The sequence below is a fragment of the Salarias fasciatus genome, chromosome 6 (assembly GCF_902148845.1).
Source record: "Salarias fasciatus chromosome 6, fSalaFa1.1, whole genome shotgun sequence".
NCBI lineage: Eukaryota > Metazoa > Chordata > Actinopteri > Blenniiformes > Blenniidae > Salarias > Salarias fasciatus.
Window position 1 is genome coordinate 28,406,123 of NC_043750.1, and position 126,634 is coordinate 28,532,756.

Consider the following 126,634-nt stretch of genomic DNA (forward strand, 5'->3'; position numbering starts at 1 on the left):
GCGCATTGGTATCCATGTTCTGGAGAGCCGTGAAAATGATATGTGGAACATCTCTGCAGAAAGCTCCCTGAAACAAAATACTGAAATATATTAACGCTCGTCTAAAGAACTGTGGATATTGTTATTTGAAAAGATCTTTACTTACGAACGAATGTGAAACAAAGGAGGCATCTCTCCATCTAGCTATCTATCCATCCATCCATTCATCAATGATGAGCTGAGCTGCAGGGTCAATATATTAAAGGGGGCTCTGCATCAGCAATACAGTCCACTGCATGCATGTGCATGTGCATGTGCATGTGCATGTGCATGTGCATGTGCATGTGCATGTGCATGTGCATGTGCATGTCTACTGATTAAAAGTAGCCAGAGTGTGGTGATCGATACTCTATGGGTCATAGTTAGTGGCTTTATGAGCTTCACTCATGCTGTTGCCTTTATTTGATGTGTCACTCACCCAAGTCTCTCTCTCTCTCTCTCTTTCACTCACTCACTCACTCACACACACACACACACACACACACACACACACACACACACACCAAGCACATTTACTCCATCCATTCCTCCGGTGATAAAGATTGCGCTGACGGAGCAGTCTTGCAGTAACCACCCCGTGGCTCATGTCCAATGGGAATGGGTGTGTCCACATGTGAACGTGACCGTGCACGCACGCACACACCCATGCCTGTGTGTGCAAGACTGCACCATGCATGCAGTCTCCCCCTCCACTCTCTGCTTCAGGGTGAAGGAGAGAGTGTGTGAGAGAGAGGAGGAGTGAAAAAGAGTGAGAGCGAGCAGGAGATTTCTCCCATGTTGGAAGGACTTGCTGAATCCAAGCCACCTGCTCTCCTCCTGGCAAGTGAAGCATACAGCATGTAATGTACACTGTCTATACAGTATACACTACTTGACCTGCAGCACATTAAACCGAAAACCATTTTAAAAAAGACAGAATTCCACTTCTAACAGCTAAGGCCAGATTTCTCACTTGTATTGTACCACACACCATTTAACCTTTTTTCCGACAATGATGATTATACAGTAGAATTCTTTGTTTGCGCTTCATCCAAAAGAGAGGAAAAAAGAAAAACACTCTTCATTTTATTATATGTTTAGTATGGTTGACTGGTCCAATGCAGACAAGACATAAAAATCTATATTTTCAATGATAATGAAAATATTTGTAGACTGCATTACAGCAACTGTAATTTTCAATGCAGTCAAAGTTCACAGCTTAACGTCGCAATTCAGGAAAGTAACACAGATTTGATAAAGCTTATAGTTTCCCGACCACCTGAGTGATTTAATAGGTGGAGTATCTCCATGTACTCTTGCTTCCTGCCATAATGAATTAAGGCATGTTTATGAAGTTAATTTGTGATTCATTGTGTAGTTGTGAATGTGTGTGTGACTGCCTGTCTCTGTGTTTGTCCTGTAACGGACTGCACCCACAGAAATATAGACATTAAAGCACACTTCTTGAATGGATTGTAAATCAGTAAAGGGATCTCAGCAGTAAAACTACATATTTGCAGTTTATTTTGGTGGACTTTCTTAATGAATTGGCTATATTTGCTTTTTTTAATCATATATTCTCTTTTAAGTATGCAATAAATGTAGCTTCCTTCTCTCATAACGCTCTTCTTCCATGAGCTTTTCTTCATGAACCTGTGTTTATTGATTAAGTTTCCTGTTTAGTGACACACACACACACACACACGCACAAGCACGCACAAATTGCTGATGGTGAGCTTTCTAGAGCAGGGGAGGTCTGTGAATACATTATACGTACACTCAGAGGGGCCATGCATATTTGATGACCATAAAAAGGTAAGGCTGAGGCAGAGTTATGAAGGCTCTCCACCCTTTTCATTTTGTACAACTCAGTTCCTACCTTGAAGAGAGAAAAAAAAAAAGAGCTGCACATCATTACTCACGAGAGCACACAGATTTTCATTGTAAACGGAGCAGGAACTCTATTGTCAACACTTTGGTTGAACAGTTCTATAAATATGACAGACTGCATGCTCCACTTCCCTTTCTTCTGTCACATCAGCATGTTACTGAGCACCGCTCAGCCACTTTGCTTTTATTCAACATTTTAGTTTTACATATTTGCAAACACGAGACGTCAAAATAAAGTATTATGAATGATAAATGATGGTTGAGACTGAACGCGAGCTTTTTCCCTCCTCTGGCTGAGTGTTTGCTCCAGTTGAAAACGCCCATGCAGCCTCTCCCTGCTTTACATGTGACTTTGCAGATATGATGAGTGCCCTTGAAAGAAACCTTGGCTGGCATTGCAGTCATAATGATGGCTATGAGAGCAGCACTCTGGTTGCACTGCTGCCCCCTTCTGGATGACATGGAGAAATGCAATGCATGTATGAGTATTTCAACCAGGGAGGGAATTCCCTAAATTGCAATATAAAAAGCTCGGTGGCGAAATAGAAATGGCCTTGTTTTCTGTTTTATTCATGAAAACATAACAGTGGTGTTTTTCACATGTCTTCAAAAAGAGAAAAAAAGCTAAATCTGGAAGGAGATGCATTGTGAATGAAGTGTTCGTGTTGCCCACTTTTCCCCCCCATTCTTGCCAATGCATGCTCATGTGGGAATGTTTGTTTATTCTCTCTGTGCTGTGTTTGGATGGAAAACAATCAGGAGGTCGCGATGCTTTCATTTGTACAAAATAAATCGTTATTATTTGAATTGAGTGTGTCGAGCAATGTGAATGATCTTTAAAGGAGGAGTACGAAAAGAGCAACAAGCCTTGCAACATCTTCCCGGCACAGACTCGACTTTGAGTCTCTCCTGGATGACTGGATTCCACATTCCATGGAGTCCATCACTCAACCCCAACAGATGAGCCCCAGAACCTATTTACTTCAAGAAATAAGATGTGCCCAGTATCTTAACTTTGTGGGAGTAATTAAAGTGTTTAGGTGTAAAGTTTGTCATTGATTGAAGAGAATGAAAAGTGAAAAATCAGCTGCTGCACATTGCTCACAGTTTTCATGATGTGGTGTAACCAAAGGAAATGGTTGGGCTGAGCAGTATCTGTGCCATGTTAGCTGTCAAAAGCTGCAGTCTAAAGTGCCGGCGAAGCCATGACAGCAATCAGTCCCACAGAGCACTGCTGCTGTACACATTGCCAAACACCACTGCACCGCCTTTCAAAGGAAAAAAACGATCTTCACAAACTGATACACACACACACAAACAAGCACGCCCAGTCACACACACACACACACACACACACACACACACACACAAACAGTGTGATTGTGTGAAATATCAGAGCTGAGCAGCAGGAGGAGGAGGAGGGCTGAGCCGAAGGGGGAGATCGAGTAAATGCATTTCTGTCTCTGTGCACGTCCTACTGCGTCACACACTCTCCCTCACTCTGAGTCATACACCAGGTCAACCCCTCTTTACCCCAGCCCTGCTCAGCCTCCCCACTCTCACACCAAGCTTTACATCTGTCAGTGCTTTTTGATCTGGCCTGCTTTGTATTTCGATTTCAACCAAACTCCCCACCTTAGGACTCAATTCTTCTGAAAACTTTCCTTTTTTTCACAGATCTCTCCTGACATTTACTTTTCCTAATTCAAACCAGGCCTCCTCCCGCCTGAGTGCCTCCAACCACGATGTTGTCAGTTCTTATGCAACCCCAGTTCTGGTTGTGGGCTGAGGAAAAAATTCCCTGCAATGCAGCACAGTTACAAAATAGCTGCAGCTGTATCGGTGCTTCATCTGGGACAAAATGCTCAAAGTCTCATTACTGCCGTGTGCCTTTAATCATGTGCACTTTTCCCCCCACAAAATAAAAAACTCTGAATGCATCTCAACCTGATCTGGCAACCTGGCCTGATCTGAACCGTCAGAATAACGCTGGCCTATATTCTGAAGGTCAACTTGGTCTCATTTGTGCTGTGTGCATGTACAGGAAGGGCATCCACGTCCGGTTCTTCAGATATTCAGATTATAAAGTCGGTCAGTCATCAACAAACACCACAACAAAGCATCATTACTGAGTTGCACCAAACATTAGATTATATAGGTTTGCAGTCAAGTAGTTAGTCTAGTGTAGTTAAAGTGCACATGCATCACTGGACGCCTTTTCAAGGTAATTATTCACCAAAATAAAACTACATCACTTCCGAAAAAAAAAAAAAAAAAAAAAAAAATATATATATATATATATATATATATATATATATATATATATATATATATATATATATATATATATATAACTTTACAAGAACTGGCAAGTATTTTGATGCAACTGCTGATTTAAAATCTTCTTTATGGACATCCGGTTGGTGACTGCAATTTAGATTTGATGATGATAAAAAGACAATTCAAACAGTGGGTCATGAATAATGATGAGCAGTGCTAACTGTTCTGTGAAAAACAAACTGGTCATATTGCCACGAGTGAGAGATACATAATAATTTATAGATTGGTTGTCATGCTCAATTTGAAATTTGGGCATTGTCTGAGGTCAGTTGTAGTTCTTCGGTAATTATCCCCTACTTCAGTTCTTTTTTTTAATACTTTATTTAGATTTTAAATTTAGAAAACATAAAACAGAACACATTATCCCAAAAAATACCACCCTCCCTGCTCACTCGCCCAAAAACAAACAAACAAAAAACAAACAAAACAAAAAAGCGCCATATATCATTATAGGATTACATTTACAGAATTCAGGTAAGGCTGCCACACTTTTATAAAGGTTGCATACAACTTTCGTAGGTTATATGTTATTTCTAAAGGCACGCAACTGTTGATTTCTATATAACATTTATTTAGTGGTAGGGGGGAATCAGATTTCCAAGCAATTGTTATACGTTTTCTGGCCCTAATTCAGTATTAGCCCTGCTCTCTCCCTCTAGATTATGGCACACCTTCTGCAGACCATTGTTTGAAGTCTGGAGGATCGAAACATTAATTTGACAACTAGGAGCTGTAATAATGTGTGGAAGAAACAGACGAGAGACAGCAGGCTTGAACCTTCTCCTCATGTTGGTCACCAACTTACTCCAACACTGTTAATACACAATGCACACATTTATCAATAACGCTCAACACCAGCCAGCATGTTCACATTTTGGAGCTATATATCATTCCATCTATAGGCTATTCTTTTTGTGGAAGAGTTTGTTTATGTTGTATATTATTTCAGCAATAAAAAGCTAAACCTCAGTCTGCACATATCACAACAACACAGTGTTTTGAGAAAAAAAAAGTGCAGCTACAAAAATCTGGTAAAACATGTTTGACAATATTTTACTTTGAACACTGTAGGATTTTCTCTGATTAGCACTTTAAAGCGATACTTCAACATTTTGGCAAATTGGCCCATTTAGCGCAATTCCTTAGTCATTTCGAACAGCATATTTACTTTTCTTGTGAGGGCGAGCTGTTGTTTATTCAGAGGTGAGTCGGAGAAGGTTTTCAGGACGGACACAATGGAAGTGAATGGTATTTTTGTTCCCTCTCGTCAAACTCATCAAATACACAATCCAACAACCCCCAAACACTTTGGTGGACACATTTTAATCCGCACATTCACTACGCTGTGGAATATAAATGCAAAATTACCAGATTGAGTTGTTTATGCGAAGATTGCTAAGATGGAACTACTTACTAAATATGGCATCTGGGCGTAGTGATTTCAAAAGAAAAAGTAGTTCCCAGTATTTGCTTCAATGTCGTAACGCTGCAATATTATTTGTTGGTGTTCCACAGCGTAGTGAATGTGCGGATTATAACGTGTCCACCAAAGTGTTTGGGGTTGTTGGAGTTTGTATTTGATGAGTTTGACGAGGGGGAACAAAAGTACCATCCACTTCCATTGTGTCCATTCCGAAAACCTTTCCCGACTCACCTCTGAATAAATAACAGCTCGCCCTCACACAAAAAAGTAAGTATGCTGTTCGAAATGACTAAGGAATTGCGCTAAATGCGCCAATTTCCCAAAATGTTGAAGTATCCCTTTAAACCTACACTAAGGAACTTTTCAACCTTAATAAAACATTTTAATATCTTTTGTGATGATACTTCGACTTACAACTAGTTGAATGACCCCTCTGTCACGGGCTGAGGGCGTCAGTATTGCTTTCACTTGGACTGAGCAGCTGTGAGGAGGGTGGTAGGAACCCTGCACACTAAAAAGCTCCAAATGTGCGGACTGCTTTACGGCATGCGTCACATCACGATATAACATTGTTTAGCCACCATTAGATTAATTTAGATCATTACCTCGTCGCTATCCATCCTTCACACAGCCACTGGAAACAAATGTAGGCGAGTTCAGTCCGACAGCATGCCACCGGGAGCAGCAATTTACGACACCACGTGCTCGGCCTCATGGGAACTGTAGTATTCAGTCAGGCAAAACATTACCGCTTTTGTCCACTGGCGCCGCCAAAATCAACGAAAACTGAAAGTTCCTTAGTGTTGCTTTAAGGCTTCTAGTGTTGGTAAAAGAAGAGTGTCATCTTATTGCATCCCTGCTCCATCACAGCTGAGCGCGATGAGTGACCCTTGACCCTTCCAGCATCCAGCAACTTGGATTGGCTCCAGCACGACAAGTGTCCTGCAGAAAAGTGATTGCCTGCCGAAAAATGACTAAAGTATTCTTAATGAATATTTCTAAGAGTAAATTTTTACAAATTACACACAAACCATTAAATCAGCAGACATCCCTCAGTTACAGGGCGCAGTCACTTTTCGTGGGGGGGCGGTCATATTTCGGCAGGCAGTCACTTTTCGGCACGACACCGGCTTTACTCTGAAGGTCCGGATCGGACACATCCTGCCTCTTTGCGGCGGGCCGCCGCGAGCTCCAGCTTGACGAGCCTTGCTGCTGCGCGTGTGTGGATATTTTACCACCCCGCACGCTGGCACCCGGTGATCACTTTTACCGCAAAGAGGAGGGAAACCATAACCGAGCGTCCACCTGCGATGGTTCCAGAATGAGATAAGTTCAGCGACACTGGATAATTCAAGGTAACTGTCCGTGGGAAGAGTGATAAAATGTTCGCCCGGGGGGAGGATGAATAACTTGAGCAAACTTCATCACTAGCAGCCGCCCGCTAACCCCGTAGGCCACTCTGGGAGAGTTCCGCGGTCCGTGACAGACCGGAGCTCGAACAAGGTGTCCCGGACGCCAGGCTGTATGTCACCGCTTTGATTTTATAAGGAGGACGGCTTCGAGCCGCGGCTTTAATCTGTCTCCTTTGTTATCCTCCAACAAGCTAGCTGCTCTTAGCATAAGTTTACAGACAAAGCCCCTCCTCCGTGAACTCCCAGCAGCCACAGAGGTGACCGACTTAAATGATGAATTCATGAGCTCGTTGCACATAGAATATGAGCGTGTTCGGAGAGGTAAAGTGAGTTTTATGGCTACACTGGAGAGTGACGAGCAGACCTGAGTGTATGTGTAATAAATGATATAAAATGCCTCTTCCAAGCCGAAGTGCACATTTTCTGAAACACTGCAAAGTATTGAAGGAGAAGCTGAGGAAAGGGAGAAGGGGTTTGTGTTTTTACTAGATGCCCTCAGGCGAGGGGTGGTGGTGAAATTCCTCTGTCCTTCACCATGGCTGACAGATCAGAGGTGTCAGACTCATTTTATTGAGGGGTCACATACAGCCCTGTTTCATATTGAGTAGGCTGGGCAGGTGAAATATTGCCATAACAGCCTTTAGATTTAAACTTTAAAAATGTAATCTTTGTTTTGCTGAATGTAAGTTAAAAAAAAACCCTCTCTTTTCACAGAACATATCAGTTAGGACTGTAAAATTTAATTCCAACACAAATACAATTCTAATGATATTTTCTGTTGTAAAATGCAATGAAATGTCCCAAAAGCTTCTTTTATTACTATTGCATTTAGTTGCAAGCTTTCATGGCTACATGACCGATCTGTCATCTTGGGTCTTAGTGTTATGTTGTGCCCGTTCCTCTTTAGAAAGCAATGTTAAAGGGTTGATGGTTTCTTTGGAATGTTTACAGTATGCTCGGCCATTTCCTGGGCCTCATTAGAGCATTTTACAGGCTGCTTTTGGCCCATGGGCTTTATGTTTGAGACCCCTGCTAAAGATACTTAATAGCAACTCCATCAACACAAATCACCGCAGTAAGACCCCTTTTAGATGACCATGTTTGCAGTGAAAACGCGTCATTTTTGTTTCCATTTCAGAAAGAATCTGTGTTTACATGCCAATGTTTTGAAAATGAGGTTTGTTTAAAGCGGTATACTAAAAATGATGTAGTTTTCATGGCATCGAGAGCCATTTTCAGGGACTACATGCACTGTTATTGCATGAACAAACCAATAACGGGCAACATAAGTTTCTCATTTTCACTTGAAAATGTTGTCGTGCAAATGGGGCTTTGGTCATGTGTTGTGCCTACTACTTTTCAGAAAACAGTGTTAAAAAGGTAATGATTCTTTGGAATTTTTGCTTTTTGCTTAATCGTTTTTCTGTCCCAGATTTGAGCGTCTTTTGGGGCAGTTTTTGGCCCATGGGCCTTATGTTTGACACCTGTGCTGTAGATTCTGAACAGCAACTTATCCAGCACAAAACACTTGGTGGCAAATTATGTTCTTCCGAGATTAAAGTACTGTGGGAGAATTCAAAAAGAATAAAATACCAATAAAAATTAAATAATCTGTGGATTCAATACAGAAAGTGCAGTTTCCAAAAATACGGAAAATTTGAAAGAACGTATTACAGACAATGACTTATGGCACATTTTTACTGTTTTATGCATATACCATATACAAATGCAACAGTGGTTATTAAACTTTTACTGAATGTGTTACTCAGTGTGTATTTTAGATATTAAGGACCTTGGACTTCCGTAGCTTCTGGTTGTTTGACATTGTTATTACACACAAGGAGAAGAAACTGTAACAAATGTGTGTGTTAAAGCTTATACTCTTAAATTCATCATTGCTGAAAAAGGTGCGGCATTGTCTTGCTTCATCTGTGTAGTTTGCTCTGTAAAGTGAAAGCAATCTTTTCCAGTCTGTGTGACAAAGAATAACATAAATGAGAATAACATTACAATTTGTTTTGGAATTATCCAGTCAGTGTTGTTAATTTTATTGAAAGGATGCATCCTGCTTCTTCCTTTCATATTATATTTGTTTGCTTTTTTTTTTTTTTTTTTTTTTTTTTTTTCCATTGTGGGTATGTGGGGCCATCTGTCAGATGTGTGACCCAGGACGTGCGTGCTGGGTCAACTCTGCCGTTCCCTCATGTCAAATAGGCAGGTTGGATCAAACATGTGTCATTGTTTGCACTGAAACAGATTTTACTTTCCCAATGACTCCACATTGATCGTGTGTTTGTGCATGCGTGTTGGTCTGTCTGTCTTTCGTATTGGCCCTGTGATATCCCGGACAAAAGCCTCCCTGTTAACCACTGTGGTTTTTACCTCCATCCTAGGCATCTTTATTGTTTTATATCCCAGCATGTCCACAATGGAATTTCTGTTATCAAATAATAAATCTTGTTTTCCAGGGGAGATTTAGCAAGTGTGATGTTTAGTTTAGTTTATTAGTGTGCATATTGCTTTAAATGTTTGGCAGTACAATTATTTAAAAGGAACCCTCCCTTGTTAGCATTGCAGGCGTCGTCCTGTCAGATATCAAGTGTTGCTTCTCAGCCCTGCTGTGCAGAAAACAGTAACACGGCATGGGTGTCTGGGTGTAGCCGCTACATTGCTCTGCAAAGTGAATCACAAGTATTCAGCTAGGGCATCATTCACTGCCATTGACGGTGCATAAGATGGACAGAGCGTTCATGACGTCACCCGTTTGTTTCTAATAATAACATAAAATGAAGCCAGCTAGGAGGCTGACGTGTTGGATTTTTGGAGCCAGAAATGGAAAAACAGACAGTGATTGGGCGTGACCGGAGAGCAATAAGGGGCGAGGCTGAGTAAGAGCTGATAACGATATTCTCTGCCATAAAGTGATTCAGTAGTCTTTGCCTATCATTTACTTGTCAATATTACTGTTGATAATGTTTATGGATTTGCTTGCATATACTTCGCTTGCTAACTGCTGCCAAGCAGCGGAGTGTCTGGGCTCTGTTTGGAGATTCACAGGCTTGAGGGTTTGTGGAGAGAAGCCCTGGTGGGGAGAAGTGCCCGTCGGGTCACCGCATAGCTCTGCCAGCTGCCACAAGCGGCGTTTTCTCCCCGACCGCCCAGCAAGGCCAAGCTGTATAAAAGAGGGACATAGCAACCTGCCCCCAAAATGAAGCAGCACCCGATGAGAACCTGGAAAACAAAACTAGCTTAAAGTCTGGTTGAACTTCATGTTCAGGTCACAACACCTCAGGAAAAGTTTTGGGGATTCTATGGAGTCACAGCCTTTTTTTGGAGCCAGCACCTGGTGAACACAGAGTTTGCAAGTTTTTGACACTTCTGGGTTGGCTTCATTTTTTGGAGCCACACGTTCCGTCCATCTTATAGAGACTGTCAATGTTCACTGCCTGTGTGGCAATGTAAATCTGATCAAACCAGCAGGAAAAACCCCAGCGAGTTCCTGCCTGGGTTTGAAGACGGGCGGTTTAGGGGGAAGTACAGTTGCTGTTCCCCGGATGTGTTGATGTGTTGTCGCTGTGATTGTGCCATTGTATCTTAGCTGTCAGAAGTCCTGCCTGTGCCAAAAGGAAGCAGCTGACAGAAACTGTTTTTTTTGTTGTTGTTTTTTTAACGTGCAACAGTAGAGTTGCTTCTTTTGGTGTCCCTTTTTTTTTAATCTTGTGGTTTAAAATGAGGATGTGATGTTTGTGTGAGTGCACAATGATAGGATACCTGGGAAAAACCTGCTCATAACAGGAACACCACAGTTGAAGTTAGTAAGCTAAATATTATCACAAACGAAAATCACCCAAAGTCACATTTAGGATCAATGTTTGCAGTTGTTGTCATTAACAATTGTTTAATAAAATAGGGAAAGCTGTACAAGGAAATCATACATGCCACAGTTCACAGAAGGACATGGTGAAATCCCAAAACTGAAAGTTAAATCGGAATGATTTGACTGAGCTAGAGCTTGGACTTTGACCTGATTTCTGTTCCTTGATTTCCCTGAAATGAAATAATTGTGAAAGTTACCCTGAACTCTTAAAGGACACAGCGTTCTGGAGGTCCCTGAACCTTTCAAATAAACAGAGGCTATATGTGGCAGTGCGCACGGCAGTAAATCTCATGTTGGCCTGCAGTTGTCTGACTTGCTTTTCATGTTGCGCCTCAGCCAAAGTCAAGTCATTCTAAAACAAGTCATTCAAGACTAAGATCTTTCTGCTCAAATGAGGTAATGGCATGTATATGTTATCTTTGCTTGTAAAAGCAGGATCAGAGTTCATATGTGAACGCGAGTTTAATGTGAGAATCCAGTAAAAGTCAGGGGTGGAGACTAAAGGCTGTGCACTTTTTTGATCTTAGTAAACGCAGTCACATGAATTTCAAAGAGTCGATGGGAGTTTTTCTGAATATTTCTTTAAAAAAACAAGCTGTATTGTACTGGTATATGTTCGAGTTAATGTTGGCATTATACTTCCAACAGAACATGTTTTAGAGGAAGAATCCCAGAAAGCTGCAAGTAAACCCAGAAAGACAAAACAAGCGTACCTACATCCTCGCTCAGCAGAGTGCCAGCAGTATACGCGAAGAGACACAAAAGATGGAGTTAAACAAGTTAATTCCAAAATAAAAAGCATAGGATCCATTGTCTGGTGGTGGTTTGAATTCAAGAAGGAAAAGGTTGAAGAAACAACAACGTCGTGCTAAATATGCCTCGGTATTGTTGCCACAAAAGGTAGTGACACAACAAATTTACATAATTTGAAAATCCAGCCAATGCGGAACACCTATATCTCGCTATTTATAACAACGGTGTGTTCTTGGTATAGGCATTTCTTATCATATCCTTCTGTTACTTATATTACGTTTCACTTATCAGTAGTGACATAACGGTGCACCATATTACAGCTGGATAGAAACGTGACAAGTTAAATCAGTGGCATAAAAACAAAGGTCTGGCTGTGTGTGACTCAGGAGATTTCAAATCTGAGGTGTGGCAGCATTTTGGCTTTCTGAGGTCAGAAAATGAAAATGGCCCAAAAATAACAAAAAACCCCCCAAATATTGCAAATTGCCCTTTGAGTGTTGATTACGCAGATTTTCTTCATGAGTGCTTTGTTTTAAAATTCAGTTGATTTATTGGCTTTTCGTTGGGACAAAAGATATTATAAGGAATTAATTTCCAAAGACAAATAAATCTGTCTTAGTTTGTGCCTTTTGTTACTGTGCCTAGCTCAGGAATAAAAAGTTTAATCTGATACAGTTTTGAAAAGATGAGAATACAGTATTGGATTCCGCAAAAATAATAAATTGTTTTCATTCACAATTTTTCAATAAAACTATATTGTTAAAAAAGAAAATGGTGTTGAATTGTGAGCTTAGTGAATCATTACATCCCTACATATCAGTATTTGGTTAGCATTGATATGAATTTCTCACATTGCTCCTGTGTCTTTATAGCCTTCAAAGGTTTCCTCTTTTTTCAGAACATTTGTTTCATATTTGTGTGTCACTAATCCCCTCAAAGACAAGGCATTGCTGTTTTTACGCTCCTCCAGATTTCTTGTTTGTCCTTAAATTGTGTTTCTTTGTGGTTAAAGACTCCACAGTAGCTTCACCATTTTGTAAAACAGTTCTCTTTGAGTGTGTTTGGACATTTCACATCAGATAAAGGGAACGATGTACAAAAGCATAAAAGCTGCTGGAGTGGCCTGACAGAATGTGGAGATTGGGTACGTGCTCTTCCTTCTGCCTGCTCAGCCAATCGTGAGCGCCGCCTCACATCAACCCCACCTCCCCACTCGGCCCCTCCCCCCATCTCAGTTTCTGTGCCACTCTACCGACATCCCATCCTTTTCTCTTTCTCCCGCTTGCTTTCTCCAGCGAGCTCATCCATGAAGAGAAAAGTAAAGACAATAACACGAGGGGGATTGTAAAAGGTTTAGAGTGCATTAGGAATAAACAGGTGGGATGGAAAAGTATCCGGAGTCTGTGTGCACAAACCCTCATGTGAGTCCAAAGGTCTTTATTCCTTATCAGTGTTTTTTTTTTTTTTGTTCTTTCTTTTTGGGCGGGGTGACATTAAATCTGTGTCATATATTCCTTTCTCTTTTGATATCTTCATCTCCTTCTATTCCTTTATCCTGGGTTTCTCCATCTGCTATTGCTGTGTCATTCCTGCCCGGCGCCTCCTGCTTGCATCCCTGCCCCCATACCATGCTGGCTGCTGATTCTGTCTTGTGATGCTAGAGTGGAATTTGCGGCGTTCTGAATGAAACAAATCACACGTTTTGCTCCCACAACGGCTTGTAGCGTGCGTGTCTGTCTGCGTGCGTGACAAAGAAGGACTTTACTTTTTGATCTCATTCACATCTGGCGTTAATGTTTCCTGTCTCGTGCGGACACCGCTACTCGGGAGCCAGCTAACAGCTGGCATAAACATCAAAACCCACGTGTGTCTCCAACATGGATCTCAAGTCATAATTTGTTTTAAACCTTGCTTTATGCACGTCGGTTGGAAAGAATCTAGCAGGTTCTTAGCTGCAAATAAGATTACAATTTTAGCAACAACAGAAAAAAGGGCTTTGTATCTATTTTTATAAAGCAATGTGGAAGTGGAAGAGCAAGTGGTTAAAGCTGAACCATAAAACTGCTGTATTGTTTTCAGAGTTGTGTATTAATAGATTTCTCTGTCTACAATTAAACTCGTCACTTATATAAAGACCATTTGAGTCGTTGATTTTCCTTGATGGCAGCAAAGTGAAACAGCGTTTCTTTTTCTTTTTTCTGTTTTAACATGCTTAACCACGAGTTTCCACTTTGCTCGGCTGTGGTTTGGTCTTCTTGTTTCGTCCCATAATAAGTTGCAGCTGGCTCACAACTACGTTCCTGTGTATACTTACAGTGTATATGTCAGTAGAGTTGTCGGGTTGGATATATTTTTATTTTTGTTAAAGACAGGAAGTGACCAAATGTAGCTTTTGCCTCCACCCATGTGATTTGTTTCCCAGCAGCTCTCGTCGCATTTTAAGAGTGACATAAGAGTGTACGTTCACGTCTCCAGTCAAAGATGTTAAATTGGCGTTTTTTTATTGAAGATATGGTTTCATTTCAGGTTTGAGTGTGAATCAAGCTGTGCTTAACAGAGTGAAACCCTCTTTTTAGGCTATTTTGCAAATATCATCCACTTTCTCTATTTTCATCTCCTAAACAAGGCACCAGAGTCTTCTTCAGCAGGTACTTTACTCAGGTATCACACATTTAATTTTCCAAACTAGAAACGAACGATGCTTTGTTGCTCCTCCTCAAAAGACTTGTAAGACTTGATTGAGCAAACACGACGAAAACGTTGTTTAGGCCAAAGCCTGGACTTCATTCACCCTTTACGAATTTAAAAAACCTTTTTAAGGATTAAATATCGAAGAACTCCTATTAGCTAAAATATTTGTGGCTTGTGCGGTTATGTGGGCGTTAGTCTTTACAGTAAGAAGGTCTGGATTGGAGTCCAGGCTGGGGCTTTTTCGGGATTGGTTTGGATGTTTTCTTTGTTTGATGGCTATTCCAGCTCCCTCTTGGAATCCAAAAAGATGCATCTTGGTCCTGTTAGCTGTAGGTGTGAATATGCACGTCAGTGACTGCCGGTCTCATCTGCCATAACTCTAACCTGGACTTTTTTAATTCCCACATCAGCCAATCCTGGTAATTTCCCATTCTGATACTTACTCTTTTTTTTCTGTAATTTGACTTGCAAAATGGGTTTATTCAATGCAAGATCACGTGCACTTCATCTCCTGGGTAACTTCTTTCTTTCACGTACTCTGCTGTACGAGACCGGCAAAACTGGTGTGTATGCAGCGCTGCTTAATTTAATGGATCCAGAGTGTGATGAAGCTCAGCTGTGACATGGAGCTTCAGAAACCTGTGCTGAAACTAATAGTGGTCACTTCTTGTTTGAAATTATCTTATATGTAGTCACGCAGTTCGTTATAGCGCTCCAGTTATGCTGTGCCCACACTACGTTTGCAACAGCAGTGTTCACGGAATTGTCAGTAGCTTAAACGTGATCCAACAGTTCTTGGATTCTCCTGTTGTTGAATAGAACTGCGTTGCAGCCTGCATTCGTTAACAATGCTCATTGTGTTTGCATATCTGCCTGGATGTTGATGTTGCTACAAGCACACAACCTAACATTTACTGAACCGTATCACTGCTAACATGAATCAGCCACACACCCTGAGTAATACAATCGGGTGTCATTTGTCAACGCTTACAGCACAAATAAAAGTGTAATCCGCATCAGGAGTGTCAAGCATGCGGTCAGTGGGAGGACATTGCAGACTGCATATTTTCTTTAACACTGTTGTTCCAGATTCATTCTGTGTAGGCTACTCAGTTTGTCTCAGTAGAGGCCTTAAATGGCCGTCGGATTTTAGCAGTGCTCATTGCTGAGAGTGTAGGCTCTTTATGTTTGAGGGACGAAACTTTCACTTCAGTCATTTTGTTTCGCAGCTCTGTTGCCAAGGTATAACATCCACTCGCACACTCCTGCCCTGCTCCTCAGCTAACCTCGCACTAAGCAAAAATACACTTCCAAACATCTTTGTTTGCTCATTAATAAGGATGTACTGGATATACTTTTCATGTGTTTTTATTGGCCGCTCTTATCTAGTTTATATTGCTCAGTTAGTATCTGTGCAGATGTCCACTGTGTTACTGTAACACAACAATTCCTCATTTGTGGAACTAATATCAGCTTTGTAGTAGCCCTATAATGTTATCTATTAGAATTTATCTTATCTTGAAATTGAACTAAGCAGATTTTTTCAGTACAAAGTATCATGAGATTCATGACGTTTGACCACAGCGGGCTGTTGCCATTTCATGATCTCGTAAACTTTGACCAAACCCTATGAACCGTCATTTGAACTTTAGACTCATGAAACCGGCACCTCTGTTTAATTCTGTGTTCTTTGCCTGCTGGTAGTGTTTTCAAGAGGCTCAGAACCTTTTGGAGTTGAAGTCTGTGGTCCTGAATGTATCTGACTGGATGACTACTTGTCACGTCGTATTTATTCCACCATGTTTTTTTAAGCTCGTTGGCTTGTTCTCAGAAAATTCGTTGCTCTAAGTGTTACGTGTGAACTAATTTGTGGGAGCGACCTCAGTCTGAGAATTTTTGTGACTCTACTGTTGATTGTTTGGTCTCAAGGTCGTCGTGACTGAGACTAAACAGTCTTATAATACTGAATGCACCTGCGTTTGGTTGAGAATCAGTCTTTGTTTACTTCGGTCTATTAAAGATGAACTGTTTAAGGATAAGCTGGAGTACACACATAAAGACAGTCAGGCTGGTTTTGTCTCGATTTTACTCAATCCCAAACAAGGACAGCAAACGCAAGATTATATTTTGTCTTCTAAGACTATCCTGTAGAGTCATCCTGCAGTCTGAGATGATAATGGGCTTCGAAACAGGTCAAGGCTAGCAGCCGTGAATGTTAAATTTGTTCAGTATTTCTGACCAAAACTCTTAATGTGTTTGGGGTAGGGCTGAACGATATGGGGAAAATATTGAATTGTGATATTTCCCCTCAATATTGCGATTGCGATATAGAATGCGATATTTAATTTAGTCTGTTTTTTTAATTATTTGTTTCAAAGTTTAAACATTTCTTTCCCATAGGTTAGTTCTATTTGTTTGAATTAAATATAATGATGTATGACTTGTAACAAAGTGAACTTTATTAGAACTCTCATTTAAAAAACAGAACAAAATCTGTAACTTCAAAATGCAAAAGTCACTAAAAAAACAACTTAAGACACCTGGAATTAAGCACCTGCGAAATGGCTTTGGCCTGTGCCAGCACTCAAGCGATCATTTTTTCTTTTGATCCCATCTTGTTGGGCACTCTGTAATGAGGTTCTGCTCAGGGATGCTGATCCCTCTTTGCCTCAGTCAGAGCTGTCTTCTTTTTCCAACTGTGGGAAAAGTGTCCCACCAGCTTTCTGCACATCCTGTTGCCCCTGAGACTCTTCCATCTTTAAGTACATTTTCTAAAATATAAATATGAATAATCACATTTTTGTCATAGGAGGCTACATCAACATAAAACCCTCACATTTTGTCCTGACCACACTGGCTATGTTTACATGCAGTTTACATGCAGGGTTCAGGTCAATATTCTGGTTTCTGAAATATTTGGAAAAACCCGTTTACCTGCTTAAACAGACAGTTATTCCTGTTTACATGATCAGGATCTCCCCATTCAAACCACCGCCACAGACGACATCATGACTGCATTTGCACTTCATGCCACTAGGTGTGCTGTTTGCATGTCCAACCTTATTTTACACAGACACCACAGAAGAAGAAGGGCTGCAGGCGCTGTGCAGAATCTCTCTGCATGTTGTTAGAAAAAAAAAGTAAGCGATAAGACATGATGCGATGCACCTTTTTTTCAGTGAAAGAGAAGAACTGAACGATCGTTTCCGCACATTTTATTTACTTAGTAGCAGCTAAAATGGATCACGAGCAGTTCCTGTCCTCAAAAGACAAGGATTCCTTGCGGATAGAAGATGCGCAGAGCAGTATTTAATGTGCCTTTCGACCGGGATATTCCTCTCTGTCTCCCCCTCTCCCTCTCTCACACACACACACACACATGCGCACGCGCGCACGGAGCACAGCATTTCTTGCAGAGGACGTGTTGCTGTTCCACATCTTTTTTTAAATCCGCTGCCATTGTGCAAAACTAGGTTCGGTGATCACGCTGCTCCAGTCAGCGGCACCTTGTTAAACAAGCAGTCTGCATGGCGCGCTCTGATGAAATTTGCGTCACGTCCTATCGCGCACCTTGCAATATGCAAATCGCGTTTTGTAATATCGCGAGATTATCGCAAATGCAATATATCGTTCAGCCCTACTGTGGGGGAAGCTGCCGCTCAGAAAACTGTGATTTGGAATGGAATGTTGCCAAGCAAGAAACGAGCTTCTCAACTGACTGTGGATCACAGAACAGGATATACATTAAACCAAGCATTGCCGACCTCAGACATGAAGCGAGGTGGCTTTTTTCTGTTAGAAATAGTCCCAAGACCAACATCATTACGCCCTTTTGTAGGTCCTCTTCCACGGTGCGTGTTGTGCTTCGTTTTTAGTAGTTATTGTTTGGTTTTTGTTCGATCAGAGTATTTGATCACGTGAGATTTCTGGCTTGGAGGACTAAATTCTTGATCGACGCTAAGACAGAATCTTTATGTTTGTGGTGTGCTGTGTTGAGATTATCGAAGCACACCACATACAATACGATCAATACTGATCAACGCCTGATTTTTTTCTTGTCTTCATGTATGTGCTCTTTTCTCTTTCTTTTTTTTTTTTTTTTTTTAAAAAGGATTTTAAAAGGTCCTTTTGTGTGTTCCCCGCTTAGCCAGCCTCAGCATTAGGTTACCTGTGACTCATCTCATCTCGCAAGATTCTGTAATAAAATCTTAAACTTTAAAATTGCTTTGAATGTGATTCCTGTTTTTCCTTCTTATGAGGTTACACTAGGAATTTCCCTGACACTTGTTCCCTCTATCACTGTTGTGCTTTGATTGAATGAAAGACTTAAGAATGAATGCGGTATCTTATTTGGACTTATTTTAGCGCTACATACCTTCTAAATTCTTGGCTTTGAGCTGAAAAGGCTTCTGTGGTCCAGAAAGCAACGCAAACATGTTCAGTAAATGTCCCAGTAGGAGGGGTTTTAATCACTTTCTTTAACATTTTGCATAAAGGCAAAACTTTTTTTTAATCTGTACCCACTGTGACCTTTTAAAGCTTTGGACCTAAGCTACATCCAACCATCTCAAACTTGTGTTTCAGACACTGCTTTACCAGAACTGTACAACGAAGCACATGACAATATACAAGATAATCTAAAAGGAGGAATTGCCTCTTAAAATGTCACTCCAAACTTCTGAGGCTCAGTCATTTGCCTCTTTTCACTGCTGAGCCTCACTGAATGTGACACTTTTCATTGTAAAAAAAAAAAAATCCCATCAGGACTTACCTAATTTTAAATATATTTAAGTTGACAGGCCGTCAAATAAGAATGCCAGGTTCTCCTATCCCAAATGGATTGGATGTGGTTTTATATTCTTGGCTTTCACCGTGTCATCACTTTGTATAAATCTCCCAGGACTTTAGATCACAGTGAAAAAACAAGCACAGGAGTCACAGAATCTTTTTTTTTAACTTTTTAAATACACATTTGTTGATCAATTGCATGAAGTGATTATCAGTAATACTTTTGAAGCCCTTATCTCGACATGTATTGTCTTGTTTTGTATTTGTGTACAGCAGTGCACACTCAGTCCAAAACACACCAGACCCACTTAGAGCCTTTGTAGTCTCTGCTAAACATCATTATCAAAACGTCTTCAAACTAAATACTGTTCTCACTCGAATCAGTTTCATTGTTGAGCTTCAGATTCTCCCACCAACCCTTTCAGTCAGATGTGTGTGTGTCATGTGTAGGTCTTTATGAGGAAATCCAGTCATGTGTCTGCCAGTTCAGACACAAGGCCAGCATTACAGGGTCATTGACTCTGTTGAGCAGTGGATCACACGTGAGGTGACTGAGCCTTCATACAATCTTTATTGGTTCATTATGATGCCTTCTTATCCCCTCTTCCCAGAAACAGATAGGAGTAAAATCCATCTTGGCTCAAAGGCCTCCTACTTTTTACCCTGGTGTTGGACGCTTTACATCTTCAACATGGTTATGTCAGATTCTGAGACGTAGCAGATATATTAACACCTCAAAACACCAAGATGCTTACTGAGCTTGTTTATATTTGCTCATTACTCTGTCCTGCTTTGATTGTGGGAGGCGTGTGAGTGACGAGTCTCAGCTTAGCACTGCTTCTTTTCCACTTCCATTGTATTTTTAATGCTGTTGGGCACACCGGAAGCTTTTCTCTGCTGATTACACATGGATAAAAATCATGGACAAACCTTCCACTGACACGTTTATAGCCAGTGTTTGCCTGATGTTCATTCTTTAGGCTTGATAAGACAAAAAGTAGTGTATTATCTCCTATTAAAATTGATTCCTTCTGCTTTGATCGGGTGTGAATGCGACTTCAGCCTTGCTATGCAAAGGGCTGTCCTACAGCATGTTTCTCACCTCTGGTAAACTGTGTTGGCATGTGTTGGTCATGGAAATTACAAAGCATTTTTAGTGTAGTTTTGTTGTGTTTTCATGCTTCAGCCTCTGAATATTTGGAAGGCCCAAGTGAGTATAACCTGAGAGTGGATTCGTACAATGAAAATAACAGATAATATACTTTAAAACACGTAGCTGGATCTCACCTTCTGAATTGTCTTTGTTTTCTAGGAGCTGTACTTTCTGAGGATGCAGAGGAACAGAGACAAAGAGAGGGAAAACATGGAAGGATCGAATCAGGTGTGACTTAATGCTTTGTTTTTTGTCTCTTGAGAAGACTTGCTGTTCACTTCCCTCTGACCACTGATTGCAGGTATTTGATTGTGTTCAAAATTCCACAAACATAATTAAAGTAACAATAGAGACTCACCCATGCCTAATTATTGTTGTCATAACCAAACATGACCCAGAAAATTCTAAAATAGGTTGTTTAGTGTGAGTCAGCTCTTTTGCTGCCTCTGGTCCTGGAGTCGTTGACTGTCCTGGAAGAAAGATGAAATCCTCAGCTCACTGGGACGTTGTTATTTTTTCATACATTGTGAAGTGTCCCTTACATGGTTGAGAATCAATACATCCAATAGGGGGCAGTGTCACTTTGTAAATCAGTCATTGGTGAAACAGTTTAAAACTACTGATTTGTGTCCCTGGCAGTGCATACCATTTGGTCTGGTCTTTGAAAAGTTTATTTCTTTTGTCCTGTGTGTTCCTTTGGTTGTTTGCACATGACCTATATTGTGCAAGACTGGTCCACAGGCTGTCAGAGCTCTCTGAAAACAGTCCAAATACACATGTACTGAAGCCTGAAGGCTCTGTCTGGATCCCCCTGTGTGTTTCCTGACAAGTGTATTTGGGCTTTTAATATGAACGTGCTTTATCGGCACGAGGAGTAGTGTCAGCAAACCATCCAGAGGTGATCAGCAGCTGTTTAAACAGCAGGTGTACCAAAACCTAATTTTGTTGCTTTTGCATTGTTATTTGTTGATGTATTTTAGTGTTTTTTAATGGTCTGGTCCACTCAAGATCAGATTAGGCTGCATGTGGGCTCTACACTAAAATTAGGGATGAGCGAGTACACCACTATCTGTATCTGTATCTGTTTACCCATCCAAATTATCTGTATTATCTGTACTCGGAGGGGGCGTGGCCTAAACCGAAAGTGGGCGTGGTTTAACCGGAAATGGGGTGGGGCAGAAATTGGCACACTATTTTTTTAAGTCTGAAATTGATATGGATTGCTCAGAAGTTGCTATATTTGTTCTTTATTTGAAAACTATTTACAGAACCGTTTCAGTGATACAATGTACAAGTTTTTTTTATTTTAGTCAGAACATGAACATTTTTAAAGTTATATAAATGATTATTCATTCACACAACAGCCTCAGAATAAAGATTTGAATATTTTTTTGTCACAATAGTAAAAGAACTATTTTCAGAACAAGTATTTTTATTGAGGCAGAACATGAATATTTTTAAGTGTATGAATGAATTTACATAACAGCTTCTCTATAATTGTTGTCCGGACTCCAGCTGGAGTCCAAGGAAAGGAACAGGCCTTCCTGGGTTGGGACTGCCTCCCCCCACAGTCCCCACCAGAATCTCCCTGGTGTCCCGGAAAATCTCTGATCCGCCCCTGCTGAGCTTCCTGGTCCTGTCTGCGGCTGCAGCGCCGATCGTAGTGGACCTCGGTCCAGTTATCTCTCTCCCACAGATCACAGCCTCCCGGTGGAGCACAAGCCCAAATTAATATGAAAAATAAGAGAAAAAACGAAAAACAAAGCTGCGAGGGAAAACGAAACTTAACACCCCGCCCCCCCCCCCCAAAAAAAAAAAAAACAAGCGTGCACAGTCGCGCAACATTTCAACTTTAAAAGGTTTTCCTCAGGCACAATGCATGCTACAACGAAACAAAAAACCTAATTTTTAATTTACCAGCACTGATTGGCTTCTCTGACAAGGATCCTGTCGTCTCAGTCATGGAGCAGAATGAAGGACCAATGAGGATCTCCCATCAGCACGAGTACGAATAACGACTGACAACGCTCGGGTTATCCTCGGATTAAAAAAAAAATGCATTATCCGTAACGAGTACTCGTTTAAAACGAGTATTCGGCTCACCCTTAACTAAAATGTCCTCAAGAAGCATCAGAAGTGTTTAATTGTTCAAAAGCGCTTTTTGCTGCCAAAAACTCCACAAATAATTACTAGAGAAAAGTCCCATTAGGAGAGAGATGATTCACTGCTGTGGAGAGATTATTTGGTATTTTGTGTCCAACTTACCAGTCACTGAAAATGTTTTTTTTTCTGTGTTGCATATGTTGGGAACACCTTGAATTTGTGCAGTGTAAGAAGAAGTTGAGAGTGTGTGTGGCGACATGCAACAGAGCGGATTACTCCAAACTGGCCCCCATCATGTTTGGGATCAAATCCCACCCTGATGACTTTGAACTGGAGGTCGTGGTGCTTGGCTCACATCTCATTGATGACTACGGGTAAGCCTACTGCTGTTTTTCTGAAATGCTTAAATTCCTAGATTAGTGAACCTCTCTACATGCATTTCTTTTATTGTGTTGTTCCTTTTTTTTTCCTGTTTCCTTCTCCATAGAAATACTTTTCGTATGATCGAGCAGGATGACTTCGACATCGGTTCTAAGCTCCACACTATCGTGAGAGGAGAGGACGAGGCGGCCATGGTGGAGAGTGTTGGGCTGGCACTGGTCAAACTTCCCGATGTCCTGCAGAGATTGCATCCTGACATCCTGGTCGTGCACGGCGACCGATTCGACGCCTTGGCTCTGGCAACGGCTGCAGCGTTGATGAATATCCGAATCCTACACGTGGAGGGGGGAGAAGTGAGTCGGCTTCTCTTCTGAGACGAAAAACAAGAAAAGCTACTGTGTAGTGCTGATCCAAAAATTCCACTAAAATAAGCTCAATATGAAAATATTACTTATTAAACAGCAGCATGTTGCAATCTAGTGACCCTGATCAGTTCAGTCTGCATTTTTTTTTTTTTTAATGGTGATTTACATTTGAAAGATTTTAATATTTTAACTCAAAGAAAATGGATGACACAAACATGAACTACATAGCTCCCTGATCCAAATACCACACGGGGAGGAAACGGTGCAGGTTCAATCCCTGGTTTCTGGGTACCCTAATTAAACATGTTTGTTTTATTATCTTTATTTGAGGAAATGTGATTCAGGTCTTCATAAGTACTTCAGCAAATAGTTGGTCAACAAAACATTATTCAAATATGAGCCTCGTGAAAGAGATGAGCCATCTTATCTGACAGCCAAACAAATAATTTTTTTTCTTTTTTATACACTTGAGTGATAATAAACCTTTCTAACGAGAGTTGTTAAATTTTAACAATTGAAATTACAGTCGTTAAAGTTAAATTAAAATATAAAAGAAATTCATGCAGGTAGGGTATCCGCAGAAACTGTCGTCCAAACACATCTGTTTGAATAGAATTAAAACTAAAATGGAACAATTGTGCAGGAAAATGAAAATTAAACACAATTGCCTTCAGGACTCAACAGTATGACTTTTATGTTCCCTTTAACTTTAATATTAGCAGAAAATACAGCTATAAATCCACACAGGTCATGTCGTATTGCTTGACGACGATACTCAGAATATTCAAAAGCTGAGGTTTTTTTTTTTTTTCCCCCCCTAACCAAGTTTGTGTGTTTAAGATTAGAAGCATCTTGTCATAGAAAATCTTTCCAACATTGTATTTTTTTTTTCTATCTGACCTTCCCTCAAGGTTAGCGGTACGATTGACGATTCAATCCGCCATGCCATCAGCAAACTGGCCCATTACCACGCGTGCTGCACTCGCATGGCGGAGCAGCACCTCATCGCCATGTGTGAGGACCACGCCCGCATCCTCCTCGCAGGCTGCCCTTCTTACGACAAGCTGCTGTTGACCCACCAGCGAGGGGACTACTTGGATATCATAAAAAGCTGGCTGGGTATGCAGTCACACGGACTGAGGACAGAAAGGAAGGCCGACGCGTACGGTTTTAACTTCATGTGGTTCCTGTTTATGTCTCAGGCGACAACGTGCAGGAGGGTAATTACATTGTGGCGTTGCAGCATCCGGTCACCACAGACATCCAGCACTCCATCAAGATCTACGGACTGATGCTGGACGCATTGCTGTCCTTCGACAAGAAGACCCTCATCCTCTTTCCCAACATCGATGCTGGTTAGTTCCACCTCTCGGTACCTTTTGTGTTCACCGATACGGTGCTTTTATATGAGGAACTGACTGTTCACGTGGTTCACGTGACTTACTCTTCCAAAACAGGAAGTAAGGAGATGGTACGTGTCATGCGAAGGAAGGGCATCGAGCAGCACCCCAACTTCCGCGCGGTGAAGCACATTCCTTTTGAGCAGTTCATCCAGCTCGTCTGCCACGCCGGCTGCATGATCGGAAACAGCAGCTGTGGCGTGAGGGAGGCCGGAGCCTTCGGCACGCCCGTCATCAATCTGGGGACGAGGCAGACGGGCAGAGAAACAGGTATAGGCGTGAACCCGTGATCTCCATGGCGTGAAGTGTTTGATACTGGTGCTGTTGACACAGCCATTGTGGTAGAAAAAAAAAAAAACTCGCATGTGTGCGACATCAAAAGCAATGTGTTTACTTTGAGGAGTGTTTCCTGTTTATCCTGTCTCTGCCAGGTGAAAATGTTCTACACGTCAGAGATGCAGACAGCCATAATAAAATCTTCCACGCTCTGGAGCTGCAGTTTGGAAAGAGATACCCCTGGTATGACCAGCGCTCCTCCTACTTGTCTGCTAATTTGCTAACTTTTATTTTTTGTATTTTGTCATTGCTCAGGAATGAATATCTCACTGGCATCGACATTCAATTTAAAGCTAGATTAACTAAAATATCAACCCAGTCATCATGACCTGAACTTTCATCTATCTTTGAGGTGTACACATTTCATTCTCTCCATTACTCCCTTCAAAGGATTTCTTCACCGTTCATACAATCCAATACATCTTCATTCATAAAGCATTTTTAAAACAACTAATGGTAGCCAAAGAGCTGTACACAAAGTAGCACAATGTAAACCTTAAAAGACTAATAAGAATAAGAACCAGTACAGAGAATACATAAAAGTCGAGGTCAAGAGGTTTGCTTTTAAGATTTGATTTTTAAACAGATAAATTAGGTTTCTGTCTTTTGTGTGGTGGAAGGTTCTTCCATAGTTGAGGAACTGTAACTGGAAAAAGCTCAATCTAGTCTGATCTTCAGCCTGGTTTGAGGCTCCACCGGAAGCAGCTGAGGCTGAGCTGTAAGGGTGTAACGGTTAACGACAGGATGGGGCAAAACCTTATGACCAAATTAAAAGCACAATAAAAACAAACATCTTTCAAAAGACATTCTGAAATTAAAAGCCGGTGGAGTGAGGGTAAAACCAGCAACATTTTCCAGTTAAAACACACACAGCTGAAGGCTTTCCTCTGAACAGTCTAACCTTCGACCTTCAAGTCTTGAAGAAGTCACCAGACCTGATTTGCGAATCATGACACCACACCTGTGTATGTGCTGTAACTGAACCACCCTAACCAGCTGGTCTATTGAGTTAATGGGCTCTATGCACAACTCAACCACTTCCTGAACTTCCCTGACCTCTGTAACCACAACGGAATGGTCAGACACACCTGCATTAATCAGCTCGTCCTTTCATGAAAGACAGGAAATAAAGGAGCCTCCTGAAGTTCAGGAAGTGGTGAAGTTGTGCATAGAGTCCATTGATACCTTCCAGCTATAATATTTAACTTGAGCATTAAATCAGAAACTCATTGGAGAAGCATAACTTTGTGAAAAGAGAGCTAAAAGTACAACAAATGTAATCTGTTTCCCTGGTTTGGGATGAATGCTCTCAAAAATGTGCTTTATTGTTGCAGCCTGTTTTTGCTGTCATCTTTCTTATAATTATTGTAAATGTGTGGAGTTTGTATTATGTAATCTCAAAGATCCGAGGGATCAAGTTTTGCCTCTAGAGGATCTAAAACTTCTGTTTTAAAATTCACAGCAAAAGATTTTATTTTTATTGTTTTGTTTTTTTTGCTATCTCCAAATAGCTCTAAGATTTACGGGGATGGAAATGCAGTGCCTCGTATTCTGAAGTTTCTGCAGAGCATAGACCTGGACGAACCCCTGCAGAAGACTTTCTGTTTCCCCCCTGTGAAAGACTCCATCTCCCAGGACATCGACCACATCCTGGAGACCCAGAGCGCTCTGGCCATCGACCTGGGAGGGACCAACCTCAGAGTGGCAATCATCTGCATGAAGGTAAGCTCCGACACGCAGGTGTGGCTGTGATGGGCTTCGGCTTTGTTATGCAAGCTCCTGATTCAGAACAAAAGTCAAAATTAAAGTTGAGTTTGATTTCCAGGCTGGTTTGTTTCGTGCTCACATTCACTCACAAGGGCATTTTTAATGCATGTAGAGAAAGTAGCAATCCTTTAATCAATGGACTACAGAATTATAGTAACTAAATAACATTCAGATCTAAATACTGAATTTCTCAGAACATATGCACACTGAAATGCCTTGTCAACAGTGACACCTGCTGGACATAAACATACAAAACCACGAGTTCACCAGATATGTGTCAATTACCAACTATTAAAGGGAAACTCCGGTTTTTTGACACCTGGACCTTATTTATAGGTGTGTGCATGCTCATATACTCACTCAGACAAACATCGTGCAGCTCGGAGTCCTTCAAAAGTTATTTAGATCCAAACGATGTAGCCGCACTAGCGGGGGTGCCACAGCAATGGAGCGTTAGCGCGGGACAAAATCTCTGCAAAGTCGCTCATTTCGGCTGTATTTCTTCATCCATCGGCGCTGGGTTGCCTTTCGGTCGGAAGGGGGGCCTCCGGCGGTGTCCCGCGGCCTGGCTTGGAGCGCGCATCCGCCGGGCGGCGGAGATCTGGATTCTCCCGGCGAGAAGAGAGCTCCGGCCGTCGCGCGTCCCGCGGACGGCGTGGAGCGCGCATCCGCCGGGGAGCGGAGATCCGCTTCCTCCCGGCGAGGAGAGGGCTCCGGCCGCGGTGCGGCGGGCCGTCGCGCGTCCCGCGTCCGGCGTGGAGCGCGCATCTGCCGGGGAGCAGAGATACGCTTCCTCCCGGCGAGGAGAGAGCTCCGGCCTCGGCGCGGGGGGCCGTCGCGCATCCCGCGGCCGTCCCGGAGCGCGCATCCGCCGGGGAGAGGAGATCCGCATCCTCCCGGCGAGGAGAGACATCCAGCGGCCCAGCGGCCGCGCGTGAGCCGTGCGTCTTCGCCGGTGTCCGGAGCCTCCGTGGAGCAGCGAGGGCCGTTTTCCAACTCGGCCCCTGGAAGTCAGACGCCGGGGCACCGTGACAGCCGAGGCCGACTCAAAGTGCCTCTCTGCTGGGGAGAGGAGCGCCACAACGTTCCCATCCGAGCTAATTGTGGCTAAGTTAGCGAAAACTGTCAGCTCGTCAGCTGACCCACCTGAAGACAGTAGACGTTCTGACTTTATGAAAACACTGGCGATGGATGACGAAATACAGCCGAAATTAGCGATTTTGCAGAGATTATGTCCCGCGCTAACGCTCCATTGCTGTGGCACCCCCGCTAGTGCGGCTCCATCGTTTGGATCTAAATAACTTCTGAAGGACTCCGAGCTGCACGATGTTTGTCTGAGTGAGTATATGAGCATGCACACACCTATAAATAAGGTCCAGGTGTCAAAAAACCGGAGTTGCCCTTTAACATAAACATTAATATAAGCCATATATTGAAATCGTAGCTTTTACTTACAGTTCATTGAAACTTTGGATAAGCCCCGCCCCCAAATGGAAATGAACTAATAGCATTCAACAACAGACTTCTTGGAACTCGGACAAAGTATTATAGCTGGCCTCACTTTTGTGGTTTTCTGGACTATTTAAGATGCAAAACACGGTGATGTGATTAGCCTGGGACACATGCAATAGCAAGATTGATACGAGGTATCCTGAAAGGATATCAGTCACATAATGCTAGAACACCTGAGCGAATGGCAACAATGGAGGTTGGAATTCACATGTATATGTTCTTTAATTAAAAAAAAATCTAGGAAAAAACCTTTGAGGCACTGAGAACAGTATTTTATTGAGACAATACCAAGCGCTGCTTAGGTTTATATAAATAGGTATTAATAATATGAATAAAAACAAGTTAAAGAAAAAAGTCGAAGCTTGTTTTTTTCAAGGCAAATACCATATAGAGCATCGGATTGAAGCAAACCATATGAACGTCTCGGTAAACGCCAAACGACACCAACTATACTGTAGCGAATTTGGGCTCTAATACTGAAATGGCATCTGGTGCTGACAGACTTTATCTTCACAGTAATGTCAGTTCTGCTGCCAGTAGGTGGCGCACTAACACCAGCAACTGAACTTAGCCTCAATTTATAAACCCACTGTAATGCAATCAGGAAAATAAACATCATTCAGTGAAGCAGATTTCAAATTCAATCTCACATACTCTGCTGTCCAAACAGTTGTAGAGTCCCATGCTATGAAATTCTGTTGAAAGGTCTGCATTGACAGCAGCGGAGGTCTTCTCTGGCTCCTCCGGCTTCCTCTCACCATCCAAATACAGACACGTCAGATTAACCACTGACCTGCTGTGAAAGTGTGTGTGTGTGTGTGTGTGTGTGTGTGTGTTTTTGCCTCTATGTATACTGGCTACTCAAAGCAGAAAATACTCCAGTAAAGCTGTGTGGAAGCATTTTTGTGACATGATAATGACAGAAATTATCAGGTTAATTTCTCTGTTTGTTTAGTGATTGTGCCAAAAGGTAGAAAATCAGTTGAAAATGCGCAAAAAAAAATACAGAATGGAAAAGATATAAAAAGTTGTGCATTTTATTAAGTGACATAAGTATTTGATCCCAAAGCAAAACATTAGTAAGTACTTGGCAGAGAACCGTCACCTCACTAGCACAGCTCGGGAGGGATCATGGTTCATTCCTTCCTCCTTACAAATCCTTCATGTTTCTTAGCTGCCGTCGAAACTCAAAGTTTCAGTCTACCACTTTTGAATGTTGCCACCCTCTCATTAAGCCGTGTACAGATCTGTCATCTTTTTACAGCTCTTCGGTCTGGCCTATGGCGTTATAGGAGTTGGAATGTAAAGCCAGGTTTACACTTTATTGCCACGGTGTTGTCGTGGCAAGGCGTGCCAATCTGGAGTCACACGAACTGGCAGGCTCCCGCACTGTTCACGACTAGTTCACACATAGTTCACGACCAGTTCACGAATAGTTCACGAATTTGCACGAATGCGTGGCCGTCAGTGTCACGAACTGGCACGACGCATTCACGCATAGTTTGCGCATAGTTTACGTGCTTCCCGCATTGGCACGACATGGTTCCGCAATTGGACACGCCATATAAAAAGGGGGCTTCCCCAACCCCGGGTCGTGGCATGGCAGTGCGTGCCATGCCACGACTGGCACGCATCCTCCCGCATTGTCCCGAGGAGTTCACGAACAGTTGGCGCATAGTTCACGGCCCGGTCGCGATATTTTATCGTGACCAAAATTTTGAACACTTCAAAATTCTCGTCCCGACATGGCACGAACACTTCACGCCACTTTACGAGTAGTTTGCAACTCGATTCGTGCCACAGAATCGTGCAAGGGGAAACCTGGCTAAGAAACTGATTCCTTGTGCAGGTGTGCTTCATATATATGACCAGTTGGTGTCTGGAGGTTAATTAATTGGTTGATTGTGCACAGCTGTGCGCCACATGGGCCCCAAGCCCTATACTTCCACAGACCAGATACTTTTATCACTCAATAAATCACTCAATAAAATGCAAAACATTTTATAGCTTTTATATTTTGATATTCTCTCTGTTACCTTAACCAGAGAGTCCATTCATTTCCGTCAAAGTGGGCAAACTTACAAATTCAGCAGGGGATGAAATAATGATTTCCCCCTACTCTAAATGCTTGTTGTGTCATGTGTTCTTCCTCACTTCATATTCTCTTCTAGTTTTCTGTCCCTCCTTCACTTCCCTGTTTTCTCTGTGCAGGGCAGCGTAGTGAAGAAATACGTACAGCCCAATCCCAGGACTTTCGAAGACAGAATGAGTCTCATATTAAGGATGTGCAGAGACGCGATGAAAGACGCCGTCTGCCTCAACTGCAGAATACTCGGTGTTGGTATGAAAACACTCGCCAGTCCTAAAAAAAATAAATAAAACCACTGCAGTGCTTGAAAAACACTCTGTAAAAGCTGAAACTTTCTTCTCAGGAGTGTCCACGGGTGGGCGCGTGAATCCACAAGCAGGCGTTGTTCTACATTCCACAAACCTGATCCAGGAGTGGTCCTCTGTGGATCTGAGGACGCCCATCTCAGACGCCCTGCACCTGCCCGTGTGGGTGGACAACGATGGCAACTGCGCCGCTCTGGCTGAAAGGAAGTTCGGTCACGGAAAGGGAGTGGAAAACTTTGTCACTGTCATCACGGGAACAGGTGAGGAGGCAGTCGTCAAGTGGAAGCAGATTTTCTCTAAACATTGTCACTGGAAGGAAAACTTCATGTGGACTATCAGACTGCAGTTATCTTACCCTCCAGAAACCACACTCCAGTGTTCTGATGAAGCTATATGCTGATTTATTTTCAGCTTCTTGGTGTTTGGTTCTGTCTCTGGACATGATCCAGACAAACTCTCGAGTGACTTTTGTTAAAATATATCAGTACATACCACCGGGGACCACTAGATGTCACTGTGATAACAGAATGCTTCCATAGTACAGCTGTCAAACCTTTTTTTCCCCTCCCCATGATGCTTTTTTAACAAATGAGATCTATGATCAGGTCTGGCCAATACTCAGGAAAGTTCAGTATTTTCAAGTCAAATTTGTGTCATAATGGATCTCATATTTTTATACATGAGCTTAAATTACACCAAATGTTTTATCATTCCCAAATCTGCACCTGATATTTGAGAGAGGACATGTTTTTGCTCTGTTTAGGTATCGGAGGAGGGATCATCCACCACAACGAGCTGGTCCACGGCAGCACATTCTGTGCGGCTGAGCTGGGCCACATTGTGGTTTCACTGGAAGGCCCCGAGTGCTCGTGCGGCGGCCACGGCTGCATAGAGGCGTATTCGTCAGGGATGGCCCTGCAGAGAGAGGCCAAAAAGCTGCATGATGGTGAGTGCAGCCGTGTCCGTATTGGCCCTTTGGCCTGTCCTGTGAGTCGAGCTCAGCAGGAAGAAAGTTTTACGAGAAAAGACGAGCTGCAGTGGCGTTGAGAGCTTCAGGTAAATGTCTGATAAGATAAAATGCCAGAGATCACCAGGGGAGGACTCTGAGCTTTGCTTCATTTCAGGTTTCTCAAATGGCATTTTCAATTCCACGACGTTATGCGAGTTTATGACTTTATTCACTGTTTTGACTTTCTTTTCTTAATGAAAAGAAAGAAATTCTGTAAACGCTTCACATATTATTGTTAGTTTTGTTCCGTTAAGTTTAGAAAACTTGACTTGTCCCACAAGGGGCAATTCATTTGCAGCCTTCCAGTGTGCCCTCACATTTATGCTCACACTCATCCTTACACAACCAATGTAAAGAATCAATAAAGAAATAAAATAATCTATCTTTCTTGGAGACAGTTTACCCTTTGCACATGAGACAGAGCGGGATGTCTGAACAGCAAGATCAAACAAGATGCCATAAATGATAAAGCGTATAGGATGGTATAAAACAATAAATGAACACAGGGTCAGCCCGGGCATCTCAGGCGCCCTAGACCAGCCCAAGACGAGCGCCCCATTAGAGCCCCACATTATATTTCCTATATATATTCCTATATAGGAAATATAACATGTCCTTTAGATCACTTGAAGTTCATTTAAAGCATGTAGTACAGATGAAAGTGGTGGCCGATTTCTGTTAGATAACGAATTATTTCTCCAGTCTTTGTCCATCTAATCCAGGGTAGGAGTGATTGAAATACACCTTATCAACAACAAAAAAAGTAAAGATAGTATCAGTTTGTCTGGTAAAAAGAGAAAAAAGACTGCATGAGGCATGCTGTGAGATTTGTGCGTCACAAAGGATTTCATGTGTTTTTCAGAGGACCTGCTGAAGGTGGAGGGGGTGGACATGAAGCTGTCTGAGCCAATCACTGCAGCCCACCTCATCAGTGCAGCCAGAATGGGAAATTCCAAAGCCGATGCGATTCTGAACAAGGGTTAGTTCACCGAGGCGCCAAGTCTACCTGCACAATGTGGTCAAACCAGAAGTGTCCTTTATGGCGTGACATTTCAGACATAGCAAGATTAGTTCCCATGGAAATTTTGAACCACGTAGTGTTTTTGTTTGGTGAGAGCGGTGTAATTTCTCTGATGTTTGTGAGATAGTGCTGCTGGTTATTTGGAGGTCACCCTGAGTAGAGAGTTGAATATCTTTCCATGTGGCTAGAAAGGATGGGTTACACATATTAGTGAGAGGTCGAGGTAGTGCCATCCCCACTTGTTCTTTTTGAAGTTGTAAAGTTCTAAATCAAACCCTGGGTTTTTTGTTTTTGTTTTGTTTTTTTTACCCTGACAAATCTGGAAATTATCTTGTTCAATTCAGAAACTTGTTTTAATCTCATTTCCACAAGAGGTGTCTGAATTAAGGAGAGACATCATGGAAGACTATTGGTTGTATCAAAATCAATGACTAACGCTGTGTTTCCACCAGAAGCGGTGAACGCGAATTCATTCGTGCGACAAATGAAATCGCACCGCACTAGACGCTTGAGTTTTATCGGTGATACATATGCTTAAAAAAACCTGGCCACTCTCCGCTCGCCGCGGCATCACGTCACTCCGAGCCCTGGAGGAGGGCCATCAGGAGGACGCCGATAGGCCATCCTGGCATGTCAACAAGCGAGTTCGCTTGAAAAGTTCAATTATTTCAAGTAGAGCCGCAAGCAAATTCTCGCTGGAAACGCTCAGCGCTTGCCGCTTCATCGCTCGACGCTCAAGATAGAGCGACAATTGCGTAATTACATCGACTTTGTATGTAATCTCATTGCACGAAAAATTTGCGCCACGTCCAGTGGAAACACAGCATAAGACTAAGGAAAGACGTTAAATTCCATCTGTGTCTTCTTTAATTTCTTCAAGAGGTGGGTCACAATTTATCTCTGTCAGTGTTTGAATTCTTTTCGGTAGGTTTATTCCCTGATATTTTTATGAATTCTGATCCCAATTAATATGGAATTCCTCCTTAGGTTGCTTTGTGGATTGATAGTTGATAGCCAAAATTCGAGTTTTTTGTAGTTTTAATTTTCATCCTGAAAAATGACCAAATGTTTCTCGAATAACCAGTTATTTGTGGAGTTGATTAGGATTGTTACTTAAATAGACCAAACCATCATCGGCGTACAGCACCACCTTGCAGTCTTCTCTATTAATGCAAATGCTTTTAAAAAATCAGTGTGTCTTACCCACTGTGCTCAGCGTTCTCTATAGAACGCAAATAGAAGTGGGAAATCGAGCATCCCTGTCTCGAGCCACTTTACAGTGTAATAATATCTGAAAGGCATACATTTATTTTTTTATCCAGCCCAGCCTTTTGCTGTATTGTGTACAGATTCCTTAAGAAGTTGCCCATGCCAAAACTTTCTAAAACTTGTAAATTTGCTTATCACCAGCTTTCTTCAAAGTGCTTCGAAGTTGCATTTTTTTTCCTTAAATTGTGTGTAGTTGTTAATCAGGACTCTCTTTTGCGGCTTTTGCGCTGCCGCCTGCTTGGTTCAACCCGCCTCGGTTTTTAGGCAAACTAACGTCTCGAGATGAGCCAGGCGAACGACTCGTTTGTTAGAGTCAACCCCGCCATTTTTAAAATCCTATTCAAACAAGAACGATCACAAATAAGAGCTGGATGCACAGAAATCAACGTCTGTCTTCTTCCTCTTTTGCAGCGGCCACAGCGCTGGGTGCAGGAATCATCAACATCCTCCACATAGTCAACCCCACACTGGTGATTCTGTCTGGAGTGCTGGCGTCTTTCTACCAAGCCCCGGTGCAGCGCATCATCTCAGAGAGGGCTCTCTTCTCCACCAAAGGAACCAAAGTGGTCACATCAGACTTGGAGGAACCTGCTTTACTCGGTGCTGCTAGCATGGTTCTAGACTATACAACCAGAAGAATATATTGAAGTATGTGATACTTCAAAACTGACCGTAGTACCTTGGATACATGTATACCAAGACATATCTGGGAGGCATTTTTCAATGCTAGATTGAATCATCTTTGTTTTTGCTTTTTTTTTTTTTTTTTTTTTTTTTTTTTTTATTTTTTAGAAATATTTTATTTTCTTGTTGTTGATAATCAAAGTTAAGGTGGTGCTGTTTATGTCATCCTGAAAAAAGAAAAATATGCAGTGATTCCAACTTGTAATCTGTTTTTGGTCCATTGGACAGGGTATAGGATATCACACACTCAAGGAAGTATTGACTCGTGATTGATCCTAATGAATATGTTTTAGTCAAACTGACCTGGTCTATAATATGTTGGTGGACGGGAAGACAAATCTGCCATCGTATCGTTGTCATTTCTTTTCATTTTTGGATTTTTTTTTTTTCTTCACAAAAGTGACCAAAATATCTCTTAAAACATGTCTACCAGTAATAATTTTTTTGTGCTTTGACGCAGTGGCTGCTGTTCAGTTTTCTATACATTTTTTTCGATCAACTTTCTCCATTTCATATCCTTTGGAAATGAACAATTGTAACATTTCAATGATTTTTTTGTTGATGAAAGGATTTAAAGTTTTGATTAATCACTTGAACAAATATAATACTCGTATTTATGATATGCCTCGGCAACTTTTGCCTTGAGTAAAAAGACACGGAGTATTCAATTTCACCTGATGTACAGGTTTTGTTTTAGTCTTTTTAAATTATATTGCCACACCACCACAGACCTTATAAAAATGTAATACGCAGCTCATTTGTTCCATGCTGTTTGCAGAATTTAAATATATTTATATGTAAGTTTATTGATTTATGTTGGTCCAAATAGAAACTTAATAACAAACTTCTAAGTTATATGAATGTTCCCTGTTGAGCAAAAGCCTGAGTACTGAAGTTCTTCTTCCAAAAGTTGTCCATCTGTTCAAAATCTTACTTTTGTTTAGAAGTGCCTCCAAGTTTTTACTGCTTTATGCATTGTGGAGCAAAAATAAAGACATGCAAACTTTTAAATAAAGACATTGCATTTCTGTTTACCTATCGGTCGACGTCCCACCTTCACCTGTGACCATGAACTGTGGGTCATGACTGAAAGAATGAGATTATGAATACAAGCAGCTGAAATGAGTTTTCTGTGAAATGGGTGGAGGACATCACTCCTGGTGATAGAGTGAGGAGTTTATCCATGCAGGAGAGACTCAAACTCAAGCTGCTACTCAACATTTTGAGGAGCCAGTTGAGGTGGTTCATCTGATTAGGAAGGACCTTGACCACTTCCCATTGTTCGAAGTTCATAAGGCACGTCTGAGGTGTCCTTCAGGTCAGGACTCTCACGAGAGATTGCTGTAAAGTAAAAAGTACTTTATCTACAGCTCTGAGAAATTTAAAAAAAAAAAAATAAGCTGAATTATGGAATGCCTCACAGTAGCAGTCTGGTATTAAGTTATTACTCAAACTGTCTTGAAGACGCAAACATGTCCAGTGATGTTGGAGTATCAAGGAATCGTTCAAAACTAACTAGTTCGCTGGTGGCTGACAGCGAAGCTAATGGCTCATTGACGCCTGTAGCCTAGCCATCAGCGTGCTGCTTTTACAGAGCGCCTCTCTAAAGGTTAGCAGGGTGTTCTCTATTATAATATAACATAAATTATACTTAACAATAAAGCAAAAGTAAACGCAATTCTATCTAAGTGTCTTTATAAGTTGTGTGTGTGTGTGTGTGTGTGTGTGTGTGTGTGTGTGTGTGTGTGTGTGTGTGTGTGTGTGTGTGTGTGTGTGTGTGTGTGTGTGTGTGTGTGTGTGTGTACTTGTCCACATACACACACAGGACCTTTTGTGAGGACCATGGGTTTATAACCTTACAAGTGAGGACATTTTTGCCGGTCCTCACTATTCGACAGACATTTTTTGGCCTTTTTGAGGGTCTAAGACTTGATTTTTGGTTTAGGGTTACGATTAGGTTTAGAACTTTCTAACTCAAGATAACTTTCTATCCACTTTAGTGCTGATAACTCAAATCCATAACAATTTAACTTAGTTAATAAAATTGTATGATCCAAAACATCAAAAGCTGCACTCAAATCTAAAAATATTGTGCCAATCAACTTTTTGTTATCTATTTCCTCTAACCAATGATCGGTAATCTGAGCAAGTGCAGTTGTTGTGGAGTGACCCATTTTGTGTGCATGTTGATAAATTGTATTCAGTCCATTCTCTGAAAAATATTTTTGTATCTGATCATATACAACTTTTTCCATAAGTTTACTTAATGCAGGTAACAAATTTATTGGCCTGCTGTTTTGCGCTGAAAATGGTTCCTTGTTATTCTTAATCAGGGGAATGATTTTTGCTATCTTCCACTCTGATGGAAAAACACCTTCCTTTAAACTTATATTGATTATGTAAGAGACAGGCAAAGACATTAAATCTGCCACCAACTTCAACAATTTAATCTCTATATTGTCTACTCCAGAGGGTTTATCTTTACTTAACTGAATTTTTTTTTAATATGATCTTCTGTTATTTCAACAAATTTAAAGGCACTACTTTTAGTCTGCATGATGTAATTTCTTATTAGCCTGTATGAAATATTTTCATCCTGTCTGAGCACCGTGGCTTTTTGTAATTTCTGAATTTTATTTTTGAAAGACTGTTTCAAATAATTAGCAACTTCTTTCGGCTTAGTGAGATAAATTCCAGCTTTCTCCAAAAAAGTAGGATTTGACTTTGTTTTCCTTCCCATAAGTTCATTTAATGTACGGTACCCCATAATTTCGCACCATCGGATTTAACTTCTTTAATCTTATTATAATAATATATGCATTTTTTATTTGTATTTAATTTGGTAACAAAGTTTTGTAATTTTCGATAATTATTCTACTTGTCCATGTCATTTGCTTTAGTTGCCTCCGTTTTAGCCTTATCCCTTTGCTTCATATATTTTAAGTTCTTGATCCAACCATGGAGCTGAGACATTTCTCACAGCCTGTTTCCTCACCTTACCTGCATTATTAAGTTGTTAAAAACCACCACGGCTTTACATGGATCCTGTTCTTGCGTTACCTCTGACCAATCCATGGTCCTCACAGCTGCTACAAAATTATCTTCATTAATTTTTTTTAAAAATCCTCCTATAAATAAAACGTCCTGGTTTAGGTACCTTTGTTTTCCTTAAAACTGCAACTAAATTACGGTCACTACAACCTACAGGAATAGAAACCGCCTTAGAGCATAGCTCCTCTACATTAGTAAAAAATTAAATCAATAAGAGTTGCAGAGTATGTGCCATCAGATTTCAAGTTTACTCTTGTAAATTCACTAACGAGTTGTGACAAATTACAAGTACTAGCAAATGACATTAACTTATTTCTATATAACTTATTGCACAGCTGTTGTTTTTCCAATCTATATTAAAGTCCCCTAAAAAATAAATCTCAATTCCAATGTCACATACTCTATCAAGCATTTCACAAATTAGGTCAAGGCACATTATAGTCGTATTTTGTGGTCTGTAACAACATCCCACAACAACAGGCCTCAAATGAGGTAACTGTAGCTCTAACCAGAGAACTTCAACCCCCTGTGATATTAAAATCTGTTCTCACTTTAACTGGGATATTGTTTTGGACATAGCAAGCAACACCTCCACCATGTAGATTTCTATCCAATCTATAGATATGATAACCATCTATCTTTAATACAGAATTATTTATTGTTGGATCTAAGTGTGTTTCTGATATTGTGAATACCTGTAAATTATAACCTTGTAAAATGTCTTGAATATCTTTTTTTTTTCTTTCTTAAACTGCACACATTCAGATGGGCTATTTTAAAACTCCCCTTTTGGAGTAAAATGTTTTCCTTAACCATTTGCTCTATATGTAGACCTTTACATTGGGTTTCCATAAGTAAAACATACAACAACTGACAAACTACATTCACACTCAAAATCTTTAACATTGTAATGAATGAAATGAAAATATGAGCTATGTCGGCTCATGACAAATTCTCTCTCTATAATAAAGTGTGTGGGCTTATTCCATGTAAACAATAAGATGACCATAGAAGTTAAATTATTTTCTTATGTTTAACAAAAACCTCGCACTTTCCTAGAGTAGAAAAAGAAAAAAAAATGCTATTTTACCATTGAATCACTTTTGTTCCTTCATAGTCCACCCAGCCTTCCTCGTCATCAGTTTGTGTGTGTGTGTGTGTGTGTGTGTGTGTGTGTGTCTGTGTCTGTGAGTGAGAGAGATGATTTGTGAGATGGCAGGATGGAGGACTCGGGGATGGAACTACAGATCAAAATGGCCACCAGCCAAAGACTACAGTTGAAATGGCGAATCAGAGGGATGTGCTCGGTAACAAAAGAGCTCGAGAGAGGAGTGAGGCCTGTTTCCTCTCTCCAGTGCAACTTTGTAAAAGCCAATTCATAAAGAGTCTACATGACCTGTGTTGTTCATCACCTCAGACCAGGTGGAAGATGTTGGATTAACCATGTGATGTTTGGTGTGATGCTGGAGGCTGAAGCATTACAGTTCAGTATCAAAATTAACTTGCAAACCTGGCGATGGGTGAAGCGAAGTGATCATAAATCCACACATCATGAAAGCAAAGAGTTCTATGCTTGGCAAAACTTGTCTATGCTAAAGCCCAGATAGTTACCATGTTCCATTGTCTTTGGAGGAAGAGTCGCTCGGTGCTAGCCAGCTACTCGGTGCTAGCCAGGTGGCACTCTTTGTCTCCTGTTAGCACGTCCCTGCTAACGTTGTCTGTTGCTGTGCAGTGGTAGAAGGTGGAGGTGTTGAAGGGTTGAAAAACCGTTCCTGCCGTGGTTCTTCCGCTGCGTTCTTGTCATGGGCTGGACAAATGGATCTGGGGTGGGGGGGTTGACTCATGCTTGGCTTGGTCGGTCCAGTCTGCAATGTGTTAATGGCTGGAGGTCAGAGATTCTGTTTGCAGGCTGAAGGAACTGGTCGCTTTGCCTGTGGAAGTAACAGTTTGTGAGAGTAGAGGCTGTGTTCCGCTTCCACGCGGGGCGCGTCCTGTGTGAACCAGGCGTTTGTCCCCCCTGTCGGCGGGCCTGCCCAACTATGTGAAAGACTCCCTATCTCTCAATGATAAAGAATCCTTTAAAAAAATTCTTGGATCCAGACAGTGATCCGGATCATCACCAAAATTTAATGGATTCTAAGTTAGCCCAAGACCCACCTTTCCAGAAAGTTTCATTGCATTACTTTTTCCGTAATGTTGCTAACAGACCAACCAACAAACCAACAAACCAACGTGATAACATTAACCTCCTTGGCGGAGGTAAAAATGCAGGATATTCTCACAAGTTTCAGGAGAAGATTCTAAGCATACAGGCATTGGGAGGCAATTATGGTTCTACATAGCACATGTGGATCATGGCGGTTTTCCACTATCCTATCTTATTATCCTATCTCTTATCTCCCATTTCTTTCAAAGAGTCCATTGAGTTATTGTCTTTAATCATGATGGAAGTTACAGCTTTGACATTGCTTAATGTAACACTAAATACTTACTGGAAACAATGGTTCATGTGTGCTCTGACCTTAGCACGGTGTCAGAGAAGAGCTAAGTGCAGCAGATCCCATCAGAGCGGAGCAGAGCTTTGAGCATCCAACCCCGGACCGAAAGGCAACCCGGTGCCGCCACGGGGCCCCCTGTCCGGCATGGCGCCCAGCGCCGCCGCCGTTTCGGACGGTTCCCCCAACCCAGCGGCCTAGCCTCCAGGCCCGGCTCCGCAGGCAGGCGACCGGACACACGCGCCGGCCGCCCCTGGCCGTCTGACCATCTTCAGGTGGGTAGACGAGCTGACTTTATGCAGCCTCCCGGTGAGTCAGACGCCCGGGCGCCGTGACAGCCAGGCTGACTCAAAGTGCTTCTCTGCTGGGGAGAGGAACTGCAACGTTCCCATCCGAGCTAATTGTGGCTAAGTTAGCGAAAACTGTCAGCTGACCCACCTGAAGACGGTAGACGAGCTGACTTTATGATAACACTGGCGATGGATGGAGAAATATAGCTGAAATAAGCGATTTTGCAGAGATTATGTCCCACGCTAAAGCTCCATTGCCGTGGCCCCCGCTAAGTGCAGCTAAATCGGTTGGATCTAAGTAACTTCTGGAGGACTCCGAGCTGCACAATGTTTGTCTGAGTGAGTATATGAGCATGCACACACCTATAAATAAGGTCTAGGTGTCAAAAAACCGGAGTTGCCCTTTAAACTCTGACATTAATGTCAGCACTGATGACACATAAAATTATATGAGCTGATCTTTCAATATCATTTTATTTACTTCCAGCCATATACCTCCAGTCAGGTGAATGCCGACCTGTCACTGAATCCCTTTTACACAGTCAGAGTCATATACCTCCAGTCAGGTGAATGCCGACCTGTCACTGAATCCCTTTTACACAGTCAGAGTCATATACCTTCAGTCAAGTGAATGCCGGCCTGTCACTGAATCCTTTGACACAGTCAAGGCTGTTAATAATTAACCTGAGACTTGGACACACCTGTCCTGAAGGTGGCAAAGACAAGACTAAAACACCAGCTCATGGCTGACAGAGTTGAAGAGAGGTGGGTTAGGTCTCATGAAACTAAAATCAAGCTTTTCGATGGCTCAATGTTCAGTCAGAGAAATATAGAAAGAAGACTGAGGATTAATACATTTTATACTGACATGATTAGGGTGCAAATGATGGCCCCGGAGTGCGTCTAGTGAGTAAAAAGAGCATCCACCACCAATCAAACAACAGAAAATAAAATATTCAATGATGATTATTTCCCCTAAATTAAATAAATAGTGAAATAAAAGGAAATAACATCAATCTTGCTAAGACTGCGGATTTTTCCTCAGTACTGACGCCAGTGGGGTAGCGTGTCACGGGACTCTAATCCGAGGATTCACAGATTTCATTGGTCCATTTTTCAGAAAGCTGCTGACTGATTGGTGGTCCCTGCTGTCAATCACAAATCCTGCTCTCTGATTGGTCAGTTTCCTTTCCGCTTCGCTAGCTTTTTTTCTGGTTTATTTTTTTCCCTTTCGCCCTTCTTCCCGTGTTGAGCTGAACCCGTTTGGCCGAACCGCTACACCTGCTCCCCAGATTATCACCTTATTTTTCCCCCCGTAAGCTCAGACAACATGGACGATTTTGACATGTTGAACGCACCCACTGCTGGTAACGGCGTCGGCTCGGACGAGGACCCCGCTGCCGCCTTTCTGGCCCAGCAGGAGAGCGAAATCGCGGGGATTGAAAACGACGAGGGCTTTAGCATCCTGGACAGCGGAGATGTTCCGTCGTCACTGCATGACTCCAACGGTGTGTTATTACTGTGGAAAGTGGGGAGACTCCGCGTGTTTTCGGGGTTAAATGGCTCGTCGGTGTGCGCGTGTAGTCTCAGCGGCTGGTTTCCTGTCACTGACCGTTAGTCTGCCCCCATAAAGCTGCTGTATTAGCTCAGCTTGCTAACAGGTTAGCCAAGAGGGTTCAGTTGGCCTCACTGATGCTTTCTCGGATTAGTTCACTGATAAAACGTGTAAATATCAAATGTTACCGGTATAGATATGCCTTTAGCGTTTTTGAATTATTTCCTGAAGCTCCTTGAATGAATGACTGAATGGATAATGTCAGTGCCATGCAGTCTTTCTCATTGAAATTAACTGCAGGGAGAATAGATGTGCAAATAACCTTTCCCCTTGACAAGTTTTTTTTTCTAAGGTGCTCTCATATCTCCCCCGTTTTGCAATTGCCCAAGGATTGCTGACATGCCAGATTATGAAATGTTTTTACAAGCAATGTGCATTTATGATTGTACATTACATTTCTAATTGCCCTGTCAACTTTTTCTTTCCCCAGATGGTGCTGTCAACGGAGACCTTCATGGGGTAATATAATGTTTACTTAGTCTTCATCGTCATGGATTTACACTTCAGTCCTTGTTTATTCTGTCTTTCCATTTGAGACACTGTTTTGTTTGCACAATGAATAACTATACACACATCCTGATTGTTGAATTTCAAAGGGCATGTCCGCGTTGATACAATTCAAACTTATATGATCTGATGGCATCTTATTATGAACTATGCAAAGGTTCACCTTATATTGGACTATGGTGCATTTTTATGATCTTTTAAAGGTTTCAAAGAACAAATGCAGGATGTTATAGGTGTCAGCTCTTACATATCCTAGTAGCAGCTCATTTTTATGATCTCAAATAAGTAGTGTCTGTTATAGTTCTAACATTGTGCACTTTCAGCTGTTGTGGTGTCGGCTAGTGAAAGTGTCAGCACAGTAACCTCACATACGGACTTGTATACATCCTAGCACATACAAGGTCATTCGGGAAATTCTGAAGGACAAATTCCATAATATACGCAACAGCACCTGCCCTTTGTTTACGTCTTTTGGTTGACTGTTAAAAACCCCCATGTATGCACCCAGCAAACTGACCGCGTATGCAGGCTTACTTTTTTTGTGTTTCTTTGAACCAGATTGGAAGATGGCACCGTATTCATGAACACACAACCTGATGTATTTCTATGAGCCCATTTACATCTGGCATTAAATTGTGCTCTGAGAGCTCAGATTGCCTTAAGTGCTTGACCACGTTTAAGTACAACTGTCAATGCACATTTTATGTGTTAAAAATCAATTGTGATTTAATTCCTCCTCCAAACTGAAGTGTAAATATAGTTTCTATGCTCGTTCGCTTACGGTGACTCACGGTCAACTCATCTCCAACTGTATGGCTGTTCTCAAATCTGTCTTTTCTGTATAACGCCAGTCACAAAGAAGCAAGAGATCTTTGCATAGATCTGCATTGATCATGGGAAAAAAAAAAATGGGTATGTGCAAATAAAATGGTGGTATGCAAGACAAGTTTACAAATTCATCTTCAATAATTGCGAGCTTCTGGGTGGAGCTGGATGTGGTTTCATATAAAAAGCATTGTGGGATTGATTCATTGACTGAATCTAATGATATGCATAGAAAAGTGAAGGGGATAGTCTGATCTCTCACACCCACATATTATGAAAAAAGATTGGGAATAGTTCATTTTGTGTTTTTCTCATTTTAGTGTTCAGCGTCCTGAATCACCCCATAGATATTACGTTCTGGTCAGAGAACCCAGCACACTTCAACATAGAAAAAATACCTTTCTAAATAAGTGGAGAAAGTACTTAAGTGCATCGCTTCAAAAAAATAATCCTAGATTAAATTCAAGGAACAATTTGATAATTCAGTAAAGTCTGTTTCTTCAAAAGCCTGTGCAAATATTAATGTTTTACGTCTGAGTTAAAGGAAGTTTGTGTCAGCAGTCCTTGGTGTTCAGGAAGTTTGTTCCACAGGTGAGGAGTGTAGGAAGTAAAAGCTGCTTCTTTTGACTCTGAGAACATTGACTAAACCTCATCCTGAGGACCCCGGAGCTCTGGATGTTCCATATTCTGCAAAGTAAATGGATGTGGTGCAATTATTTACTTGGTTGTGGAAATTGTTGCCATTATTTAAATTTATGATAACGGAAATCTGAAAATACCTGTTTGAAAAATTCTTAATGTTTTTACAATGTAGCAGAGTGACTTCAGTGTGAACCTCTGCGATTTGAACATGTCGTGGTTTCGTCCGCTCCAGCTTCCTTTTCCTGTGCTGTCACTGCAACATTCTTCTTTTTTGCTTTGTCAGGATTTCTGACTGGTAGTAAGAAACACCCATTTTTTAAAAACTGGATATGAGCACATTGGGACTGTTTCTCAATGTCGTTTTAACCAACATGAAAGAATAAGTCAGCATGAAGATTTCTTCACCACACTTGAGCTCGGCGAACTGATCAAGGGGTTTTCTGTTTTTCTGTTATCAACATCTGCCAACTCCTCATCTTGTCTACATTGTTTCTTAGGAGAGCAATGGTCCATCAGATGCCTATGCAGCAATTTCCAATGCAGACCGACTGCAGGCCGAACCTGAGAGTCTTCGCAAGTGGAGGGAGGAGCAGAGAGAGAGGTTGGAGCTGTTAGGTCAGTACGGTTCATGCTGTTTCAGTCAGATAACGGGTCAGATCGCTGATCCACAAGAGCTGACCACCAAAGAGCATCTGTGCCAGTCTTTGTGTGACACTCTGACCACCATCCTCTGCAGTTTCTTATATTGTCCTGTGTTATTCATTTCTTTTGTCGCCCCACTCTGCAGATGCTAACTCTCGCAAGCAGGAGTCAGAGTGGAAGGACAAAGCCAAGGTGGAGCTGGAGGAGTGGCATGCCAGGCAAAACGAACAGCTGGAAAAAACCAAAACCAATAACAGGTACTGGCCTCTTGAGGACAGATTGAAACAGGGAAGAACATTTACAGTAAAGAGAGACAGATATTGTTTTACTGCAGTTTTCTCTTCCTTATTGATCCTATATCTCGCCATCAGTTTGCTGCTTTATGAAACTATATATTAAGCTTTTGTTTTTCATCTATCTGGAAGCACATTTTATGATCATCCTGCGTTAATGATAAACAGCTTTAACAATTCTGCAGTATAGACTTGCAGCACTTGGTTATAATTTCGCACCGGTCTTAACCTCCAGCTGGATGTTTGTTTTAAAGAAGAAAGGTCTGATCATTTTGTCAAGCATGAATCATTCTTCCTTGAAAGTGTTTCTAACCTACATTTGTGCATATTTATTTAGTATTCAAGCTTCACATCAACTGTGATCTGTATCGGTAGGTAGTTGCTGACCGAGTTATCTGCCGGAATCCAGGGGTCTCATTTATCTAACTGTGCCTGGAACTGAAGATGGGTACTGTTCAGCCGAAATCCCAGAGTGGACAGAATCAGAAGGGCAAAAGCTCACTTGATCTTGATTTTCAGTATGAGTACAGACTGTGAAAGCGGGGCCTCACGATCCTTCTGACTTTTTGGGTTTTGAGCAGGAGGTGTCAGAAGAGTTACCACAGGGATAACTGGCTTGTGGCGGCCAAGCGTTCTTAGCGACGCCACTTTTTGATCCTTCGATGTCGGCTCTTCCTATCATTGTGAAGCAGAATTCACCAAGCGTTGGATTGTTCACCCACTAATAGGGAACGTGAGCTGGGTTTAGACCGTCGTGAGACAGGTTCGTTTTACCCTACTGCAGTAGTAACCCGTATGCTGCGTTGGCTCTCTTCATGCTTTGTATTTGTGGTTTCACTATTCTACCGTTAGATTTTGTGAGTACGTATCATAAGAGATTTGCTTTTACGCACTTCCTTTTATATGCTTTTATAAGTATATAAAAGTTTTATATACTTTTATAACTTCATAAATTGCGTACTTTTCCTGAAAATGCTCGTATGCTCTGAGCAGTCACTCTTTACGCACAGTTGATAAATGAGGCCCCTTATGAGCCCAAGTTATCATATCCTTGTGTGTAACCATCTTCTCTAGTTTTAAGAATTATATGTTTTACTTGTTTTTATGTCATCACTGAATTTTTAGCAACCTCCATTTAAACGGATTTGAAGAAAATAAAAAGAAGGTCTTGTGTTTAGCTGAAGGCATGTGTACTCTCAAATACTCCGCTCTGCTTCCAGGAGGATTAGACTTGATTGTGCCTCTAGAAGAATTCAATAGGTGTCTCACTCAAACATTCTTGTTCAGGTTTAAATTATTTCCATTCCAGTAGTTCATGTGAATATGAGGACATTTGCAGCTGAACCAAAAGCCCAAAAGCAAGACCACAGGTTTTTCTAGTTGAAAGGCCTCAGGATGACTCAAACCTTTACTCTCACATGAAACACTTAAAAAAAAGAAAAAGTTTTTCTTTTTTTCACTCGTAATGACTGAATTTTAAATCATTTGCGCACCGGCTGTTTAATGGTGAACGATGGCAACTGACTGTAGAATGTTTTTTTGTTTGTTTTTTTTTTCCTTTCTCCTTGAGGTACATTTGGCTAAGGTTTTAGTCTCAAGTTCTCCTTGACTGTAACGCTGCCCAGCTGCATTAATATTAATGAACTGCCAGCAGCCTTAATCCGTAGCAACTGTCTGGGTTCCCTCTGTACACTAATTGTTTCATATCTGGCAGCAATGGATAATTTACAAATGTCTTAAAGGTATGGCCATGTCATTAGATTTCACGGGCGGATACAATCAGCTGGGAGCTGCCTCGATTCTCTGACACCATGCTGACATGTCTTTTCAACAATCTAAGCCTTTGGTTATATACATTTATGCATTTTACTGTGTGGTAACCTTTAACAATTGTCTATCCATCCTCCTCCCCTTTTTACTGCTCTCTCTTCTCTCTCCTGCCTCTTGCTGCTCTGTCGTTTGGGCGGATGTTTGTCCAGGGTGTTGGATGAAGACTTCTACAAGCAGCCCTTCTCTGAGCTCATTGGTTATGTGTATGTTGCTCCAACTAACATCCTCCCTCTTTGTCATCCCTTTTTGTCATCCTCCACCATCACTCCCATCTGATCCTTTCAGTTTCCTTTAGGACATTCATTACTTTCCTGCCCATCAGTTTTTTTTATTTCCATCTTTAGTAACGCATTTAATGGCCTGTGTTAAAACTGCTATTTTGATCATATCAGCTTGTTCCAAACACAAACTTCCTTTTAATCCCACACCTGCGCATGTCATGTGTGAAATGATGCTTGTCAGAATGTATGTAAGATAACTGCATGCAGTAACACACCTGTTCCCATAGTAAACAAAGCCATTCTTTCATTATGCTCATTCAAATCTTTGTCATTATTCACCTCTGTGCTGTTGACATCGTGTTTCACACATTCTCAACAACTAACACCTGCTTATATTAAACTTGTATAAACTTGAACAAAAACTATTTTGTTTCAACCTGCACTATTTAAATAATGTGTCCTTTTCTCTTAATCAATTGTATTTCATTTGAATGTAGGGCGTTGTTGGATTTGATTGAAGCAATTGTGTGTTCATAATTGAGCCTGGTGTTTCCATAACTATTGTTCCAATATTAATGAGAGTAGGAGTGGTGATATATAACCTGGAAACTGAAATTGATACCTTTTTGGTTTGATTTTTCTGAGCTTGTTGACCTCTCAGAAATATTTTTAGTAATTGTCTTTTGAGAATTTTTTTTTTTTTTCCCCTTCGGTTGACAAATTATTCCTACATGCAAGTTAACCTCAGATAAATTCAGCAGGTGTTGAATGATGTGTTTCTCCGGGAACAACAGGGTGTAACATGAGCACCTTTCAGATGTCGTCAGTCGACTCTCGACCCGCGAAAGACCACCAAAAAAAAAAAAAAAAAAGACCCCACACCCATTGCCAAGTGGATCCACACAAACCATGTCTCCGTCGTCTTTTGTATCGTCGTACTGCTCGCACCGCAGTTCATGTGATGGATGCACAACTGCTTCAAACTTTACTGTGTTCATGCTTTATTAGTGTTTTAGCTGCTCTGTAGCTACTGCTCTTCTCCCACATGACATGCTGTTGCGCTGCTCTAGCTATTAGTGTCCTGGGCTGTGCAGCCTTTGGGTGTCATGTCAGATGACTTTGTTCATTCTTCAGTCCACATTGTGTCGTGCAGATTTAGTTCCTCCTTTTTCTGTGTAGAAAGAGAAGTGGATGGATCAGTTTCACGCATGGAAGGAGAAAACAACGGTAGGCGAGGATAGTCAAGCTTCTCGTTCTTTATTATAGCCAGTCCAGAAATCGGTCGATGAGCTTCTGTTTCCAAAAAAAAAAAAAAAAAAAAAAAAAAGCGTGGAACCACCTTTCCATTGTGTACTCGACTTTGTAATACTGCACACAAGCTTGTGTGCTGTCCACCACCCCCGAGGGTTCAGGCTGCTGTTCAGGTGTCTTATGTCTTACTATCCAGCCTTATCTTTTTCTTTTATTAATGTGCACATCCCAGTGCAATTTATACAACAGGCTATATATTCTTACACCAGATGTGTTGAAGTAGTGTTTCAGATGGACAGGAGGGACCATTATGAAGAACTGCATCTGGTATGAAACTTGAGACTAAGCAAGCAAGCAGGTCGTACAGTCATCTGTTGTGGGGATCAGCCAAAGCGTACCTTTTCAAGACTTGGACAGAGACGAGTGGAAATGTTGCTAAAAAGAAATGAACAGAAATATGGCACAAACCAAAGGCTGCACAACCGTCACCCTGTAAAATGAAAAAAAATGAAATGTGTTGCTTTTGCATGCTGGCTTTCAACATCTGCATTGAGCTCATTTTTGTTGTCTTTTGTTTGGTTCCCTCTCTCTCCATCTCTCTTCTAAATTCTGACTTGTGAAACTGTTTCTCCCTGTTTTCTTTTCCTATGCACCTTAAAGCACACACATTAACCATCCTTGCTACCGCCTAGACCAGTTAAGTAAAAACATGAAACCCCAGAACCTCTGATTACTCTACAGTTTTACCAGGGGCTAGATTCAGATATGCATGTGTGTGTGTGTGTGTGTGTGTGTGTGTGTGTATGTTTGTGTGTGTGGTTTACCAGTACGACCTAGATGCATCATATTTTAATTGCTGTCGAGATCCTTCTCGTCGCCTTTGTTTGTTGTTGATTGTGTTAGTGACTGTTCATTAGCTTGTCGTTCCGTCTTTCCTGTGTGCTTTGTGGTAGTTCCAGTCAGTTTCAACCTGCAGGCAGGGTGAGGGTTTCAAAACCTGTAAACCTGTAGTGTAAGCAGATTTTTAAGAATGCCAGTAAAACGGCTACTAAGTTAATGGGTGGGCTGTGAGCAGGGCTTCCTTTATTATAGCCATAATCCGTGGTTTGCTTGAATTGTGTGTGTGACAGTGGCACTTGTCTATTTTATTTTTTTATTATATTTTTTTACTTTTCTCGTTTTCAAAATTTTCAGTTTTGATTATAAGTTTGGAGTCCGTCTCCCACCATAAATGTCTTTTTCTTACACTTTTTTTTTTTTTTTTTTTAAAGCTAGTTTTAAGAACTGCCACACCGTTTTCCCCCCAAAAAATATTCATTCACTTTATGTATGACACATGATTTTAAAGTTGATGCTTTCTTTGCCACACCTTCGAGAAGCCTGCTTTTCTGCTGCAGCAAAATGCATGGCTAAGTCCCATTAGTGCTTCTGGTTCTTTTGGGCTTGGTTAAAAAAAACAAAAAAAAAAACAATGGTCACAATTCTTCATTATATTCAAGGACAAGAATGGAGATGAACTCATCTTTATTACTTGATTCTTTGCTTATGAAACTGAACACCAGTTATGCAACCATGTCACAAGTTCAAAAGTATGGGTGTGAGCAAAGTCCTTTCCCCCAGTTCTCTCTAGAACTGCATTTTTAACCAACCAGACATGCTTTTCAGTCGTTTTACTTTCATTTAGTCTTTCTTTAAGCTTCCGTTTGTTTTCTCATTAGATTATTCACTGTTGTGTATGTGCCTCTCGTTGCTGTTGTGGAGTATAGAATAAAATAAATGAAATTATAGCAGATTTTTGGGCATGTCTCACGTAATGAAGCTGGTAAAACATGTTTTTCTTGTTAGATGTTTCAATGTGGCGTTAAGACTTTCTTGCCTCGAGGGGAACTCTGCTGAAAGGACGAAGTCCATCCCAACCAAAGTTATTAGACCGAAACCCAACCCTAAAGCTGACAAACATGTTTCAGACACCAGAATCTAAGCCGTTCCAACCTCAGCAACTCGGTGAACCCGAGTAAAAGCTGTGCTGTTGGTTTGAGTTTCATCAGAACTGACGTTTGTTGGTGGTCAGCAGAGGACTTCCTCGGGGCTGCATGCGTCACTCACCCCCTCCCCCACTCACTGTTCTCCATTCTGTGTCTTCCCCCAACTCTCTGTCGTGTGTAGGGCGGCTGAGGAAGCCATGATTTCAGATCTGGATGAGAACAACCCCGGCACTGAGTGGGAGCGGGTGGCTCGGCTCTGCGACTTCAACCCAAAGTCCAGCAAGCAGGCGAAGGATGTGTCCCGCATGCGCTCCGTCCTCATCTCGCTGAAACAGTCCCCGCTGGTTCGTTAGGCATCCGCGGCAGCTCAGGGCGTCATTCCATATCATCCCTTCTTCCACCAACCAACCCAACTACTGATGGTCTACCATTTGTGTTCTGTTGATCAAGGCCTTGGTCTCTTGGTCGCATGTACCTGCCACACGCAGCCCTGTTTGATTTTCCCCAGTGATCCTACTCCCCTCACTCCCCTCCTGGCAGGGCCGTTGGAGATTAACGTAGATGCACCTGCTGTCCTTCTGCCTCCCACAAAATGTATTTCACTTGTCTAAACCTCTTCCACGGACCAGTGTTGCTCTCGTGTAACAAGTTCAAATCAAGGCCAGTAAGATCCGTAAAGATGGTGAGTTTTGAGCACTAAAAGGGACGAGCTGATGTTAGTTTGGGCCCCACTGCTACACTACAACCTGCTTCACACGGATCCAGTCCTACAGTCATTTCCACGTTGCTGTTTTGCATCCTTTAACTCACCAATTTTATGAATCCTTCAACCTGGGAGGGCTGGATATTAGTGCCCTCCAATAGATCGCCTCATGTTTACCAAGCATTAATAAAAAAGAGGTTTTTTTTGTTTGTTTTTTTAAGGACCAAAAACTCCAAATTCAGTGTGTACTTTGGTTTGTGTGTGTAGAGTGTGTTTGCAGCATATTAAATGTGTTAAACCTTCCAATCTATGCATTTTGTTTTGAAAGCCTCTCCCCTCAGCCATCAAGAACGGAACAAATCTAGTCATTACACAAAGTGTGACCTCTTTGTATGAGTGTTCAAACTTCAACAGCGTGTGTATGTACTCTATGCGTGTACCTATGTACATATACAGAAGGCAATATATATACAGTATATAAACATGTACGTCACTGATAATAGCCAGGTGTGATTTTAGGATAGAATTAGATACAAGCCACCTGTTGTTTGACCATGTGTGTTCATCGTCCATTTGATTTCAGTACCAATAAATAAAAAAAAAAGTATGAAGGAAGCTGCTGTGCTGTTGTCTTTTAAAACCAAACAAACTGCTTGTAGATCTCGAAAAATGAGTTGAACAGACCATCTGGTCCTCTTCAGATTACACATAAACCGGCAAGGGAGCAGAGACTTATTAACAAGTTGATTGAATGTTCAAGTGTCATGACGACTGATTTTCCCTCACCGTCACTCAACAAAAAGAAATGTAACTTTTCTCGTTTTACGCCTTGAAACTAGCTTTGATGTTGAGCAGTGAGGTTTTTTTTGTCCTGTTTGGTTCATTTACATGTCAGTTTGAAATGATAAATACCATGGTGTCTTGTTCAACACAGCCAGTCCCAGCTCACTGTGAGTGACAGCTTGCGTGTTCGTTAAAGGACAATTTATAGCTAAGAACTCACCTCAAAGCATGTTTTGGACTGTGAGAGGAAGTCCCTCCATGAACTCCTGACTGGTTCAGACCTTCCATCCATCCATCTGTTAACTCTTGCCCTCTAAAAACCCCCACTGGCGTCCACTTCAACTATTGAAATTCACTTCAAAATCCTTCCTCATTCCTGACTGCGGGCCTCATCAGCTCACCCAGCCGGACTCAGATCCGCCTCCTCAGACTGACCAGGACCTCCAAAACATTCAATCCCTGCAAACTCTGGAATCCAAAGGCAAAACCTAAATTGTAAAAGCATGCTCATGCAAAATACTGTTGTTCTGATAGAAACTACAGAATCCCTGAAGGGACATCAGCTTTTTTTTTGTTTTGTTTTGGTTTTGTTTTATAGGGCGTTTTACGTACTCCCTTAAAACGTTTACACTCACATAAGCAACTTTATGTGCGCCCTTAAAACTTTTACGTGCCTACGTAAAAGTGGCAAAGACACCCAGGCCCTCATTTATCAAACGATCATATGGCGGCATATGAGCGTGCGGCCACATGAAAGATGGGATCGGCATTTATGAATGTGATCGTGATCGTACGGAAAGATGAAATCTCATGACAGGTCTGACATGGCAAGTTTGAGTCAGTGTGGATTTGTGGTGCAGCACAAAAAAAAACCTGGCAGAGTGTGAAAATAATTATAAAGCAAACTTCAGTGCAGATTTTAAAAAGTAAAAGAATAAAAAAATAAATAAAATAATGCTCTTACAAAATCTCTAATAAAATTTCCCCTCGTGGGTTTAATGAAGGATTAATGAAGGATTTTCAATGCACAGACACAACAGGGGTTACATGAGCACGTAAAACTCCCTTTAAAAACACGTGTCCCTTTAAAGGCTCCTAAGAAACCTATGTTGAGACTGGTCTCAAAACCTCCTTTTAATACCATCAATATTATTGCTTAATAGATTTGCTGCAATTTAAATATGTAAGTATAACAATACTTTGTAAAACACTATGTCACAGGTGAAGAAACAACGTCTTGAACTTTATCACTCCTTATTGACATGACATTTCAAACAAGGATGCATTTAATGTTACAAGCAAACAAAGAGCAGGGAGCCTCAGCTACTCCCTCCCAGGACATTTGTGTCTTATTGCTACAGGATGGTCTGGAGGTCCTTCTGGGCAAACCAGTCCCACCTGAAGCCCTGCTTCTGCAGGAATTTTCCTTTCAGTTGCTATCTACATGGACAAATGTGTCACGGAGTTCCATATATACATGTGCACAAAGCGTAAAAAATACAACAAATGGAGGCTTCACATTTCGAGGCTGTTCACTTCTGCCACAAAAGGCATAATAATCTGGGGCAAAGCACAACATATTTGCTGTTGTTGAGATCTGTTTGCAAAAGGTTTGACTTCACCACCTCTAGCATTCACCACTGGCACCATTGTCTAATTACAGATAAACATTTCACAAAAAATTGGCCACTTGGCATCTTAATGACTCACCATGTGAAATGTTGGCTTCCCTTTTTTTTTTTTTTTTACCAAACTCAAGAAGCATGAGCTTACCTGCTGTAATGTCTTCTTTAAATAGTTCCATTATTACCAACAAAACATGGAATAAAACCACAGCAGAGACGTTTTAACATTTTTACATTGTATGTTTATGTCTATTCAGAACAATTCATCCTGACTTTCATATATATTCATACACAAGGTAATTAAAATTGTTTCACAAAGGCAAAGATATACATTAATATCATAGAAATAAAACAGGGCATTAAGGAAGTAAAAGTACATTTGACAGACAAAAAGCAATTAAGGGAACAAATAGAAACAAATTAAACTGAAAAGTCAATTTATAAAAGTGAAAACTTAGAATGATTAAAGGAGTAATGAAGTAATGGTGTAGTGAAGAATCATGTTTTCAGGCTGCTATCAGCACTGGCCTCAATGTCGACACATTTTATCACAGTGCATTCCCATTTTGTCACATAACTCAACAATGTTTTTTTTTTCTTTCCTGTGCTATCAGATATTGTTACTTGTTACTCCATGATCCATAAAGGACAAAATAAGATCAAAGATAAGGCAGTCCTGTTCTTTTTCCGTATTGATTGTTGGTTTTTTTTAATTCAAATGAAGCAAACACACGTTTTTTTAACTTTCTTTTGATTTGTTTGCTTTCGCTGAACATGATTGCTTTATCAGAGCTTTTTTCAACTTTCTAAGCTTTTTCTAATCTTTTTTCAGCTTTAAAAAATGTCTAGTCTTTCTTTTTCTTTTTTTACTTTTTTAGCCTCTCACAACTTTTCACCCCTTTTTTTAAACTTTTCGGCTTATCTGAGCTTTCTTATCTTTTTATGAACTATATCATATTCGACTCTGTTATGGCCGATCTCAGATAACAGCTCACAATATATAAGACGGTGTTATAAAATAACCCACGCTACCGGTACTTTACTGTAGGCAGCAGCTGGCATTCACAAAGTCACATTTCCTCTTAAGTTTCTGATTGACTTATATTCCTGAATTACTGTCATGAATATGAAATCATTTTTGAAGGAAATGCAGGAAAATCATTTCGTTGTTGCTCTGTTGAAGCCAAACAGCCGCCATGAGATTTTACTTTAATTGACTCAGTTTTGCGGTTATGATGATTATTTTTTCTTTCTACGACCTCTAAAACGGGGATGGAGTTTTCTTTTATTCAGTTTGAAAACTATTAGATTTCGTTTTCGTTTCTCTGTTAACCAGATATTTTTGAACTGATGCCAGAATCAGGTTTTCAAAGGTTAAGAAGAGTTATTAATTAACGAGGAAAAGTGTGTCGTGACACGATCGTTCGTTTGTCCGAGCTCTCTCGGGCGCCGTTGCCTCCACATCCTCTCTTTAAACTGAAATTGCACTAATTTCTGTAAAGATGCGCAAAGAAGGAAGAGAGAAGTTCTCTCTTTTATGAGAGATAAAAAAAAAAAAACAGCTTCAAGGTCTAAAAGTTGGAACCATTTCCAGAAATTGTAAGAGACGGTTTCCCCTACAGTCCTAATATAATAACTCTGAGTGCAATTATAGAGTAATGTGTGTGTTTTAAATACAGTTTGACTTCCATTAGAGAAAATAAGTTATATAAGAATAAGTTCAAGTTAAAAATTTAAATTTCTATATTTTTTTGCTCTCGGAGAGACTTTGCTTCCTCTCACGGAGAAAAGAAAGAAAAGATGCTCAGGGGTGTGTTCCTCATACCACGTGGGGATTTTTCAAAGGTGGAGGTGGGCCATGTCCGCCGGACTATAAAAGTCCACGTAACCCAGAAAGAAAGCCTGGACCTTTTGAGATCTGAAGGGAACTCACTTAGCTCATCATATTTCCGTCCGAAACTCTCTTTCCTCCATCAGCACCATGAGTCTGGAGTTTGAACTGTGCCCCAAAAGAATGATCGGGGGCTCGCATCCATGCTTCATCATTGCTGAAATTGGACAAAACCACCAGGGCGATATTAATATTGCCAAGAAAATGATCAAGATGGCAAAGGTAAAAAAAATTATGATGATAATAATCCAAAAAAAAAAAAAAAGACAGGATGGATTTGTGCTGTGAAATTGTCTCTTTTTTTCCCCTCTCTCTCTCTTCTTTGCAGGACTGTGGTGCAGATTGTGCCAAATTCCAGAAAAGTGAATTAGAGTACAAGTTCAGCAAGCCGGCTCTGGAGCGGCTTTACACCTCCAAGCACTCCTGGGGGAGAACATACGGGGAGCACAAGCGTCACTTGGAGTTCAGCCACGATCAGTACCGGGAGCTGAAGCAGTACGCCTCAGAGGTGGGGATTTTCCTCACCGCCTCCGGCATGGACGAGGTAAAACACACACACCTCATCAGCCAATTTCACTATGTGTGGGAAAATTAAAGAAAAAAAAAATCAGTTTCAACTGCAATCCACGGTGCTTATGCAATTTATCTCTGAAAATTTTCTAAAGCGCGATGCAAAAAAAAAAAAAGAAAAAGAAAGAAAAGAAAAGAAAAGAAAAGAAAAAGAAAGCTGCAAAAAAAAATGTAAAAATATTTCAGCCTATTTGTCCTCGTGTTTCCTCAGAAAGCTGTGGAGTTCCTTGATGAACTGGATGTGCCTTTCTTCAAAGTTGCCTCCTGCGATGCCAACAACTTCCCCTATCTGGAGAAAACGGCACAAAAAGGTACAAACAGGGGAGGAAAACCCCTGAAGAGCTTAGGAGCCGCAAATATATATACTAAAAAAAAATAAAAATAAAAATAAAAAGTTGATCGTCCATCCTTCAGCTTCCTCTTGAAATCAACTGAATGCGCCTGCCTCTGACTGGTTTATATTTGATCCAGTGCTTATGCAGTTTCCTCTTAACCCCTCCTAACTCATGTGTAGGTGTGGTTAGAGATGTAACTGTTCTCAGCCCTCACATGTTCCTTCAAGAAACAAAGCTCACCTATGAGAAACAATGCGGGCAGAATGTCTAAGGTATTACAAATCTTTCTCCCTGGGTGAAATTCTTTAAACTATTGTGAATTTAAGTCAAATATGAATTAAACAGAGGAAAAAGTCGAATTTCCACATTTATGCTTTGACCCATGCAGCACTCCTGCTTTACATATTATTTTATACAAAACTATAAAGTGGAACTTTAGACATTTAAATAATTTATTTATATCTGTGTCTGTGGCCCACGAGTCACCAGTATTAGAAAACACTGGAATTCAGGCGCATCATTTATCCGCAGTCCTGTGAAATAAAAGTGACCCAATTGCAACAATGTATGACAAAACACTGCGTTTGTTATATACACTTAAGCATACTTTGTTTCACACACAAAAAAAAAAAAAAAAAAGAAGAGAAACAGTTCACCAGATCTTCTGATTCTTGGACAGAAAAAAGCAGTTTGTCTGGATCGTGCAGACGCGCCGCCTCAGGGACTGAAGCAGATCTGTGAGAGATAAACACGAAGACCAGGTGGAAACCGGCTGTTGGAACTTTTAGAACAAAAAAAAAAAGACCTTGAGATGAGTGCTTCGACTGAGCTTTCACTCACATTTTTTTTTGTTCCCCGCTAACGGTGTGTGTCTGCTGTATCTACTGACAGTGACAGAGGATGTGGTTTAACGACCTGTATGAGTTGTGGTCATTATCGATATTTCCACTTCTGCACTTCCTGAATTTAACTCAGTCTTCTTCGTCTTACGTGGTCATAATGACACGGAACATTGTGTTTCTTTGTCTGATCAGTTTGAAACTGTGTGGGTGTGGATTTTACAGCTTACCTGTGAGATACTGAGACGTTTTCCCTGTAAAGAGTCTCGCGCTCTCCGTCTACTGTCTACGGAGCCCCGGACATGACATGGTAAAAAAAAAAATTAAATTGTGGCCACGAATTACTAATTCGTTCCCTCGAATTAATAAATCGTGCGCACGAATTACTAATTCGTTCCCTCGAATTACTAATTCGTTCCCACGAATTACTAATTCGTTCCCTCGAAATAATTAAATCGTGCGCACGAATTACTAATTCGTTCCCACGAATTAGTTATATCGTTCATATACTGAACAGTTCAGTAAAGTTGGCAGCATATTGACAGATACGGACTTTCAGTCTCAATAACTCTTTAACAAAATGTCAGTAACATACAAAGGGCGCCTGCATCCCATCGTTGTGAGGTGGACGCTACAAGTTCATTTTTATTAAAAATATCTGTCTATCAAGCAGCAGAAACAATATTGATTTCAATCAGCACCCGGTAGTGCTGCGGGCTTCAGGGACCGTCTACAACTTACAAGACGCTGCAACAGTGAAGACAAATAGCTAAAAAAAAAAAACAAACAAAAAAAACCCAACAACTAAAACAACAACAACAAAAAAAAAACGTAATACCACCACTGGGATTTACTACAGTGTCACCATAATCGCTACAACCTTCATTTGTCTCCTATCAAATTTATTGGATATGGTGTTTGTCTTCACTGTTGCAGCGTCTTGTAAGTTGTAGACGGTCCCTGAAGCCCGCAGCACTACCGGGTGCTGATTGAAATCAATATTGTTTCTGCTGCTTGATAGACAGATATTTTTAATAAAAATGAGCTTATAGCATATCGTCCACCTCACAACGATGGGATGCAGCGCCCTTTGTATGTTACTGACATTTTGTTAAAGAGTTATTGAGACTGAAAGTCCGTATCTGTCAATATGCTGCCAACTTTACTGAACTGTTCAGTATATGAACGATATAACTAATTCGTGGGAACGAATTAGTAATTCGTGCGCACGATTTAATTATTTCGAGGGAACGAATTAGTAATTCGTGGGAACGAATTAGTAATTCGTGCACACGATTTAATTATTTCGAGGGAACGAATTAGTAATTCGTGGGAACGAATTCGTAATTCGTGGCCACAATTTAATTTTTTTTTTTACCATGTCATGTCCGGGGCTCCGTAACTGTCAGTACTTCAAAGTCACGATGTTTCAGAGGTTTAATGATTTATGTTGTGATGAAGAAGTGGGAGCGTCTCATTCTGAGTGTTTTCCAGGCCGTCCCATGGTGGTGTCCACCGGGATGCAGTCCATGGACACGGTGCGCCGGGTGTACTCCACTGTGAAGAAGTACAACCCAAAGTTCACCCTCCTGCAGTGCACGAGCACGTACCCGCTGGACCCCGCAGATGTCCACCTCAGCGTGATCAAGGTGAGAGAATTCCAGCCAGTCAGGACTGGAGGAGTCCAATAAACATTTATCAACTGGATGTCAGTATATTGATTTATGATCTTTGGTATCAATACCCTGCACTGAAATGTCACGTTGATGCAAGGTTTTACTCTTCAATAAAAAAAGAAGTGCATACATAAAATCAGAAAAGGGAAGTGCAAATTAGGTAATAAAATTACCTTGTTATTAAAATTGCTGTTTGAACTTTGTGGCAATAATTATTTTTAATTTATTTAATTATTTAGATTGAAAACAATCACATGAAAAACAGTGATCACATTGGAATCCATGTGATTCATACCTGAGGTTTTAGACTGACTGCAAGCAACTTCAAGCTCTTTCGGACTGTCTTCCATTAAACTTCATATAAGCTGTCTGTGCAATTGTGGTCTGCAGAAAGAAATGTGAGTAAAGCTATATAGCTACCAGTTATGTTGCCAATTTCATAATGGTTGAAAACAATTGCATACATTTGACCTGCAGGAAAGGTGTGCCAAGAAAAAAATCTTATGTAAAATAAATAAATTGTAGGCAAATACTATTTTTGCAATACATATTGTTACATTTTGGTTTATTTTTTATATGTATATGTATATAAGAAAGGAAATATGTCAATCTTTGACATAAATCAGCAATAAAATTGAAGACCAGTTTTCAGTTACATTAAAGGTGCTGTAGGCAGGATTTTGCTAGTCATTGCTAATTTTTCTGTGTTTTCTTTGGATTAAATGTTAGAGTATCCACTGATAATCCTTTAGGAGTGTAGCATAATTGCACTACCGCGAGGGCACAGCGTTTCCATCTGTCTCTGTTCTGAGCTGAAAAGGAATCTCGACAGCTCCAGGTATCTTTGACCAATCAGAAGAACCCATGAGGCTCTAACCGTGATTGGTCGAGGGGCGTCCGTCGCACGTTCTTGTGGGAGGAGCTTAACTTGCGTAAGGGCGTGATGTCAGATAAAACAGGACAGGATTGGCTGTGCTGAGTTTCAAATCGCCCTCTTAGATGGGTCAAATCACCAGAGATTCAGAAGATTCAGAATCAGAGATTCAGAATCCTGCCTACAGCACCTTTAAATTAAATTAACCCCCCCCCCCCACACACACACACACACACACACACACACACAGATAGAGAGAGAGACTGAGAGAGAAACAAAAACATGCTCTTATCAAGGTTACAGATGACTTCAGTATGTTAAATTGTTTACACACTGTCAGTCAGCTGCTGGCTGTAGAGATGTATACCTCAAAAGTCACTGTTATCAGAGCTGATTTCTCATCATGCTGAGGTCTTTCAATTTGTTCCACGCATTTGACATAGACTAAGAACGACGTTTAACATTTAAAATTCCACTTTGCTTGGAGAAAGACTTCAGATCTTGAACTAAATGTACACCGTGCCCCTGATAAGCACATACATTTTAACACATTGACTGCCATTTGATGGCACTATGCCAAAAATGTCGAACTTTGCAGTTCAGAAAACAAAACAAGATCCGTTTGTTGTGGGTGCTTGTGCTTGTTTTGTTTCGGCTTGGTGATTGTATAGCAGACAATCAGGTTTAACCAGGATGACACCCTCAGACATGCTGCTGAAGACAAAGAGGGAGAAAAACACTGATGAGAGCCGCAGGATTCATCTGTTACATTTTTTAGCTTTTGTTCTTCCCAGGTGTTTGATAAGTTGTGAGACTTGGATAAGAGCTGTTACAAACTAAAAAAAAAAAAGGATGTTAGTGAAGTTCTTGTTGCTGTGAAATCATCACTGCAGAAATGTCACTTCAAGGGAAGTAAACCAACCAAAGTCTGTGGTTTAGTGAAATCAGCCCAACACAGTTTACACAGCATTCATGAGCTGTTCATGCATCCGCTGCTGTCTGCACATGATGCTCCTGGTTGAAACTGCATGCTCAAGCAATAGAGTCGTTTGAATATGGGATGAATATGGAAATAATTTTGTAAATTTAAATGAGGTTTCTGCCTGTTTCCACGGCGCCTTCATTAACCGTAGGAACACAGATCACTGAAAGACCGAAAAAAGAAAAATATGCTGCCTCTCACTTTCTTTATTTTACATTTCACCAAATTAAACGAGTGGGCAACCTCTCTTTTTCTTTTGGTTCACTGCACTTTTTTTTTTTTTTATTTTACAAGATTTTATAGACACTTTTTACGGAAACATTTCTTTTCAGGTCTTACCCCCAATTTTTTGTTGCTCTTTTCACCCACTGCACCTTGCATTGCACTATTTAGGTTTCTATCAATTGTACACAAGTCACTTGTACTGTTACACACTGAACATATGAGTGCTGACACACATACCGAGCAAAGCAAAGGAAAGGAAAAAAATAATCACTGCAAACAATCAGGATTGATTCATTATATTTTTCTCTTGTTTTTCTTTCAGAATTACCAAAAAGAATTCCCAGATATCCCTATTGGATATTCTGGACATGAACAGGGGCTCTACATCACTGTGGCTGCTGTAGCCATGGGAGCCAAAGTGGTGGAGCGCCATGTGACGCTGGATAAGACCTGGAAGGGAAACGACCACGAGGCTTCCCTGGAACCAACCGAGCTGGCAGAGCTGGTCAAAGCAATCCGACTGGTCGAGTTGGCAATGGGATCTCCTGCCAAGATGATGTTACCAAGCGAAAAAGGCTGCCACGACAAGGTTTGTTTACCTGATTTAACAAATGCATCAGTCATCAATGCACAATGCAGAGTTTTTAGAAAGGTGCACAACAATTAAACAAGCAGCATTCTCATTCTGTTGATGACAGGTTATTTGTGTCAGATTGTTGAAAGGAAAGAATGAGCTACAAATTACCACCTTAGGCATAGTCACTATACTTCACAGTTCATGGTCACAATCATTTCCAAGATCAAATAAAAAACAAGCATGCACTCTGTCATGGTGAGTTACTGTCACGGGACGGGCTATTGTGACTACAGCAGCAAAATTTGTTGCCACAACTCAGGGTATTGTGTTTCTGCATAGACGTATACATGACACATGTGGTGCATGACACACATCCAGCTTTCTATCCAAATGTTTTATGTGTGCTAAGGGTATTAACTAAACCCAAGAACAGTGAAAGCAAGGGAAGTGCAGCATTGACTGGCTGTTGTGCCTCTCCTTAACTGATCGATAATCAGGAAGCTGACAAAGGTTCCTGGTCATCCATTTGAAAAGCATGAAGGAAAGTGAAATACTTTTCACTAAGAGCACAATCCCAGCCACAGACTGAAAGTCAGGATGTTGCCATGACAGACATAAAATCTTTAGCCATTTGTGTCTTGAAAAAAACTGCACCCTCACTGTACTAAATTACTGATGTGTTTTCATTACAACAGTTTGGTCGAAAATGTCCCCCATCTTATATTTATGAGTGTACTGACTGAAATTCTGACAATTCTCTGCAGTTATTTCATTTAAATACTCAGTCATATTCTTTAAATGTCTTCTTAGATTTTTTGCATCACTCCTCTCTGATTTCATTTGAATCCTTTAAATTCATGACATGTTACCCAAATAACTGATTTGGTTGACACACAATGTACTGTTTGAAATTCATATTGCAGTCTGTCAAATTGCATGAATCCTTCAGCAATATATGTTGTTTTGTATTTTTTCTCTCTGTTTTGCTCCAGTTGGGAAAGTCAGTGGTGGCGAATAAGAAGATCGCCAAAGACACCGTACTGAGCCTGGACATGTTTGCAGTGAAAGTTGGCGAACCAAAGGGCATCGCTCCAGAGAATATGAATCAGCTTGTGGGGAAGAAGATCAAAGTGGATGTTGAGTATGATGACAGCATCTTGGAGAACATGATTGAATAAGGGTCCTCCACAAAAGCTGCCAGAGAGAAGCTAGTGGATGAGATGATGTCAGATTTAACAATGGTGATATGATCTGAGGGAGGAAATGTTTTATTTTTTATTTTTTTCTGTAGTGATTGGAAGCAAAAAGAGAAAAAAAAAATTAAAGCAAAATAAGGCACAAATTATGGGGAGAAAATAGGAGAGCGAAAAAAAATGAAACAGGAAATGTGAAAAGTTTATGTGCAAAGACACCATAATGATCGCTTTTTAGGCTTTGTTTACATGAAATGTAAATACAGCCTTCCTCCATGTGTGCTTTGTTGATTATGTAAACTTGAAAACAAAATGTGCTTTCACTGTTAAGTGGAGCAAATGGTTGAACTGTGGTATGATGGCAGTAATGCACATGTATGCAAATAGTTCGTGAGTGGCAGCTGTGTTTGCTTTCTTACTATAAAGGGCAATTGTTTGACCCTACCTTACGCCCCTGCAATAATGACTGTGCAGTGGGGTTATATATGTCAACTAATTATGCTATTTATATACAACTGCTTTTGTGGGGAATGTAATTGTCAAATGATTTATTAAGTTTTAAATAAAAGAGGTCTAATTAAACTTTGCTTCTTATTTTCTTTATTGCTATTATTTGGAAGCCTACAAAGGAAGTTAAAACAATATGTGGCAGTGATGACTGTGTTTCTGTGTTTAATAATCATCACACAATGGTATGATTATAGTAATCTTCCAGAAAATGTGAAAGCCCATTTTCTGAATATTGCAAACATTCAATATTTTTATAGGAAAATCTAATGCAGATAAAGATAACATTATCAGAAATCAAAAATAATAACACTAAGAAAAATAATTTAGATATTACACTTCTTAAATGTTGTATAAAAGTTTTAAAATAATTATTACACGTGGAATTACACACCCGGAAGTCACTTCACTTCCTGAATGTGTAACACCATAAACTGTCCGGTATGCCTTCCTGTCGGTGACTGCCCTCCGTCCACTTCCCTCTGCTAAATAATTCCCTCCACTGGTCGTGTTTTTGGCTTTGTTTTATTCGATTTGGGTCTTTTGTGTCGTGAAAATGCCTCTGAAGTTCGAGCTGTGTCCCGGTCGCCCGATCGGTGGAAATCATCCGTGTTTTATCATCGCTGAAATTGGACAGAACCACCAGGGAGACATCGAGATCGCCAAGAAAATGATCAAAATGGCAAAGGTAAAACAAACAAATTCGTAAATACAACACACAGGTTTCATTTCAGGTTTCTTTATTGATGATAACGTATCACAGAGTCTGCAGTCAGTAGTTTATTAACTTTTAAGTGAACTTCCTCATGTCATTGGAATGAATGAGGAGTGGTTGCAGAGTTCCGTGTTGGCACAGAGTGGCTCTGCTTTGATCTGCAGACCTGGCAAAACCTGTTGAAAGGTATTAAGATCCTACACCTGTGAGTTTGGTTACGACTTGCAAGTCGAGCACAAATTCTGCCCCTTTGAAGCCATTATTGCTAAACTACCCATTTACTGTATGCACAGAAGATAATTGTGATTTAAATCTAATTATGTGAAATTTCAAACAGGTCCACAGTACAGTAGCCACTAGACTACAGGTGGTGATTCAATAATTCTTTATTGTTATACTAGTTCATTGTTGGCATGGTATGAGATTTTGTATTACAGGCATAAAGTAATAAAAAAATAGGACAACAGACAGAATTAAAAACTAAAGGTATATGCAATAGTAAACACAAAAATAAGGGTCCCATTAATTTGGGATTTCCAACATGTTGATGAAGATGGAGCTGTTTCCTGGCTCCACCCTGTTTACCCTGTGACGCCTCTGTCTCATTTAGCGCACACACAGGGAGAACATGCAGCCTCCACACAGAAACGCCTGTCTGATATTTAAATCCATGGCCTTCTTGCTGTGAGACAAGAGTGCGAAGACAATGCAAAAATGAAAATACAAAATAAAAACAAATGCATTTAGGTAATTATTATACCACAAGTTTTGCATTTTTCAGCATAACCACAGTAAACTGATGACAGTGACAGGATGTGATTAAAAAGTTGTTCTGGACTTTGGTGATACTTCAGTAGAATTTCTGACGTTTAGATAAAGTTATATTTCTGCTTTACACCTCTCAATAAAACTCTTGGCTCTTGGTTTTCTCCCTTCCTCCATAAGGGCGTCTGGCTGATTCTGTCAACCTGAATAATGACACCCGTCTGCAAACATGAAGGGAGAGCAGGTGGTGACACAACATCTGCCTCTGCTTTTATATTCCGTTCAACTCATGAGTCACATTGAGGGTTTTTTTTTCCACATAAGTGTGTAGAATATGGTGACAATCCTTGTTAAAATAATCTAATTCAGCTTTATTTATAAAGTGCCAATTACAACATAGTCATTTCTAGACAGTTTTACAGAGAAAACCCAACAGATCCACATGAGCAAGCATAGGCCACTTTGGAAAGGAAAGAAGGGAAGAAACCGGGTTCAGAGGTGGCAGCTTTCTGCTCTTCCAGTTGGGGTGAGGGGACAGACAGATAAAATCATCAACTCAGCAATGCTCCACTCAAGCAGGTGGATGAAGAGAGTTCATGGACTACAAGAGAAACGTTGGTTAACAACACGTAGTAATGAAACATTGCAAGAAAGTAGAGTAGAGTATTACTTCATTAGTCCCAAACTGGGAAATTCTGGAAGAAAGAAAGGAGAGAAGTGAACAAACAAAGCTGGGAACCGGTTCCAAGACACACCAATGTCAATACTTTTTTGGCTTTTGTCTCTATCTGTAATTGAGCTATTAAAATCTGTTTTCCATTCAAGGTAAGTTTATTTGTATTTCACCATTCATAATGGAGGCAACTTATTTCGCATCAAACTTGATTGTAGTGATTTACCATGATGACATTTTGTGTGTTCCCAGATCTTCTAGGATCTAGATAATGATCGTTTCAGTTGTAATGAACTGTAATTGCCTTTTAAGAGGCAAAGTAAGTTAAGTTTTATAGCACCTTTCCTGCACAAAGTGCTTCACAAAGTGTGACACATACAATAAACATAAAATCATAGCAACAAAACAATGAAGAGAGCAGTTAAAAGACAAAAGGCTGTTAAGACGAATAACAACCAGCTGAATCCTTCTGTGTTTGAATTGGTGTTATTCATCATGGAGCAGGTTACTTCAGAGATGTTGATGCAGACTGTTGTGCAGTCACTCACACCAGTTTCACCAATTTCCTCACAGTGGCTCAAACGATTATCATCTTGTTTTCTGGGTTGACTTCAGTCGGTTTCTTAATTGGAATGCAGCCTGACATGTAACGTAACCGTTCTGAATTTGCTGTGGTTTCCTCTGGTTTGTTTCCAGTCTGCTTCGTTGTTGTCAGTTCTGAGCAGTCATTCGGTAACATCACCCACACATGTGGACACTTTGTGTCTCCATGTTTGTTTCTGTGCTTTTATATTTATCCCACGGCTTTAGTTGGCACAGTGCTTTTTTTTTTTTTTCTGGAAGAACTCATGAATGCAGTCGTGTTAAGCGATTGTGACACCGAAACACCATAACCAGACGGATACGCCTCTTGACGGGTCTGAGCAAAAGGCAAAGTGAGGCAGGTTCATTCAGACACGTCTGCGGTTTCACGTAGGTTTGTGCAACAGCGTTTTGCATGTGCATGCAGTTGCAAAAACGGGCTTCGGTGGTTCACCAGGAGTGTCTCCTGGTGATTGCTTCACGGATTACTTTGGAATTTGGGAGCAGTCGCAAGAAAAGGCACAGCAAAAAGAAATGCATTTCAAGCCACCCTCATTTTTTTTTTTTTTTTTTTAATATTTGGCAATCATGTCAGCCAAACTGAACCTCCTGCATCCCTCCAGAATCACACTTTTTACCACCACACCACTGTTTGAAACTTTATTGGTGATAAAAAAAACAAACAAACAAAAAAAAACCCCTGAAACTTTCAGTTAAACTAATTCAGTCAACCTTTTCGGATCGTCTCTTTCACAGGATTGTGGAGCCGACTGTGCAAAATTCCAAAAAAGCGAGTTGGAGTACAAATTCAACAAGCGAGCTCTGGAGAGGCCCTACACCTCCCAGCACTCCTGGGGCAAAACGTACGGCGAGCACAAGCGCCACTTGGAGTTCAGCCATGAGCAGTACAGGGAGCTGCAGAAATACGCCGAGGACGTGGGGATCTTCTTCACCGCCTCGGGGATGGACGAGGTCAGAGCGGCGGGACGGCCTTTGACGTTTGATCGCTCCTCGATGAGTGCAGAAGTGTAACTGATCCTTCTGTCTTCAGATGGCCGTGGAGTTTCTCCACGAGCTCAACGTGCCTTTCTTCAAAGTGGGCTCTGGAGACACCAACAACTTCCCCTATCTGGAGAAAACCGCCAAGAAAGGCAAGTGTGCGCTCGCTTGTGTGCAAATGACTTAAATTGAAGTGAAAAAAAACGTCTGCAGGAGCAGGTAGTTTTCTGTCTGTGTCGGGGCATCAAGCTGATGCGTTGTTCTCTCTGGTCCGCGTCAGGACGGCCCATGGTGGTGTCCAGTGGGATGCAGTCCATGGAGACGATGCGCCGCGTCTACAAAACGGTGAAGCAGCACAATGAGAACTTTGCCATCCTGCAGTGTACCAGCGCCTACCCTCTGGAGGCTGAGGACGTCAACCTCAGAGTCATCCAGGTACGCCAGACTAACAGGCTGCTCACTGATTTTCAGCAATCTGAATTCAGAAATTCATCGGCGTGTATTGACTCCGTTTTCACCTTCTTGTCGACGGCAGGAGTATCAGAAGGAGTTCCCCGACATTCCCATCGGGTATTCCGGCCATGAGTCGGGAATCAGCATTTCGGTGGCGGCCGTTGCTCTCGGGGCCAAAGTCATCGAGCGCCACATCACTCTGGACAAAACCTGGAAAGGGAGCGACCACGCCGCCTCCCTGGTCCCGTCCGAGCTGGCCGAGCTGGTTCGCTCCGTGCGGCTGGTGGAGCGGGCGCTGGGCAGCGGCGTCAAGCAGATGCTGCCCTGCGAGAAGCCGTGCCACGACAAGGTGACCTCACCTTTCAGTGGCCAGTCCTCCAACATGCAGCCACATGGGGACCTTTATTTTTTTAAGAGTGTTTGATTTACCAGACAAGTAGTGATTTTGCTCAAACAGGAAGTTGAACACTTTGTGCCTCTTCATTTTCCAGCTGGGTAAGTCGGTGGTGGCCAGGGTGAAGATCCCCAAGGGAACCGTCCTGACCGCGGACATGCTGACGGTGAAGGTGGCCGAGCCCATGGGCGTCGCCGCCGAGGACATCTTCCAGCTGGTGGGGAAGACGGCGGCGGAGACCGTGGAGGAGGACGAGAGCGTCACGCCCGACATGGTGGACAACTACGGGAAGAAAGTCAAACATTGAGCTTATCAGATAAGTTATAGATTAAAGAAGGAATTTCACAGTTTCCTCTACGGATCACTGGAATGAGGCTGGAGATGACGCACAAGGAAGTGTTTTGGTAATTCTTCTTGCTGCAGCTCAGATTTCAGACCTTTGGTTAATCAATTACTTGTCGCATAATTAGATTTTTACATTGGAACCTTCTGATACCTCAGATCCTCCTGTATCCATGAAGCGTCCATTTCTACATTACTGCCTTAACGTGACACTATCCCTTCCTTGCCAAGCAGCTCTTTCACAGATATGTAGACCTTTTCCTGTTCTTTGTGGGGATTTTTTTTTTCTCCACCGTTTACAGGTTCAGAGCGGAATGTTCGATGCTGCTATGCATCATTTGCACTGCAGTTTTCTGCCACTCGAAGTAAAAGTTGACTGACGACATGACTGACGCTGCTGCAGCGAGACCACTCCGGTCTCTGACCTGTGACCCCGTTCACCGGCGTCACGAAGGGCTCGTATCTGTAAAACCACTGTGAGAGAAACACGAATCTTAATCAGTTCAAGCAAGGAAACTTGATCAATCATTTATGCTTCATTTGGTTCTGGTTCAAACTGTGTGTGCACTTTTTCATTTCTTCTCTTAAAACACATCAAATAATTTCTAAAACTCATCTTGTATTTTTTTTAAAAATCAATTACGATTTAATTTTGGCATTAACCGTTTCCTTTTATCATCACTTGACGGTGGAAAATGTGAGCATGAGAGAGTAACATGTTGAAATCTGTTCAGGTTTGTGTGAGAAATGAAGCTTCCAAATAAAAACAGTTGCCAAAAATAATCATGTTTTAATGCATTCCTTTCAATATATATGTGCTTCCTTTGAGGGTATTTTTCAAAAAGTGGTGTATGTAAAAAAAAAAAAAAAAAGAAAGTCACAGTATAATTTAAAAGTGATTTTTTTTCTAATTATATAAACAAAAACTGCAGAAGCATTTCCAAAGATTTTAAAAATTATGACTTATAATTTTAAAACATCCCAACCTGATGTTTTAGATATTCATTTGCTAAAATTATTACAAATCACTTAACAAAAAGCTAGATATTTCAGTTTTTGTAATAAATCTAAAATATATGAAAGAGAGTTACTGATTAACAAACAAGTTTTATGTTTTTTTTTGTACCGTTGGAGGAAAACACAGAAAACCTCCCCACAGGAAGAACATGCAAACTGCACATCGAGGGTCCTGAACTCGGATTCGAATCAGGGTGTAATGTGAGTACGAACCACTGCCCCAAAGAGGTTTTAAGGTCCAGAATTCATAAAGGTGACTCCTCTGATCAGACATAAATTTGATCTCAGAGGTTTGTGGTGCGAAGGCAGCTCGAATCAAGCAGCAGTAAATGATCTATTAATTAAAAATTAAAAGTTGAATATGACTGAGGCAGAGGCGGTGCTCCTCAGATTGTAATTTAAATTATTACCCATTTAAACTTCAGATAATGGGGTGTCTATGTGATTGATCACCTGATCGGAGTGTTTTCCACTGTGATGTTGCTTTCGGCTGCTAATGGAAGCAATAATGACTTCAACCTTTAGGTGGAGCTCTTTTCCTATTTGGTTTAACTCATTAAATTATCTCTAACTAGAAACACAGCAGTGTGACTGCCTGTCTGTCCACCACAGGGACTATCACACACACACACACACACACACACACACACACACACACACACACACACACACACACACACACATATCTGTGGCACACTTTCATGTCCATCCAGATTACCTAAAAACCTGTGAAAAAAGTTCAGTGACAGCATGCAAACTCTAAACAAATAAAGACTCAAAACCAGGTTTATTTGTTATTAACTAGCAGCTGATCTGCTACAGATAATTATGACCGACTTTGGAGCCACCAGTGAATTTCCAACATGTTTGAATCTTTCCAGAAATTCTAAAATCCTCAGGGTGAACATGAAACCCACCCAGACTAGACTCAAACCCAGGATATTCTCACTGTGAGGCAACAGTGCAAACCACTTCACCACCTCCAGAAGCATCATTAAGAGCGACAGCAACACAGTTACCACGGGCTTTATGAGCACAGTGAAAAATGTTTAAAAATGGTTTCACTTATTTTCATGATTCATGACACCAGAAATAAAATATTTACTCATGATTACAAATTAAATCTTGTAATAAAAAAAAAAAACAGCAGATAAAATGTAGCAAAATGAGAAACAATGTAAGCAAAAGACAGCAGTGATAATCACACTGTAGAGGAAGTTTATTTTAATTAATTTGTTACCATTTGTGTAACTGGAGGATCTCCAGAGTATAATAATTATAAAAGACTAATACAGGACTACATGTTATTGCTAGGATTTCAAATCTCTGGAGAAATAATAGAAAGACGTCGCCGGCTGCACTGGCCTCTGGTTTCCAGGCAGAGAGTTGCAGAGTTCAGCTGCCCTGACCCCAAAAGCCCGATCATCTCCAGTTTTCAGCTTTGCATTAAGAGCGACCAGCAGCTCCGGGATTTGAAGATGCGTCTCGGCTCAAAGTGGAGCGTCAGCTGTGGAGGGCACTGGAGAGCAGAGCCGTGACGTTCCCGTAAAGCGGTGACAGGAGGAGGGCGAGGGTGGGCGCCCTCTGTTCAGCTGCAGCTCTGCAGGGACAACGCTAAACAGTGAAGTCAATGGGTTAAGGATCAAACCTGCCTGTACAGAATCAGGTCAGTGTCGGCAAAACCAGAACATTCGACCGAGTCCAGCTGGGTCCTGAATGCGTCTGATGCAGGTTGGGTCTAAACCTGCTATAGTTTGGTTTTAACTGCAGATAAATGTAACCCAGATGGATTCAAGAGTGAAGCGAAACAGGATTACTCAAAATATTGTTCCATTTGTTACCAGACTGGACAATGATCGTCTGGTCATCCCAGACCCAGAACATTATACTGAGATTATTTTCCGCCCCATAATAAGATAGAGAATTGGGTGGAGCTAGCCACCATCCTGTTTCCATCATGTTTATGGATTATTAGATCAAAGTGGGCTGTCAGGAGAACCAGATCAAGACCAGCACTACTTGAAATCAATGAAACCCTGTCTCCTGGTTCCTGGAGAAGAGAGTAATCCTGCTCGCCGTCTCCAGGGACCACATTGTAAAAAGTTGTTGGAGATCTTCTGTTTCATGAGAGCGTCTCCTGGTATCTCATTAAACACCACTTGAAACCGAATAAAATGACACTATTGAGTTCAAAGGTCACAATAGAATTTATATTAAGAGGAAAGTGGCAAACTTTTCATTTTTTTCTTCAAATTTCCTAGCATCCTCCCCTATTTTCTGTGTTTTCTGTAAATATGTGCACATCACTGGAAAATTGGGGGAAAAAACAAGAGATCTCGTTCCTGCAAAGTTGATTTCTGCTCAACAAACTTAAACTAACTTTCAAACATAAATCTGAGGTGAAACACCTGCTTCCCTGCAACATAACTAAAACAACAGAGTTGTGGTTTGAAGGAGGAACCATGCAGCACTGTGCTGCACTTCAGTGGTTTAGCGCCACAGAAACCAAACTGGCATTAATTCAAATCAGACAGAAAACACACCACGATGTTCTTGGCGATATCACACAGACACACACACTTGAACCTGCAGCCACTTCAGTGTCACCAGGTTTTTACCTGAGTATCCCAGGAAAGCCAAAACATGCAGATGGAGAACATCCAGACTCGAACCTACAACCTTCTGCCAGTGCTATGCTATATGTAACCTCAAAATTAATAATAAATGGCGCACAGTCAGTGTTTTCATCAAACGTGAATATTTTAGAATATTTAGAGGAATTTCTAGCTTTGATCCATCTCCAAAGTTCAATCTCAAATTTCCAGTTCCAATCAAGAAAAACTCCTCCGTGAATTCATCGTCTCCAGCTCAGAATACAGTTTGGCTCTTTTACAGATTTGAACACAATATCTAATCTCCCCAGTCTTTTAAAGCCTGCCAGTCCCCAGCGCAAAGTTCACCGTGCACTTTCCACCAGGGTCTTCGACTTTGGAAGAACAGTCCAAAGAGAAAGAAACTTTTTAAAACTCACTTCTCCACACTTACATTTAGGTGATCTTTGAAACAGCTGTTTTTCATATTTGTTTTTTCTATCCCCCGCCTGATAATCCCATTACAAATGGGATTTTCATTGCTTTATCTGTCACAGCACTTTGTCAAACACCGTCTTAAAAGAATTACTCGACAGATATGATAAAAGTGTGTTATTTAAAATCAGTACCCGAGCAGCTTCAAGCCGACAGCTTACATAGCGGTTTACTGTGGCCTTTACCTTTTCAGAATTCTGTTTGTGTAGCCAGTGATATAATCTCTGCCTAAATCTCCCCTGTATTTGCTCTTAAGATAACAGCCTTGGTGGATGTGATCACTGACACAGCTTGTGTGCAGTGTGAGTGTTTTGTGGATGAATCTAAAGCTCTGGACGTCTGCCATGAACCTTCACTGCTTCACTGGGTGATGACAGTTCCTCAGACTGTCTCAAGAGATGCAGAACGTGTGTGAGCACAATGCAGAAAGTTACACCAAATCATAAAACACATTTCTATATTTGGCTTTTTATGGTCATAATATGGATGTTGAGGGAATAAAATAGTTTTGAAATATCTGAACTATATTTCACTTTTAGATAAATTTGCACAGAGACCGAGACAGCTGAGCCTAATGAGCCATTTCTCCAGAGTAAAGGTGAATTCTTCTATTCATAGACTCATTATATAGATCTCACCAATTGCATGCTCACAGAACAGAGTCCCTCCCTTTCTTGTGTCTAACTTAGCAGCTATTTCAGGCAGAAGCTTTAGCCAGTAAGCTGCAGCTGATCCCAGCTTCACAGAGGAACATCTACCTCTCCGTCTTCTCACAGTCTGGTTGCAAAGTGAAACCGGCTTCATGTGGGATCCGCTCCTGATCTCAGCACGATACAGATACGAACGTTTCTACAAATGCATAATTCTCCTGTGCTGAATCAAGACTCGCGGCATTCATTGTTTCTGCATAAAATACTTTTGTTTAGAAATATGGTAAAGCCACATATGCTGCACAGTAACCCAGGCCAAACAGTTCCCAAGTGCAAGAAAATCCTTCTTTCTTTTTTTAAATTTAAACAGCCACTAAAGGTCTGCGATGACTTTTTCTGCATGCCGAGAGACTTATGTCAAGTGGTGCATGCGATGTACCTTAGCCTACCTACAAACTGGGCAACATGGGCTCGCTTGGTTAGGTAACAAGCCCAACCTTTTCAGGACTTTATATAATCATCGCTGAGGTCAAACTTTGCAGAGTCCCGTCGGGTCATGGCATTACCTGATTGCTGCAGGACTGAGAAATTCAAAAAGTGACACTGACCATGCATCCACTGCAACATGGTTTTCTCTTGATGAAGTGGTCTCGGGTTGTCCAGAGTCCACCTGGGCAGACTCCAGGACACATCTCAGCCTCCTCATGCTATAAATGAAATGTATAGAAACCATGCATTTGCTCACCAGGAGGTAATGGAGTGTATGAGTGGGCATGGCCTCCTGAGGAAACGGCAGGAGCTCACCGCTATGAGCGACATTTACAAGAGACACGCCATTGATTATGCTCCTGTTTAATTGGATAAGAGCCGTAGAAGGTGAGACTATAGGCAGGCTGAATCCATCCCGGCATGACTGAGATTTATGAAGTCAAAGCTCCATTTCCACCATCAGTCTGATGACTCAAATGACCAATGTTTCAATACTTTTTTTCTGTTTTGAGTGGTATTAAAACTTGATTATTTTCTGCAATTTTGCAAATTACTACTTCTACTGTAAATCAATAAATTCTGTAAATTTTGTTTTCCTCTGTAAAACATTGATCATTTAAAATCTGACGGTCACACACTTGGCTCTGATCGGAGCGCTCCATGTAACTGAACCGGACACATAACTTGAACTCACCTTCAGGTAGCTACTGAGGCTTACGGTTCTCACGTGTAAAGCCTGAACTGGCTTTCTCTTACACACACACACACACACACATGCGCAGAGACAACACTTCACAGTCCAAATTTCACACTCCTTTCCCCTTTGATGAGGGATTTTACCTTTTTGCCACACATTTGTTGCCAAAATTTGAGAACATGAAATAAAACAGAACTCATATTGACTAAAAAACAAATTCGCAAAGCCTTGCTTCATCAGCATTGCTGTGCCGCAGCTTGTAGAAGCTCCTGTAAGCAGGTTTTGCACGCAAAACCAAATACAGAAATGTGGGACAAGATAGAAGACAAGGTGATGTCTCTTCTCATAATATTCTAAATGCAAAGAGTTAGTAAAGTTCACAACTTACACTCAGTGTTGCTCGTGATCTTTGCTACAGTGCTTTGCAACTTAAAGCAATTGGTATAGTTTTCAAGGGCTTTGTGCAGGGGACGATGATCTGATAGAAGAAAAAAAAAAAAGACTTCAGACCCATTGAGCTGTAATCTTGTTGTGTAAGACCCAGTGGCTTGGGTGTGGAGATGAGAAGAAATTATTCAGAGCACAATGGAGGAGGTGGAACTGATGGCTGGGTGTGGTGAGAGGAGGGGAGGGATGAGGGAGGGGAGGGACAGTGCCTGATGGCACTGATCCTCCTTCTTGGACTGTGACATGGAGCGAGGGAGGACAAGGAAGGGGAGGGAAAGGCAAAAGGAGGGAGGCAGTGTGAGAAGAGGAAGGGAGGGACACTGCAGAGGGAGGGAGGAGCCCCCCCCCCCCCCCCCTGACCCGGTGTCTTGTGCTCCACCTCTGCTCAGAGAGGAAAATCTCACAGAGGATTTTCTGCAGGGACCTTCACACTGACCACTGGGCTCTCGGGATTGTTCTGCTTCTGGAGTCAATTTGCTGGAATATCGTCTCAGAGACTGGGGAGGCGTCGAGCTGCAGCCTGCTGGAGTCACTGCTGGAAGCCAGAGATCTCCAGGAGAGGTATGGAAACCAAACAGGTGCTTTTTGTGTGCAGCTGGAGTTTGTCTTTAAAAAACAAAGTTCAGATTGACTCATGAAGAACTGCTTTTAGAGTGCTGAGTGTGCAGTTTTATCAAAATTCTGAAGTGTCTTTTACAATTCCTTGCAATATTGATTCACAGTAGATTTAATCTGCATTTTGATGACTTGAATGGTTACCTGTGTAGTTTATACAAACATATCTGCTTTTTCTGTTGAATACCTGATGTACAGATTGATCATCATGTCTTGTTTTCTTCATTTATATTTTATGTTGGCGTCTGCTTTTTGACTTTGTGTAGTGACTTCGGTTTGCAGGGCCTGAGGCTAATCTAAGTATATCTTCTCAGGGATTAAATAGCTTCCTAATGAGCTTTCACTAATAACCAGGCTTCAGTTAAAGGAGAGCTCTCACTGCAGCTTCTCAGTACAATGTCAAAGCCCCAGCCCCTTGACAGGACCGCTGCTGTCTCTACTTTTAGCCACTGTCCATCCATCTTCCAGCCCTGCTTTGTCCAACAGGGCTTCAAATGTTAGTCTCATTTCACTACATGATGTGAGGAAAACACAGCTGCAGAACACTGCCTCAATTTTGCATTTGAAGAATTTCTATATTTCAAATGTTGTTGATGCAGCAACTGAAAATGAGTGATTTTGTCTCTCGGTTGCTTTTTAAGAGCTTTTCAAACTAATAAAACACAAAACTATGTGGATATCATTTAGCTTTATTAAATAAATGTAAAAAAAAACTTTTAGAAAGTTTATCAAATCCAGCTTTGATGAAGATTTGGTTTATAAGATGAATTTATTTTGAATAACTTGATTTAGAATTTACAGATTAGCTTTGGAAAAGAGTTCCGTCTTCATGAAGCTCCAAATAAAATAACACACAGGTTTTAAATATATGTGGCAGGGAGTCTTTCCTTGAGAAGAAACAGTAAAAAATCTGTGTAAATTACTTTTTTGTAACTTTCACCAAAGAAAGAATTCATGCTTAAAAAAACATCAAGATTAAAAAAATATTTACAATATTTGTAAAAGATTGCTAATTTGGATGAACTCTTTTGCCATAAATTCAGATGTCTGAGTTATTTCTGATGCACAGACATGTGAAGCTAAAATGTTAAGTCAAACTGAGAGTTTGCTGTAGGTTTAAACACTTCATCCATGATTATAATCCATGATTCTTTACTATTTCATATTAGGATATGTAAAAGCAGCCTTAGTTTTAAGTTCAACATAAATGCTAATGACTAAAAAGTTTAGAGGCTCAAAATTCAGAAGCACAGAGTCTTAAATTTACCAGAGCGAAGCTCTTGAATTAATGTAATTAACTGATTATGATCATTGATAATCTAGAGGCCTGTGCGGTATTGGACATCAGCACTGAAAGAGCTCAGCAAATTAAGAAGATTAGTAAAGAAAGAGAGAGTAATAATAAAAGATCTTTATGTTGCTATGCTGCAGAGAAATCCTAGCAGTTGAAAGAGTAATTGTATCTTATTGGTTCTTTTTGGACATTTTGCAGACTGAATTTACCTGTTAATCCATCCTCTTGCATCAGTTTCTAACCTTCTCTTTTCTGTTTTGCAGGGAGTAATATGAGGAAGCCTTTCAATGGGCTAGATCCCGGCATTGGACTTCAGGGTTTCCGTTGTGATTAGACCTGGAAACAGTATGCAAACAAATCGGTGAACCGCGGCGGCCTGTCAAACCCCCGCCCTCGTAGCCACCAGCATCACCAACCCAGCATCGGGGGGGACTCCAGACGCTTCGCCCCTGCTGGACAGCCCGCGCCGAACGCCATGGATTTCATGTTACCCATAAGAAGTCGAGACATGATAGCGTACTCCAGCTCCGCTCCTCCTCCGGGCCAACATGGCGGCAGCGCCAGGCACCACCAGCACTACCAGGCGGTCAGAAGAAAGCTGCGGCCGGGACGAATCCTGGGCTTCGTCATCAGTCTGGCGGCTGTCTGCACAGTCTGCTCGTGGAGTGCCTTGTCTCTTGTCACAACAGTGGCCACCGAACCAGAATCCACGCCTGAGGGCCCCGGAGAGGCGGCCGTGCCCCAAAGAACTCTCCTACAGCACCACAACCTCTCAGCCCCGCCGCAGGACTCGCCAGTGGCCATGCCGTCGACGGAGGAAGACATGAATCACGGGGACTACCCCACGGACCTGTTCACGGTGGAGGAGAGGCGACAGGGCTACGTGGTGTTTCATATGTTTGGTATGCTGTACATGTTCATAGCTTTAGCCATCGTCTGCGACGAGTTCTTCGTCCCGGCGCTCACCGTCATCACGGAGAAGCTGGAGATCTCCGACGACGTGGCCGGGGCCACCTTCATGGCGGCCGGCGGCTCGGCCCCTGAGCTCTTCACCTCCGTCATCGGGGTCTTCATCTCGCACAGCAACGTGGGCATCGGCACCATCGTGGGCTCCGCCGTCTTCAACATCCTGTTCGTGATCGGGATGTGCGCTCTGTTCTCCAAAGAGGTGCTGAACCTCACCTGGTGGCCTCTGTTCAGAGACGTCTCCTTCTACATCTGTGGCTTGCTCATGCTCATCTATTTCTTTCTGGATAATCAAATCACCTTGGTGGAAAGTATCAGTCTGCTGATGTGCTACACCTGCTACGTCACCTTCATGAAGTTCAATGCCAAAGTAGAGCTTCTCATCAAGAGCAAGCTGGGCAGCAACCAGGTGGACGAGCTGGAGACTGCGCCGAAGGTGAGTCTCACTCCACCCATCCATCCACCCATCCATCCCTCCATCCACCCATCCATCCATCCATCCATCCTTCCATCCATCCATCCATCCATCTTTCTGCTTAGTCAGCAGAAAGCGAACAGCTGCCTGCTGACTAAGACTACTGTGCCCTCCGACATTCACCCTTTCACCCATTCACCTCACCATCTGTGTTTTCTTCATCCTCCAGTGAAGTGTTGTCCTCATCAGAAACACCCAGCAGGACATTTCACAGGATGTGACGCCAGAGAGCCGCCGCTCTGGTCAAACTATAACCGAACGTGGGAAACTGATCAGCAGCTCAGTTAGATGTGTGGCTGGCGCTTCATTTCCCACACAGGTTGGGTGAGGGTTAGCATCCTTCAAAAGGCAACGAGAAATTTTATTTATTTATTTATTTTTCAAATCAGCAACTCTCAAGACAAACCACAGTTAAAAAAAGAAAAGACCAAAGCAGAATGCGTTTTATTTGGCAGACTAATGATATTAAATTTTCCTTGCAAAGGACATTGAGACGCACCAGACACAGGACGAGTCTGCAGCCTCTTCATGCTGACTGAATCTATGAACAAGCCTCAGGTTCAGTTACTGCTTTTAGAAAGTGAGCAGTCCAGGAACGATGGAAGAGAGCGACTTACTTCAACTGATTTGAGAAATGAAATAGTTTGTTTTTTTTTTAGGACGGAGGACATATAAATAAAAATAACCATTGCATTTGGACTGAGTTTTGTATTTAATGTGCGAACACAAATAGCAGCTTTAGAACTCTGCAGGGACAGAAATGCAAGAGTAAAGATCACAGTGAAAAAAAAAAACTTCTGAAAGCAAGATGTTTTTCCAAAATGTCTTTTTTTACTTCAAGATTCATATATGTGTGTATCTGTGAGTGCGTGTTTCAAACAGGAAGTTCGTCACAAATATTAAACCATTAGATCACTTGAAAAAAGCAAAATTTATAAAAAATAGTGTTCAGATATTCTTTCCAAAGTTTCCATTTCAAATGTGAAATTTTTTTTCTTTTTAATTGTCTTTTGAGTGCTGGATCCTACATTGTGGTAGTAATTATTTTATTTATTTATTTATTTTTAATAACTTTAGGTATTAAATCTCCAGAGTCAATATTACATTGATAATCTGATTATCTCTGGTTAATTCCTGAGATTATTTTATGTAAACTCAAACACTGACATAGAAGAAAGTTCATAATCTGATGACTCCAGCTGTGTGCTCAGATTTAAAGAAGTGAAAATAAGGATTTTGGGTGAAGTGCTGAATTTTTTTCCACCATTTTTTGCAGACTGTTTCAGTATCTATTATTTCTGAGACACTAGAGCGTTATCTCCTAACTTATTTTCTCTTTGAATAGAGATTTTTTTTCTGCATCTGGCCACAATGTTTTTGAAATGTGACATAATTTATTTTTGACAACTGAGTCCTTGACTCAGGAACAGTTTCCATTCCCTTTTTATTTATGAGGCACGTGTGAAAGACACTGGCGTGATTTTTATAGTCTTGACGATATTCTTCCAATACCAGTTCCCAAACCAATCACTTCATCGGGAAAGGACGTTGTAATTTCCTCTGAGGCCTCGTTTCATGATGTCTACATTAAAAAAAAAAAAAAAAGAAAATGCTTAAACAAACTGAAGTGCATAACCATTCCCTTCTGACCGAGTAGAGAAAACAGTGATGTGACTTTTGTTCTCTCCATCATTTGTATATTGTGTCTGTGTGCAGTTGGAGTCAGATCTGTTGCTCTCTGATGTTGTAATCTCGTATGGCTCTCAGGTGACAAACATTAAAACTGCTGTAGGCCGCAGCTCCAACGTAGCCTAGTGTACAGTCAGCTGTGGTCAGTTCTTCAGGGGCGTATACAGCATGAGGCTGCACATGTGCTAGAAGATGCAATCTATTTTTTTTTTTTGTTTTTTGTTTTTTTGTGGAAACACCTAAACGAAAGCTTTCTCTTTTTCTTGTTTTCTTTTTCCCTCTTGCTATTTTTAGAGCGGTGATTCAGGCAGGTGGCAGGTCTCACGTTTTAGTCAACAGATGAGCTCATAATCACCGGCCTCCAATTTGGACGCAGCTCCTGTAAAGCTCCTCCCCCTTTAAATACTTCAGCGCACGCAAACAAGAAAAGAGGACAAAAGCCTTTGTTTCATTGAGGGATTTGAAGTATTTTCAAATAAGATGGAGGAAGTCATTGTTTTTCTATCATTTCAAGGTGTAGATTTACTACCAGGTTATACACAGTATAGGATCTCTTAAATATGCCATTTCATTCATTTATTTGACCCATTATACTCTCTTTTTGCCGGTGTATTGTGGGGGTTTTGAACCTTTATTAGCATCAGTGTTGTGGCAGATGCTCCGGCCGCTTGACTCGTCTGCCCTTCTGGGAATCAGCTGCCTCAGCCCAGCCCAAGAACAGCTTTTCTCCCTCTGCCGTCCAGCACTGCATGTCCAACCGCCGTGCCCTCATGTGTCAGTAGCTGCTCAATAATCCCCGGGGTTAATGCCCTGTGATCCAATTAGAGCCACTAATAATAGTCGGATGCTTCTTGGGGGGAGCAGAAATCAGGAGATCACAGAGAGAGAAAAACTGCAGCGCAGGCTCCTCTCTCCAGTCACACCTCCGGCCGGGGCTTCGCTTTGTGCATCGCCGAGGAATTTTCAGCGGGTTTGCATATGTTCATGACAACCACGGCGCCAGTGTAGAAGGGCGCCACCAGAAGATCTGTAGGTTTGGTTGCTGAAGGCACTAAAGACGCCAATCCTCTCTGATCCCCTTATCAACTGCTTACCTGCAGTGACGACAGCAAACTCACAACCCTGAGCACTGTCAGGCATTCTCTGCACATCTTCAAATTCTTCTTTCCAGCACAAATTTCTGCAGAGGAGCGGCATTTTAGAAATATTGAAACATATGTTAAATGAACCAAAAAGGAGGTTTAGAGAAATTCAGCCTCATAAATTTACTATTGAGCCTCATCACAAGACATTATATGTCTAAATCTTGACCCACAGTGCAGATACACAGTATATTGGAGGTTTTTGTGCCGCAGTCAAACAAATAATCACTAACAAGCTTTGCTTAGCCTCTCATCTGAACCCTGACTGCAGCGTAGGTTAAAATGGCGATTGAGTTAAACAAAGTTCAGCATTAGTCACTGACGTTGAAATCGAATAAAAAAAAAAGGAGAAAAGTGGAGTGAATTTGCTGACGGATGAAAGTGAAAGAGACGGCGTACGCTGTGACCTGTGAGGGTTGCGGCAGGACTTCACACGCAGGCTTGAAACCTGCCAGTCTAAAAGTGGTGATCTCTGCAGATTAATCCTGGCTAAGTCCCACAGCTCGGAGAGTCAGGTGGATGAGAGAGAGAGACAGAGAGAGAGAGAGAGAGAGAGAGAGAGAGAGAGAGAGAGAGAGAGAGAGAGAGAGAGAGAATGACAGAAAGATAAGTTATCTTATAAGATAAGATAAGATAAGAAGAAAGCACACAGTGAAAAACAAACATCACCAAAAAGTGCTGAAACCGTTACAGGGTGACGTGGTTGTGTCTCAGTGGCTCGATGGCAGATGGCACCGAGTGAAAGTCTGATTTAAATCTGGCTGCAGGTCAGCACTTCACATCTTAGCGGTCTTCCAGGATCTACGGCTTCCTGTTTGGAGAGGATGAAATCACTGAACCGGAACAGCTGCTCGGCTCATACTGGATGATTTGGTTTCCTTAGAGCGTCAGTCTTTCAGTCTCCACTTTAGTTCTGTCGTCCATAACTTAGGGTTTATTAGCTGCTTCACAATCCAGATTGTAATACTTGTTTTTCCATGAATGCCATTCAAATGTAGCTCAAGAAGAAAAAAAAAAGGGTTCTAAGGCACTGAGCGGAGCTTATTACGACAAAAATGCACCAAATCCTGCATAAACGTGAAAGTAACACGATGAGAGCAACGACAAATTTGTTTGTACAGACCAAATGAACAAAGTGTTGTTGAAGCATCTACGTGTACAAACATGATTTGTGTTTTTTCTCCTCATATAGTTTATTCTGTGTCTAAACTGCTACTTTCTGTAATGAATCATTGAAATATTCAGTTATGACTACATTTATTCATGTTGTTCAGTTTTCTTTGCTTATAGCCAATTTTACAGTCACAAAAATATTTCACTATTAATATATCATCTTATGTATTTCAATGTAAGTTGATATATATTGAAAAACAAAATCCTAAAATAATATTTCATTACAGCAATTTAGTAAATAAACACTGTTACAGTTGTCGAAAAATGCTGATGCAGCCATTTTAATTTAATATGAAATGTTTTTTTTTATTGAGTTTTAAAAGAAGAAAAAATATATAAATAAAGGCTTTGAAAGCCTGTAGTTTGTGTATCTTTCAAGCTGCTCTCACAAACCATGTGACCATCAGCCAAGATGAAATGAAGCCAGAGTCAGAGAAGAGGCCAAACTTTCACCACGTGGGAGTAAATTATTTACTTTTTTTGAAATCTTACTTTTATAAATTTCTGAAATCAGTGAATGTCTAAATGTGTGCTTTCATGTTAAATGAGTAAGAGTGTAAATGTAAACTCCACTGTGCCCTGAAAACAGTATGCAGTATGCAGATAAAATGATTTAACTGCTAAATATCTGATCTGGATGATTGTAACAAGTGCATCGAGGTGAAAACCATGAAAAAAAAAAAAAAGCAGACAGTAGAGGAAGCTGCTGCCTGGTTTAGCTGCCATAACAGCAGCAGGTGTCTTGTCAGCAAGCTAAAGAGATTATCTGCTCAAACTCCGAGACCTGCATCATGAAAACGTGTCAACAACAAAAAACATGCACCTTTCCTCTTGTGTGTGCGTGTGCGTGTGTGTTTGTTTGTGTGTGTTTGCACATCCAGCCCTTGATCACCCTTGTAGGTTCATCATGATGTAAATGAAGAGACGTGATTGTGTGTTTAATGTGTGTGTGCCCCTTCATTGTTTCTACAAATGAGCTGATGAGTGTTTCACAGCTACTTCACGGTCAAAAGAGGTCTGATATTTTATTTAAACACCATCAGGTACATTTTCATATCAGGAGAAATGCGTCATCTTGGTCTACGTCCATCATTTGTATTGAATACAAGGTTACTGGCTTGTTGAGGAAGTTCATATTGCATTATCTTGATGATTGTTTTAAATCAGATTTAGAGATTTGTGTCTGTTTGAAGTTGAAGTAAGTCTGGAGAATGGAATCAGGCACAAAACCGAGTCCACTTTGAAAAGCCTGCAGCCTGAATAGCAATTCGAATCCAATTTTAGAACAAATATCAGAGGATATGAGCAACTTCCAACTGTGACACAAGAAATTTTATTACCGTATATTCTTGTTGGTTTTGGACTGCAGTCAGTTTAATGAGGCACACAAGACAAATAAATAAACAGAATCATATCTTTATTTTTGCCAGCTACTTTTTAAAACCTGCTTTCTAAGCTTTATTAGACTTTTAAAACCCAATGTCAGTGTGGGTTTCAGATTCAGATGTCACAGGAAGTTTATACAAATAATTTGCATGACAATGTTTACCCTGAATCAAATGCACGGGACACAAATTTGTCATGACGTTGTGTGTTTCCCTCTGTCGGCGAATGATAATGCTGGAAGTTTCTCCCATCTCGCCTCCACCTTACCCGGCTCTCCACGCTAAACCCTCCCCACCAAAACAAACCACCGCCGCGGCCTGCGCCTGTCCCGGGCCGCAGGCTGTGCGTGTGTGTTTGAGTGTGTGTGTTTTGTCCGTGTGGTGACGCTGCAGTGCTGTATATGTCCTCTGAAGAATTGGCTGAGCTGGACGTGTAGGGTGGTAGCCGACACGGCCCGAAATCTCCGAGCCTGAGGAGGAGCGAAGAAGGAGAGGGCGCCGATAGCTCGCTGACCCATGAGCAGTGAAGAAGTCACTAAAGGAAGCTTTGACTCCGTAAAAAGCATCACATTTCTTGATCAAATGGACAATCTTTCCTTATTCTTCGTCTTTCTGGTAATATTGGTCTCAGCACCAGTCTAGTGTGAACCTGGTTCACCCGCTACTTCTCCGCTCCTTCAACCTTCACAAAGCTGCTCTTAAAAAAACTGACAGAAATGTTATTTTCTTCGTGCTTCACGAGTTCATTCATAGATTTATAGATAGATAGTTAAAAAAAAAACTATAAACAGTCAAATTTGACTTGTTAGATTAAAAATCAGACACTTTTAGTTCCTCATTCATCTTCATTCATGGCTCGATGTGTTTTGATGCTTTTGTGTTACTGGACAGATTGAGGAAACTTATAATGTGTGTATTATGTTTTCTTTCTGTGTGTTTTTTCCTTCTGAAGGTAAATGCACCTGCAGATGATGAGAACAAGCTGATGGTGAGTTTCACTTTCAAAAGAAAGAATATGGAAGAAAAATCACTCAAATGAAAATGAAAATGAATATGCTTTCATATTTGCACACAAGTAAGAAAATGTGTTCCTGCCTGTGCAGGCTAAGCCCAGGCTGCAGAGAGAAGGCAGCTGTGCTTCGCTGCACAACTCGCTGATGAGGAACAGCATCTTCCAGCTCATGATACACACTCTGGACCCGCTGAGTAATGAAGGTATTTGGATATTAAAGGGAAAAATAAAACCCTCAATGTTCCCTTGTGATCACACAACAGATTTCAATGAATGTTGATCATTTAAGTCTTCGCCACGTTCCATATTGCACAGCCCGCAACAATAAGAGCATAGAGGCACACAATAAAGTCTTTGCAAGATTTTAGCCCATTTCAGATCAGTGAAAGAAGCACAAAGCATATGAAAAACACAATATCCAGATTACCTCACACACGCACACACATACACCAAGTAACATTACATCATGTATCTAAAGCACGGTGTATTTTTTGTTTCAGGGCGTTTCAAAGAAAAAGCGTCAATCCTGCACAAAATGGCCAAACAGAAGTGTAAAGAAGATGCTGCCAATTCCAACGGTGTAGGTGAGTGTGAGGAGAGGAGCATGTAAACCGGACACACATTTATTATGTTAAAAATAATAGCACACACGTTAAAGAAAAATAAGATCTGTCCTGAATTTGTTTCTGTTGATTCGTGAAAAATTGCGTTTCCTGTCATCTCTTTCCATTTGTATTCCTGTTCATTGTATTCTGCTTTTTGGATGTCTGTGGTATTAAAATACAGCCCTGCAGTTATTTGCCTGGGCCGGTTGGCCGAGCTCTTATCCGCATTTCTCTTCAACATTTTAACCAAATCTCTCTGAAAACTTTGTATTCCTCTCTCAGCTTCGTCTGATAAAAACATCCCCAACAGCTCAAACGTGGCAGTGGAAGTGACGCCGCCCATGAACGGTGTTGCAGGCGGAGATGAGGTATGACTTTTATCAGCGTCACATGAAGCTCCTTATGAATGAATTTAAATGAATAATTTTTTTAGACACATGAACATTTCTTTATTTAAAAAAAAAAATCACATGTATGTTCACCACCATAGCAAAAAGCCACACACACATCATGTGTTGTAATGAACTGATCTTAGGGAGGCGACGAGGAGGAGGATGAAGACCAGCCTCTGAGCCTGGCCTGGCCGGACACCACCAGGAAGCAGCTCACCTACCTCTTCATCCTGCCCATCGTCCTGCCGCTCTGGTTGACTCTGCCCGACGTCAGGAGAGAGGTGAACAGCTGCACACGCTACAAAACAGTTGGATATTAGTGTAGACAAAATAAGACGACAGATTTTTGACAGAATGGGGTTTTTTTTGTTGTTGTCTTGTTTCAGTCTTCAGAAAAGTTCTTCCCCATCACTTTCCTGGGCTCCATCTGCTGGATCGCGTTCTTCTCCTACCTGATGGTGTGGTGGGCTCACCAGGTACCTCACACGGCCTCCACACAGCGCTTTTTATTCAGACTTCCCTGCCTGATCGTTTCTATTTCCGAGGGCTTTCTTGTCAGAGTGCAGCCGTCAGGGTGTTGAATGTGTGACCGTGGCGTCTAATCCTGACTAATCTGACTTGATCCACGGCCAGATCCACCTGTAACGCTCTATTTTAACAGCACAAATGCACAAAGACGGGACTGAAGCACAAGGTTGTCTGGACAAGGACACCGAGAGAGAGAGAGAGAGCGCCCGCTCTTTTCTGTCTGTTCAGAGTGTTGTTATCAGTGTGTTATCAGTGTATCAACATGTCGTCATAAATATTTGTAGCATTTTCTGCTTTATAAGCTTAAATATACACACTGTTTGATTCACAGAGTAATGTCTGTGCCCATATAAAGTGTTAATCAACAGCAAAAAAGCCAACAACACACACAACTGATGGATAAAACACGGATAACAACTCAATGATGACGTGCGTGGCTGTCTGTAACACTCACCTGTAAACACCATGAAAAGTCATATGTGTGAGCAGAATGCAAAAAGAACAAAAAAAATCCACAAAAAGATGAAGAACATTTATGAAATTCATTATTGAAATTAACATTGGAAAATTTGGATGCAGGGAAGACAATAAAAAACAGCTTTTGTCACATTTTTCACCGGAGAATATTTCACAAACTCAAGAACTGTTTTCAAATCGATTCCTTTTAAATAATTTAGGAAAATATTGTAGGACATAGGGATGTTTTCAAATCTGATCACATGCATATCGGAAGATTAATTTCTTTTGGGGTGTGTGTTAGAAATGTCCTCTCAGCTCTGTGACGCTCATAGTCGACACTGAACACAAGTTTTCTGTTGCTTCAATAACTTTGTTTTTAAAAAAATATCAGTGAATAGAATTGTTGAGGAGTCCAGACAGAACCACTTTACAGAATTCGAGGCTTCTTGAAATTAAAACTTGGAAGAGGTTCTCCTGGTTTTTTTTTTTGTTTTGTTTTGTTTTTTTTGTATATTAAAGCTTTCATTTTGCATCTTTTTTTGTCTGGCAAGTGACTATTTTCATGACCTTCACCATATCTTCGTATTTATTCGTAAATCCTAATTAGAATTTGACAAAAATTCAAATAATCCATGACTTTATATTCATACTAAATTTTCAGATGGAGGTTGCCTTAATGAAAATAGAACTTTGCACTTGTGCAGATAAAACTGATAAATTGATCGTAAAACATCTTGAAAATATATAAACGCATAAAGTAAATTGTAGTTTGATTAATTTGTTACATGTGTGCAACAATAGTAACATTTCAGTCTTGCATCATGTGTAGACCGTTCATTACAGGTGAGAGTTTTATCAAATTTGGGGGGTTTTAGTTTGAAAAGGTTAAATATGGGCGATTGTGGTCAGCTGAATGCTTATCACTGTATTTTTTTTTTTGAAAATCAATAGGACGTTATTTATACACTCTCCCATCCTAGTACTAATCTGGTACTCTACAATTGAAATATTAATTTTCCAAGTATTTTAATTGAGATTTAAGGCATATGAATCTGTTTTGCTGATGGATTTGATGTGACTGCCGAATGTTGAATCAGAACGTACCAACACTCGTAAAGTTTGGACTCAGTCTTTTGTTTTTGAAGGCAGTAACTGGAGGTATTTCTTCACAAAGAATGTCGACATCCTGCTGTCAGGCTGACGACACACAGTGAACAGATCTGGGAAAACATCATTTTGTGTTTTCCTGTAGAAGACAAACGTGATCCTTGGTGGCTTTAACATGAGCTGAGACAGTACCTGAAGAACAGCTGGCGGTTTGATGTCTTTCTGACTCTCTTGAACCTCTCTTGACTGTTCCTCACAGGTTGGGGAGACTTTCTGGATCACGGAGGAAATCATGGGTTTGACCATTTTGGCGGCGGGCACTTCGATCCCAGACCTCATCACCAGTGTGATCGTAGCACGGAAAGGCCTGGGCGACATGGCCGTGTCCAGCTCCGTGGGCTCCAACATCTTCGACATCACTGTGGGGTGAGTCCGCCAACACACACACACACACGTCCAGGATTGTTTTGGAGAAAGAAACCAGAGTGACGCTGCTGTTCTGCGTCTGCCCCCGCAGTCTGCCCTTCCCGTGGCTCATCTACAACATCATCAATGACTTCAAGCCCGTGGAGGTGAGCAGCAACGGCCTGTTCTGTGCCATCGTCCTCCTCTTCCTCATGCTTCTCTTCGTCATCATTTCCATCGCGGCTTGCAAGTGGCGGATGAGCAAGCTGCTGGGGTTCCTCATGTTCCTGCTGTACTTCGTCTTCCTCATCATCAGCGTCATGCTGGAGGACAGGATCATCGTCTGTCCCGTCACCATCTGAGCGGCGGCCTCGCGTCGTTTCACAGCGCCGCGCTCGCGTCGGGACTTAAGATGCGAGCGCAAAAAACTGTGCTCGCACAAACGATTCCTCATCTGTAACACATGCACACGGTAGAAGACTGCATAAAGAAAACATGTAGTCTCACAGCTGCTCACACACACACACACGCACACACGACACGACATGAAGCAGCGTTGCAGGTTCAGGCCGGTGCAGCGCTCTGCGGCAGAGCAGCAGGTCTCTGCCTCTCTAACAGACGCTCTGTGCGCCACGGGACTGACTCAGCTGTGGCTCATAGTTCAAATCGGCTGAAAGCAACTGATGGACTGAAGGATTAATCCAGGAACGAAAAATGATCTGTTTTTGTTGATTTTTTCCTCCCGTTTTTCTTTTTCTGCTTTATTTTTCTTATTTTCAACTGAAGGACTGAGTGGCAGTATGAGAAGTACCTCCACTATTCAAAGACACTCACTTCTTCTTTTTTTCATTTGTTGAAAATGCCCGTGGAGTTCCGAAGAGACAAAGGAAATCATGACTTGGGGGAAAAAAAAAAAAAACATAAAGGGCCGAGGAAACGAAACATGTAGCTGAATGTCATAGCTGCTTTCTAGACATTTAGAAGTTAACTGTGTCCATTCCACTGACGCTGTAATGTCATCAAATGAGAAATATTAAGTGTTAAACATTTGAGTGTGTTTTCAAATACAGTTTAGCTTTCAAATGATCATATCGTACACCCCATTCATAAATATATCTATTAGGGCTGGTGAACAGATACTGCACACTAAGTTTCCAATTTTGTTGAGTATCTAGATTTTTCATTTGACTTTTCTCATAATAAGCTCATGAACATGGCTTCTTCTGGTTCTGACTGCCTTTACATGCACCACTCTGGAGGGGAGTCGCTCCAGTATGCTGCTGACGCAGTTTGGAAAACAAGTGGTGAATTACAGATGACTGATCTGCTGTGTCCAACATGTCATTCTTCTCTTTTTTTTTTCTCTTAAATTATGCATTTTTACAAAGGAGCGCTCACATCAACACGTACAACTGGGTTTCTTCTGTTGTTGTTCTGGTGTGAAACAAACTCATGTACTGTAAAACGCTATAACACACACTTTGTGTTATTTATATTAGAGCTGCAGGCTGAAAATAATGCAGAGTGAAAAGCACACAGCTTTGCATCGCTAGAGATCCTGATATGATTGAAAATGACAATGTTAACCATTAATTGTGAGACAACATTTTAAAAGCAAAAGAAATGAAAATGTTTTCAGTATCAGGTAATGCAGGAGGAGTCGGTCTGACCAGTGAGATGAAAACAGATAGAAATATGATTAACTTGAAAACAATGACCGCTATTGTTGTATTTTCTCTCAAAGTTGGGGAAAGTATCTTTTTTGTTTGTTTTAAAAGGCTCTCGGGTGGTACTGTTTTCTTTTTATGTGCAAAATTTGCCTATAAAAGGAGTGAAAAGAAAGCGGAGGGAAGCAGATCGATGCTGCAGAGCGACTTCTCAAACTGCTTGAATAATCTGACTTCTTATTTTTTAAAATCTTTTGCTTGCGAGAGGGACTAATGGCTTCAGTTCCCTTTCATCAATCAGCGGTGCAAATGTATCTCCCTCACGTCGCCTGACAAATGAAATGAAACCAAATGTGTGAGGTGATTTTTTTTTTTTTTTCTGACAGTCTTGGAGATTTGCTCAATAAAGGTACTGTAGATGTCTCCCAGAAACACACTCCCCTGCTCTTTATTTACAGCTGTGCAAAAGCACTTCTGAGCATCTTGGAAACGGCACAGGAAGTAACTAAAAGCAAAAGCCAGAGTCAAGTTCAACTCCTGTTTAGACTTTTTATATTCTGCATGATGCTTGGATCAGTCACGGTCCTGGAAACGCACCGTTTCACTGTTTTACTCAGGTATATTTTTTGCATTTATGTTTTTCATTTTAGTAATAGTTTATTCTATAGATACCTGGATTAAATTAACCTGTATAGATAGACATCAAATTATAAGTTCACTATTCAAAAGGGTAAAAAAAAAAAATCTACATTTTTTATGCTTTCATATTTTTTTTTTTTCCAAATAAGTTTTTTTTTGGGCCTACAGAATCTTCATTGGTTATCCTCTGACATGCAATGTCCAAATGTGTTTTATTGTGTGTTTATACATACGGAATCTGTGAATTGCTAATATAAGCTCCTGTATGTAGTGATAGTCAACTCATACAGTTGTTTATAAAGCTCAGCACAATTTATTTCCTCAGACTTAGCCTGTTTATGCAGTATCTTATTTGATTTCTCAATGGATCACCTGGACGTGAGGAATGAATGTATGAATGCGTGCATTTAGAAATGTTTTTAATAATTTCTTCCTGGACCAGTTTTCCCTACCATGATATGGTTTTGTAAATCCCTGTGACATTATGCAAGTATGGAATCATATTGACATACTACTTGACTCATGTACTATACTGTAAAAACATATATCGATCAACTCTGTATAAAGTGTTATATGTACAAATAAATGAAAACTCAGATTTTCACTGATGCTGTTTTTTTTCCCCAGGATTTTGACAGAAACAGGCGGTGGACAAAACGTATTACTTTTCATTGCAGTTACAGAGCAGAATCTTTTGCCATTGCTACTTGAGCTGTGACCGTATAACAGCTAAATCAGTCTGATTATAATCCCATTAAAAAGAGCATTATAGATTCTCTAAAGCAAATCTAATGAACCTCTTAAAAAGTCAGTTCACTTCACCTCACCGGCTTCCTCATAACAGCAATCTGCAGTGTCATCTATTAGGAAGCAATCTGCTTTACTTTGACACAAGCCTCTTAGTGAAGCATGCATGGCTCGCTGCCATGATCGCAGTGATGCAACGGGGATTAAGTGGACATCGGAGGACAGCCATTGAAGGACAAACTCACCTGTCTGCTTTTGGAACGAGTGACACCTGGGGATTTTTGGTCACACCATTGCACCTGCCTGCCAGAGAGCCAGCTCAGCGAAAGCCCGGACTAATGTCAAGTGTGTGTAAATGATCTTTTAGTAAATGATCTTTTATATCGTTTATCTCTGTGAAAATGGCACAGCTGATAGTATCTTCACATTTATTAATGTAATTGATTTATTAATATTATGATCCCCTAAAGGCTATTTTAATTGCCTGAAATTCATCCAAAATACCAAACTATTGTCACTGCAAGACTAAAACTAGATACTTTGTAGTTAGAGCTGCAGGTTTATTGAGTGTCCTACATTTTAACTGAAACTGGATGCACCTGTTGTATGTGCGCAGTAACTTTTTGAATGTTATTATGATGGCAGGAAGTTGAATGCTCTCTGCTTTCTCTTTCTCTCTCAGCACTGGAAACCCTGAAACCTCCTTCTGATAAGTGAAAAAACATATCATAACTTAAGCTGATTTACAGTGGATATTGAGGAAAAGCGAGTGTTTTTTTTTAATAATCAGAGCAATTTTATCGTCAAAGCAAAGCCTAAATGTTGATACCCCCCGTCATGCACTGGCCTGTCATACCAACCTGTCATCCTAAAGAACTGTGGAATCCTTAATAATACAGTTTTCTCAAAAATATTGTTTATTTTCATCTGTTTCTGAATTTAGTTTTAAACCGAATTATTCCAGAAAACAATAAAAGACAGGGAAAAACGTTTCCAACTTACCACTTGGACTTTTTTCCCCACCAAATAACACAGTTTTGATTAACAAATCTTATGTCAACTAGAAAAATTTGCAGTTCCTGAAGAAACTGCAAGTGTGAATGCTGAGCTGAAAATGCTAAACTGTAATGCAGAAGAAGTTCAAGAAGAAAGGTTGAAAACACTGCAAAGAGTTGAAAAGGTTGAAAACCTTTGAAAACACTGCAAAAAGTTGAAAAAGTTTTAAAAAAGGTTGAAAACACTGGAAAAAGTTGAAAAAAGTTGAGAAAGGTTGAAAACGCTGCAACAAGTTGAAAACAGTTGAGAAAGGTTGAAAAAGTTTTAAAACACTGCAAAAAGTTGAAAAACATTGAAAAAGGTTGAAAACACTGTAAAAATGATGAAAAGTTTGAAAACACTGCAAAAAGTTGAAAACAGTTGAATAAGGTTGAAAATGTTGAAAACGCTGCAAAAAGTTGAAAAAACCTGAAAAAGTTTGAAAACACTGTAAAAATGATGAAAAGTTTGAAAACACTGCAAAAAGTTGAAAACAGTTGAATAAGGTTGAAAATGTTGAAAACGCTGCAAAAAGTTGAAAAAACCTGAAAAAGGTTGAAAAAGGTTGAAAAACGCTGCAAAAACTTGAAAAAAGTTGAAAAAGTTTGAAAACGCTGCAAAATGTTGAAAAAGGTTGAAAACACTGCAAATAGTTGAAAAAGGTTGAAAACACTGCAAAAAGTTGAAAACAGTTGAAAAAGGTTGAAAACGCTGCAAAAAGTTGAAAAACATTGAAAAAGAAAGAAAACACTGCAAAAAGTTGAAAAAGGTTGAAAAAGGTTGAAAAAGTTTGAAAACACTGTAAAAAGTTGAAAATCATTGAAAAAGTTGAAAAACGCTGCATAAAGTTGAAAAAGTTGAAAAAGGTTGAAAAAGTTTGAAAACACTGCAAAAAGTTGAAAATCGTTGAAAAAGTTCAAAAACGTTGCAAAAAGTTGAAAAAGGTTGAAAATGATTGAAAAAGTTGAAAAACGCTGTATAAAGTTGAAAAAGTTGAAAAAGATTGAAAAAGTTCAAAAATGTTGCAAAAAGTTGAAAAAACTTTAAGAAAGTTGAAGAAGCAGCAGAGTCAGTGTCAGAGTAACAGAGGATCAATAGAGCTCCAGTCTTAATGGGAAAATCCAGACTCATCAAGCAGCAGCAGCACAACAGGTGTGTCTGTTGCTCTGGAGACCAGCTGCACAGCAGCCATGACAGTGAACCAGCAGTTCTTATGGAGTGCGCATGGTTGAGAAAATGTCATTCCTCGAGAACCCAGAGGTGACATTGAAAAAGATTTTTTCACAATCAGATTCAGAAGCCTTTCATGAATTTAATGGTGCAGGAATCATGTCTGTAGAATCATCCATTCAGCCACCGTGATGGTGCGAACATGAGAGAAGTTTTGGATTTGAGTGAGAAAATCTCTCTCCAAAATGCATTGGAGCGGATGGGAGAAAATCCTGCGCTCTCCTCACAGAAATGCAGCTGGAGAGAGAACCGTTTGAGATAGAGACCAAGTGACTCAATTGTACGGGTCACAAGAAAAGTGGCTACGTTTAGAGAGGTAATTGTGTAGATTGAGCCAGAAATGTGGCCAGGGGGACGAGAAAAGAATTATTTTTTTGGTTTAAATCCAGACCCTCCCGCACTCTAAATTCCTTTCTCCCACTCTAGCTTTTCCAATACACACCCATTGTAAACTCCAAAAACGGCTGAAATGCTCTCCGTACTTGAAGGCTCACAGTTTGAATTTGGTAAAAGATGTGGACATGATATAACATACCTAAATAGAGGACAAAAATGCCTACATTTTGCAAGTAAAATGAAGTGTCTACGTCAAAGTATGACAAAGTTGTAAGGGGTCAAAGTTGAAGGAGTTCAAAGGTCCGTTGAAGGGTTTTCCCATTGACTTCAATGTTAAAAATAATTTTAAAAAGTTGAAATATTTGAAAAAGTTGAACAAAGTTGAAAAAGTTTAAAAAGGTTGAAGAAAGAGTTTAAAAAGTTGAATATTTTAAAAGTTGAATGGTTAAAATCGGTTAAGATTTGAAGAAGTTATAAGGTTCCAAAGTTTGAAAAAATCTCCATCCGTTAACATGGGGAAAAAAGTTGCACAAAAGTTGAAATATTTCAAAAAGTTTAAGAGATGTTAAAAAGCCAGAACATAGCCAGAATGTCCTTAAAAAGCTGCACATTTTGATATCTGAATGGTTCAAATCGGACAAAATTTGTAGGAGGAGAAGCGTGCCAAAAAACGGCTTAAGAAGTCAGAAGAGGAATGTAATCGTGTGAATGCCTCAGGCATTCACACAATAATATACAACTAGAAAAATTTGCAGTTCCTGAAGAAACTGCAAGTGTGAATGCTGAGCTGAAAATGCTGAACTGTAATGCAGAAAAACTGAAAAAGAAAAGGTGAAAAACCCTGAAATAAAGTAGAAAAAGGTAGAAAAACACTGAAAAAAGTTGAAAAAGGTTGAAAACACTGCAAAAAGTTGAAAAGGGTTGAAAAAAGTTGAAAAAGGTTGAAAAAGTTTGAAAACACTGCAAAAAGTTGACAAAGTTGTAAAAAGGTTGAAAACACTGCAAAAAGTTGAGAAATGTTGACAAAGGTTGAAAACACTGCAGAAAGTTGAAAAAGTTTTAAAACACTGCAAAAAGTTGAAAAGGTTTGAAAAAAGTTGAAAAAGGTTAAAAACGCTGCAAAAATTTGAAAAAAGTTAAAAAAGGTTAAAAACACTGCAAAAAGTTGAAAACAGTTGAAAACAGTTGAAAAAGGTTGAAAACGCTGCAAAAAGTTGAAAAACATTGAAAAAGTTGAAAAACGCTGCATAAAGTTGAAAATCGTTGAAAAAGTTGAAAAACGCTGCAAAAAGTTTAAAAAGGTTGAAAACGTTTGAAAACGCTGCAAAAAGTTGAAAATCACTGCAAGAAGTTGAAAAGGGTTGAAAAAAGTTGAAAAACGTTAAAAACGCTGCAAAAAGTAGAAAAAGGTTGAAAACACTGCAAAAAGTTGAAAAAGTTTGAAAACACTGCAAAAAGTTGAAAACAGTTGAAAAAGGTTGAAAAAGTTTGAAAACGCTGTAAAAAGTTGAAAATCATTGAAAAAGTTGAGAAACGCTGCATAAAGTTGAAAAAGTTGAAAAAGGTTGAAAAAGTTTGAAAACGCTGCAAAAAGTTGAAAAAGTTGAAAAAGGTTGAAAAAGTTTGAAAACGCTGTAAAAATGGTGAAAAAGGTTGAAAACACTGCAAAAAGTTGAAAACAGTTGAGAAAGGTTGAAAATGTTGAAAACACTGCAAAAAGTTGAAAAAGGTTGAAAAAGATTGAAAAAGTTTGAAAACGCTGTAAAAAGTTGAAAATCATTGAAAAAGTTGAAAAACGCTGCATAAAGTTGAAAAAGTTGAAAAAGGTTGAAAAAGTTTGAAAACGCTGTAAAAATGGTGAAAAAGTTTGAAAACACTGCAAAAAGTTGAAAACAGTTGAGAAATGTTGAAAATGTTGAAAACACTGCAAAAAGTTGAAAAAGGTTGAAAAAGGTTGAAGAAGTTTGAAAACGTTGCAAAAAGTTGGAAAAACTTTAAGAAAGTTGAAGAAACAGCAGAGTCAGTGTCAGAGTAACAGAGGATCAATAGAGCTCCAGTCTGAATGGAAAATCCAGACTCATCAAGCAGCAGCAGCACAACAGGTGTGTCTGTTGCTATGGAGACCAGCTGCACAGCAGCCAAGACAGTGAACCAGCAGTTCTTATGGAGTGCGCATGGTTGAGAAAATGTCATTCCTCGAGGACCCAGAGGTGACATTGAAAAAGATTTGTTCACAATCAGATTCAGAAGTCTTTCATGAATGTAATGGTGCAGGAATCATGTCTGTAGGATCATCCATTCAGCCACTGTGATGGTACGAACATGAGAGAAGTTTTGGATTTGAGTGAGAAAATCTCTCTCCAAAATGCATTGGAGCGGATGGGAGAAAATCCTGCGCTCTCCTCACAGAAATGCAGCTGGAGAGAGAACCGTTTGAGATAGAGACCAAGTGACTCAATTGTACGGGTCACAAGAAAAGTGGCTACGTTTAGAGAGGTAATTGTGTAGATTGAGCCAGAAATGTGGCCAGGGGGACGAGAAAAGAATTATTTTTTTGGTTTAAATCCAGAGCCTCCCGCACTCTAAATTCCTTTCTCCCACTCTAGCTTTTCCAATACACACCCATTGTAAACTCCAAAAACGGCTGAAATGCTCTCCGTACTTGAAGGCTCACAGCTTGAATTTGGTAAAAGATGTGGACATGATATAATATACCTAAATAGAGGACAAAAATGCCTACATTTTGCAAGTAAAATGAAGTGTCTACGTCAAAGTATGACAAAGTTGTAAGGGGTCAAAGTTGAAGGAGTTCAAAGGTCCGTTGAAGGGTTTTCCCATTGACTTCAATGTTAAAAATAATTTTAAAAAGTTGAAATATTTGAAAAAGTTGAACAAAGTTGAAAAAGTTGAAAAAGGTTGAAGAAAGAGTTTAAAAAGTTGAATATTTTAAAAGTTGAATGGTTAAAATCGGTTAAAATTTGAAGAAGTTATAAGGTTCCAAAGTTTGAAAAAATCTCCATCCGTTAACATGGGGCAAAAAGTTGCACAAAAGTTGAAATATTTCAAAAAGTTTAAAAGATATTAAAAAGTTAGAACATTGCCAGAATTTCCTTAAAAAGCTGCACAATTTGATATCTGAATGGTTCAAATCGGACAAGATTTGAAGGAGTGGAAGCGTGTCAAAAAACGGCGGAAGAAGTCAGAATAATAATAATAAAGAAACAGGAAAATAAACGTGTGAATGCCTCAGGCATTCACACAATGAGGAAAATGTTAACGTAGTAAAGAACATTTTATTTTGGACGCACAGCAATGAGGTGCGCTTCCCCCTCCAGGCCTGAAGGGGGCGCTGTTGCACTTCAAACTTCTACACAACAAAGACAAAGCGCTGCCGGAAGCTGCTGTCAGTTTTGTAACAACAATTTGTTTTTAAGAATTAAACCCCGCATGTGATGTCGGCGGGTTTCTGCTGCTCATCATGGAGCCAGAGGGACTGGAGGCTCCGCAGCAGAGCCCCAGGCCGGAGCTCTCTGCCGCCATGCGGGCGAAAATCGAGAGGAACCGGCAGCGGGCGTTGATGCTCCGCCAAGCCCGGCTGGCGAGCCGCCCGCTGTCCGCCGTGGACGGAGCGACTTCGGCTAAAGTTTCCAAGACCGTGGACTCCGGGGGCGGCTTCTTCATCGAGGAGGAGGAGGATGGAGAGACGGAGAAGAAAGCCAGGACGGTGGTGCAGCAGCCGGGTGGGTGTGTGTGTGAGTGAGTGAGTGAGTGAGTGTGATCGTGCGCGTGCAGCGAGGTCCCCGTGATGTGAGCCGGTTGTGTGTCTGTGTGTTTTAAGCTCCCGTGATCGAGCCGGACTACCTGCTGTGTGATGACTGTCACAAACCTTTCATGGACTCCTATCTCAGCAACAGCTTCGACCTGTGTGTGTGTGACAGCTGCAGGTAAACACACACACACACACACACACACACACACACACACACACACACACACACACACACAGGTTTGTATTTCTATCCTAGTGAGGACACTCATTGACATAATGCATTTACAAACCCCTAACCCTGACCCAAACCACAACAATGCCTAACCCTAAAGAAATGTTTTTGCACTTTTACTTTTTTCAGTAACAACATGGCCAAGAAAACACTGTTTGCCCTCATTAGGACCGGAAAAAGGTCCCCACAAGTCACATCGAGCCAGGTTTTCCTATCCTTGTGGGGACATTTGGTCCCCACAAGCACAGAAAAGCGCGCGCACACACACACACACACACACACACACACACACACACACACACACACGTGTGTATTTGTATCCTCGTGGGGACCTTCCATTGACTCCCATTCATTTGTAGCCCCTAACCCTAACCCACACCAAAACAAAGCATAGCCCTAAAGAAATGTTTTTGCACTTTTACTTTTTTCAGTAACAACAACATGGCCAAGAAAACACTGTTTCCCCCCATGGGGACCCAAAAAATGTCCCCACGAGGTAGGTCGTGCCAGGTTTTCCTATCTTTGTGGGGACATTTGGTCCCCACAAGGACAGAAATACCCACACACACACACACACACACACACACACACACACACACACACACACACACACACACACACTGCCTCTGAAGCCTTCATCTCACTGAGAGAGGGTTTTAATGACGAACACTTCATCCTTCATCCTTCCGGGCTGTAGCGGAGCCAGAGTGGGGGCAAGGGGGCGGTCGCCCCAAGGCCCACAAGGTCATAGGACCTCGTTTCATGTGATGTGTTCACATTTACTCGTAAATAAATTATTATGATAAAATGTGCAGTGTGTGCGAGAAGGTATACGCATAGCCAGCACTGATTGGCTGTGTGGCATGAACAAGTTTTTTTCTTTTGCACTTGATCTGAACTCTTTGGAGGGAAGTTCAACAGTATGCTAGCCGCTAGCGGTACTACCCAAAACCTAACATCGGAGCCACTGGTGAGTCAGTGAAACCTTCAAAAATATCATCTTTATCAGAATGCTGTGGTCTTAAACACCTGCCTATTTGAATGTGCCTTGTGTTGCTCTCAACTATAAGAGACCGCCGAGTCTATTTTTTTTCTAATATAGTGAATTCCAAAAGATATAGATAGCTGTGTCTATATCTATCTGAATAGATTTTGTAATTTTAGACCAGCTGTGTTCATTTTATATTTAAGCTGTATCAAAGATGGTACAGATGTAGCCAGTGAGTTTTTATCTGAGATTTCAGCACCATGGACAGCGGACCATAGATCGTATTATAGCGCTTTCGTGACGTCAGCCATTGCGTTCCCAAATGCTGTTCTGCAGACTTCAGCGAATCCAACAGGACGTCTCCATATTGAACATTTGAAACCGGATGTAAATGTAATTGGTCCAGCCCGTCACGTGACCGCGTCACGGGACAGAGGAGGCGCTGTGATAGGGCGATTTATGCAAAACTTTAACTCGTAATATAAAATCAACAGATGATTTGTCTGAAAATCAGAGTCTGGTGAAGCCAACACGGTTGCAGAAACTACTGATAGAGACCAAAACATGTTCTGAAACCGGGTGCTTTATATGTTTATTTTCACTCTGAAAATCGGCATTTTTGAATGGGTTCCATCGAGACCGGTTTTTTTTTTAAATCAGCATCATCGCCCCCTGCTGGAATTTCCCCGGAATTACAGCTTTTTTGCACTTATGCATTATCTTCATGTTTTATGAGCGGAGGTTGGCGCTTGCAGCAGACGCTCTGAGATTGACACCTGTCAGGCTTCATTTGTATGTGTGTGTGTATTTGTTCTTCAGAACAAGTTTGTGAACTGGTTTGTGAATTTATTCTGCTTTCTGAGGCATATAGGTTTGCTTGGCTCAATAAAAGTGAGCATTGGTGTGTTGTTTGATGGTAGCATGAGGGATTGTTTGAACGGTAAAATTACTATCATCAGGGCCTGTCGAGAATGCTCCGCCCCCTCTGTACTGAGACCCGCGCTCTGCCTCTGCTTCAGGGACAATGATGTGAAGCACAAGCTGATTTCCAGGACGGAGGCCAAGCAGCGTTTCCTCCTGAAGGACTGTGACCTGGACCAGAGAGAGCCCCCCCTCAGGTTCATCCTGAAGAAAAACCCCCACAACCCGCGCTGGGGGGACATGAAGCTCTACCTCCTGCTCCAGGTGTGAAAAAAACAAGTGCATTCTCATAGTCCTCCATCTTTCTCTGTCCTTCTTTACTATCCCCTAATCCGGGGATACATCAGAGTTTAAAAGAATAGAGCTGTGTGTGGAGTTTAAACCAATTGTTGAAATTCAAGTCTTGAGTGTAGAATAATGAAAGAATGAACATACATTTTCCACTCCACCAGTGTAAAATTATGTAGACTCTTGATGTGATGATTGAATTTGTGAATGTTTGCCCAGGTGGAGAAGAGATGTATGGAGGTGTGGGGCTCAGAGGAGGCTCTGGAGGAAGCCAGAGAGACGAGAGAGGAGAACAGAGAGGTGCAGAAACAAAAGCGCTTCAACAAGAAAGTCAAAGGTTGGTGTCTGTTCTTTGCCCAAATTTTAAAAGACTGAATCATGACAGTGCTTGACAATGTGTGTGTGTGTGTGTGTGTGTGTTTGTATCAGAGCTGCGCAGAGCGGTGAGGAGCAGCATGTGGACCAAAAACACCTCTGTTCACCAGCATGAGTACGGACCAGAGGAGGTGGTGGACCCAGAGGAGGACCTCTACAAGAAGACCTGCACCAGCTGCGGACATGAACTCACCTACGAGAAGATGTAGAAACACACAGACTGCTTATTACAGACTCATTCGACTGGGGAAAAAAGGGAACCAAGACTCTTTGCTGTTTTTCTACTCTCGCATTTTTCCTGTTTGCTAAAAATAAAATGCACTCGTGACCTCCCACATGAGGTCAACCGATTCTTCCTTGTAACTCCAACTCGTAGTTTCTATATATACCTGCGGTTTACATGCTGACTCAGCAGTGCTGTAATTAACTATAGCAGGAACATTTCTGCCTTTCCAGTCCAGCTCCTGTGTTGACACATCCTTTCAGGGAGTTTCTCTCAGGATTGAGCAATTAAGAAAGACACAAGACTGAAAGTTAAATCGTGTATTGCATTAAAAGTGAAAAAGGAAGTGCATGACTGCTTTAAGATTCTGAAATCATTTGTATGCTTTATGAATGAAAACTGTTGCCTATACAGGTGCAAATCACATCATGGCCTGAAGCATTCGCTGGTCTTATATTCAGTATCAATCTTGTCATCAACTTTATATTTCCATAGTCATCTCTCTGTGACTGATTGAGAAAACATTTAGGACACCATAAATGTAAGACGGAGATTCTTGTATCTTAAGTTCCGTGGGATTTTCGAATTCCAAATTTGCTACTGCTACAGTGTCTTCTCAAAGACTAAAATCATGAGTGAGAATAGTTTGTATTTGCTTAGGTTTTATTTGCAATACGTACTATGTGTATGAGCAGAGGGTCTGTTGTTCTGTGATGAATTTCTGCCTGTGATCACAATTTATCTTTAGCACCCTAGTTTTCACTCTCAATTTCGAATCATACAAAATTTAAACTCACCCCTCCAAAACTTCATGTTGTTTATAAAACAGTTTCTTGTATTCTGAAAGTTAATGTTTGCATTGAGCTTTTATTTTTTGTGTACAAGTTGCAGTTTTCTTAAATAACTTGCGATGGATTCTGTTCAAATCTTTTCCAGGTCTATATTCATTTTCTTGTAGTTGGGAATCACACATTGATGCTGACTTTTACATTTTGAATGTGAGAATTCTCCAAATATACTGTCGCCTTACTTCATGTCATCTTATCTTGAACTTTCACTGGCTTTTCCTCTTCATGATTCCTGGTTTGACCCTGAGTAAATAGGAAGTGGGCAGATCAGTGTGCCAGCAGAGTTTTTGTGATGTGCTTTCAGAGGAAACGACAGCAGAGGTGCAAAGTGGTTACTGTGAACTCATGTGTTCTTGTGCTGCTTAATAAGTGACTTGCTTACTTGTACAATCAACAACTCAAACTTTATTTACAATTCACTTCATACATTGTAACACAGATACAGTAAAAGATTTATAGAACTAAAGTGAAGCAGCATTGAAACCTGCTGGCAAAGTATATTCACAGTGAGAGATGTGTTTAATCATGGGCTGCTGATCATCCAGGCAGAATTTGCTCAACTTGCTCATAAACTCTTTAAATGATAGTGTTGAAATGATGTTTAAAGGTCCACAGCTTGACAGTTGGTGCTGCTGTAGATTCCAGCTGTTTCAAGCTGGTAGAAAACCTCGCACTGTAAATGGTTTTGTCCTGACGTGTCAATAGAGACGATAGTGAACATCTCGTACGGAGGAATCAGCACCTCGTCCTCATCCGAGTCAAACTCTGTGTAGGACTTCAGGTAAGCCCCGAAACAGGTGCGTATCTCAAAGCAGGTCTTCCTGCCAAAGTGACCCAGGTTCTCGTTGAGGGAGCTGGAGGCGAAGGAGCCGAAGCGGACGATCTGTCCCAGCTCCCCGCTGAACAGCAGCTTGCTCCTCCGGTAGGAGGTGTAGCAGTTCCTCTGGTTGAGCTTCAGGAGCCTGATGGCGTCAGACAGCAGGAAGTGCAGAGCGTGGAACTCAAACGAGGTCTTGTAGGATTCCCTCCCCTTCCGGACGGCGCGGTTCAAGCCGTCGTAGGCCCCCGCTGTGTACGCGCACAGAGCCCTGAAGTGATCCCAGGACAGCAGGTCGTAGCTGTCCCTGATCTTCATGGCTCTGAGGGCACAGAGCTTTGTGTAGGTGGTGTGCAGTTCCTGTGTGGAGCTCTGATTAAGATAGTGCTGTTTCACCTTGATCAGCATCCTCTGGGAGCAGCCATAGTACATGTCGTCCACCGAGTCCGGAGACAAGCTCAGGGGGATCCTGATGAGAGGAGTTTTCAGGACAACGTGCTGGGTGGAAGCATCCTGTGACTGAGAGGCTTCATCCAGCCTCTGGACGTCAGCTTCCTCTGCAGGCAACTAGAGAAGACCACGAATGTGTGAACCAAGAAATTTGAGGTAAAACAGCAAAAATAGTATAATATTCATATGTCACATATTCTGCTGTGGTGAATGCAAAACGTTTTGCACGTTACTGCACAATCCAAGTTCTTGCAGTTCAGCCCAACAGATCTGAAATAATTACTACTTTTTCAAGTTTTTATTAAGCCTAATTTTCTGTTGACGTGAGAAATCGGTGAACCAGTGTACGTCACACCTCAAACTCTGTAAGGCTGGCAGCAACTGAGGGAATTACAATTTCAATATATCTTAATTACAATATATATTTTCATGTCAGGATTTAGGTAAATCTAATGAAGCTAATTGAGTGCTCCATGAGAGTGTGAAATCATTTTCTTACCGTCATTGCATTTAGTGGGCTGATCCATCCACAGATGGCAACAAATGTCCATATATTAACTACTGACATGTTTGACAAGATCCACCTTTAACAGGAAAAAAAAAAACCCCCAAAAACATAGAAATCAGTGAGAGCATCATTTTTAGGATCAAGATTTACTCCTTTGCTGTCATCCGTCTGGCATTTTGCTTCAGGTCAATACAAAATATTCTCGCCCCTCAACAATATATTTTACAAACACACTTGAAATTCAATGAAATAAAAAAAAATTGACTCAAAATGCTTTTTGGTCTTACCAGGTGAGGAGGATGCAGATGCTGCGACTGCCAGAGCTGGTTAGGTTTTCCATTCAGGTGACGCCAGTTTTATATCAACCCTGCTGTGGGTGGATGTACTGAGGGCGACTCCCCCAAAAGCTAAAACACCCCTTCATTACAGAGGACAAGCAACAGATGGCAGGGGAAAAAAACACTTTACCCAAATGACAAAAACCTGTGAATTTTCTCATGTACTAAAGTGAATAAATTGAAAAGGTAATTGTTCTATAATTATTCTACAACTGAAAGTAAAATCATTGAGATTTGAGTTCTGATTTGGTGTGGAAATATGTGGAATGTATCAGTTTGTGTAATCGGTAAAATACACAGAAGTTTCAAAATTTAATTTCAACAGAATCTGAGGTGCATAATTAGCAATTTGAAGATAAGTTTATTCCACAATGGCAAGTATGTCAATAGTTACACTTGTTCAATATACAACAATCTAAGCTTTAAATCTACTCAAGTGTGGCCAATAGTGTTAAACTGAACATATGGCATTTCCTCTAGGTTGGCCACTCTTAACATGTGTTCTGCAGAATACAACCTCAAATCTTAGCATAATGTATCAACATCTTATCTACAGGTCAGAGTTCAAGGTTTGAAAACTGGAATTGTGCTCAGATGCTACAAGAAAAATGTAGCTTGTTGAGTGGCGTTATCCTAAATTAGAGATGCAAAAAGACAAAAAGTAGAAGTATGTTTCCAATTATTAATTCAACATATTGACTGGCAATACTTCATCTACCATGGTAAAAGCAGAAATGTTCCACTTCATAGTAAAAACCATGATTGGCCCTGCCAGTGAGACCATAGTAAAAAAGCCTCATTGTTTTCAAAGAACTGATGACCAAGTCAAGGTTTAAAGAAAGAGTGATCATTGATGAAGGGAAACCCCAGCTGGTTCAGGAAGATTTCTGCTGAAAATCATTTCTGATGAAATCATTTTTCCACATCAGCATTTCTGCTTTTGCTTTGTGAAGTTCCTTTTTAATCCGAGGCCTTCTACTGGCACACCCGAGAGGCTGGAAAGCCATTTCTAAATTTAGATGAAAGTGTTTGAGCCCGTACTGCCAGAAATTTAGCAATGAACAAATGTACATAGTTAAGATGCAGTTCTAATTTAGATGCAGAAAAGAATCCCAAGGAATCCATTAGCCAAGGAAATATTGCATTTGATCTACATTGTTCAAAAAGAAAATCAACTCCAGTTGATACCATATTAATTCAAGTTTATTTCATGACACATTCAAATTTCAAGACAAGAACCAAATTTAAAAGCGAAACATCTCCATTGCATTATCAGCATCCTCAGCCTGGACCTCATACTGCAAGAAAAATAAGATTTATGAAGTTTGACCTTCACAGGTAGCTTCGGATTTGTCAGAGGTCTCAAAGAAATCAGACTCACTTCAGTGCATTTATCCAGGAGATGGCTTGCAGCTTTGCACACCGACACATTCTCGTGGTTCTGCAGCATCTCGATGTGGGCGAATCCTCCGAGCTCTTCGATCAGCCGACACAGTCCCTCGGTCTCTCCAGATTTCTCCGCTGCCTGAGGAGTCATGAACCACCTACAGTAAAACCACCGACTCTGAACCAAACCAAGTGCTGCCAGGGAGCGACGTCCTCACCATGACGAGATTGTTGATGGTATCCAGAATGACCATGACGACTTTGGCATCTCGGACCTGCAGGAGATGGACGATGGCTTCCAGGGCTCCAGTTCTGACCAGAAAGATCATTTGATCCACTGTGCCCCCAATGGTGATGTTCATCACCGCCCACACAGCTTCTCTCTGACTCTTGAAATCCCCCTGGTTGAAGAAAAGTAAAGTTGTGAGAACTCGTAGTTGAAGTCAGTGACTGAACCCAGTCAAGGTGGTGTGAACGATGGGATTTGTAGCATGTTCAAAAAAGTGCTTCTGGAATTCCAAGAGTCATCAAAATCAGAATGACAAACATCCACACACTACTTGGAAGGAAACTCACAGATCTGAGCAGCTCAACCAGAGGAGCAAACAGGCCACAGTTGATCAGCTGCTGGATTTGCTTCGACGGTCCTGCAGCAATGTTTGACAGAGCCCACGCCGCCTCTTTCTGCACGCTGGACTTCGAGTGCCTCAGCAACTTGGGCAAAACCTCCAAAAATCCAGCGTCGATCACCACCTGGGTCTGCGCGTCAGAGCCACTCACGATATTCCCAACTGTGCGGAGAGCTGGGGCCTGGAGGTCAAAGGACAGGATTTCAGTCAGATTCTGGCGTTTAAAAATTTACTGCAACTATGGAAAGTGTACAGTCTTTGTTTCAGACTGTAAAGCAATTTCTCAAGTTCTGACTGATTCCGTATACCAGCTTTATATTCTCACCATGACACAGGTGTCCTCATGGTTCAGGAGCTCTATGAGTCGAGGGATGATGCCAGTTCTCACTACAACCTCAATGCGGTCGTTCTCGCCGTCTGAGAGGTAGGAAAATGCCCAGCATGCTTCTGACAAGATGTTTTTGTCACTCAGATGGAGAAACATGATCAGAGAGGGCAGCATCTGCAGGAAGAACACCATCATTACTGGTACATCATTAAGGTGGCGTTAAATCGAGGGCAGCATAAAGCGGGGATGAGTTTACCTGCTGGACTACAGACCCAGGGAGATATGGGTCCTTGCTTCGGCACAAGTTGGACAACGTCCAAGCCAGATTATGCAGGAAGCCAAGCTGTGGTTATAAAAAGTCATTCAACAGTGAATTTGGTTTCCATGCTGAGAGAATTATTGGTGTGTCCCGACATGAAACAGTCTTTACCAGGATTGCGCCATTTACTTTAGGTCTCAAAAAGTAGCCTCTGGCACAAGTAGTTTTGTGTGAGAAGAGATGAATGTACAGAGCATAATACTCCATTTGAAACCATTCCTAGACCCCAGCCAGGGCAGATTACTACCCAAGTCTGGTTTTCAGTGTTATAAATGGCATTACCAAACAGGTCTAGCCTAATCTTATCACAATTCACCTGCTTAAATAAGCAAGAAATGTCCTACTACACGAGTGAATGTTTGAGTGCAATGCTACTCTAATTGCTCCATGAAGAACACTTGGCTGAAATTACAATGACTTACTGGTGTGTCAGGTGAAATGCATGCCAGCAAAGCAGGGACGGCATTGCACGCAATCAGGACGTCTCGATACACAGGCCCATCACCTGTCGAGCAGTTCAAACTGAACGCTATTGCTTCAATGGGAGACCATGGTAAAGGTGTACTGCTGGACAAGCCTTTGAAAAACAAGCATCTCTTCTCTCAACTGCATGAATTAATCTCAAAAGATCACTAGTCAACAGTTCACCTGCAATATTCCCGATAGCCCAAACCGCCTGTTCACTGATGTGCAGCATCGGCGAAGAGAGCAGCGCGATGAAGGCTGGTACAGCACCATGGTCCACCACCTGAGAAAAAGACTTTTTTTTTTTCCCCTGAATGCAAGAGGTCACAGGGCTTCCACTATAACTGAAATCACCACTACTCGGTGCCAGCACACACGAAGCCAATACATGAACATCTTTGCAGTTCATATTAAAAACGGGTGACTAGTCCACATTTACCTGCTTTGTATGCCAAGACGTCCCAGAGGTAACGTTGGTTAGAGCCCACGCCGCCTCAAACTGCAGAGTCGGCTCATCTTCCATGGAAAGGAAGGCCACAAAGCGGGACAGCAGGCCGGCAATTATGATCTCATTTATAGAAGAGTCACGCTCCACAGAGAGCAGCTTCCTGCAAGGAAAACAGGGTACAGTGCACCGATGGCGTCAGAGAGCAAGGCTGACTTCATTCTATACAATTTTTTTTTCTTCCAAGTTAGGTAAAAAAAAAAAAAATCTTAATTTCATTGTGCACAAGTCCATGGTCTAACTTGTGCTGTAGACAAAAAAGTGAAGTTGTTCAATACTATTCACCAATGGTGTTGAGGAAAACAGGGAATCTTTTAACAAATTTGACTCAAACTTGTTGCAATGTGTCAGATCACCACAGATCCTCTGGGAACAGAAGAGGGAATTAAAAAGCTATAAATAAACTATAAATACACTATAAATAAACTAAACCTTAAAGTTGTAACCAATGAGAATAACCTGTAATGGCTCACCTGGCTGCCTGGCAGCCTCTGATCTGTAATAGTATGCAGTCGCTGTTCACGTCCCTGACGATATCCTCGATGGACGCGCAGGAAATCTGAAACGACAGACACATTTTACAGAGTCTTGCACCGAATAACCGAAGCCGTTCAGAAGCGTCCTGAACACACCTGCTCCTTGAAGGGACTGTCATCAGAGAGGGCCTCTTCGTCCGGCAGGGAAGACAGAGTTATTTTCCTCCTCTTCATAATATGTTCGTTCTTCTGATCTTTGCGCAACTTTACGCACATGGCAATCCGTTTTTCTCTCAGTTTCTACAAGTATGAAAGGAAAAACTAGTCAGAAGGAAAAAAATGGATTTCATACACAAGGATTTCAATTAGAAGTGCACTTACTGCTGGATCTCTGAACTTGTTTTTGAACCGGGAGAGCCGCGCCTCGGTGCAGGCCATGGTGGACCGAGCAGGAGCCTCACAGGGGGAAATCTCAGCCACGCGACCCGGGAGGGTTCAAATAGACAGAGCTCTACTCAGGTGAGTCCAATTAACTTTAATTGCCCTCAATCTTTTCTTTCTCCCCCTCTGTTTTCTTTTCCTCCCACGTGCGCAGTTCAGGCAGTTAGCCGGACCCGTCCGGTGGGTCAAAACATCACCATATCTTTTACAGTTCATGTGTTAATTAGGAAATAAAATAAGAAAAAGCTTCATATCTTTTGAGGTTTCTGATGGGTTGAAATCCTCTCTTGGAAAGTAAAACACAAAAACAGCTTCAATCTGTGAGTGAATCTGTGTAATCCATTTGTGTTCCCTTGTTTTGTTTCCATTTTTGTTGTCCTCATACCAGTCACTAGGCTCACTTCACGTTCTTGAATGTTTGGAGGTTGCTGTCGACAAAAGAAAAAGAAAAGTTCCAAATAACCAATGGGAATTTCAATCTATTCTTAAATAGATATTTTCAAACCTGAAGTAGAGAGATTGCCTTAACCACCCCCCCCCCCCAAAAAAAAAAAAAAAAAAAAATGCTTATGAGCAAGCTTATGGCTCAAGTCACCACATCGACATTAGATGGCAGCAGAACATAACTGGCTGCCTTCTGGGCCTGTGAGGTTGTGTGTCAGCATCTTTGCTCAGTCAAAAACTGTTTCTCCAAGTTGATTTTGTGTATTTTTTTTTTTACCTTATTGATCCTCTTGAGGAAATGATTTATCTGCATATAATCCATCCTATTCATAGTTAACCTAAACTATTCATGGTAGGAGCAGTGGACTGCTATAGTGTAGTGTCTGGGGAGACTCTGAGGGTCAAAGGTCAAGGGTCTTGCTCTGGGACCCACAGTGGTAATCTGTCAGCTGTGAATCTGTGAAGCTCAGAATACAAGCTGACTTCTCTAAACATCTGGGCCTCCATTGGTCATAATGTTAAATTCAAGACAGGGACGATTTTAAATAAAAAGATTAAAAATGTGCAAAAGGAAAACCAGGGTGATCTATAAAAAAAAAGAGAGAGACGAAATATTGACAGTGATGAAGTCTCATGTTCCTCTGGAGCCGTCAGGAAAGGCTGAACAATGGCAGCTGAGCTGAAGGTTTCCCCCTGACCGAGTTATAATAGCTTCCCTTTGAGAAAATACACACACACTCACACACACACACACACACACACACACACACACAGTTGGTGCTCAGACTCATGTGCTGTATAAACACGGGTTCTTTCTGTGCCTTCCCAGCAGCAGCAGCAGCAGTGTAGGTCGTAACCCTCGTCAATGGTTTTCTCTCATGCAGCACCTTAAACCATCTTTCTCACACCCAGCACACACACACACACACACACACCCTTTTTCACCTACTGATTTCCTATTTTACATGTTGATTTTTATGGCATGCAAAATGATATTTCAGCGGCCCAGCCTTCCTCAGCTCATTGCTTTTAAGAGCTGCATATTGGTGATTCTGATCCTCTAATGGATTGAAACTATGAGAAGAAAATTTTTACTTTCGACCACATCCCATATCGGGTCTGATTTATTCAGACGTGATGTGGTACCTGCACATAGCAGAGAGAAAAGGGTGAATAAAGCAGTTTGAAGCCAGCAGGTCGGGTTTGTTCGCCCCAGCAGGCCATTGAAATGAGCGAGGTGAAGGGACAGTATTTCATGTCTAATCTCTCCCTGCGTCACTGGTAGTGATTTTCCTCTGTCAGGCACAGGAAACCAGAGAGGATTAACAGAGATGGATGGTTTCATTTGTTCTCATACACCCTCACTACTTCTTTTATTGTCATTGGCACAGAGGTCAGGATCTCCTTCAGTGAACAGACATGGCGCTGCCACAAAGACATCAGTATACTCGATCACGTTTACTCTTCATTCATTGCATTGCTAAAAATCCACAGGTTTATGAGAATATGTTGTTTCTGTTGATGTATTCAGTTGGAAACCCACCTGTTGCATTGCAGTGTGTGTGTGGGGGAATGTGTGCCGGCGTATGCGTGTTGGCCTTGTGACCTGGAAGTGCTTATGGTTCCTCTGAGACTCGCTGAGGGGCGTGAAGTGTTTCTGCCCTGCCCTGCCGCCTTCGACTCCTTGTTAGTGTGAACAATGTGAAGTGATGAAGGGAAATTCCACAGTGCAGGTTGAGGGCTTCTACAATGTACACACACATTCACACACACACACACACACACACACACACACACACACACACACACACGCGCACACACACACACACACTTCAAAATTAAATTGTATGATTTTGATTCAACATTTCCAGTGAAAGCAAATATTTAAAAGTTTTACATTCATTTGAGAATATCCTTCTGCTTTAATGACAAGTTGCTTCTCAACATGATCTGACTTTGATCTAAAGATATTTTGACGATTCCTTCACTTGTGTTCTCAGTTATGTAAACATTTAGGGTGGCAGAGCCCGAGTGTGCATGTGAAGGGAAAACTGTGACATTCAGAGCTTTGTCCTCCTGAGGTGTGTTCAGACGCGGTTTCCTGCTGTACTGTGAACGCTTCTCCAGTAATATGCATGTTTTGTCTCAGAGCAGTGGATTGCTGCCTCTTCTTCCTCTTGGCCTCGTGCACATGTCCAACTCTCGACAGTAAAACCGTTTAATGTTCCTGTAGCAGTCCTCACAGTGGTTTTTGTACAACTTTCCTGGTTTGATTGAAGATACGGAGCCGTTCATTTTCCAACCCTGGTGTTTCAGTGGCGTTGGATTAGACAGGGAATGTGTGATTGGAGGTGGAGCACCTTGCATGGCAGCTTTCGCCTGTGCAGTGTGAGGAAGTGCATGAATATGATTTACAGCATGAAGAGCTTAAAATGCGCAATGTAAGTGAAGTCCATTTACTTATAAACACTTCTGTCTTTAGTTTCTAAAGTCCACACAGGCATATGGAGAACATTAAAAACTTCCTACTGGCTTTCTCCATAAGCGTTAACCAGATTCCCATTCTTTACTGTTTAATGCATATCGAAATTGATGTTTCATCAATTAGACGTGAGCCGAATCCGTCTGGATGAGGACTTTGTATCTATATCTGTATTTCTCAGTAAAAGTGTTTAGAAATGACTGCGTTGCATTTGGTGCTATATAGATAAAGTTATACTGAAATGGAAAACCAAGTCTTTGATGAAAGTGAAATGATGTGCTGTGTTTACCGCTGTCTAAAGCCGTTAAACAGACAGTTACCATTTCATATTCTTTAAATTTTCGTACAAATTCCATCAGAGTTTAAGCAACCTTGCATCCAGCTTTGTCTTCCAAGTGGTAATTTATGGGTGAATGAAAAATTGCCTAATATTTTGCAGATTAGTGGATGTTAGAATCCATCAAGAAAAAGCCTTACTTTAAAACTCTGTTAAGTCTGGCTTCAAACATCATTACATTTATGGTTTTGCAAATAAGAAGCTTAATATATAATTGATTTTGATTATGCTTCAATAAAAAAACATCTGTGTTAACAAACTAATTCATACTTTTACCCTTCACTTTTTTTCTCAAAATGTAAAAGGACAAAATGATGCAGTGAAGAGGAATGGCCCTGCGGCTGAGCTCTCCCTGCAGCTCTCTGGCGCCCCTCCAAGGGCCGACGCCACACTTTGAGAACCACTCGTTTACCGCAATTTCATCTACTTCACTTTTTAGTCACCAAAGAGTACAACCACCTCCGGAAATAATATTGAGAACTTTTGATGAGCTTTTTTGTCACCAATAAGTTTACTGTTAAAACTGTGAAAATGCCTGCGTTACTTTTTTGCAAAAAAAAAAAATAAATAAATAAATAAATAAATAAATAAATAAATAAAAAATCATATTTCTATGTAAATATTAGGCTATTGTATTATGGGAGAATGAACAGAATGACTTTTTTTTGCTGACGCAATAATAAACCATCAAACTGTTAAAAGGTGACTCTCGGTGTTTGAGGTTTGAGTGTTTGCCATTTAGATATTTTTTTTCAACAAAAAAATGATTGAACACGAATGCATCTGTTTGCTTCGATCTGACACAAAGGTTCAAAACTGAGCCTTAATACAAGTAATTTTGATGGTGTCCCCTTAGTTGTCTCTGTTCCCCCCCCTTTTTTTTTTTTTTACTCCAGTCTTTCTTTCCTTCCATCTTGTCATTCGTCTCTCCTGACTTCTCCCCCTCCTCCTCCTCCTCCTCCTCGGTTCTCAGATCAACTTGAGGTGTGTATGGGAAATCATTAGTATGGATTGTTCTGCAGTGCTGCGTCAATACACACACACACACACACACACACACACACACACACACACACACGTACCTAATACTCTGCATCGTACACCACAGAGATGTTGCAGCCCCCCCTCGACTGTTTAAAGTGCCTTTCTGTGAGCGTGGCAGGAACAGCTCAGATGCACTGATTTCCAAACAGTTGTGCTGCACAGCAGAGACAAAGGTGTGCCTTGTTTGTCCCTAAAAGTCAACAGTTATCGGGTATCAAAGCACAGAAGGGAAGACGAACCACAGCAGGATGTGGGTCGGAGTGGCAGATGCGACTGTACGTGTGTGTTGTTTACATGAACGTATCAAAAGATAGAGGGAATTTCCACTGAAAAAGAGGAAAAATGTGATACTGGTGTCAGACATATTTTAAATTCTTAGACACGTGTGCATTGAGTGGACCTTTTTCTGAGTTTCTGCATGGTCCCCAGCCTCTTTGCATTTCAGACTCCCCCCCCCCACATTTTGCCCTTCTGCTTCTCCTTCTCTCTCCTCGTCAGATCGGCGTTTAGCTCCGGTCTATTAATATTTCATGCGGCCACTCCAATACCTGCCTATCAATAACCGAGACAAGACACACCTCAGGTCCAATCCATCATACTCACCACTGACCAAGCTGCAGCGCCGTGTACGTGTTGATAGATCATTTGTTTTTGCTGACAAAGCCACAGTTGTTGCCTGATGTAGAGGGCCTCAACAGCTGGGAGACCAAAAAGAGCCATTTATCATTTCCCCCAGAAACCCCCAGTCACACCTTCAAACGACACACACATGCACACATGCACATGCATATTGACATAAACCTAACTCACTGTGTTTATATGTTTTATAGGATTCAACATGTAGCTGCAGCCATAATACAATGTGACTTTGTATACATTTATATACATTGTGGCTACAGATGTTAAACCTGCAGAGTTGATGCCGTCTTTTCATAACAAACTAAACATGCCCACGTTTTCACACTGTAATTTCTGCCAGTGTAACGATTGGATTTGGTTTGAATCCAACATTTTCCATCAGCAGGTCCTATTATTGTCAAGATTAAATCACTTATTGGCTGTAAACACAAAGAACAGACTGTCAGAAACGTGACTGTTTTTTCTGTTAATGCAATATGATAAATTAAGACACAACTGAGTGTTGCTGACACTTGGTGGAGAGCATTTTACAACCAGCTATAGGAGCAAAAGGTAATCTACAGTTCAAACAGACCTGCTAAATGAGGACATATTAAGCTACAAATACAGAAAAACTCAACATTTTCCATTTTATTTACAGCAATATATGCAAATGCATTTGAAAAAGTTCACATTTAATGCACTTTTTGCAAAATGTAAAACTGGAAATTTCAAAGAGAATAAAATAAGTCTGACATCTTGATTCCACTCTCAGTATGACTTTAATTTTAAAGCTATTTCTTGATCAAAGAGCCACAGTATCACTATCACTCAAAAAGTTGTTGCCAGTTTTGAATCAGTATTGAGATCTGAATGATCTGTGCTGACAGTGTGCGCCCCCTGTGGACAAACCAGGTATCTTTTTTCCCCAAAAAAATGTCATTAATGACAATTTTTTAAAGGGATACTTCAACATTTTGGCAAATTGGCCCATTTAGCACAATTCCTCAGTCATTTCGAACAGCATACTTACTTTATTTGTGAGGGCGAGCTATTGTTTATTCAGAGGTGAGTCGGGGAAGGTTTTCGGGACGGACACAATGGAAGTGGATGGTATTTTTGTTCCCCCTCGTCAAATTCATCAAATACAAAATCCAACAACCCCAAAACACTTTGGTGGACATGTTATAATCCTCACATTCACTACGCTGTGGAACACCAGCAAATAATATTGTAGCGTTACGACACTGAAGCAAATACTGGGAACTACTTTTTCTTTTGAAATCACTACGCCCAGACGCCATGTTTAGTAAGTATTTCCGTCTTTGCAATCTTCACATAAACAACTCAATCTGGTAATTTTGCATTAATATTTCACAGCGTAGTGAATGTGCGGATTATAACGTGTCCACCAAAGTGTTTTGGGGTTGTTGGATTTTGTATTTGATGAGTTTGACGAGGGGAACCAAAAATACCATCCACTTCCATTGTGTCCGTCCTGAAAACCTTCCCCGACTCACCTCTGAATAAACAACAGCTCGCCCTCACAAAAAAAGTAAGTATGCTGTTCAAAATGACTAAGGAATTGCGCTAAATGGGCCAATTTGCCAAAATGTTGAAGTATCCCTTTAAAGCCAGATTTGAAATGCACACTGTATGTTTCACACCCATAACTTGAGTAATAAGCAACAGGTGAAGTGTTTAAGAGAAGTAGAATATATCTGGAGTAAATCTACAAAAAATGTGTGAGAATGTGTAAAATTCTCTGTCAAGATGGTTTGGAACAACTTGAAAGTATTGTTTAATTCAAATAGTCTAGTAACTATTGTAGTTTCTGAATGTTGTGTCACATGGATAACAGAAAAATATAGCTCAGGTAGAAATTGTTCAAAATTTTGTGATTTACTATTTGAATAACTAGTTGCCTCAGTAACTGATTTGTATTCTTAAAATGCTGGAATAAAGGTCCTAGTGTGTCCTCTTTAAAATGACATTAGACATATTATGAAACACTCAATAAGGGCAAAACCAGGAATGAAACAACAACTAGCATCATGTGATTTTATATTCGGGGTAGCTCACTTCATGAGCTGGTTATAATGACACTGCTGTCACTCAGTTACAACCAACAGACCAAAATATCAACAGACAAGAATATAAGAAAGAAAAAAAAAAGTTGAACTTTTGCTACCTCTAGTGGCAACAATAAAAATAAAGTGTAAGCTCTGAACTATGGACGACATCAGCTCAGGAACTCCACTACTACACTACACTACTAAAATGAAAAGCAAAATGTTCCATGACTGAATTAATCAAATTCAACCTTCCAATTTAACTGAGGTGCCAATAAACAACATCAACTAATACCACTGAGGTATTAACTCAGATGTAGCTGAATCACATGATTCCCAGCAATAAACTGCACAGAAACGGATGATTTAAATCCAAAAATCCAACGCTATATCCTCAAAGATTGTGCCAACATGACATAGATGTGCAGTAGCAAGTGTCTGTCATGGCCGCTGCTGTTTGTCAATGCAGTAAAAGTCAATGGAGAGGCTCGGCTGTATTGCCCTGCCGCCTCTCCAGTCCAGCCATCGTCAACATGCAAACGTAAGGTTTGTTTTAATCCACCTGTGCACCTTCAAAGCAAGTGTGCTTTTTCAGCACATTGGTGACATGCAGTAAAAAGTGAGAGCAATAGACAGTTTGTGGACAAAGCACACCAATGATCCAATGCAAACAAAATAACAGAGCCGGTTATCACCCATTGGATCGATCTGCTACACCCACTTATCCAGCTCAAACCCCTATTTGAATTAACAAATAAAACAGAAATGAATGTAGACTGAGTAGTTCCTACTTTGTTTTTGCTAGTTTTTCCAGTAACAGGTACCCTAGAAAACACAAGAGTGGCATTATCTGTGGATCAGCCAACTCCTCGTAACAAGAAAGGGAATCAAAGCGGTGGGAGAGACGAGGAGGGGCGGCGAGGGCGCAGAGATGCATGGTGGAGAGCTTCAAAGGTGAACACAGAGTTCACACAGATATGAGGCTCAGACAAGAGGGCAGGGCCTCCTCCACAAAAAAAAAAAGAGGGTAGAACTGAGAACATACATGTAACATACACACAGTGGTGGGGTGGGGTGTGTGTGTGGGGGGGCAAAGTCACCGGTACTGTCAACAATAACATCCTTCATCCTCCATGTGTGTCATCTGTGTGCGGCGAAAGCCAGCTGGTGGGCAGAGAAGAGGAGCCGGGGGGCTTCAGGGGTCCGGCCAGGACTCTGGAGGGTGAGCCGGTGTGCGGGTGTTATTGTGGGGGGTGTGGGGCAGATATCAGGTGTATGTGCACTGAGAGGCCCCAACCTATTCACCCTATGCTGCCTGTCGCTGGACAAAGCCGGGGACTCTGGGACTCTGCTGGTCCGCACACTGGCCAGGTAACACTAGAAGGCCTTAATGGCTCCGAGATGAAGGGGAGATGGTTCAAGGAAGATTGCAACATGGGAAAACTCTCAGTTAAAAACATGGTTTTTGTGATGAACCCAGAGCTGCCAGCTAGCAAAATCAATCGCTGCCCACTGTGTTTTTGTAAGAAATCACTTTCAACAACACGAAAGTTAGGAATATGGTCAAACAAACGCTACTCGTTTATTTATTAATGTAATAAAAGTCTAGTTCTGAAAATAGCATTGTTTCTCAGTTTATGATGGATGTGATTAGTTAGATTCAGCCTTAAACTTCTGATTATTACATTCTGAAGAGAAACAAGAGTTTACTTATAAAATATTCATAGAAATATATTGTGAAGCCCTAATTTTGCCCAGTAAATTAAGCCTTTCTGAGTGCCCTCCTGCAAACTCTTCAACTGCTCACTGACCTAAGACGACTTCACTACATGTCTGTGTGTGTTCGGATCAAAAGAGACCGAGCGGATGAAACTGATCCTCGCTCCAGCGCCACAGTGTCCCCGCGCAACAACAGCACGAATATTTATGAAAGAGAAGACGTTGCCGTTTCTGCATTGTTCTGTGCATTTTGCTGCTGTCACATGCCTCCTGCAAAGGACGGAATCCAAACAATAATTAAAATACCTGAGTGACATATAGACAGACGTGTGCGTGCGTGTGTGCACGTGTGTGTGTGTGCACGTGCCGCTTGTTTTCACTCATAAAGCCTTATTTCATTGCAAAAACTCTGGTTCAGAAAGGGAAATATGACGATGAAACACAATATTTCTTGTGAAGAGGTCAACATAAACATATGCATTTAATAATAACAAGTAAATGTAAGGTCACAGATCAACCTAACAAAGCCGTACTACAAAGTGTCCGTTTAGGATTTATCAGGTCAGAAGTTGACTGGATGATGTTGTTATGCAGAATATCACTGATTTATTGAGACATTCCATTGATTAATACTTTCAGAAATTATACGCTGAAATGGTGAAGAGCCAGAGGAAGACATGAGGGGAGATAGAAAGAGCGGGCAGGGTTGGAAAAAAAAAAAAGTCGACACATCAAAGAGCAGAGGAAGAGAGGAACAGCTGGTCAGTGTATGTGTGTCTGTCTGTGTACATGAACACACCTTCAAAGGGGACCCTGGATGTGCCGGACCACCTGACTTCAAGCACCGGTATGGGGACACATCGTGCGCAAAATCTCACACACACACACATATGCTGTGCATGCTAAGCCCACCTGTCACAGACTCTTTGCATGGGCCTGCGTGTGTGTACGTGTGTGTGTGTCTGTGTCTGTGTGTGCGTGTGCGTGTGTGCGGTGTGCTTCTTGTCAGTGATTAAAAACACACAAAAGTCCCACACAAATAAATCACCGGCTCTGTGGAGGTTTAGGGCTGTGCCTGTTCTGACATGCTCCGGCTCAATACGCCACAGCGGCCTGGATTTCATCTCCTCTGGAGGAGAGAACCAGATGGGAGCATTAACCCGAAGCTACAAGCAAACTGATGAGGAGTGTTTCCTCTGAACAGTTTGGGATGAAGTATTAAAGCTTTGTTTGCAATGTCATTGTGTTATGTGTTTAAACGGGAAACGATTGTTGGAGTTTTCAGAAAAAATAACAGGCCGCAGTTTTTGTGATTTGAAAGAGAGCTACTGTTAAAGAAAAACATTTGAATAAATGCTAATGAACTTGCAAAGTCCTTCAAACTTGTGTTTGGCCACTTAGTACAATGTTTTAATTCAGTTCAGTTGGGGAGTAACAAAAAAAAAAAATCAGACTTTCATTTAATTAGGTCGATTCTCACACTGCAAGCAGCCACAATATAATGTCACCATTTATCAATAAGTGTTCGCATCTTGTATCTTGTTTCTTCTCCTCCACATCTTCCACATGCTCTCTGTCACTTCCTGTAATACCACTGCCGGCATGTCACACTAGAAATGTCTGCGGCGACCGATTTCTATCCCCCAACCAGAGCAGCAGAAAGTCTCCGCCTCTGCGTTTGGTTCTGCAGGTTTCTTCCTGTTGAGAGGGAATTCTTCCTTTCCACCGCCACTTGCTCATGTGGAATTTCTGGGGTTTTCTCTGTAAAAGTAGCATGAGATGACTGTGTTGTACAACATGGCAAACTCAAACAAACAGCCACTAATATAAATTCATCTCCTAACAGTCACCAGTTAACAGCAGAAAGGTTTTCAGACTGTGGGATCACACTAAAGCGTCCAGAGTGAATCCGTGCACGTCCAGTTCTCTGATGTTCTCGCTGTGGGGGAGAGAGTTAACCTCTTCAGCACAGTGCGGCTGATAAAACAACAAAAAACAGTAACATTTGAATTGATAAAGTCATTCATAAACTCATCACTTAGCAGCCAGATTATTAATTGAACTTACTAAACATATAAAAGACTGAGGCGTTACTGCTGATTAAAGTCATACTTCAGTATCTTAAAGGGACATTATAATGACTGGTGGTGATTTTCTATACTCTTATCTTTACTCTTATCTTTACCAGTATTAATATCGTACTGGTTTAACCTAAAGTTGAACATTAAAACTCATGAAGTCAAGTCTTTATTCTTCAATATGATGACTTACAGACATTTGGCCTCCAACCCCTATACTTTGCAGCCCATGAGCCAATTTCCAAAATGTAATGAATTATTATTCACACAGTGATTATAGAACGATGCTCACTTTTTAACCACATTTGAATCAGTTATCGATCCAAATTACTCTGATATTGTGCTATTTTTTTAATTAAGATTAAAATGAAATGCATGCACCTTGATTAAAATGAGAGACCTTTTCTTTAAATTAATTTATACACTCTCCGACAAGTCCTGACTGTAGATGTGTTTGGTCATAATTAGTCCTCTGGTACTGACGATGATAGATTTGCTGCCCTGACATTTATTAAACCGCCCCGAACCCTGATTTACATCTAATGGACTTGCCTTTTGTTTGACAGATTCCTGTCTTGTTGTGACAGTGTGAGTAGATTTAGGTCTCCACAATGTTGGTAATACCTGTACCACACACACACACACACACACACACACACACACACACGCGCTCTTATCAGAAGATCAGGACATGAGTGATCACTGCTTTTCGAAGCCAGGGAGTTTCCTTCCCTGACTCCTCTATTAGATGTGTGTGTGTGTGTGTGTGTGTGTGTGTGTGTGTGTGTGTGTGTGTGTGTGTGTGTGTGTGTGTGTGTGAGAGTGTGTGTGTGTGTGTGTGTGTGTGTGTGTGTGTGTGTGTGTGTGTGTGCTGCCATAGCTACAGCCTGTATTGAGCTGTAACAGTATGTCTAGGACGAGCATTCTTTGGCCCTGCTGCCATTTGTTCTGCAAACACTCAGACCTTCACGCACCTTCACACACGCGCGGACGCTTTCCCAAATACTGTCTGTCACCTCCGCATGTCGTAACTCCTCAGGTATGGATACTGTCATCACAGGCAAACACCTCTCTGTGTCTCTCTCTGCTCCGTCGTTGAAGTCTCTCTCTCTCTCTGTTTGAAGAGAAATCATCGGTGAGACAGCGGCGTCACCACCGCAAAATAAGACGTGATCAAATGCTTTCGATCCGCGTGCGAGTTTGTGCGTGTGTTCACAGCTGTGACTGACAAGAACAAACCCGGTGAATAACATCATAATCATTACAGCAGGGTTCATATGTTCATACACAGCTTTAATTATACAGTTTAGGCCGCCGTTTTATTTTTGTTGCTTTTAACTGCTGTGCAGACACCTGGTCCCAGATTACCGTTACAATAACAAGCTGATCTTTAAGTATGGCTTCTTTTCAATGCCTCTCACATGTCTGAAGGAATACAATATATGAAGGCAATAATAGGGATATAATAGAGACAAATACAGAAACAGACCTCTCTTTAAGGTGGATTTAAGACCATAACTATAAAAATATGCTCGTGAAGCTTTCTGATTTACAAATAAATTACATTTAAATCATTTAGTTAATATCTTAAAGTAGTTTGGGTGATCTGGATTTGCATCCCTGTTGCAAAAGAAAGGCCATCCTGTGTGCAAACTTCCCATGTGCACCATAAAAGACATGACGATTTGCAAGGCTCATGTATAAGATATAAATCATGTTCCCACATTATCCGTTTTTGTCCGACGCCAGAGAAAGTCATGAGTGAAAAAACAGAGCATAACTATCATTTATAACTTCACCTTTGGCAGAAAAATACTTAAAAATCAACCTGTAATGTGTCATAATGTGTTTAAATACTGCTTTAAAAAAGTCAAACTATCAACCAACAGAGGCCTTTCTGAGTTTGAGCTCATGGCTGCAAGTTTTAGGGATGAGCCTCAGAGAAAAGCTGTGAGCGAAGCTGTTGTTGTTATGAAGTCATGTTTTGTTCAGAAAATCTGGCGAGTGTTCACCACAACCGCTGTCCACACCTACACACACACACACACACACACACACACACACACACACACACACACACACACACACACTTGCTTTGAGAAGAGGTTTAATAAAACTTCCCTGTCAGTCTTTCATGTGTGAGGCTTAAGAGCTGTCACACGAACAGGAGGAAACCGCCATGCTTTGATAAGCCCTCCACGCCGAGCACGGCTCCACACACGGCATGCTTGGGCGTGTGTGTGAATGTGTTTGTGTGTCCGTGTGCCAAATGCTGTCAGCTTCCATTTCCTTACAAGACCACTTGATATCTAAATACGTGTTGAATGGCAGCGAGGTCAAAGAGCACTGAGCGGCTGTTTTCACTCCAGTTATGAAGAATATGAACATCGTCTTTAATAAAAATGATAAATAATTTCCAGAGGTTTCACTCATGTTTTTATGGAGACTTCTCTTGACTTTAACTATTCTACATTCTTTTTGTCAACTGCAAAAACCGTGTATATAGTGTCTCAGCATAACGTGCAGAATTTACTCAATACTTCTTTTAAAGGAGGAAGCAGGTTTAATGTAATTGTACTTGAATTTCTAAACCTTCTTAATGTTTCATTTGTCTACTAACTGTGCTACTTGTGGTCACCCACAGAGATTTGACATGACGCTTCACAGTAAATCACGACCTACACAATACACTTAATCTCTGAATTACTTTTCAAGATAAAATGAGGAGGGAGAACATTTAATGTACAGTTGGCACAAACAAGTAATTCACATGCTTCACATAATTAAATCAATGTTAGATTTATGCATTATTTAAGAGGCTGAAAATATTATTGAGAGTGAAAAAGTCAAAGTTTCACACGAAACCATCAAGCATTTTCCAGTTGTTGTATCTATTATGAAGCATAGTTTATGCAGATGTTAAAAATAAAAGCTGTTTTACTTCATTCTTTTTTAAATAAAACCTGCATGAATATTCTAATATTTTGCCCTTTTAATGTCTTCTAATGGAAAATCTTCTTCAGCCATGAAATATTTTTGCTTAATTTTTATTATTGTATTAATCCGCTCCTACCAAAATGTTACATGCTCCTGTTTTTTCTAAATGACCACATTTTAATGTCTATGAAATGAGCTACATTTAGCTGTACGGGGTGGGGGGTGGGGGGGATTGAGGAAGGTGGCAAACAGAGAAAGTGGAGAAAGAAAAGCTTCACACAAGCAGGAGCACAGTCGATACACGCAAACCCACTTAGGATTGATCCCAAATTGGAGATAATCAATTCACCTCCAATTGAATTCACATCAAACACAGGGGACCAACCACATGAGGGAAATGCATTTCAACAGAGGAGCAGAGGCGTTCCTCTCCTCCTCCATTGATGGTGTGCTTGACACACATTTGTCATGTTGAGACCTTGTGGAAAATTCCTTCCGATCATTCAATAAAAATCCAGCGTCTTATTCCCCTGGCTGTTTGTTGGAAAATCTTTGTTTTCATTTTTTCCCCTTGTCATTCCTCATCAACATGTCTTTGTCCTCCCGTGTCAGGAGCAGTCGCCTGATTTATTGGGTCTCTATGAAGACTATACAGTGCGCGTGGGCAGAGCAAACACATGGGCATCTGCCCTCCGATGAACACACAACCGCTGTTCCATTGATCCACTAATCCAGTGGGGCGGGGAAGTGCAAGACTCCCATTTAGTTAAAATCATTACTTCTCCCGCAAGACAGATAGAGGTGAAAGGATCTGGAGAGAAGAGAGCGAGTGAGATGATACAAAAAAAAAAATGAGGAAAAAATGGAAGAATGAAGAGCAGAAATTAGCAGAGGTGATGTTAACCTTTTCCACCCTGGAGGTCCGCAGATTGGAACCATTCCTGAAATGGGGTCACCGAGTATTAGACGAGTCATGGATGTGGCTGAGCAGGGCCCTAACTTCATGCTTTTCTATTTCCAGTTTTTCATCTGTCAGTAAATAAAACTTGAGATGTCTTTTCTCCAGTTAGAAGTTTAAAGATTTAAGTGGTAAAAGCCCATTCAAATATTTCAGCCCTGCAAATGTTTCCTGACAAAGCAGCCTCCCAGAGTATTACTGGCTCCTCCTGTAGCCGTCTGGCTGTACAGCGTCCCCAGCACTCGTTCGCACACTGCAGAGAGGAGGGCTTTGCAGTGGGAAGCCTTCGCCGCGGTCGATAGCGCCTGGCAAGTGATCTATCGACAGAGCGGCAGCGTGTGAGAGATGAGTTCAATATACTTCAATTTAGCTCCACTTGCTTTAATTACTTCCACTGTGAGCGAGCGTGCATGCGTGTGTGTGTGTGTGTGTGTGTGTGTGTGTGTGTGTGTGTGTGTGTGTGTGTGTGTGTATGTATGTGCACACGTGCATGTGTGTTTTTTCACCCTTAGAGAATATAGAGTAGTATTAAACTACCTGTGAAGACTGATAATAAAAATGCAGCTTTAGCTGTGATTGAATTCCGGATCTGCTGAGTGTTTTTAAAGCTTCCTGGTGGTTCTGACTCCTCAAGACGAATGAAAGAGGAAGTTCTTCATTTAATTCATTTAAGCTCAATCTGGTTTAATTTATATATTGACAATTACGACACAGCAGTAAGCTGGCGCTTTTCCAGAGAAAACTCCAACAATCCCACATGAGCAAGCAGACAGCAGTGAAGAGGAAACCGCATTCATGAATATCAGGCATTTGCTCCAAAACATGCCAAATACTGACAACAGTTTATGCTTACTGATTGATGTACAATATGTAACGTGATCTACAGCCTCTTGGAAACTCTGTTGTTGATGTTTGCGTCTCTTTGGAAAGGCAATGCACACTGGCTCAGTCTGCAGCAGAGATGCTGTTAATGTCAGAGAAGCTTCTCCTCAGCCGGCTCCGCATGACTTTTACTCATGTATCATGAAATATTCCATGTTCTACTCAAAAGATGTTTTATGACAGATTCTCTCCTTATTGCACTTGGTTTTTTCTTTCTTTCACAGTACTCTACACTGACATAAAACACAATTTCTTTACATGAACATGCAGCACAGCACACTCTTTCCAGGATATTTTAAAATCAGACCCATAATGCTTGTGGCATGTAACGCTGTTATATGAATGTGTAGTGAGTGAAAAAAAAATATAGAGAATCTCCCAGAAGTCTAAACCTATAGCAACTTAACTAGAAATGTGTGCTGGGTGAATTGAGCCTCCTCAAACTATCACACACGCATACACGCTATACTATATAAATGGATGCCTGAGAGGTCCGCAAGCACACATATCGTCACTCAGTCAGCCAGGCTTAAGAAATCACCTAGAAATGCCTCAAGAAATGATGATTTATTTTTAAAAAAAATTATAGAGATTTACTTAAAAAAATAGTAATGGGAAATCTAAATAAACAAACAAACAGGCTGATAAATAAATAAATAAGTTGTCTCGGACGACCATTAGTGTTTCTTACAGTCATGCATCTTTTATGCCGCTGTCAGGAGGCCATTTCCAAGAATAATGACGCACTCCTCAAGCAGTGAGCAGCACCTCTGTGAAGACAACAGCCTCAACTCATGCTACTTCTCCTCAGGTGTTGTGGGCAGGCTGGACAGCATCAGCAGCTCGGTGGCTTCACAATCGATTTCATTTACAACAAACGTAACAACAAAACAACTGTCTGTTTACAAGTTAGTAATCAGTTACTTGTTTTCACACTTGTGTTACAGTTATGTGGGACTTTTTTTTGCATTACACTGGTTCTTTAGACATGGAGGTAAGGAAAAACAAATATGGTTGCATGTAACACTCTTGTACGATTTGCTCTCACGTGGACTCTTTCTCGCATTATTAGGGACTTGTCGTCTAATAGAGACTGAAGAGAAGATGAAGACGCCTCATTCAGAGGCAGACGGGCAGCACAAAGGTGGGGTTTATGATTCATTTGGTGTTTTTAAGCGATATGTTTACTGGGAAAAAAAAAAAGATTCCCGGGTTGAAGACAAACTGTTCAGTGAATAAAAATCTGGTTAACCACAGCAGCTTGTTAAAAGGCCTCACAGAGCCACTGCTTCAGGACCGTCTGTCGTCTGCTGAATGACTTACTTCAGGTGAAATGACCACACAACTTCTCTTTTTTTTTCTCCCCAACTTGCTGCTTTTTCCAGGAATTCAGTGTAAAATGACAAAATGGTATATTGGTTGGTACTTTTACGTCACGGCAAGAAAATCCCACGAAACCTTTCTGTGTTGAGTTTGCATCTTCTCCCTGCACATGCAGTGGTTTTCCCCTGCAGGACAAAAACATCTGTTTGAGGTTAATTTGTGATTTTAAACATGCTTAATAAATGTTGCAAGGTTTACCTTAAAAGTAGAGAAGGTTAAAGCCTCAATCCTGGAGCTTGTTTTGAAGCTTAATTCAATTAGTTTTTATTTGACCAGCTAAACAAAGTCAAGCATACTGTTGGATAATGGTGATCCTAAACTCTCTGGTGGAGTCAGCCTGCAGTTTGTATTGAATCTACATCCACTGCATCTTTTTTTTTTTTTGCATCTATGATAATTTCCCTGGACATATTCTCTCCTCTGTCTGTGTTTCGTGTTTACTTTCCCTCCTGTCCCATTACCGTTTCTCTCCTTGCATCCTTTGTCTGAAATGTCAACCGACGCTTCCGCTCTTAAAGATAGTGAATTTGTGCGTGAATCCATAACATTGAGCAAACACGTCCACTGTAAGCCCCAGAAATGATTTCACACCACAAAGGCGAAGAACCACAAGGGAATAAGTGGCTGTGGTTTCTTCTCTAAATCCTTTCTTTCTCCCCTCATTTAGTTCCCAACGCCTCTTTTACCCCTCAGGATCAGCTGTGGCTCAAGTTACTTCTGCTCTCTACAAATGAGGAGAAATGTAAGTTTGTTTTTTTTTTTGTAGACTTGGAGCTCACTTGGCCAAAACTGTTACTGAAGACAGGATGAGCTTTTATTCCATCACAGAGTCATTTTTCCAACAATCAGTACATCAATATTTTTTCATAAAATGCTTTCATGTACGGAAGTACAATTCCAAGTGCTCAACGGACAACTGGTGAAGAAACTTTACTTCAAAATCTACTTAAGTCAAACATTTTTCTGTTGATTCTGTTTGTTTTTTCTTAGTAGGGATGCATTTCTTACTGAATTACTCAAGGAGTTGTTCTTTTTATTCTCTTGTCAGATCCTCAACACTTCTGACCTACTATCTACCTAAATATGTTATGAAAAAATAATAAATGATAAAAGTTGTTGAAAAGAAAGTGTTTAATCACGTCACAGATGATTTTGCATTTTCCCTCCTCTCTGACTTAATTCTTCTTCTTTTTGTATGTTTTTTTATCTACTTGTGTGTTGGCTTAGAGCAGCTCCCTCTGGTGGATGGACTGTCAACAGCTCATTCCAAAGCACTGCACACAAGGGAAAGCAGTGGCATTTACAGCTCATTTATGTGCTTCATTTTACTGCTGTTGATCATTTTACAGTTTTAAACACTAAAACTTTACACTTTGCATCTGTACAGGCTCCGCTGCTGTACATGGAAACAGTTTTTTTTTTCTCATCAGAGGTTTGGGAACGCGGCACAAAAACGAGGAAATTAAACCGAAGCCTCTTGTTAACCATCGGAGCGTGCACAGCCTGGTCAGCTTAAGTGTTTTCTCTGCTTGACTTCTTCCCCACAATACGCAGTTCCTCACCAGTCTAAAGCTTTTGTCGGAGCGGTCACACCTGTGGGTTCAGCCCAGGTTGTCGTTCATTTTGAGCGTCAGGTGTGCAGGAAAACACGCCTCGAACCACAAGCATAATTCAGTCAGCTCAGTTAATTCAAGCAGCTGCTGTTGCACTGTGGCAAACCAAAAGCTTTGATTTTGTGTGAAAACCCTTCCAGTTACAGTAAGTTTTGTGATCTTGGAGACATTAATACATTTCAAGGCAACAAACTTGTTGTGAATTTGGGGAAATAATTGATCATGAATGGAAATACAATGTCTTGTAATGTGACTGAACTCCAGTTTGCCCGCTCCTTGTCCCCACCAGGTTTAGTGTAATTTGTGGTTTTTAGGGTTTGTGGATACGAGCTGAAAGCAGTGGTTAGGTGGGTATTTGACATGGAATCTGCCTTCTGCTCGACATGTTCCACGGCTGCTTGAGAAACGTTGATGATAACAGGGTTGAAAATATGCGCACCGGTGTGAATCTTTCATCTGCAATATGTCAGCTAACACTCTTTCATTGAAACAGACAGAGAAAAAAGCAGTGGGGGTGCACATCATTGGTTTGTGCAAT

The 126,634-nt window shown here is 41.1% G+C and overlaps 8 protein-coding genes across 11 annotated transcripts; 6 read left to right on the forward strand and 2 right to left on the reverse strand.

Moving 5' to 3' along the window:
* Window positions 1-6,895: 6,895 nt before the first annotated feature.
* On the forward strand, window positions 6,896-36,086 carry gne (glucosamine (UDP-N-acetyl)-2-epimerase/N-acetylmannosamine kinase). 3 transcript variants are annotated; one of them, XM_030093250.1, is made up of 15 exons: window positions 13,087-13,134; window positions 20,379-20,402; window positions 20,505-20,573; window positions 22,674-22,822; window positions 22,936-23,182; window positions 24,106-24,313; window positions 24,397-24,549; window positions 24,652-24,864; window positions 25,026-25,113; window positions 26,442-26,652; window positions 30,421-30,550; window positions 30,642-30,863; window positions 31,367-31,549; window positions 32,475-32,591; window positions 34,314-36,086. In XM_030093250.1, the coding sequence occupies exons 1-15, from the start codon at window positions 13,096-13,098 to the stop codon at window positions 34,547-34,549; spliced, it is 2,289 nt and encodes a 762-aa protein (XP_029949110.1). In that variant the 5' UTR covers window positions 13,087-13,095; the 3' UTR covers window positions 34,550-36,086. The 3 variants fall into 3 exon arrangements, with proteins under 3 accessions (XP_029949112.1, XP_029949111.1, XP_029949110.1); XM_030093252.1 differs by lacking the exons at window positions 13,087-13,134; window positions 20,379-20,402 and adding an exon at window positions 6,896-7,026; XM_030093251.1 differs by lacking the exon at window positions 20,379-20,402 and having other exon boundaries at window positions 13,011-13,134.
* A 5,570-nt stretch (window positions 36,087-41,656) lies between these two features.
* Window positions 41,657-51,238, forward strand: clta (clathrin, light chain A). 2 transcript variants are annotated; one of them, XM_030093254.1, is made up of 7 exons: window positions 41,657-41,930; window positions 42,468-42,496; window positions 44,509-44,626; window positions 44,799-44,910; window positions 46,926-46,979; window positions 48,909-48,944; window positions 50,415-51,238. In XM_030093254.1, the coding sequence occupies exons 1-7, from the start codon at window positions 41,753-41,755 to the stop codon at window positions 50,584-50,586; spliced, it is 699 nt and encodes a 232-aa protein (XP_029949114.1). In that variant the 5' UTR covers window positions 41,657-41,752; the 3' UTR covers window positions 50,587-51,238. The 2 variants fall into 2 exon arrangements, with proteins under 2 accessions (XP_029949114.1, XP_029949115.1); XM_030093255.1 differs by lacking the exons at window positions 46,926-46,979; window positions 48,909-48,944.
* Window positions 51,239-55,237: 3,999 nt separating this feature from the next.
* On the forward strand, window positions 55,238-63,082 carry LOC115390645 (sialic acid synthase-like). The gene is made up of 6 exons (XM_030094576.1): window positions 55,238-55,457; window positions 55,564-55,779; window positions 56,017-56,116; window positions 58,474-58,628; window positions 61,059-61,325; window positions 62,306-63,082. Exons 1-6 carry the CDS (start codon window positions 55,326-55,328, stop codon window positions 62,489-62,491), a joined length of 1,056 nt encoding a protein of 351 aa, XP_029950436.1. The 5' UTR covers window positions 55,238-55,325; the 3' UTR covers window positions 62,492-63,082.
* Window positions 63,083-63,455: 373 nt separating this feature from the next.
* On the forward strand, window positions 63,456-68,703 carry LOC115391014 (sialic acid synthase-like). The gene is made up of 6 exons (XM_030095100.1): window positions 63,456-63,701; window positions 66,505-66,720; window positions 66,800-66,899; window positions 67,028-67,182; window positions 67,283-67,549; window positions 67,692-68,703. The coding sequence occupies exons 1-6, from the start codon at window positions 63,570-63,572 to the stop codon at window positions 67,899-67,901; spliced, it is 1,080 nt and encodes a 359-aa protein (XP_029950960.1). The 5' UTR covers window positions 63,456-63,569; the 3' UTR covers window positions 67,902-68,703.
* A 6,130-nt stretch (window positions 68,704-74,833) lies between these two features.
* On the forward strand, window positions 74,834-87,976 carry LOC115390763 (solute carrier family 24 member 2). The gene is made up of 10 exons (XM_030094760.1): window positions 74,834-74,883; window positions 76,495-77,633; window positions 84,014-84,049; window positions 84,165-84,276; window positions 84,574-84,657; window positions 84,961-85,046; window positions 85,214-85,351; window positions 85,457-85,546; window positions 87,424-87,590; window positions 87,682-87,976. Exons 2-10 carry the CDS (start codon window positions 76,707-76,709, stop codon window positions 87,929-87,931), a joined length of 1,890 nt encoding a protein of 629 aa, XP_029950620.1. The 5' UTR covers window positions 74,834-74,883; window positions 76,495-76,706; the 3' UTR covers window positions 87,932-87,976.
* An 8,634-nt stretch (window positions 87,977-96,610) lies between these two features.
* Window positions 96,611-100,353, forward strand: xpa (xeroderma pigmentosum, complementation group A). Its single transcript, XM_030094761.1, has 5 exons — window positions 96,611-96,963; window positions 97,062-97,167; window positions 99,232-99,397; window positions 99,641-99,758; window positions 99,851-100,353. Exons 1-5 carry the CDS (start codon window positions 96,702-96,704, stop codon window positions 100,003-100,005), a joined length of 807 nt encoding a protein of 268 aa, XP_029950621.1. The 5' UTR covers window positions 96,611-96,701; the 3' UTR covers window positions 100,006-100,353.
* A 1,115-nt stretch (window positions 100,354-101,468) lies between these two features.
* On the reverse strand, window positions 101,469-102,639 carry LOC115389802 (NAD(P)(+)--arginine ADP-ribosyltransferase 1-like). Its single transcript, XM_030093376.1, has 2 exons — window positions 102,634-102,639; window positions 101,469-102,251 (listed from the first exon to the last, which is right to left on the reverse strand). Exons 1-2 carry the CDS (start codon window positions 102,637-102,639, stop codon window positions 101,469-101,471), a joined length of 789 nt encoding a protein of 262 aa, XP_029949236.1.
* Window positions 102,640-104,224: 1,585 nt separating this feature from the next.
* Window positions 104,225-107,526, reverse strand: kpna7 (karyopherin alpha 7 (importin alpha 8)). Its single transcript, XM_030093377.1, has 12 exons — window positions 107,470-107,526; window positions 107,245-107,388; window positions 107,086-107,171; window positions 106,547-106,715; window positions 106,291-106,390; window positions 106,065-106,147; window positions 105,580-105,666; window positions 105,321-105,497; window positions 104,943-105,176; window positions 104,585-104,767; window positions 104,362-104,505; window positions 104,225-104,278 (listed from the first exon to the last, which is right to left on the reverse strand). Exons 1-12 carry the CDS (start codon window positions 107,524-107,526, stop codon window positions 104,225-104,227), a joined length of 1,518 nt encoding a protein of 505 aa, XP_029949237.1.
* Between the last annotated feature and the right edge of the window lie 19,108 nt (window positions 107,527-126,634).

Bases quoted from the DNA above. Each gene is read 5' to 3' on its own strand.
- xpa (XM_030094761.1), top strand. From the start codon at position 96,702: ATGGAGCCAGAGGGACTGGAGGCTCCGCAGCAGAGCCCCAGGCCGGAG. The intron at 96,964-97,061 runs GTGGGTGTGTGT...GTGTGTTTTAAG, and splicing joins GACGGTGGTGCAGCAGCCGG to CTCCCGTGATCGAGCCGGAC. The intron at 97,168-99,231 runs GTAAACACACAC...CCTCTGCTTCAG, and splicing joins TGTGTGTGTGACAGCTGCAG to GGACAATGATGTGAAGCACA.
- clta (XM_030093254.1), top strand. From the start codon at position 41,753: ATGGACGATTTTGACATGTTGAACGCACCCACTGCTGGTAACGGCGTC. The intron at 41,931-42,467 runs GTGTGTTATTAC...TTCTTTCCCCAG, and splicing joins GTCACTGCATGACTCCAACG to ATGGTGCTGTCAACGGAGAC. The intron at 44,627-44,798 runs GTCAGTACGGTT...CCCACTCTGCAG, and splicing joins AGAGAGGTTGGAGCTGTTAG to ATGCTAACTCTCGCAAGCAG.
- LOC115390645 (XM_030094576.1), top strand. From the start codon at position 55,326: ATGAGTCTGGAGTTTGAACTGTGCCCCAAAAGAATGATCGGGGGCTCG. The intron at 56,117-58,473 runs GTACAAACAGGG...AGTGTTTTCCAG, and splicing joins GGAGAAAACGGCACAAAAAG to GCCGTCCCATGGTGGTGTCC. The intron at 61,326-62,305 runs GTTTGTTTACCT...GTTTTGCTCCAG, and splicing joins AAAAAGGCTGCCACGACAAG to TTGGGAAAGTCAGTGGTGGC.
- gne (XM_030093250.1), top strand. From the start codon at position 13,096: ATGGAAAAGTATCCGGAGTCTGTGTGCACAAACCCTCAT. The intron at 13,135-20,378 runs GTGAGTCCAAAG...TTCATGCTTCAG, and splicing joins CTGTGTGCACAAACCCTCAT to CCTCTGAATATTTGGAAGGC. The intron at 24,865-25,025 runs GTATAGGCGTGA...TGTCTCTGCCAG, and splicing joins GCAGACGGGCAGAGAAACAG to GTGAAAATGTTCTACACGTC.
- LOC115391014 (XM_030095100.1), top strand. From the start codon at position 63,570: ATGCCTCTGAAGTTCGAGCTGTGTCCCGGTCGCCCGATCGGTGGAAAT. The intron at 66,721-66,799 runs GTCAGAGCGGCG...TTCTGTCTTCAG, and splicing joins CCGCCTCGGGGATGGACGAG to ATGGCCGTGGAGTTTCTCCA. The intron at 67,550-67,691 runs GTGACCTCACCT...TTCATTTTCCAG, and splicing joins AGAAGCCGTGCCACGACAAG to CTGGGTAAGTCGGTGGTGGC.
- kpna7 (XM_030093377.1), bottom strand. From the start codon at position 107,526: ATGGCCTGCACCGAGGCGCGGCTCTCCCGGTTCAAAAACAAGTTCAGA. The intron at 107,172-107,244 runs GTGTGTTCAGGA...CTGTCGTTTCAG, and splicing joins ACAGTCCCTTCAAGGAGCAG to ATTTCCTGCGCGTCCATCGA. The intron at 104,279-104,361 runs GTGAGTCTGATT...TTTTTCTTGCAG, and splicing joins TCCTGGATAAATGCACTGAA to TATGAGGTCCAGGCTGAGGA.
- LOC115390763 (XM_030094760.1), top strand. From the start codon at position 76,707: ATGGATTTCATGTTACCCATAAGAAGTCGAGACATGATAGCGTACTCC. The intron at 77,634-84,013 runs GTGAGTCTCACT...TTCCTTCTGAAG, and splicing joins AGCTGGAGACTGCGCCGAAG to GTAAATGCACCTGCAGATGA. The intron at 84,658-84,960 runs GTGAGTGTGAGG...TTCCTCTCTCAG, and splicing joins TGCCAATTCCAACGGTGTAG to CTTCGTCTGATAAAAACATC.